At 47.2% G+C, this 144,179-nt stretch overlaps 1 protein-coding gene across 1 annotated transcript; it reads left to right on the forward strand.

Moving 5' to 3' along the window:
• Nucleotides 1-4,277: 4,277 nt before the first annotated feature.
• On the forward strand, nucleotides 4,278-78,736 carry LOC144782456 (uncharacterized). The gene is made up of 5 exons (XM_078661832.1): nucleotides 4,278-6,113; nucleotides 36,946-37,331; nucleotides 48,842-49,002; nucleotides 66,167-66,299; nucleotides 77,955-78,736. Exons 1-5 carry the CDS (start codon nucleotides 5,795-5,797, stop codon nucleotides 78,144-78,146), a joined length of 1,191 nt encoding a protein of 396 aa, XP_078517958.1. The 5' UTR covers nucleotides 4,278-5,794; the 3' UTR covers nucleotides 78,147-78,736.
• The last annotated feature ends 65,443 nt before the right edge of the window (nucleotides 78,737-144,179 follow it).

The following is a 144,179-nucleotide window of genomic DNA, read 5'->3' on the forward strand; positions in this document are numbered from 1 at the left end:
GGGATCATTCAGGATCCCAGCAGCTGTCAACATCCACTGGTTTTACAGTGTCACCCCCAACCTCATGGCTTGAAGGATTCCAGCCAGCGCTAGGAAGACGGCAGACTTTCGGACGAAGATGAGAGACTCATCCAGCAGGCATTGGCCCCAGGGAAAGTCAAAAGGTACTGATCAACCTGGAGAAGATGGGTTTGATGGTGTGTGGAGAGACACTTGGATCCCGTGGGTACGCAGATTACCGACTTCTTGAATTTTCTTGAAGAACTATCTGGCTCAGGACTTGCTTATTGTATAGTGAATTTGTTTAGATCTGCAATTTCAGCTAGACATCATCCCATTAAAAACATCCCGGTTGGGGAACACCTGTGGGTGTGTAAGTTGCTTATAGGCATCAGAATGTAATGGCCTCTGGAACCCAGATACTCTGGGCTATGGGGTATTGATCTGGTACTGTCATCTATTAGTCTGGCAGCATAATCATTACCTTTCTAAGAAGGAGATTTCAAGGAAATTGACCATTTTGCTATGTCTTATCTTTAGTAAAAGAGTTTCTGATGGCAGAGCACTAGACATCACAGCGAGAGTTTTTACTCCAGAAAGGGGTTACCTTCACTTATCTCGAAGGACCAAAACTAATACCAGGTCAGTAATTTATCCAGCTGTTGAGGGTTCTCCCAAACTTTGTGTAGTGGCATGCCTTAAGGCATACGAGACTATGATGGCAGAAGTAAGGCCCTCCAGGTGAGAGACAACTGTTAATTGCCATCAAGAAACCGTTCAAGGCAATTTCATCTACTTACATTGCCAGGTGGGTAAAATTGTTTATGGTGGAGGCCGGGACTGATACTCACCTTTTGGGGCCTACTTGGCCAGTGGGGCTCTGGCATCCAAGGCCATTCAGGTAGGCGGCAGATTGGAGGACATTATGCATGTGGCGGATTGGTCCTCAAAATCCACCTCCAAAAGGTTTTATTTCAAATCAATCTATGATGCCTCATCTCTGGTTGTAAGTAAGCTTTGAACTTGCATAATCCTTGCCTCCGGTCGTGACATAGAGTTAAAATTGTCCTAGTTCATGTAAAGGAAAGTTTCAATTCTATTAAGGACGCGGAGGCGAGGATTATCCCACCCTTGGCATATTTATAATATGACTTTCCTCCCATCTATCTGGGTTACAGGAAGTAGATCATATCTTGTTTATGATTTCAAGCAACAAGGTTTCTGTGTATAACAGGAAGTACTGAATATTTCATATTATGATTATTGTTGTGCCGATTTGGTGAACCATGACTTGATTATGTTTTATTGCAGAATCGTAACAGTGAATTTTTTTCATGATGTGCCTTTCACTTGTTTTTCAAGAGATTAGTCCTTTAATTGAGGTATTAGCTGGTTTTTCCTAGGTCACGGAATGAGGATTGTAAAATGATTACAAGGTTTACAAATGTAATCAGTTTATGAATTGTTCATGTTAATAGGTCATTTTCTAGTCGGGTTTCAGAATATATGCTTAATGGAGTATGTTTATAAGGAGGTTCTGATTCCAAGGCTGATTGAACATTAACTTCCTACAGTGAAGTAGAGGACGGACTACAAGAGGCAGGGGTATATATGGACATGCGGACTGTGTTGGGATTGGTTACTAGTTGTCATGGACACATTCTCCATTTGGTTCATAGGGTATGTAGTGTTTGCCGTTTTTGCTTAATCTTTAAACCTGCTGTTAAGTAAAAAGTGAAGAAAGAAATGCATAATCCTCACCTCCGTGTCCTTAATAGAATTGAACATTTTCTTAAATGAGCTAGGAAATTTTAATTCCCTCCCTTCAACTTCATCTGGAGCATCTCAACTCTCAAAACTTAAGATGGGAGTTGTAACAAAAATGAAACAAAAAGTACGGGAACAGTGTTTTTGTAAAATTAAATGTATGGGCAGGCTGTGTCTCAAAGATCCGCTTACTTCGACCTTTGCAGGCCTGCCAAGTATCATGCAATAGGCGTGACACTAACGCATTTCAGTGTGGTGTTCCCGCATCACCGCACTGAAATGCATTGTCACACATTTTTGCCACTGACCAGTACTCTACTGACAGCTCTGAAACTGGCTGCCCAATACATCAGAAGACTTCACTTGCGTGCAGCTGCAGCTCAACAGTTAAAGATCTGCTCTGACTCTAGCCCTACAATGTTACAATATCTGCCCAGCTTCCTGCGTAATTCCAGCCGGCTGCGCGGCTAGTGTCAGTCACATTGAGCCACTCTGACTGCAGCCCAAATAAATACAGAGACCCCGCAGTAAACATATTTTTTTTAAATGTGATTGACGACATCAACGATCGGCAGCAAACCCGACCTAACCCCAAGCACAGGAACGGCGCTGTGACTTCTAGTTACCAGAACACACTCGCAGTAAAATTTTCATGCCGCTGGAAACTCACCTCTCAAAGTAAGTAGAGTGAGATATCCTCACTCTTCTAAATTCAATCATATTATCATGTGGGTTATCTTCGCCTGCGTGCCCTGCGTTTACAACTGAAGTCTTAGTGTGAGTACTTAATTTTCAGCTGCGACATCATCTGTACCATGCTGGTGGCTGCGGGGCTGGGCTGGTAGCTGCGTGCTGACCGGGAGGATCGCAGGGCGCTCGGGTGAATGATTACGGGTCGAGTCATTATTTAAATAAAGATTGACATGGCGTGCACCTTGGTTGTGACCTATGTATGTTTTGCGCCTCAGCCTGAGGCTTCGATGCTGGCTGTTGAATCCGATAGTCAGCAGACTGTTGACTCTTTCATTTTAATTACTTCACCAGCTAACGAAGAATATCCATGTTGTTGGGGCCTCACAACCTGTTTTGGCCTGGTCCCACGTGGAACAGAGTGGCCTGCAGTGCACATTTGCTCTGAATCTGATTGATTGCCAGGGATAACCAGAGGGGCCCAGTGGGCAAAAGGCTGGCTAAAGCAGGGTCTGTTACTTAATTGTCTGCCGGCCCGGTGCTGGGGCACACCTGTTCGGTCACGCTGTGACCAGGTGTCCGAGTTGTCTTTAAAAGACAGCATTGTGCTACTGCACTCTGCTCTGCACCAGAGACCATGTCGATTTAAGGCTCAAGCATGAGCGAGTTATTAAAAAAATGTCTTTGTAAAGTGTATATAGGGACTTTACTTTCTGTCTTTACTTTATTTATGAGCCAGTTATTAACTTCGCAGCTCCAGAAAACTCCAAAGTTTTTTCATTTTTACTGTTGTGCGCTGATGAGGGGAAAAATATCGACTTTCAGAGCTTCTCAGAATTTTTGTAACAGCCAGGACAATAAAATACTGGTCATGCCAGTAAAAAAGAGCCTCTGCTAACCCTAAAAGTAAGTGACTGGTACAGTAGGAACTACATGTGATCTGCTGCAGAATATTGAGCAATAGTGAAGGCAGTAATCCTTGTTATTGGCAGGAGAGTGAATGTGCACACTGAGCCACATTTGCTGCTGCTTTTGGGTCAGTCCAGGCCTGGTTGTATCTATTTGTTATTATGGTGGGGAGAAGGGTTTACATTACTTATCAGGTGACATTTGTGTCAAGGGGTGGCTGGCTCTCTGTGTCACATGACACCAAGTACTATAATGTGACCTATCCGTAGCTGCTTCCTGCTGTGTGCTTCATGCGAATTGTAACACTGTGAATCCTGACTTGTTAATCCTAAATACTTTGGAATCTGAGATTAATACTTTTCTCCTTTCCTATAATAATGCATGGACATACAAACACCAGAATACAAAGAACACCTAGGTATAAAAAGCAGACATTTTGTGATCAATGGGAAACTTTAATTTCAGGTGCTCTGCAGCAGTTTCAAGATCTTTTAGAGTTTCTCACAGCTCAAAAGAATATAATTTGTAATATATATTTGTTCCCATGGACTTCATTGCTTGGTTTAGCTTGCGAGAAATTGTCACTCACAATCATTGAAATGTCACTCATAATTGCACAGAAATTAAAAAAATGTCTGAAACCTTGGCAGCTATGAGCAGCTGCCTTTGATAGTGATATTATGCTGAAACCAATGGCAAAAGCCATTACATCATTCAGGAGAGACCTATTGGCTTTGCCAATGCTTGTTCTGTCTGAGGTCCTTTCGACCCTGCCCTTGCTGCCGGTTGTGACGCAATCTGATGTCATCCTCGAGGCGCCTCTGCGGCGTTTACTTTCATTGGGCGCTCAGCTGCACATTTACTTCCGGGTCCCGCTGCTCTAGTCTCTTTTCAGTGTCGCTGCTTCCGGTATGTTTGCTTCCGGGTCTCTTTGCCGGCCGGCTTCTTTCCTTGCTTTGGGAGGTTGTTGCTCGCTTCTTCCTGGAGGGCGCAGCTTTTAATATCAGTGTTTATATTCATTTATTTATTTTGGGTCGCAGTGGGGGACCGCAGGGAGCCCCTGGGGCATTTTTAAAATACCTTACGATTTTTCCTGTCCTTTTTTGACAACTTCCTGAACGTTTGTCTCACTTTAGAGGCTTTGGAGTAATTCATTGATTTTAAAAGGCATTTAATTTTGAGATTCCAAGCACTTACTGTTTTAATACCTTATTAACGTGCACATCGCCCGGTGATGTTAACTGTTTAAAAGCCTGACGCTTTAGCCATCCGTTGGTAAATTTTTGATTTGTTTTAATAAGATTTACTTGTAATCATTGACCTATGTGTGCTGCCTTATTTCACATATGCCAACGTGATCAGGCCAGTTTGTATACTTAATTTAATTTCGTAATTGTTTTAAATTGTAATAGGATTATTGTAAATTAATCACTAGACTGCAATTCTTTAAAGATTTAAGATTGCTTGTTTGGAGGTGGGTGGTGGAGAGACCTTCCCTGGACTTATCAATCTTCATCTTCATCATATGCATCAATATTGACTCAGTCCCTATCACAGTTCTCTATCAGTAGTTACTTTACTTTTGTGCTGTACAAACGCCCTTACAAACCTTAAACTTGTAATGTATATAATGAGAGTGGCGCCTTAAAGGCACTGCTAGTCTAGGCGCATGGTGCTAACATTGAAGGTATAAAATATTGTAGCATCTTCCTGTTAATAGTTTATTTGGATTCATCGAATCTCTGCAGCTTTGGGAGCAAATTATAAAAACTACCAAGGAGCACTTGTGGATGTGGGGGTGTTAAGGCATTTCTCCCGTTTTCACCGTGCCAGTCCTTGTGTTTGACAGGCTTACCTGGTTTATAATTAACCACGAGACCAAAATCTGCGAGGGCTGCCTCAGGGCTCTAAAACGTAATTATTTGAATTTGATCACGTACCTCTATTTCGTTATCAGTAAAAGTATGCAATAATTGACAGGCAAAATGTTCACTCACCTCTGGAATACAGTGTCACTTTTCTTTGTTTCTAATTCATAAGGTAGTAGTCAAGGTACCACTTTTTTGGGCGAATAATTGTTTCCAGAATATTTTATAAATATGGGATTTCGTTTGTGAGCAATTCTTTTGCTTTATGGACTAAATAATATTCCCAAATCGAAGTCCTGGGGCTAACCGCAAAAGTGAGTGCTGCGCCTCCATCAGTTCTAAACTGTGTTGCACGTCAGTCTTAAAATATCTCCTATACATTAATAGAGCCTTTAAAGAGCCATATTTACTAAAACATTCCAAAGTAAAGCAAATTATATTCATGGAGAATTATCTCAGAACGTTTAGACATATCGGGGATTATTGAAAATTATTTGGTAGAGTATCACTTTCTGTAAAGGAGGCAGATTATTATAATTAAAACGGAAGGTAGACAGAGTATGGAAAATTCAACTAACCAGGAAATTCCAAATGACCACGGCAGTTCTAATAACCTGGGCAATTCTAGCAGCCAGTCACCAAAGAGAAGAAAAAAGAAAATTGTGGATATGAATAAAGATGATGAGATTTCTGATCCTGAAAGTTGTGTCAGCCAGTGCGCGTCTGAAACATCCCAGAGAGAAAGACAAAGGAAACTTGTTTTACATATTGATTTAAATAACACCATCTTGGTAGCGGATGCAATCACAGGGGAAGGTCCCAATGCCTCCCTGAATACTTTTCTGAGCACGGTTACATGGGGAAAAGTGAATCCGGCAGGTAAGAATGTAAGCTATTAATTCTTAATATTTTGGTATCCATTGTACAAACGTAACATTCTAAGAAGGATAAGGATGACAGGAGGTTTCTGGTTTATGATGATCTTGTACTTCAGCTTGGCTGACACTTTTGGAAGAAGAGAATTCTGATTGTGTCCTTTCTGAGAGAGTTGGCTTGCAGGTGAAACATCTGTACAGGAAGAAGTAGCTTTATCAGTCCCAATAATCCAGCGAACTGACCCCCCCCCCCTCCTCCGACTTTCTATGCATGGTGCGATGGTCAGGATCTTACTATACTTTCATATGACTGATGAGTTAATTTATTGTGGGCACTAGGCAGGTTTTGCTATAGGCTTCTTAGCTTTATTCAGTATGTGTTCACTTCCTTTAGTGCTTTTGCTGAGCACAATGTTTCCGGTCGTAGAGCTTTTGTCTAGGGTCTCGGTCCTTTACATCCTGAGACAGCTTTCTTGTTCTTTGAGCTTCGTAGACCTCTACCATTGAAACACTGCACATTAAATGCTTTGTAATGTTAATAGCTTTGTGTATTTTTCTGGATGCCACCTCTACTGGGCCCTGTTATTCAGGATGCCATAGCTTCAGATTCTTCCTGATGATTTGGTACTTTGTCCCTCCCAACCCCCTTTGTCCTGAAGGTTCTTTCTGGAATAAATTTACTTGGGAATGTGGCGCTACCTTACCTTTCTACTGCTCTTGACCAATTTGAGCCTCTCCATTCCCTGCATGTTGGTGAGGGGATGAGGATAGGTCAAGATGTACCTCTCACAGACTCCATCCTTTGTGGGCTTTACATCCTCGTCTCATGACACTGATGATGCAGGAATGGGCAGGAAATCCAGCTCTGTTGCCTAAAAAATGGTGGGTGTAACTTTGGTTCAGACGGCAGGGTTAGGTTGCTGTTCTGATAGGTTTGGGGCATTCAGGACTCTCTTTGGTAGCTAGCAGGGATTCCACTAACGTATTCATTTCACATATTGCTTTGCCTTGTATATGAAGCTAAAAATTGAACGTGCTTGATCACACTATATGCTATATTTTCAGTAAGGACTGCACAATGTCACGGGACAAATTGACTGTACTCTGACTGTATACAAGTAATCAGACCCCGCAGGATATTGCGGCATGGTATAGGAAATTTAGCGGCACAAAAATGGAAATTTAACAGCACAAATATGGAAATTTAGCGGCATTTTTGCGGCACTTTATTTTACTTATATTCATTCATGTTCAGCCTGAAATCAGTGGGAACTGTTTTAGCAGAGTAGTCCACTTTGAAATAGGCATGTTTAAAGTGTCTGCAGCTCTACGGAAGCACAGCTCCAGTCCTAACCTCGTAGGAGGGAGCTGTATTTCTAAATGACCTTTTTTTAAGTAGACCACTCTGAGTGGGGTCTAGTTTCCATGAGTTCATCCAAAGCAATTTAGGACCCTCGCCTAGCCTCAGAGGTTTCTCCAAACCCAAACAGGAATCTTCTGATCCATGGCTCACGTTCCTTCCTATGACTCCGTCTCAGTGTTCATCTGATTGTATTTCTTGCTTCTATGTAAAGCGCCCTAAAGCTTCATTGTTAACAAGCCCTGTATATAAAACTAAACAATAAACAGAAGAAACATTCCCATGGGTAAATACAAGCATGAACCACAATGTAGTATTGTCATATGGTGGTGTGCATGTTTGAGTTACACAGTATTGTTTTATGTCGGTGTGCGTGTCTGTGCAAAACCTCAAATCTGAGCATGTATGGCACTGTTTTGAACCCGAGCTGCAGTTTCTTTAATGTGGGCAGTCAATAAACCTTTCTGAAAGATTTTTTACCAGTGAGGATCAGTTGGGTACTAATTGAGTGCCATACTGCACATCCATATGCGATTGACCGTGTTTTGAACTAAATCAACTTAAATTACATTTTCAGGTTGAATTTTTACTCGGAACGTTCTGGGTAATTTTTTGAGTGTGTGATGCAGTTACACAATCTTGGCCATTTTGCAAGATTAATGCGCGAGTTACGTCCACCCCTAAGGTGCCTGCACATAATACAGGAAGCAGAAGTGCTATCTTTACTTCATTATTTTATATGTCTAGAGCCCTCCCACTCCATCATTCTGTTGATAGGCACAGTCAGGGTGTCCTACTGAGAGCTCAGAAGGGTTAATCTCGGCCTGAAAGCTACGTCAGTGGTTTCACGTGAAATCACAAACTGAATAGACTGACCTGCAAAACAGAGCCTTAAAAACCTCTCCTATTCCATTTTTTGTTTTACAATTTTATATAGCGTGAGCACGACCCAAAGGCTTTTGAGTGCTCTACATGGGCATCAGTTACATTACGGAAAGTGATATATATATATATACATTATTTTCTCAGAATCACATGACATTGTGCCAACGCCGGGACTTGAACTTGGTTCCCATTTTCCAAAATCGGCAGCTTTCGCCCTAATGCCAAGTCCTCTCCCCCACTATGAAAAGGGAACACCTTTCTCATTGACCTAAGCAAATCACTGACGAGTAGTGGGTTTACCAAAATGGATATTTCAGGAAGAGTATATACATTTGAGAGGAAAACCAGTATTCTTTGAAAATATATATGAGCAATTGCATGTGTAAATATGTCCTACACGTACATGTGTGGTTCTAAGATAAATGACCTATCTTTTCACGTGCTACGTTAGGCTGCAAACGTCAACTTCTAGGGGAAGTAAAATGTACATGGTCAGCGACTAGCTGCCGCCTCCCCCCCAATCCGGCACCCAACACCCAGGAACGTGGACACGAGACGTGTTTTACTTTTTGGAAGGCGGGCGCTAGTCGCCCGGCCGTATTTATTAAAGTATGAAATTAAAAAAGGTTTTAATTGCATAATCAACAATGAATACAAAAATCAGCAGGACATTTAATTTATACAATTCTTATCAACAAGTTTGAGAGCCTGACCTTAACAAAACTCTAATACATGTTGTTCCTAGCTTAAACTAAACATCCTAAACTTGATTTTGTACATTTCTGGCCATATGGCAGGGTCACTACCGGTGTCAGGTCCTACAAGCTGCGCCTCCCCCCTAGAAGTGCGCATGCGCAGTGTTACCCCGGGAGTTGCCCGGTCTACGCCCTAAACTCCATTTACCCACTAAAGGAGGGCCCTTACTCTGCGCCGGTGGCGTCATGAGTCCACGCGCGCGGGGTGGCTACCAGCCTAAGGAAAGCGTGAACTACTCCTACCCGCGCTCCTTTGCCTATTACCTTGCCCCTGGAGTTCTGGGAGTGGCCCGCAGGCCCCTCCCCCTGGGCGGGAACCTCCATAGGATGATGCCCGCCCCCTCAGACCTCAAATATGTGCTCACCGATAATGACCTTACCGCATGCCCCATACCTAATAAATACGACGACCTATGGGAAAAATTCTAAAGGACAGCTACACTGGCTAATAAATAACAGTATCAACGTATAGCTAAAAGGGAAAAAAGGCCTAACGACACATGGCATTAAAATACAATTCACTTCACACATGTTTCGCCAAATAACAATATCAACGTATAGCTACAAAGGGAAAAAGGGCCTAAAGACATATAGCTTCAAATACAATTCACTTCACACATATTTTGCTAAAAGGGGAAAAAATTCCTAAACAAACGCATCACAAAATACACCAACAGCCCCCTCTCTTCTGTGGTCCGTACCTTCGAAACTTACCATTAAACCAGACATAACACTGCTCAAAGCTTTGTTCCAAGGGATGGTGGGTGGGAAAACAAAGAAGCCCCGAACGCGGGGCACAACGTTCAGCGAGGGAGCGTCCAGGGACAAGGGGGTCTCCTGGGCGCTCCCTACCTCTTATTCCCGAGGGGCCGGTCGGCCCCTCCTATCGCCCGCCCCCCCTGACCCGGACCCACTAAATTGAATCCGGGTCAGGAGGGCCGCCGGCCAATCGGCGGTGGGCTGCACCCCCTCAGGGCACGCCCCCACCGCCGAATGACCTCAAGGAGGAAGGGGGGGGCGACGGTCGCCGCGCCGCCATGCGTGCGGGGGGGCCGAGGGCCCCCCCTTTTCACATGGTCAGCGACTAGCTGCCGCCTCCCCCCCAATCCGGCACCCAACACCCAGGAACGTGGACACGAGACGTGTTTTACTTTTTGGAAGGCGGGCGCTAGTCGCCCGGCCGTATTTATTAAAGTATGAAATTAAAAAAGGTTTTAATTGCATAATCAACAATGAATACAAAAATCAGCAGGACATTTAATTTATACAATTCTTATCAACAAGTTTGAGAGCCTGACCTTAACAAAACTCTAATACATGTTGTTCCTAGCTTAAACTAAACATCCTAAACTTGATTTTGTACATTTCTGGCCATATGGCAGGGTCACTACCGGTGTCAGGTCCTACAAGCTGCGCCTCCCCCCTAGAAGTGCGCATGCGCAGTGTTACCCCGGGAGTTGCCCGGTCTACGCCCTAAACTCCATTTACCCACTAAAGGAGGGCCCTTACTCTGCGCCGGTGGCGTCATGAGTCCACGCGCGCGGGGTGGCTACTAGCCTAAGGAAAGCGTGAACTACTCCTACCCGCGCTCCTTTGCCTATTACCTTGCCCCTGGAGTTCTGGGAGTGGCCTGCAGGCCCCTCCCCCTGGGCGGGAACCTCCATAGGATGATGCCCGCCCCCTCAGACCTCAAATATGTGCTCACCGATAATGACCTTACCGCCACAGGCCAGCATTGTTAACCGACGATCTGGCCTCCCCCTCTAGCCCCTGCCTAAGGACACCCTCCTCCTTTCAAAACCCTCTAGCCAGGCCCAGATATTGTCAGACCAAAGGACATTACCCTCCTCTGTCAAATGCACCCCGTCCCTCAAGTAATACTTGTGACCCCAGATGCACCCATGAGGTATTGACTGTAACAAGGGGGTCCGAAACAACCTATCCAACCGTGTGTTGATCCTCTTTACCGAGTGATTCAACGCCCTGACCGAATGTCCCCCCCGCCACTGTAGTCGAGGTATGAGTTGTGACCATACTAGTGTGCACCCGGGGCAGGTCCTAGCCATCCAACCCGCCGTCGAGATAATCTCCTCAATGAGAGTGCGCCTGCCCAGTGTTGCCAAATCATTCTCCCCAAGGTGAAGTATCACCACTGACGGTGGAGACTGCTGGCGTGCTAACAGCCCTTGGAAGAATCCCCTAAACTCGTGAAGACATAACCCCCCTCTGCCAAAGAACGTGATGTCCAACCCTAGTTGTGCCGCCCTTTTCTTCTTGTCACCTGACAGGAAGACACATTCTGCTCGCTTCACATATGAATGACCAACAATCCAGACATTGTTCTTCATTATTTCCTGGTCGCCGCTCCGTGCTGATGAATGTTGCCGGTGCCCGACGACAAATTCCTCCCCTGCGTAACAGGTCTGAGAAACTGTAAGAGAGCGGAAAGAGACCAGGCGTGAGTGACAAGTAATCATAGCATGTCAATCCGAACATAACGTTTATAGCATTCTGAAGACCATCTCCCAATTGTCTTCACTCTTTCCACCGGGAGGCCCCCCGCCACCGCCTCAGTTGCTGCCCCAATCCTGAAGGAATGAGAGCCAAAGTCTTTAGGGTCAAGACCTGCTTTCCTAACCCCCATCTCCAACACTTTCCTGAATTGATACCTGGTCAAGGGGCTCCCGTCGGCGTGACAGAGCAATGCCCTGCTCCCTGAACCTACCGATAGTCCGTGGAATAATTCTACGTGCCTCACCGGGCAGCACGGGTTGGCGGGGGCCCGTTGCAGAACTATGGTGTGACCCCTAGCTTCTTGGTCCGTTTTTGATTTTTGGATATTCACCCACATGGTGTCCCCCATTATCGTCACACCAGCCTTTTGCAAGCCGCCCAGTAGGTCTGACTTGGAACCCGACACAAGTTCGCTAATTCTCAGCGCCCCATAGAATGCCAGGGCGAATGCCGCCTTAAAAAGAAGCACCTCCCACTCCGAGCTACAAACAGTCTCCAGCGTGCCCAGTAAGGCTGTTAGCCGGGCCAATCCAATGGGCTTTCTCTTATCCTTCTGGTGTCCCTGAATACGGCGCCATCCCCTTAAAGCCTTACGTATCATAAAGGTATTAGTGGGATCCCGGAAGCCCCTAGCTTGAGCGAAGAATGACACCGCTGCCCTATGTCTGGTCGCAGCTGCCACCGAGCGCCCCTCCTTATGCATCCATTCTAAATAGGCTGCAAAGCCATCCTCCTCCGCCCAAAGCGCTTCCCACTGTGGCCCCAAGAAAGAACAATAAGACAGAAACGCCCCTTCGTAAGCCGCCTTGGTCCTGGGGGCTAGGCTAGCGACCACGAGGTCCTGTAATCTGGGGCACCAATCTGCCAAAGTACTGCTGGGAAGTGTGCTGGCGAGGGGTCTGCTGTGGGAAGATGCTCCCTGAAAACCTGCATTTTGAAGCGAGAAAGGGAGTCAGCCGCATTGTTTAGAATACCAGGGACATGTTTGGCTCTAAAATTAGCATTCAGTTTAAGGCACCGCAGAACAATTTCTTTGATCAGACGAAGTATGAAAGGACACCGCGCCCCCTGCCGGTTGATACATTCCACCACCGTCATGTTATCTGACCAAAACACCACTGATTGGTTACATAGGTGCTCGGGCCAGACCATCAGTGCCACCCATATTGGGAAGAGTTCAAGGAAGCCAATGTTGCTGATCAGACCCCATGTTTTCCATTCTTCTGGCCACTGTTGAGCGACCCACCTGTTCCCTAGGATGGCGCCAAAGCCCACACTACCGGCCGCATCAGTCCATAGGCCCAACTCCGCTGATGTTGTGAGCGGGCCGGGCCAGACCACCCTACCGTTAAAATCCTCCAGGAACGCCATCCAAATAAGCATATCCTGGCGAATTTCAGACGATAGGCGCGTGCGGTGGTGCTTTTCCCTCAGCCCCCTCATCGCGTGGGCGATGGAGCGAGAGAAAGGGCGAGCCATGGGGATGATTCTCAGTGCGAAATTCAATTGCCCTACCACCTCCTGTAATTGCTGTAAAGTGACCTTCTCCTTCCGGAGGCATACCTGTAGCGATGTCTTGAATTTGCACACCTTGTCCTTAGGTAATCTAAAACATCCCTCCATTGAGTCAATCTCGATGCCAAGGAATTCTAAGCAGGTGGTCGGGCCAACAGTCTTCCCGGGCGCAAGAGGGACCCCAAAAGCCCGCATGAGCACGCAAAATTCCTGCAATGCCAGTGCACACTCCTGAGATCCCGCTGTACCCAGGAAGAGGAAATCATCTAAATAATGCATGACCCGCTGATGGCCCGTCACTTGTCTCATGGCCCATTCCAGAAAGGAGCTAAACATCTCAAAGTAAGCGCAAGATATAGAACAACCCATAGGCATGCATTTGTCCATGTAGAACCTATCCCCAAAGGTGAAACCTAAAAGATGTTGGTCCGCCGGGTGGACTGGGAGGAGGCGAAAGGCTGATTCTATGTCTGATTTCGCCATCAGCGCCCCGGGTCCCGTGGCCTGTAATAAGTTAACAGCCTGATCAAAAGAGGCGTACTTAACACTACAGATCCCTTCGTCAATGGCATCATTCAGTGACGTCCCCCTAGGTGCTGACAGGTTATGAATCAATCTGAATTGCCCCTTCTCTTTTTTGGGGACAACTCCCAGTGGGGAACACACAAAATTGGGAACTGGCACTTCAGAAAAAGGGCCAGCTATCCTGCCTAGTGAAAGCTCCTTGTCAATTTTAGCGGCCACAACAGCCGGATTGTGCTTGACTGACAATTGATTCCTACAGTGCGCACTGCCTGTGTATCCCCCGGCTGGGATCATAAAACCCTTAGAAAAACCTTCTTGGAGCAGGGTGGCCGATTTGTGGTCTGGGTATCTGTTCAACCATGGAATCATTGCCACCACATCCACTGGAGTGGGGGGGCCTAACCTGTCTGACTTATAGTGGCTTTCCCCTACCCCTCTGGCCTGTGTTACCTTGCTTGGACCTACAGGTAGTTTCTGGATGAGAGGGGTGCCCACAGGAGGAACATGCATGTCTAAACTTACACGCGGCCCTTGTGCAGGTGCGCCTATTAAAATCCCAGCACACCCCTTTTTTCTCTGGCCCACCTGCCCTAAACTTCCCAGGTACCTCACTCGTTTGGGGGGGCCGAAAGGGCTGATGCCGTCTAGTGAACACCTTGACCGCACCGAACTGAGGGGGAGGTGCAGTATCAGAGAACTGTTTGTGCCAAGCCATGGAATCTACCGAGTCCCATGGCAATGATCTATTGAATTCCAATGCCTTCCTGAAATTGACATCATAACCCTTCCATGCTTCACCAGAATACTGTTGACTCCACCCCACAATCCTGCTCGAGTAGCATGCCAATGCTGCCTGTAGATCTGGAGGACGCTCAGCTTTAATTGCAGTGAATACAGCCCATGCTTGCATCCAATTGTTGAGATTTTCCTCAACCCTAAATCTAGTACACTGCGCCCTCCATTCACTTGGGAGCATCCACTCCTTTAGTGCTTTTGCCTGCTCCATTTCCCTATTATCTAACAACAAAGAATAAATGTACACATATTTATCCGCCCAAATCATCTCTTTCACAGCTAATGACACATGCTGAGCCAGATTTTCGCTCCTGGAAGGTATAACACCGTCCCCCAAGAGCGGCAATGCCACTTCCTTACCAAGTGCGGGCACCGGGGGCGGCTGCCCCTTAACTCCGTCCAGCTGGGGAACACTTGGACCTGCAAGGGGAGAAGAAATTGGCAATGCAACACTGTCGGCGACCGGTGCCGATCTGATTTTTTCTACAAACCTTGCCGCCTCTGCCGCATGGTCTGCAGAATTCGGGAAGGCTCCCCCTTTTTGGAGCCATGGCATCATGGCCGTTAACTGAGATAACAATTCGGGTGGCATTGAATCTACATTACCCCCCGGGACAACAGGTACCACTGGGGTTATGCCCAGTGGTCCTGGCACAGCTGGCAGGGCGGGCGCCGGGTGTGGCCAGCCTGTACCCGGGATTGTGGGCACCGGTGCGGGAGCAGACCCAGCGTCTACTGGTTGACCTGCCGGCACCGGCACCACGGGGGCAATGGGTGTAGGCACATGCGGGGGTGGGACCACCGCCGGCGGCGCGGCAGGTAACGGATCTACTGGGCCAGGGGTGGGGGCCGCATCCCTGGGTCTTTTGGACCTAGATTTCCCTTGCGGGGTGACAAATTCCCCCCTTGGCACTGGTGCCACCCTCTTGCGGATCGGCCTCCCGGATGGGCCCGGGGCATCACCATCTCTCTCATTAAACCGTGCTTCCAGCTCCTTAACTTTCCCTAGCTGTTGCTTAATGTCACTCATCTCCCGCATCATAGCCCGCATCATAGCCTCCATGTTGGACCCCCTTTTTCCACCCCTTGGACCTGGCATGATGCTACCCCAAGCAACCGCAGCCTACTCTCTTAAATTACAACAGGTCAACTATTTGTACCTTTCAGTTGGAGGGTCACCAGGGGGCTTTCAGCACCATGCAACAGGCAACCGCAACACTAGCGGCTTGTCCGCTTATGTAAGGGGGTGAGTAAACCTAATGTAGACCCACCCGGCGGCCACCTGGAGCTATGAGTGCTAGCCCCCCGTACCCCTCTTACCGACCAGTCCCGTGCACTCGCCGGCGGTGATGATCCGCGGTCACAGCCCTCACCACGTCGTATGCCCTGTCTGCGAGTGAAAACGTGCCAATAATGTAGTTAAGGTTGCCTGGAATTGAAAACAGGTATTAATACCATGTATAAAGCAGAAAAAGGTTTTATAACAACACTTGTGCAGTAGGTGGTTTACTTATGCACGGAGGGTTGCACCTATTCTCTTGTGTTGCGCAGCCACCTACGCTTTTGTGACCCTGTTTGATAAGTCGCTTAACAATTCATGGAACACAGCAGTAAATTACTTCAAGAAACGCCACCTCGTTTTTTAACATAAAAAACATTCACTTTTAGTATTAATCACATGCAGCAGTGAAACCATTAAAGAAATGCAACCTCGTTTTTCCTCCACTTCATGCACTACCAATTTACCTCATGCCATGTGATGAGAAACCAATGCGATTAAATTCATCAGCAGTCTCCCCTCCAGGTGCTGCCCTGGTCACCCCTGCTTCTCCTTCCTGAAACAATTTAAAGAAATGCAAACCTACCCCTTTGTTCCCCGCGTCCTTGTGACCCTCGTTTTATATCGGCCTAGTCCCCCCCCCCCCGTTCTTATCTCCGCTCTAATAGAACGTGACTTGGCACCCAGAACGCCCCTCGCGTGCTGCACAGCCTCTTCTTGTTTCGATGCACGTGTGGGTTTGAATACCGGTCGAACGGCTTAGGCGGGCTCTTTCCCCGCCGCGTTACCCCTGAGCAGGCCGTTCAAAAAACAATTTTTAAATCGATCGCGGCGCTTCAAACAAGGTTTTTGTTGACCCGCGCCTTTAATTCTCACCCTTCTTTCAAACACACGTTTTCGCGCTCTTTTCGGCTCCTACGGCGTCTTGCCGCCAGCCCGCTGCCTGTCCCCGTTCCCCGTGCCACAATACCTTCTGCGGGCACCGAGCGCTCAGCTTTCGAATGAATCCCCTGGTTGCTGCCCCAATCCTCCTAGGAGTCCTCTCGTAAACGGTCCGGCTACCGCCGCCTCTCCTTCCTGACTCGCGACCCTCACGCGCTGCTCTCCTCGCCGGCTGGAGCCCACGCGGCGCGGCTGGAACTTGCTCCTAGATTACGAAGCAGCACGCCGTCGCCTCTGCTTCCGCCGCCTCTGTTTCTTCCGCCTCGCGTCCTGGAACACAAGGAAACCTGAAACACAAAGAAAAAAGATTACCAAAACAAAGAAGCCCCGAACGCGGGGCACAACGTTCAGCGAGGGAGCGTCCAGGGACAAGGGGGTCTCCTGGGCGCTCCCTACCTCTTATTCCCGAGGGGCCGGTCGGCCCCTCCTATCGCCCGCCCCCCCTGACCCGGACCCACTAAATTGAATCCGGGTCAGGAGGGCCGCCGGCCAATCGGCGGTGGGCTGCACCCCCTCAGGGCACGCCCCCACCGCCGAATGACCTCAAGGAGGAAGGGGGGGGCGACGGTCGCCGCGCCGCCATGCGTGCGGGGGGGCCGAGGGCCCCCCTTTTCATTCTGCTAAGTAAGCTCCCATTACAGTCCAAGTGGAACAATTCTCTCTTCAAGGCGCTAGAATTGTTGGATTTCCAGTAAGCATGCCACCGCACCACTAGTCTGTTCACTGACTTTGTCTTGTCAGGATGTTAATCTGGTCGGATGCAGGTACAATGATTCACTGAAGTCTGTTCTCAATCAGTCTTGTGTATTGCTGCCGTGTAATTGTGCTCTGACGCTGCGTCCAGACTGAGGTCACCTGGAAGAGTTGCTCTCCGTTTACATCAGCTCACAGTCACAGGCAATTTGTGACCTGCACAACTCAGGGTAGGAACTTTCATTAGAGAGCTGAATGCAAGAGAACGGCACATTCTGCGTGCCCTCCTCCTCTAGGTACTTGTCTTTCTTTAACATACTGAAAATGAAACAAATCAGTCGTGTCTTTTCTATTACAAATCAGCGCTGAGCACCCACCGGGCAGGAAGTTGAATTCACTTATTCAACGTTTTAGGCTCAACAGAATCCAAATAATGGGCATGTGCACGCTTTCACTACTGGCACAGTACTAAGCACACCTCCCAGGATGCATTTTCGAAATTTCGCAGACAGTTTTGTAAAAAACGCGGCATTTTTACAAAACTGCCGATTTCGCGTTTTTTTTGTAAATCGCGAAATCCTGGAGGGTCTGAGTAATATTTATTACACAGACTCATACGGTGCTTAATTTGGGCCAGAGGTTGCAGTTTGGGTCCATCTGTACTCATTCTTCTGGACAAGGACTTATTTTGTCATCAGACCCAGAACAAGGGAGAGAAAGGTTTAGGAGGAAAGACAAGGGGCGATAACAATGGGAAAATAGTGAAACAAGGGAGAAAGCAGATGAAAAATAACCTGCAAGAGTCAGATAAGTGGCACGGGGAGTAGGGTGATGCATGAAAGAGGCAGGAAGTAGAAATCCATGGTTTTCGGCGCCTGGTACTTATTATTTTACTAATTAAGCACTTGACTCCTACTATTACTCATCAAATTCCGTTCACTGGTTGTTCCTACTAGCTTGACCAAGTGGCACTGTTGTTGAATTTTAGAGATGAATCTGTGTAGACTGGATTGAGATATACTTTTGTAGTGGTGAGTACAGTGCTGATGTTTCCGTCGCCCAGTAATACTTGTCGAACCTTTACGTGTCTTTGCTAGAACATTTTAAGTGTACTGTTGGTCAGTTGCTGCAGAACCTTGGACAGATCGACACTGCTGCGCAGTATCTGTTCTTGTTACAATAAACATATTCATTTATCAAAGTGTATTTGTAGTGTTTCACTACAACTTTCCCTTGAGAGAGTGGAGACATTCAGTTAAAGAAAAGTTCTAAAATGTCAGCAAAGTTTGATTCACCCTTGCAATTATATATAGTCAGTGTCAAGTAAGTGTAGGAACCTGTGTAATGACTACTAGCAGTAGGTTTTCAGATAATGAAACCGGCCTTGGTGAAGTCAGTAGTTTTTCCTTTTTATAGTTGTTTAGTTCAACACTTTTGCCTCTATTTGGCCCCCTGTACGCTGTACCTCCAGCTAAAGTGTGGTTTAGGCCATTGGCTTTCAACTGTTTCAAGAGTTGAAGGTTTCCTCATACTTACATGCTAGCCCGATTTAAATTCTTTTGACTGGCTGTATTAATAGTTATTAAGGAATGGTTTACCAACACTTTGCATACTTGACTAGGCTACCACTGGAGAGACAAGGCTTCCTCATGAAGGTCTCATGGGTATTTATTTTGAGCCACAAGTAGACGTTATCTGTAATCCGTAAAATAGGCCTGTTAAATAATGGAGATCAGTGTAAGCTAGTAGGCCCTCAAACCTAATTTAGTAAGACGACTCAACGATTTATAGGGATGACTATTGCCATTAATGGCACCCAATTTATCATCCCTGCAAGAATGGAAAGCAATACTTACCTCGTCACTCACGCTCTTTGTTTCCAATAAGATCGGGTGTGATTGACAAGGTAAGTGTAGCTTTCAATGCATTTGATAAATTGGGTGCCATTAAATGGAAATGGTAATACTTCTCACTGATATTTTTGACAATGGCAGAATCTGTGGTATCAAACACTAGTAAAATCAATGATCATAATACATTTAGAATAGAAGTCAAGATATCTGCCTAGTCGTGACTAAGCATCGAAAATGAAGTGATTGTTAATTTAGCTGTTCTTGTGTTGGGGTCATTGAAAATCACTAAGGCAGGAATCACAAAGACTCTCCATTGGGAAGCAGACTACACTTCTGAGTGTAGCATGAGCGCATGGCTCAAGGCACAGAGAAGGAACTAATGAAAGTGAACATGCCTGATCTTTCCTCTAGTTCCCCTGAATAGCAGCCCATTGCAAGATAGATCAGTAGATTCAACCAAGACGGATTCGCTTTCCCTAGTTATAAATCCAAATGCGTACTATTTAATAAAGGTGCAGTGTTGGTACATGTGGTTGTCAACAGGGGCTGTTGGAAACAATAAAGAAAGGGTGACCCTGACTTCCAGACTCCTGTTATTTCGGGTTTGGGCATGCAGCAGATGTTTGTGCAGTCAATACAGTTCACAAGGTAAATCTTTTCTCTCTCAAATTAGTTCTAGGTCGTGGTGCTGAGGGATACCGGGAGCTAGAGTAGCATACTGTGGAATGTACCAAAGGGTGTTAGAATCATCAGAGACCCGTATCAGGAAATTTACAATTTACTGTCAACATTTTCCTTCGTCTCTGGCACTCGCTTAGGATAGAATAAACACTCGCTTATTGTCAGCATGACACCAAATCTATGTTCATTGATTACCTAGAAATCTGTGTGCCACTTGGAGAAGATTGACACTGCTGGACTTCAGTCGATACCTTGCAGGAGAATTCATATACAGGCCCAGTTCACTTTAGTGGATACTTCGTGGAGTTTAGAGGGAATATCATGTCTCTCAAACCACACACAATGTGTGCAGTATTATCTGTTACTTGTAAGTCGGATGGTGAGCTAAGGATTTGTCCAATGAAAAACAGTTAAACACACTTGCAAGGGAGAGTAAGTGGTCAAGTTCACCTGTCAGCCTTTGGTCCTGATCGGCTGGTCTTCCTGAGTTATTTTCAACCTCTTGGTGAGCTACAATGCCATCTGGATCTTAGATCTTGTCCTGTGGTTATGGGCAGCTGTGATGCCTGCAGACTAGATCCTCTTCCTGGAAATCACAGCCACTCCAGGCAGTTCTTGAGGTCCTTCAAGCTCAGTTCTTGTTTGGGGGTAGTTGTGAAAGTGTCCTTCTTCCAGCAGCTCTTCTCTAAGCTGGCATAGCAGAGTGTTCTTATGACCTTGGGACCCCTACGAAGTACTGCATGATGGAAAGCTGGAGTCGAATCACAAGCTACCTTTACACTGAAACCCCCAACAACTATGTAAAATATTTGTAGGCCACCCCTCTACTTTCTACACTGGAGATGGGCTGAAATGGAGGGAGACCAACAGACAGCCTTGCGATGTATGCTGTGATCTCAACCAGCTAAATAGCTATATGAGGAGCAGGTTTTTCTTGTGAAGCTCCTGCGGCTGTTGCTGAGCAGAGGGTTGTTTGGTTGGTTGGTTGTAGAAATTAACACAATCTCATTGACTTTACAATAAAACTCCTGTCCCAAAGATGCGCTGCAGCGTTTGGCCGTCCTTTGGAGATCACTATTTGTTAAGGACACAGTTCATAGGATACATAGACATATCCACATTTATTACACAACACGTGGTGATGGGCAAGTGAGTTGATCTAGTTTTATGGAGGTCTGGATTGGCTTTTACCGAAAGGGCTCATTTGTCCCGCTCTGCTGAGGGGTAGGTAAAAGGGCCTGTACCCCCTACCTCATCTCCTGCCATAAATCTCTTTTAGTCTGGGGAAGAAGAGGCCCCATTATCCCTAATAAGCCCCATTTTGAGTGCACACCCATTGAGTCAACTGCTCTGCTGAGAGAAAAAGTAAAACCAGCTAGTCCTAAGGTAGTCTCTAGGATTTACACTATTCAAGGTCAACAATATAGGAGAATGTAATCTGGGTCTTTCTAAGTTACAACATTAGTCCTTCCAAAGAATGTCAGTAATGTCTAGCCTATTTCTTAAGTGAGTCTCACCTACACAGACTCACAAACTAAAGGAGCAAATAGATGAGCCAAGGCCCTGTGATGCCCACATACCTTATGTCTTATCCTGGTTGCTGTTGTAAGATAAAACTGGCTTCAGAAGTAGCCTTGCTTCATTGATGGGAGCCAAAGAGAGGAGATCAGGATTGGGAGCTGGAAGAGGAAAAGTGCATGAAATGATTATCAGATGCAGAAAAAAAGAGGTTGGAAAGTAAAGAGGAGAAAAACAATCTTGGAAATAGAGCAGAAGCAAAAAGGACGGGATGAGGTAGAGGAAAGAGAACAAGTACTAGACTATACTAGGTAGCTTTATAAGGCACATGGCGACCCTTAGGCATCCTAGCCCTGGATGAGGCAACGCTGTATGAGGAGCCCACTGTGTAGGGACTAGTTTTCGAATAGCCATATTTTGAGTTGTTTCCGAAATACAAGTTAATTGCCTGCGGACCACAAGACCACAGGCAGTGTGTTCATAAAGTGGAGGTAGTGTAACTGAATGACCTCCTTCTGCTTCTAGTTCTTAAAATGAAAGGGACAATGGCCCTGTGAGCATTAGAGGATGGATGGCCCTCTTCTGGGTGTAGCGGGCTATACAATGATGGGAGATGGGGGGGGGGTGGGGTGCCTCCCTGTCCTCAAAGAGCTCTGTAAGCAATACACAGCGCCTTGCATTCGATAATGACTGGCCATAGACTAGCCATAGAGTCTAAACTATAGTCTGATCAGGTGTCATGCACACTGGTGCGGACACTGGCGACCAGTTTGAGGAGCTGATACCAGTTTGTATTGTGAGGAGTAGGCTTTGGTTTATTGTGTGAGGAACTAACTGGTTAGCTGTTTAGGAGAGGGTTTTAGTTCCCTGTGGAAGGAGTTCACACAAGTCAGCTGGGTGAGAATCGATCACTGGTAGGCAGTGTGAGTAGTTAGCGCTTGTATGACTTCAGGCCCTTCACTCTCACACCAGCAACAAATTCACTCCTAAAGTTGACACTGATGAAGTGCTGTAGAACATGTGGAGAGTGAGTGAGGTACTTCATACAGCTTGCATTGGGTACCATTTTTCAACAATTATGGGGCAGCGGGACCACAGTTTCCTTAGAGTTGCTGTAAGCTTGCTTTAGAGCCAGGAGGTTCCTCTGAGATGGCTCGATGGCTTGACAGAGGCTTTTGAATTGTCCTTCTGGAGATGGTGGCAGCATTTGATATTCTTGACCATTATATAGCCTTTGACCCCCACCTCTACTAATTGCACAGTTTTCCTCTGGTTTGGTTAGTTCCATTCCACTCATTCTCTGTCTCCTCCTTCCACCTCTTCTACACTTAGGGCCTCATTAGGATGTCTGGTGGGTCTGCCCAACAACCAGAGTATCAGTCCGACCATTAGATCACATTGGTCTATGCTGTCTTTGTTTCCTCTGCGCGCCAGGACAGTCTCGACTAACAGTGCGCGATACAAATCAGCCTATAACATAACATTACCGGAGGTTGGAGCTATTTGGGATTGGGGGAAAGACTGCCGCCTCCGACAGGCTCAAGGAGCCCATCAGGGCGCCAGTTGTAGCCTGATCTCTAGAACGGAGGTGGTGCCTGTGGAGGCATCGCCATAGGCATTAGGGGGTGCCGCTCGTAGACGCGTGCAAGGAGGTGAAAGGACTGCGAACTCTTCTGTGCCCTGGGAAGCGGAGACAGCAGCGGGGATACCTTCAACAGCACCGGCAGCCAGCGGGACTGCGAGTCCCTGGTTCCCAAGCGGCAGAGTAAACGCCGCACCTGGAGACTCTTCCTGGCTGGGCACGCCCCCCCCGCACCGAGCAGCTAAGAACGCGACTCGCGGGAGCCGCTCGTAGACGCGTGCAAGGAGGTGAAAGGACTTCGAACTCTTCTGTGCCCTGGGAAGCGGAGACAGCAGCGGGGATACCTTCAACAGCACCGGCAGCCAGCGGGACTGCGAGTCCCAGGTTCCCAAGCGGCAGAGTAAACGCCGCACCTGGAGACTCTTCCCGGCTGGGCACGCCCCCCCCCCGCACCGAGCAGCTAAGAACGCGACTCGCGGCCCCCGCTTCGCGGGAGCCGCGCGTAGACACGTGCAAGGAGGTGAAAGGACTTCGAACTCTTCTGTGCCCTGGGAAGCGGAGACAGCAGCGGGGATACCTTCAACAGCACCGGCAGCCAGCGGGACTGCGAGTCCCAGGTTCCCAAGCGGCAGAGTAAACGCCGCACCTGGAGACTCTTCCCGGCTGGGCACACCCCCCCGCACCGAGCAGTTAAGAACGCAACTCGCGGGAGCCGCTCGTAGACGCGTGCAAGGAGGTGAAAGGACTTCGAACTCTTCTGTGCCCTGGGAAGCTGAGACAGCAGCGGGGATACCTTCAACAGCACCGGCAGCCAGCGGGACTGCGAGTCCCAGGTTCCCAAGCGGCAGAGTAAACGCCGCACCTGGAGACTCTTCCCGGCTGGGCACGCCCCCCCGCACCGAGCAGCTAAGAACGCGACTCGCGGCCCCCGCTTCGCGGGTGCCGCTCGTAGACGCGTGCAAGGAGGTGAAAGGACTTCGAACTCTTCTGTGCCCTGGGAAGCGGAGACAGGAGCGGGGATACCTTCAACAGCACCGGCAGCCAGCGGGACTGCGAGTCCCAGGTTCCCAAGCGGTAGAGTAAACGCCGCACCTGGAGACTCTTCCCGGCTGGGCACGCCCCCCGCACCGAGCAGCGAAGAACGCGACTTGCGGCCCCCGCTTCGCGGGAGCCGCTCGTAGACGCGTGCAAGGAGGTGAAAGGACTTCGAACTCTTCTGTGCCCTGGGAAGCGGAGACAGCAGCGGGGATACCTTCAACAGCACCGGCAGCCAGCGGGACTGCGAGTCCCAGGTTCCCAAGCGGCAGAGTAAACGCCGCACCTGGAGACTCTTCCCGGCTGGGCACGCCCACCCGCCCCGAACTGCTACAAAATCAACCACATAGACGCGCACCGCGGGACGCGCGCGGGCGGACGCCGGGCTAAGCCCGGGCAAAGGGCGGGCCGTTCGAGGCCGGCAGAGACCGGACCGGGCCATCCCTCTGACGCCCTGCCCTTTCACCACTCTTCTCTTTTTGTCTCCGGTTTGAGTGCCACTGTCGCCCTACATACATGGTTACCAGAGAAACTAGAAGTAAGGCCGCTCTACAGATCTCTGGCACTATGGAAAAATTTCTCACAAAGGCCAATGCTGTGGTCCATAAAGGACTCACCGTGCTAGAAAGTCAACCAGAGGAGGGTACAGATAACTTGTTATTAGTTTCTCCAGGTTCCTCAATCGATGCTAGTACACCTCTACTGCTTGAAGCCACTCACCTGTCGCTTATGGACAGTATAGATCAGACTATTGAATCAGTCCTACAACAACTGAGGACACCTTCAACTTCTCAGAGGGTTAGAGACCCATTACGCCTCTCTGGAGTTGTAGAACACTCTCCCGAAGCTGACTGTGTAGAGATAGAGATGCAGGAGGGGGGACCAGCTGTAGCTTCATCTGAACATATTAGCTGCAGGGGGGACCATCCGTCCAAAAGGAAGAGGTCAAGGAAGTCAAAAGTCGCCAAAAGGGCTAAAGTTGATTCAATAATGCCCGCTCAAGACGACAACACAGATATTGCGGCCTCTCCCGGGTTTGCACCAATGAGGAATAGGACAGAACTTTCAAGTCCCCCACTAGTTCCATCCCTACCTGTATGCACCGGGCCATTTATATTTGGTGGGGTCCCTCCTAATACCACAGATTCGCTCACTAGCTCATTTATGGATATCTTAAAAAATCTCCTGAATCCCCTGTCTGTGAAATTAGACTCCATAGAGGCCAGATTGACGGCCATAGAAAAACTCTGCACGGCCAATAGCGTTGATTCGGGGTTGGGCACAAATTCTCAAAGGGCCCCCAGGGATAGTGCTAGGACTAGTCATCTGACCCTAGTAACAACCACCCAGCCCCCAAATCCCCCACCAGTTCAGTCGGGGGAAGCCTCTAGAAATAGTACTGCTTCCGTCCTCCAACCGGGTCCTCTAGCGCCCCAAACAGGGAGGCCTACGGTACCTGCACCTAGAAGGTCAAAACAACTAGCTCCGTCACAACAACTCAGACAGGAGAGACCACTCAATGGGCAAACAGACTGTCCTACTAGCCCCAAAACCAGGCGTAGAACGGTCGATTTGCCCCCCGAGGCAGTAGTTTATACTGCGATTCTGATGGGAGTACCGGAGCTTACCGGCGGCGTAACGGAATCGCAGGATTCCCTACGCAACAAGGTAATCAATTGGCTAAATATCCATAGGCCACTCCCACCCAATCTTAAAGGAGATGTCCTTATGGTCAGAAGGGTCCCATGGATTGGGTCTACTTCTAAAAAATGTGAGGGGGATTGTATAATTGTTAGTTTTAAAAGTCCACAGGTTGCCCCATATATTTGTAACTGGCTTGGCAGTGCTGGTAATACCTCTATTGAAGTGATGGCCCTTTCATATTTTTACCCAAATGCATACAATTCTACCACGAGGAGGGATGAGGGCTGGACTAGAGTTGGCTTTGCAGTGGACGGCTCACGATATAGGCCTAGGCACAATGCATTTCCTACTTATGGTAATTTCACCCACCCATACAGATATTCTTGCCTTGACCAAGTTGATTGACCACAAAAGGGCCTTATCCAACAGGTCCCCCGAAAAACTCTCACCGGGGAGGTAGGCAGGGGGGGGATGAGATCAGTTTGCAACACTAACACCTGGGTGCAGGACTCCCCCAATAAGAGAATGATAACACTTGGAAGCCCTAAGGGACAAGCAGTGAATTCTTCAAAGAGATTGACGGGTACGATTTTGACCCCGGCAGCCGTGTGTGTCCGGCCCTTGACTCTAGTACCTCTAACTGTTCCGGACATCCCTGACCCTTTCATAGCCACTGAACCTACTATATCTAATGGGGCAGGAACATCTCGTACCCCACCTTTGAGGGTCCTCTCTTGGAATGTGGCGGGGATTGTAAATAAGGTGAACACAACAGACTGGGATCTCCTGTTAAATGGCAGTGATGTCTGCCTCTTTCAGGAGACATGGGCGAGGGAACCCCTGAGTAGAACGGGGTATGAAATTTTCGAAATTCCAGCTAAGTGGAGTGGTATAGGAAGGCCCTCGGGTGGCTTGGCGGTCTGGGTTGCATCTCACATTGGGTGTCAGGCGGTAAGTATGGCTACGCTTTCGCAGGACATCCAGTGTGTGCTGCTCAGATGGCCTGGTCCACTAACCTGGGCAATTATCAATGTATACTCGCGGCCCGTCGCTGTGGCAAAGGAGTCATCTACCTTAGATGATCTATCATCCTTTTTGGGCCAACTCCCAGGTGACTACAAGATAGTGATAGGTGGGGACTTTAACTGCCACTTCAAACCCCTAGCAGGTTTAAAGGAGGGTGCCCTCACTACTGAGGATGATTTCTGGGGAGTTCCACCATCCTCATCTCCACACCCCAAAACCTGGTCCCCTCTGGCAGTACAGATCATGTCCCTCACTTTGAATTTTGCAATAAGGGCTTGTAATGGGCGTACCTTGTCCGATACCCCCTCAGTGTGCACCTTCAATAGGAAAGAGCACGAGTCCAGGTTAGACTATATTTTCATAGACATTAGCATGTGGCCCAAAGTCCAGGATTTTAAGGTGCTACCCAGAATAGATAGTGACCACAATGCGCTCCTGCTGGAGGTCCAACACCCTGCACCCGTAGATGGGCCCTCATCTTCCACTTCTAGCGATGACCCTGGGAACTTGGTTCTCACTACAAATAGGCGTCGCGTTAAATGGGGGAAGTTGCTAAATGCGGAAGGCGGCCTGATTAAGCTATATGAAATAGCACTCCCCAGGCTGAAAGAAGTGGATGATCTTATAGATCAACCGAGACCCATAGATTATAACAAGAAACTAGCGCAAATTCACGTGGAACTAGTGAGTGGTCTTGCTGAGGTTTTCTATCCTGAGGTACCATCACGTAGGAAAAAGACTCAAATTCCGACCTGGTATAACTCTTCCTGTAGGAAGATTAAGTCTGAGCTAATTGCCACTATAAAAGATGGCTCCAATAAGGGCAAAGTTGCAGAACTCAGAAGGGATTATAAAGTGGCAATGAAAACAGCTAGGGCAGAGTGGCATTGGAATCGCTGGCATGATCTGTCTGATGCCCTAGACGCCAAAGACTCTAGGAAATTTTGTGCTCTGGTGAACAATGGGACAGGGGAACTTAAATCGGCAGTGGAGCCCAATATTGCCTCCTCTGCTTGGGAGGCCCATTTCGGGACACTCTATCAAGACACTATTCTACTGTCTGATGGTGTGGTGTCCGAGGACCTGGCTCCCTCAGAAGCGGGCCTGGAACTTACTCTGGGTGAGGTGATTACTGCAATGGAGAGACTAGCGTTGGGGGAAGGCCCCTGGTTTAGATAGACTACCGGGGGATCTCTTCAGACACCATCCTGAGATCTGGGGCCCGTACCTCCTTATCCTTTTTAATGCCATCTTAGGAGGTATGGCGATCCCCTGTACTTGGCTGGGGGCAGAGATTGTTCCCATATATAAAAAGGGCTCTCCTCTGCTCCCAGCCAACTACAGGCCGATCAGCCTTATAGATGTCCCCCAAAAGCTATTCGCTCGTCTCATCCTGAACCACCTGTTGGACTGGGTGGAGGCCAATGATATTCTGAGTTCCCTCCAGGCTGGCTTCAGGAAAAATACGTCCACCATGGATCAGATTTTCCGCCTCGTCCTGCTTTACTGGAAGACGGTAAGGATAGAGGGGGGAAGGCTGTACATGGTGTTCGTGGACCTGAAGTCAGCCTTTGACCTAGTCCCACGTAAGAAACTCTGGGAGGTCTTGGAAAAGTTAGGGGTTCCCGCTCAGATATTAAATATTATAACTAGGCTCCACGATAATAACTATGCACAGGTTAGATGCGGGAGGGACGGTAGTTTGTCATCTAGGTTCCCTGTTCACAGAGGGGTGAGGCAGGGTTGTGTCCTGGCACCGACCCTGTTTTGCCTCTATATTAACAATGTTATATCTCATTTAGAAAGGGTTAAGGACAATGATGCCCCATGCCTGGCAGGAAGGAGGGTTCCGGCAATTATGTTTGCTGACGACACCCTCCTCCTCTCCAAATCCCCAATGGGGATTCAGAGGATTCTGGATGGATTTGGTCTTTTCTGTAGCCAACATGGCCTAGAGATCAATACAGAAAAGACCAAATTCATGATATTTAATCCTCCAAAAAAAGCCTGACCCAATCCCACCTTGGGCACTACCAGCCTTGAGAGGGTAACTACCTTTTTGTATCTGGGAGTAACGTTGCAGGAAAACTTATCCTGGGACCCCCAGATAATGAGATCACGCCTCAAACTGTCCCAACTGTCGGGTGCAATATTGAAGGTAACAAACACTTCAACCTACAAGCCCATCAGCCCGGCACTTGAATTGTACCAAACCCAAGCTAAGGCAGCTGCAATATATGGAAGTGAATTATGGGGGCACAAAGCTGGCCAAGAATTGGCAAGAGTGGAAAACAACTTTGTCAGACGCCTCTTGGCTCTCCCGCGAGGCACACCGCTCTTGCCGCTGAGATTAGATTTGGGCCTCCCCTCTATTACTGAGGAGTTAGAGTCAAAGCCGGTGAGGTTCTGGCACAGGTTATGGTCCACTAATGAACTCCAGCATTACAGGCAGGACCTTATTCATGTCATGAACCTGAACCGAAGTGACAAAATCCCTTGGCTCACTTTTGTAAAAAGAGAACTGCACCTCATGAATTTATCCGAACTTTGGGAGGATCCCGAACAGGGCTGTCGAAGGGTTTCACGCACAAATCTGGTCCAAATGTACAAAGAAAAAAGACTCTCACTCCTGCTGAATGCACAAAATAGCGGCACCCTCACAGATCGGTTTCTGGAATCCAAAAATTCTTATGTTTTTGAAAGTTTCATGGACCTTATTTTTCCCATCCTTGCGAGGAAATTATATGTACAATGGAGGCTAGGTACACTGCCCACTAGAACATTTACTCACAAGTGGCATAATGGTGGTGATATGATGTGTCCAAGCTGTAATACTCATAAGGAAGATGAGCTCCACATTATGTTTGTCTGCCCCGCCTACAGCAAACCCAGAAAGTATTGGTTAGCGCCCCTCTACAGAAACTTGGGGTTCAGTGATTATTCCCATGCATTCAGAATATTGAAAACCAGCACTCACGCCCATATTGTGTTTGCAGTAGCCAAATATCTAATGGCAGTTTGGCTGATTAGGGAAAAAAAAACTCCTTAATGTGTGGACATGACATGGCTTGTTTTCACCTCCTTTTTCCTTGTATAGGGGGGGAAATTAATTGTAAGATTGTATGAAATGTGCTTTTATTTGTTTTAAGTGTGTTTTTATTGATTCCTGTATTGTATCTTTTATGGTCTATATGACCGAAATAAAGAATTTTTGGATTTGGATTTGGATTTGGATGTCCCTTTCCCTCAGCCTTTACATGGCAGTCCCACTACCACGTAAAGGGAAAAGGAAAGGTATGTTGGGGGTCCACAATGGGACCAGGGGGGTGCCCCTCGAAACACCAGCAGCAATTGAAAAAGGGATGTTTCCAACCACCTACATGATGGTCTATCAAAATCTGGCGTGTGGGACCGCCAACTACTTGTCGGGCGGTCTCAATCCTGATACAATGCGACCGCCATCGTAATGACCCCCTTAGTCTTGTCTGTTCACCTTTGGTGTTACTCAGGATTCAAGCCTTCAAATTACTCTGTTATGTATCTATTTTCAGCCTTTTGCCCTTTTTCCTTTGCACTTAATTTTCGTTGAAAACGAATGATGCACAAATCCTGCTCCACCTCATCCAGAGCTCTACCATAACCATTTCGCGTTTCATAGAATAGCTGTTAGTGGAACATAACTGGATGCATGCTATTTTTTCTTAAGCTGTATGACAGGCTGCTTCAACTCTCTCTGCCTTACTACAGAATCTCGGCAAGCCATCAACAGTTGAATTAGTATGGAACTAGGAGTAAACTTCAAGCAGAATCATATGTTATCACATCAAGTAACATCTGTTTTTTTTATTTAATTTGTCACTTCTGTCTTCGACTCTTGAAAAAGATCTTTGCTGTTACTTCTGCTGATCATCACAGGATCTTGGCTAGTGCCTTCAGTACTTCAAACTGGTTTATCCCTTGAAACCTACCATCACTTTCCAGTTTTGATTTTGTGACTACATTTCATAGATTTCTTCATTACTTCCTGGTCATGCAATAGATTGTCTTTGATATTCTTTATCTGGCTCATCGTTGTGTGCTATGCCCAGGCAAGCATCAGGACAGCAATGAGACAACTGTATGGCTCTTCACTACATAATACCCATGCAAAAACCTCACCTTTGTGAGATAAGTTATCCATGCATTCCTGAACCCTTCAATGCATTAAATCCTAGCGGTAGTAAAATCACATGTTCAAAATAAAAAATCGCCTTCTTCAGGCAGGAGCCTCCAAACCTCTACCCTGCCCCCATTCTCTATAGTTTAAGAATATGGTTGGGAAAACACATGTGACTTGCCTGAAATGAGCACTCAGAGTGTGGTGAGAAGCAAAGTAATGTCTGCAGGCAATATTTCCTTTTGGATGATCTAATGTTCCTTCTCTGATTTCCAGAAAGTGTGTATTCTGCTGTCCACTAAAAAGTTAGGGGCATATGTACGAACATATTTTCAAACTGACACAGAATGGATAAAGTCCTTTCATACATATGACCCTAAGTCCTGCCACTAGGATGCTGCTGTTGTCACTGCCACACTCTGCAAAGGATTCCCAAGATCCACAAGGGTAATCCCTGCATCTGGTCTTCTTTTCAGCACCCTTTTTATGACGTTGCGCTACTCCGTGATGGGCCAGGCGTACCCTGGGGTCACCAGGTAGGACATCTTCCATCGGGACATGAAGCAATAGGGACTGCGCATCCTAATCCGCTGACAGTGATGACTCTTCTAGAATCCTGATTTTTGCACTCCTGGCCATATTGTCCAATCGCTTTTTTGGGAAATTTGCCCTTTTTGCAGGATCCCCCATATTTTGCCTTTAGCTGCTGAACCCATTTTTTGTTGGTCATATGACTGCAGCACTGTTTAGCAAGGGTAAAGTGCACAAAGTGTGTGTTCCCTTTAAACTTGGTAAAGTTGACATATACACAATTGACACATTTAAGTTAATTATAAGTCCCTAGTATAATATATTGGCTGTAACAAGGGCATGTAAATTAAATGCTGTTGCTGGGCTGCAGCACTCGTTCTGCCACCCACTAAAAAATAACTCCCTAAAACATGTCTTGGGCCTGACATTGCAGGTTTTAACAGCCATTTTGATCTGGCAAACTAAACCTTCTGCAGGCCTAAATCTTCTTTTTATATATTTACTAGCAGCCCGTCCCGACGTTGTCTGGGTATGAATTGCTGCCGGCCAGTAGTATATGTTTTGTAGGATTTCGTTTTGATAGCATTTCTTATCTGTGACAAGCCTGTGAAACGCTCCGATTCACAGTGCACTGCTGATGCACTTAAGAGTGCGCGTTCAGTAGTGTGTGCACTCGAGTTTCCCTACTTTATTTTTCCTTGCAATATTATATAGCGCGAACTCGACAACATGGCATGAGCACAATTTACATTACAGAAGAACACATTCATTTGTGGTAGGCACGGGGAGACAACGCGATTTGTCTGGAATCACAGGATGTTGAGCTGATGCCGAGATTCGAACGTAGCTCCCCAGCTCTAAAGTTCGCAATCCTAGAACTTGTGGTGGGAGGTGTGTCTAAAAGTGTATGTCAGTGCTGGCCATCAATGAGAGAGACCTGTGCATTTTTCAAATCGGTGGTGAAAAAATATGAGTATGTTGCTGGAGATGTGGGCCGCCGTGCCACCAATTACTTACCGGGGGAGGGTAAAGACCCAATATTCCTCAACTTTCTTTCCGCATACCATCACTCCGCATACTTTCATTACGAAAGTACCATGACTCCGCAATGCCATTATATCGCATTGCATTACATTTTATATGCTTTTACCACGGATACATTTAAACGAAATTCGATGTAAATGCACGAATGGTAAAAGCATGTTTTTTTTAATGTTTGGATAAGGTAAGTATGGGTATAGGGGTATATGTTTTGGGGTACTGAGGTATATGTTTTGGGGTGTTTGGGTATTTTAAGGGTTCAGATATAGTTTTGGGTTATGGGGTACAGGGGTAGTTTTAGGGTTTAGGGATAGGTATGGGTTTTGGGGTACAGGGGTATTTTTAGGGTTCAGGACTAGGTTAGGGTTTTGGGGTATAGCGGTATTTTTAGGGTTCAGGGGTAGGTTTTGGGGTACAGGGGTATTTTAAAGGTTCAGGGCTAGGTTTGGGGTACAGGGGTATTTTTAGGGTTCAGGGCTAGGTTTGGGTTTTGGGGTACAGGGGAATTTTAGGGTTCAGGGGTTGGTTTGGGTTTTGGGGTACAGGGTTATTTTTAGGGTTCAGGGGTAGGTTTGGGGTACAGGGGTATTTTAAGGGTTCAGGGCTAGGTTTGGGTTTTGGGGTACAGGGGTATTTTAGGGTCCATGGGTAGGTTTGGGGGTACAGGGGTATATTTAGGGTTCATGGGTAGGTTTGGGGTAGAGGGGTATATTTAGGGTTCAGGGGTAGGTTTGGGTTTTGAGGTACGGGGTATTTATAGGGTTTAGGGATAGGTTTGGGTTTTGGGGTACAGGGTATATTTATAGGGTTAAGATGGGTTAGTGTTTAAGGGTGTTGTGGTATTTTAAAGAGTAAGGGTGTGTTATGATTATGGGGTGCAGGGGTATTTAAAGGGAGCAGGATGGACAACCGGAGCTGGAATGTACGGAACCTGGGAAGAAAAAACAATGAAATATTGGGCACAACGCTCGCTTTTTATCCGTAATCCCCGCCCCGCACACACCCACGCCCCCACCACATGATATGAGACATGGCATGAAGGGCGGAACGTACCACACGCCCCCAGCGTTTGTCACGCCCCCAGCACACCGCAGACAAGCCCACAAGGGACTACTTTGCTGGCACGGTTCTTTTACCTTTTAAATGTATATGGTGGGCGTCTGCATAGCCTATGTCCTTCTGCTGCAACTGCCCTTTTCAATGCTGTATTGGGTGTTGTGATTGGTGCTATGGTTCCTGAGATTACCCGCCTCAAAGGTTTGGGCTCTCTCTTTATTATATTAGTATAGATATGCCACCCCCGGGGTTAGGCTCTTAAGTGCTCATAGGACAGTGGTGTTTAAAAAGTGTCCTGGCATTGAAAACGTGTTTATCTTATTACATTTAATAAGTGGTAAATTCAGTTTGAGAGCAGTCTTAGCGGCCTTTTCTTACAGGTTCCCAGATGATTAGTACAGAGTAAATGACCTGTACTCGCTCCCAGTCAGCGTCACATTTCAAATAGGTATTTTTCTACCATGACCATTATTGGCACTTGTGCCTCCTGGTGCTATTTTTTGTACTTAAACCTAAATTAATTCATAACTCTGGTTCCTCTTATTGGATTGTGTTGTTTTGGTATAATTCTATTTATTGAATTCTACTCTATTTTTCTGATTTGTTTTGGATTTGTACTGTTTTGCATTTCAGCTTTATTTTTGTTTTAATACTGCACACATACTTTACATGTTGCCTCCAAGTTAAGCCTGTCTTATTATTGCATGCGACCAGAGGGTTAAGCACTGGTTTATTTAGTGTTTTTTGTGATTCATCCTTATGATGTTGTGATTAATTTAGGTGGGATCTTACTCCCTCGACCAATTCCCCAAATTCTTGCACTCTTCACTTTCTGTTACAATAATGCCACCAGATCAATTGAAGGTATGTTAGAACATTGGAATGTTGGGAGCTCCATTGAAGACAATGGAGTGCCCCATGCTTTTGCGGGCCGGTTAAGGCCTGCAAAGCAACATTCCAATGTTGTTTTCAAAGGCCTCTCGGAGCCCGAGGGAATTTAAACCCCTCGAACTCCAAGAGGCCTTTGTTTTATTTGTTGGAACATTCTGCCCTCTAGTGGCAGAATGTTCTAATAGCCTTATAGCCCTTCGTAGCTGGGCTACACTGGCTATTAAAGTCCCGCTCCCATGTTAAAGTCCCTCGCCTTCGGCTCGGGCCTATAACCCGGGAGCGGGCCTTTAATAGCCAGTATAGCCCGCTACGGCAGGCTACAAGGCTATAGTATATATGTATGGGAATCCCAGAAGGGTGACAGACTGCAGGTGGCCCACAGTAACAGTCACTCAGTTGGCCAGAGTCAAACAATGGGATATGATGAAGTTTTCCTCCCCCCCCCCCCCCCCAGTGCTCCATCTCTGATCCTATCAGGCCTGGCTCCTCTGCTCTGCCTGGTGCCACAGCAGTGTGCTTCACAGGCAAATCTCACCCAGGACTGGTATACTGCTGGCCTCTCCTTTGATCGCCATAAACGGTGCCTCGACCCCATTCAGTCAAATGTACATTTATGTGCATTAGGCTGGAGTACACAACATTTGTTGTTAAGAAACCTCACAAACCAATTATTGCTCTCCTCTCATGGAGCAAATTGTCTCCGTGCAGCAGTGACTGAAACAAACTATTGTCGCGGGAGAGAACAAGTTTTTTAAGTGTGTGATGTAAATGTGAAATAATTTAATATATTTATTATTAATCTGGAAATAACGTATCATTTTGCAGCACACTCATACAGTCATACAGTTCAATGTGTATTAAAGAATTCAATTTATAAACATACTTTTTTCAACAATGTAAAAAATGACTGTGCGTTTTTATTTAAACTTTATGAATCTTGGTTACAAGTCATATTAATTTAAAAACCTTTTAGTTTTTTGTTACTCAAACTATATATATATATATATATATATATCAACACACTCCACCAGCGTCGTCTTTCTCGTACTTTCAGAAAGAAAAAACACAGGAGCCGTGGCCTCAATAAACGGTGCAGATTTAATGCAGATACGACGTTGTATCTGCATTAAATCTGCACCGTTTATTGAGGCCACGGCTCCTGTGTTTTTTCTTTCTGAAAGTACGAGAAAGACGACGCTGGTGGAGTGTGTTGATTTCTGGGGGTGGCTACCCCTGCCGTGAGCCCGCCGACACAGAGGCAGAGGTTCAGCCAAGAGCCTGTGTTATATATATATATATATATATATATATATATATATATATATATATATATATATATATATGTGTTGAACTAATTTCATTCATTTCACATTAGTCCCTATGGGGTGTAACCTGGTGCCAGCCAGTGGCGTCGTATGTGTGGTGCTCACGATATTCAAAAGATGGACTGCAGTACATTTGAGACAGTATTGACCCATTTTGGGTTGTAGTAACTTTAGATATGTATTTGTGAATTGCAGCTGTCTTACTATTTTATGAGTGTGTTTAACAGCATCTCTCCCCCCAAAAACCTTTCTTTTATAGCCTTACACTCTTCCCATTTACCCACTCCTGTCCCTGGTCCCTTCCATATTCACTACTAATTCGTAAACCTACATGTGCAGAGATCTCCGTCACTGTGGCAGAGGTCTACACACCGAACAGACAGGAAAGGCTGAGGTAGAGGTCTTCGGTCGTGGGTTTGTGGATTGCATTTTGTAATACTTGAGTAGTATGAATGTAGTCTACTTTACGTACTACAAAATTGAATTTGTGAATCTGGTTCTGTGTGTTTAGGAACCATGAAAGAGTAGGAAGTTCTCAGGAGCATGGAACTCTTTGGTCAGCTCTGCTGAGGCTGCTTGCGTTGTTGCCTTGTTAAGGCCCGTGCAGTGCACAGTATTGGTCAATGCTCTGGACAGTGAAACAAAATAGAAATCTATTTCTAGGCATGACACATTGCTCACTACTGCTGCGGTACCTGGAATAGATCGCTTTCTCAGGCTATGAAAAACCCAGAAGTCTGACAGCTGACAAACTAAGAGGTCAGCAGTTCATTGTTGAATCTGAGGTGAGCTGTAAGCTGATGCAACCTTGGTGGTTCAGCTATGAAGGATTGTACTCCATTTGTGTGCCCGTAGAGCTCTACCTGAAATATAGATATGTGTGGATGGGAGGTGGAAGCTAACTATTTCTTCACTGAAAAGTGGAGGGGCAATACTGTCCTTAATCCTGGACCTGATGTTTTGAAATATCAGGGCCTGGAATTCATCTTAGTCTACTGTGTAATGCTCTGGACCATAACGCAAAATCTGAATATATTTATGGCAAGACAACTTTGCTCACATGTTGTGGTGAAGCTCCATAAAACAAATCCTAAAATTTGTTTTCTTGAATGTTTTAAAATGTGTGTAAATTACTGTTATTTTAAAGAACTTTTCAAAAGTGATCTAGCAGCCATGTTGTGAAATGGGTCTCAAAAGAACTGATTAATTGAATTGTCTGTTGTGTTTTTTTCAGGTGAATGGGAATGGTTAAGTGATGTGCCGTCTATCCAGCCGCCTCACCAAAATGCCATCACTTTTCACACTCAGTTTGGCCGTTCTAGAGATTTCACCGACACAAACCTAGGGAAAAAATTCAAGAGGATTCACTTGGATCATATGCATCAACTTGAATGGCCTGGCCCACCTGACAAGGTGCTTACAGTGATTGGAGAGGATGGGAAAGCTTATCACAGCATTCTGCCATCCTTCTTTCATCTCCTGGAAAGTCTTCAGCAAGAAGGCAGGGACTTTTCTGTGATTCTAAGGACCTTTGGCTCAGACCTGCCCCGAGCTCTTCACGCTGTGCTTTACACCATGGAAGGTCGACACGCTCAGTTCCCTGATTTCCAGAAGGTGTCGGTGAGTAGATTCAGGTGGGCCTTTGGAGCGTTAGGGCATTTTAGGAGGAGGTGGTGGGTACTAGTCCGTTGTGGTATTTATAAATTACTGCGTTCTTATTAAGTAAGGAGCACAAGGAATTTGTTTCTAAGCAGGGGAGTTTACTCTTCATACTATGTTGCCTTCAATGCCTCCCATTAAGAAAATTCAATGCAGTATTATATTTTATCACTGTAGACCCATATAATATAACAATTATAACAGGTCAGGCTTGCCAGCGCAACATTTACCAACATCACCTAATTTGATCAACAGAAAAAGAGCTTCAGGAAGCACTCCAGAGCGAGGGGCTTTGGATCTGCCCCCATGCTGCTCTTCTTCCCAATTGAATTTGATTGGGCAAAAGTAATGGATTTCCACTGAAAGAGTGGTTGTGTTGCACAGATCATGCTCCATATGATAGGCCTGATTTGGTTATGGTGACAAGCCAGTGATCAAGGCTGTACACCTGGGGGTGGAGCTTGGCCGGGCTGCAAAATGGCTGCTCTCTAGAAATGCTCCGGCGTCCATGCCTGTAATCCCACCACACTCCTGCAATAACCGGGCTGAATTACCCACCTGCTGGCTTAAATGGTGATCCCTAACCATCGTACCTGCTAGGAGGGCGTTCTTTGCTACTGCAGTGCCCGGGGTGCACAGAGATGTGCTGGGGCCCGCGGGTAGCATGGTTGGACCTGGTCTGAAGCTCAACTCAGAAGACCGAGGTTCTCCTCAGACCCTGCTCCACCGCCTGGGACAGCACCTGGTGACCATCGGCCCTCGGGAGCCCACCCACCGCCACCAACCATGCCCGGAACCTCAGTATCATCCACGACTCCTCCCACCCCATGAACCTCCAGATCAACGCCGTCGCCTCCACCAGTTTCAACTGCCTTCGCATCCTCTGTAAGACCTTCCAATGGACCCCATCGACTGCGGAAGGACTGCCGCCCACGCACTCATAACCAGCAGACTTGACTACGGCAACGCCCTCTATGCCAGAATCAACAGATCTCTTCTACACAGACTCCAAACCATCCAGAACGCCGCAGCCAGACTCGTCCTTGGAACTCCGTGGTGCGAGCACATGACACAACACCTACACGGACTCCACTGGCTCCACGCAGAGAAGAGAATCACTTTCAAACTCCTCACCCACTCCTACAAAACCCTCAACACATGGGACCCAAATACCTTAACGAGAGAGTCTCCTTCCATGCACCCAAGAGAAGCCTCTGCTCCGCCGACCTCGCCCTGGCAGAGGTCCCCGCATCCGCAGAAAGAAACCCGGAGGAAGAGCCTTCTCCTACATCATGGCCAAAACCTGGAACAAACTCCCGGTGAACACCCGGCGCTCCCCTACCTTGTGTACGTTTAGGAAGGACCTCAAGACCTGGCTCTTCGACTGACCTGTATCTGTCTCTCTACCCCCCCCCCCCACCCTCCAAGTGCCTTGAGACCCTCTGGTGATTCGGCTGGAGAGGCGTTGGAGCAAGCATCGAGTGAACGTGCCACTGCCCTTGTGCATAAATTGAAGGAAGATTTCGAGACGTGAGTCACTTCTGAGAGTGTTCTTTTTCTACCTGGGTGGACATCACGAAGATTTAAGAGTCCACTGGAATAGAATCTAGACGGTGGCTCCTACCCCACCCACTCCTGTGGTTGTGGTGGGGGGCCGGCGATACCAGCCCGAGGTGTGGCCGGGGCCTTGGAGAATAGAGTACCCATGTCTTGATGAAGCCTATATCATCTGGCTGAAATGCGACCGCGACTGCATCGACACCTTATGTTTTGAACGGAGTCCCTTGTAAAAATTTAAGGAAGATTGGATTTTTTCCAAGGCACACCAACACAAATGTAGGCTGGGTTGATAAGTTACCCCCTGGTGTTTTTTGTGTTTGGGACGACCGCTTTGTTGTATACTCCACCCTAAATTGAGAGGAGGTACATATGTAAATTGGTGTATATATTCTTTTTTCTCAAGGGTGCAGAGAAGTGTGTTTAGTATTGTAGTGTTTTGTGTATTTGTATATATTGTAGATGTGATGTGTTGTATATAGATTGTATCATTTCTTGATATGGTGCCTCACTGGCTGTTTGCTCATATATGTGTATATGTATTTATATATACCTATGCTGCGTAAATTTCGCGTATCACAAGATAATTGATTGTTTCTTGTTTGAGAATTAAAAGTAGATTGATCCCTTCAATACCTTTTTGTTGGTATTTTTTCATCCTTGGATGTCTCCTGCTCAGGTACGGGAGGGTAAGGTGGGCAGAACCCCTAATCATTTTTTCTAACCTCATGGGTGAGTAGCGCGCCTTACAAACCCCTGATTGATTGATTGATTGAGGCTGCTGCAGCAGAGGCTGTTGCAATAGAACCGCGCTGTGAGGCTGTGCCACTGGGAATAGAGGCCTGATCCTTGCGTCACCTGGGGCCCCCACCATGGTGCTCAACTGTGAAGGGCACCGTGTGGCAGTATTTCTCCTCCCCTGCCTGACAAAATAAAGTGAGAGGAGACCCGTGACAGTGATTGAAGCCTCCGTGGCTGTAGGCCCAGAGAGACGGGAGAATTGAAACTACTAGGCCATTGTAGACCTATGCAGGGGGGAGCAGATAGCTGACCATTCTGGGGCAGTGCAATGGACACTTAAAGAACTGTGATACAAGTAACTGTGCCGCAGCTTGGCCCCCTGTTCATAGCCACATTACGAGCACCTGCTCAACCGGTGCGTGCGCCATGGCTGGTACGCTTTGAACACGAGGGCAGCCTGGGGCACCTCGTGCTGTGGGTTACACTAACGTTCTTGCTCACTTTGAGGAACGTGATCCCTAATTGGGGCCTGCGCATACGATCTCAATGGTGACCATGTAGAACAGTGCTACACTGGGAATGCAAGACCCCCTTTTGTTTGGATGTGACATACCTCAGGGTGTTGCTGCTATATATTAGAGGGAACACTACCCCACCGTGTGGTACTTTGGACCACGGCCTGCTCGTGCCACCTGGCTGTGCATGTGGCCCATCGTTACTGTTAGCTAAGCATACAGTTGCAGTACACTGGGAGCGTAAGCCTGGTCCTACTCACAAGATATGGCTGGGGGATGTCACATACTGCCAGGAACAATTAACCAACTACTGAGAGCTAATTCCCATACGCTCTCGCCCCAAAGATATCTGGCAGCCCTTCTTATCCTTCCTTCATCAGCAAGACTCCATGAAACCATTAAGTGACACGATGGAGCCAGAACCCTGTAACACACAGGTCAACACCAGGCCACATCACCTGCCCCCTTTACCCCCACCCTTCACTCTGCCCCTTTCCCCCCACCCTTCACTCTCCCCCTAAATTGGTAACTGGCAAAAGTCCTTTTTCTTTCTTTATCACCAGGAAGGCATTGCTGTGAGAATGTCTTGGATGCCAATGTCTTCAGTTATCGAAACTGGTCTATAAGTCCCTAATGCTTGAAAAATGATTGGGTTCAGGAGGACAGACTTCGCTGGAGACTGAAATCTTAGTTTCAGCCCTTCATGGTTTGAACCATCCAAGAGTCCTGTCTTGAGTTTGAGCTTTTTTCAGCGCATGTGCAGGTTGCGCAAAGTAAGAAAGCTCTTCTTTGATCCCAGCAGAACTTCATGGTGAAGCTTCCGTTAGCAGTGACCGCACAGAGCCTGGGGCCATGGCTTGACCAGTAGTGTTGCTTTGTCGTTAGCCAATCCTGTTCAAAATCATTGACCTGAATATTCAGCTTTGATGATTGTGATAACTCTCTGCTTTGATATCTGCCCTTGCCAAGAGGCGTAGATAAGCTTTCAAACTTGTGTAACAAATAGATCGCAAATAATAAGACATCCACCGAAGAATCCATTTCTCACAAAACAATAATTCACACAGTTCCTCTTGGTCTATTTCATTGTTGGTATCGTGAGTCTCTTCATAAGTATGGCTTATTCTTCCAGTGTTTGTAGGCAGTGGTGTCCTCTGGTGCCTCAGTATGCTAAATGAGGTGCAAGATCTTCCTATGATGCATGAAACCAGAAGTGCCATATACTTGCTAGACATCCATGATAGTTCTGTGCCCTTTGCCTCTGCAATGTTTAATCAGGGCCTATCAGAAGTGTAAGGATTTCTCATCCATTTAGAGCACTGTGAGACGTCAGTGCACTCGGTCAGTACAAACTTGAGAACTATGAAGTAACCATAGACTCTGGAGCAGGGAAAGGAGGTAGACAACTGAGCCATCCAACTATCAGCAAAACCCCACTCAAGTAAATGTTATATTTAGGAAGCAAAAGCTCTGGCTAACAGACAGCTGGATCTATCTGTAGTCAAGACCTAAACAGAGATAAGAAAGACACAGAGAGTACAGGTCAGAGCCAAACGCATATGCATAGTCGCTGTATTTAGACATTGTGGAAACCATATTTTGAGATCATCGGTTTTCCTGCTGCTGGAGTCACTTGTCAGCAAGTTGGGATGGAGAACTCATCTGGACCCCTTTGTTCAGAGAATTATTGTTTTGATCTCTTGGCTGCCCAGTGGTGAGGCCTCCAATGCTGTTTCTCCAGTATGAACTCCAATGTGTTTATAATGTAACAGAGAAAACTGGGGTGAAGCCTGGAAACTGTGGCAGGCTGCTGCTAAAGACATATAGGGCTGGGACACAATAGTGTGACAAACCACTGACTATGACTGACTGTATTACCAGCCTGTGAAGGGAACTCGCCTGTCATATCATGTCTGTATCCACTTATAGACCACCTGCACCAGCTGATTCAGCTTATATAGGTAAGTCAGAACGCTGACTCTGCTCTGACTCGACTGCACCCTTAACTGCTCTGCCATGCCTCCCTTCACATATGATTGCTAAATACATTCAAACATGGCTGCCATGGATGCATCCATGGTCGCCATCTTTGAATGCATTTGTAATGCTCTGACAAATGGTGTTCAAAGATGGCCACATTGTGCATGAAAGCCATCTTTGAATGCTTATTTAAATAAATTCCACACAATAATTGCCCCGATGGATGTATGCCCATCTGAAGAGGCTATCTTCAAATGGCATTCGTTAAAATAAAACAAACCTTTCAAAGGTGCCCACTGTGCATGCTTTTGGATGTGCACAAACGGGTGTCCATCTTGGAATGGTTACAAATATTTTGAGACGGCTGATCACTGACAGCATAGCGAGCAACAAAAGTTTTTTAAGAAAACGATCTTGCCATTCTTAGGATCACTCATATTTATTTTTCTTTAATGACCCTATGTGCAAAATAAACACCAGGTAGGTCGCCCCCTCAGCCGCCACACAGTCCCCCTGGCCCGCCGCTGTCCCGCTGCCCGCTGTGTCGCCTGTAATCGTTGCAGTCCTTCTTGCCTCGGACTGTTTGTTTCCTTCTGTACCATTGTACTGCCTTTCCTGGCTTCACTTTACTGCTCTCCTCATTGTTGCTTCGTCGCCCATTGTGCCCGTGACCCCCCTGCCCCTCACCCACTCACCTCCCTCGCGATTCCCGCCGCAGCCTCCCTGTGGCCCCGACCCCCTGGTGCCCCATTTGCTGCTCCGCTCCCGCCTCCCAGCTGCTCCTCCCTCCCATAGCCCTTATGGAGGCTGAGCGTTGGTGAAGGGAGCGACCTTTGAACCTTTCACCAGGTAGGTCGCCCCCTCAGCCGCCACACGGTCCCCCTGTGTCACCTGTAATTGTTGCAGTCCTTCTTGTCTCGGACTGTTTGTTTCCTTTTTTCCTTCTGTACCATTGTACTGCCTTTCCTGATTTCACTTTACGGCTCGCCTCATTGTTGCTTCGTCGCCCATTGTGCCTGTGACCTCCGCCCCTTCCCCCCCACCCGCTCCCCTCCCTCGCGATTCCCGCCGCTGCCTCCCTGCGGCCCCACCCCCCTGGTGCCCCATTGGCCGCCCCGCTCCCTCCTCCCAGCTGCTCCTCCCTCCCATAGCCCTTCTTATGGAGGCCGCACGCAGCGTGCCTGGACCGCACCCAGCGCCAGACTCCCTGGCAACTGCCGAAACCAGGAAACCCAACTGAGAAACGACACCACCACCCTCCACGCACTCAACACCGGCTGACCAGCCGCCTGCCACCAAGCCACTCCGAAGGGCACCCACGGACCCTTCTCCTGCCAAACCTGCAAATTCTCCTGCGTCCGAACCTACATCTCACCACCCAGACCAGGCAACAACAGCAGCTTGTGCAAGGTGGCGGAGAGGGCGTGGCGCTCTCAGTATGGCGCGGAGGCCAGACTCACCTATAGGTTGGCGGTTAAAGCGTACCATCGTAACATTCTGTGCGCAAAAAAAGAGTATCTCGCCAGGAGGATCGAGGCGGCCGCCAACTCCTGCAAGGAGATTTTTACAGTGGTCAGGGAGTTCACAGCCCCCAGGTCTAATCTTCAGCAAGCAGTTTCACCTGAGACCTGGGTCAGTGACCTGGCTAGGTTTTTCACCGATAAAATCAGAACGATCCAGGCCTCCTTCTCTGCAGAGTCTGTGGATGGGGCTGTTGGCATCGGGGGGGACGTGCTCCATCGGCTTCGCCAGATGTCCTTCTGGCTGAGTTTCCGCCGGTCTCCCCAGATGCTTCCCTTGCACTTCTGGCCACGCTCAAGTCTGGGTCGCCACTCGATCCCTGTCCGGCCAAATTTTTGGCCAGGATGGCGCCGTTGATGAACCCCTTGGTGAATCCTCTCCTGAATTCATCTTTGAAAGAGGGCCGGCTCCCGCTGTCCTGGAAAAGGGCGATGGTGATCCCCCTCCTCAAAAAGCCGGGTATGGATCCCGGGTCCCGGCGAATTACCGGCCAATCTCTCTTCTGCAGGCTCTTGCGAAGCTCACGGAGAAGCACGTGCATGGCGTGCTCTCGGGTTTCCTCGAGTCAAATGATCTCCTGCATCCCTCGCAATCCGGCTTTCGGCCTAACCTGAGTACGGAGACGGCACTCCTTGAGGTGTCAGAGATCATCCGCGAGACTCTGGACGCAGGGGGGAAGGCTGTGTTGGTCATGTTGGACTTGTCGGCGGCCTTCGACACCGTCCCCCATGAGGCGTTACTCACCAGACTTTATGACATCGGTCTGAGGGGGACGGTGCTCAAATGGTTTACATCGTTTTTGGAGGACCGTCGACAAACGGTCTGGGCTTCCTCGAGCTCCGCTGAGATGCCGCCACTGGGAGTCGGGGTCCCACAGGGCTCTGTGTTGAGCCCGACCCTTTTTAACATCTTTATGACCCCTCTGGCGGCACTCGTGGAGACTTCGGGGGCCCAGATCGTGTCCTATGCGGACGACACGCAGCTTCTCTTCACCTGCAGGAAAGATCAGTCATTTGACGGGGAGAGCATCCAGGGATGTCTGAAGAGGGTCTTTGACTGGTTTCAGCAGAATGGTCTTAAGGCCAACTCTTGTAAATCTGAGGTTCTGCTATTTGGGTGTGCTTCGGAACCGGAATGGCGTGATTGGTGGCCGGTTGATATGTGCCCCCCCGCCCAGCCATCTGTGGTCGCCAAAAATCTGGGTGTCAAGGTCGATAATGACCTCTCGTTCAGATCGCACATTCTTGGTCTGACGGGCACCTGTTTTGGCATTCTCAAGATGCTCCGGAAGTTCCTACCCCTGCTTACAGAGGAGCACAGGAAGATCATTGTCCAAGCGCTCATAGGATCTAGACTGGACTACGCGAATGCTCTTTATTTAGGGCTTCCGGAGTATCTGATCCAAAGGCTGCAAGTGGCGCAGAACTCTGCGGCTCGCGCCATATACGGCCTTCATAGGCGGGCAAGAACATCTGGGGTGCTACAGTCACTTCACTGGCTCCCTATCCGAAAGCGGATAATGTTTAAAACGCTCACGCTGGTGCATAAGGCACTTTCTGGCTCCGGTGCTAAGTATCTGCAGCGCAGACTGGCCTTTTACCGTCCGGCCCGCTCCCTGCGGTCGGAATCTTTGTTCATGGCCGTGGTGCCCCGTGTGAGGAAGGCTCGCATCGGGGGTCGTTCCTTCAGCTTTAAGGCCCCCCAGCTGTGGAACTCTTTGCCCCTCGCTTTGCGCAGCATTCCTAGTTTGCTCCTGTTTAGGAAAGGCCTGAAGACCTGGCTTTTTAATCTTTAGGCTGTTCTTTTACTTTCACTCTTTTTTCTCTGTTTGCTGACTGTTATGTTTTTTAACTGCTGAGTCGCACTCTGAAAGCGCCGGGACACTCTTGTTGAGTAGCCGTGCGCTATATAAATAAAACCTTAACATAACATAACATAACAACAACCAACTCAAGTGCATCCTCCTCAACACCCGCTCCGTCCACAAGCACGTCGTCGAACTCTGGGACCTCCTCGATACAACAGCACCAGACGTCACCTTCCTCACAGCAAACCTGGATGAACGCCTCCTCAGCCCCCGACATCGCCATAGCCATCCCTGACGGCTACAAGATCACCCGAAAGGACCGCGTCAACCAAACCGGAGGAGGAATCGCCATCATCTACAGGAACACCATCGACGTCACGACCAACTCCGAAGATGCCCTCACCACCGCCGAACACTTACACTTCCAGATCCACACCTACCCCAAGACCACCCTCAGAGGAACCCTCGTCTACAGAACGCCAGGCCCACGGACACAATTCAGTGAAGCCATCGCCAACTTCATCAGCCCACATACCCTCGCCTCACCAGACTACATCCTCCTAGGGGACCTAAACTTCTGATGAACACCCCCACCCACTACGCCGGCCTCACGCTCGACCCCATCTTCTCTGCCAGCACCCACGTTGCCTTCAGCCCCTCCACCGGACTACACTGGACCGACCACAGCTGCATCCACTTCACCTTTAACATCCCACCACCACCCGCAACAGATCCCCCGTAGATGCTGGAGCAAAGTCACAGCAGACCAGCTAACCACATCACTGAGCCAGAACACACCTATCACCACCACTGACACCAACGACGCAGCCCGCAACCTCACACAGTGGATCATCAACTGCGCCGACACCCTTGCACCACTGAAGAACCCTCCAGGCAAGACCGGCAACAGGAAAACAACGTGGTTCACCGACTACCTCAAAGAATCGGAGAAATCCTGCCGAACCCTCGAGAAAACCTGGCGCCGTTAACAGACGACAGAAAACATGACAGCCCTCAAGAACGCCACCCGCAAACACCACCAACTGATCCGCACCGCCAAAAAGACATTGTTCAAAGAACAGCTGGACAACAACACACACAACAGCAAGGTACTCTTCAGCATCGTAAAAGAGCTTTCCAACCCCAACAGCAACGACATCACACCATCACAAGACCTCTGCAACTCCCTCGCCACATTCTTTCACCGCAAGATCGCCGATATCCACAACAGCTTCGACGCCCAGACTCCGCCCCCAGCCACCGAACCAACGCCCCCTACAACCACCCTCAGCGCTTGGACTCCCATCAGCACCGAAGACACCGCCCACGCTATGAACACCATCCACTCCGGCTCTCCTTCCGACCCATGCCCTCACCACATCTTCAACAAAGCCGACACCATCATTGCTCCCCACCTACTGAACGTCATAAATAACTTCCTCGCATCCGCCACCTTCCCAGAGAGCTGGAAGCACGCAGAGATCAACGCCCTACTGAAGAAACCCACAGCGGACCCTAAAGACCTCAAAAAACTTCCGCCCCATCTCTCTTCTTCCCTTCCCGGCGGAAGTGATCGAGAAGATCGTCAATAAACAGCTGACCGCATTCCTCGAGGCCAATGGATCCCTCGACCCATCCCAGTCCAAATTTCGAGCCAACCACAGCACCGAGACCGCCTTCATGGCAGCCACCGACGACATCAGGACCCTACTCGACAACGGGGAAACCACCGCCCTCATCCTCCTAGACCTCTCAGCCGCCTTTGATACAGTCTGCCATCGCACCCTAATAACCCGCCTCCACAACGCCGGGATCCAAGGTAAAGCCTTGGACTGGATCACCTCATTCCTCTCTGACAGAACCCAGAGAGTCTGCCTCCCTCCCTTCCATGGCCACCGAGATCATCTGCGGCGTACCCCAAGGCTCATAGCTCAGCCCAACCCTCTTCAATATCTACATGAGCCCCCACGTCACCATTGCACGCAAACACAACCTCAACATCATCTCATACGCCGACGACACCCAGCTGATACTCTCCCTCACCAAAGACCCAGCCACCGCCAAACTCAACCTCCAGGAAGGAATGAAAAACTTCTCTGAATGGATGAAACTCAGCCGTCTGAAACTGAACTCGGACAAGACGGAGGTCCTTATCCTCGGACCATCCCCATCCGCCTGGGACAACTCCTGGTGGCCCACAGAACTGGGCACTGCACCGACACCCACTGACCACGCACGCAACCTGGGATTCATCCTGGACTCCTCTCTCACGATGACCAAGCAAGTCAACGCCATCTCATCTTCATGCTTCAACACCCTGCGCATGCTCCATAAGATCTTCCGATGGACCCCTCCGGAACTAGAAAGACTGTCACCCAGGCCCTCGTCACCAGCCAACTAGATTACGGGAACACCCTATACGCAGGAACCACAGTTAAACTTCAGAAAAGACTCCAACGCATACAGAACGCATCCACACGACTCATCCTCGACATCCCCCGCCACAGCCACATATCAGCCCACCTGAGAGACCTGCACTGGCTCCCCGTCAACAAAAGGATCACGTTCAGGCTCCTCACCCACGTACACAAAGCGCTCCATGACATAGACTCTGAATACCTCAACAACCGCCTCCCATTCTACACTCCAACATGCAAACTCCGCTCCGCCAGCTTCGCCCTCGCCACCGTCCCACGGATCCGCAGAACCACCGCTGGAGAAAGATCATTCTCCTACCTGGCGGCCAAAACGTGGAACTCCCTCCCCGCCCACCTACGACTGACCCAGGACCACCTCACATTCAGGAAACACCTCAAGACTTGGCTCTTCGAGCAGTAGCAGCCCTCCCCCTATCCCTCCTCCCCCCAGCGCCTTGAGACCCCCACGGGTGAGTAGCGAGCTCTACAAGTGCATTGATTGATTGAACAATAGGGAGATGTTATGAACAGTAGATGATAGTCAAAATCTACCATCCCAAATTTATGAAGCCCTCTTTCAGGTGTTTTATTTTGTAATAGAAAAATTATTTGAATGTGGTCAAAGGAATAGCTAAATTAAAACTGGGAAGCATCCAGTGCATACTCTATATACCTGCAACCAATGTCATAGTAAATATGTAAGAAAGCCTACACAATTCATTCTATTTTCAGTCTAAGTATTCTGGTTAACCCACAACGTACGCTTTGGAAATTAAACAAAAAAGTTCTGAAATCTATTCTGCAGTATGAATTCAAAAAAGTGTTTGTTCATTATCAGGAACCTTGGTTTGGCAGTTTAATATTTTTTATGTGGCACTATACAGTCTTACTGACTTTAAATCTTCCTTTGCTCTGTTTTTTTGTGATTTGCAGCTTCATGTTGATCAAACCCCTGGGCAAATCCGATGTAGCAAGAAGGAGGTGGTGCTAAGCCGAGGAGAGGAACAAGTGTCTACAAAGCTGGATGCAAAGAACATTTACCGCTACTTCAGCAACGTGACGGGCATCGTGGGCTTCCGAGACCACTTTGATTGGTGAGAAGCAAACTGAAGATTAAACTTGCTCTCCAGTAATGCAGTTTGAGTTTAATTCCTAAGTTCTCTGACCTTTTTTTATATTCTTAAAAAGTAGATTATCTCCCTTGCTGTTTAGGGTGGCAGAACACATTTTGAGTATTGGAATTTTTATTTTCGAAACTATTGCCTGGTAGAAACAACCTTTTTCGTATGCAGTCCATTTATTAGATCTCGCGCATGCGATTGCAGGGCGAAGCCCTGCTGTCGCAAAGTGAGTCTATTGCGATCGTTTCAGCTTTCAAGGACTAACAAGACTTGGAGACAAGAGACTGGCACGCAGCCTGCCGGAATCGGATCAGGTCGCGCGCGTGAACACGCGCTCCGATTCCGGCAGGCTGTTCACACACCCACAATGTATATGGACGCGCACACACAAACAGACAGGTACACACACATACAGAGACCCCCCCCGCCGCACACACACACACACACACACAGAGACACACACACACACACCAGCGCACCTACATGCACGCACACACACATACAGAGACCCCCGCCGCCGCACACAAACACACATACACACACTCACACACACACAAGCACACCTCCCCTCCCCCTACAACTAAGCCACACTTACCGCCATTCTGGACTTCTGCAGCCTCCGCGGGGCTCTCCCTCGGGCATGGGAGCCCCGCTCTCAGGTAGTCCGTGGGCGCGTGAGCGGGCTTCCGAAGACTGAAGTCCCGCCCCATGGAAGGTTTCGGTTTCGCTCACGTCTTTCTCCAGGTCGTTGAGGATTATCGCTATAGTTGCTGGAATCGCTGGGGGCGTGTGGTGAGTAGCCTTCATTTCAGACACCTAAAATTACAACCACTGTTGCATATTTTCTTTTCGTCCCGTCTGAGCGTCGAGCCTGCGTGGTGCAAGTGAAGTCGGGGACGTATTGTTGAAGATACCCTATTGCAATACATATTGTTTGTTATGCTACCACAAATGTTGGTATTACTATGAAAAGGAAAATTGTGAACTTCTGTGAGCAGTTCCAGAACGTTGTGGTTGTTTTAAGGAGTTTCTGGATGACAGTGTCCAAAAATGAAACCATGGACGCTTAACACCCAATCTCACAGCTTAACACATTCTGAGGATTATCTGGGAGGGGGCGGTACTGCTAATGTGTAAAGTTGGAGACATTCAAGCAATATTAGCGCATCATAGTCCCGAAGAGCTGATAGGCTGTAGTGTCAGCACGTGCCATTGTCCTATTCAGCCAGCCTAAGTTTATGAAAGGGTTTCGCTCACGTTGGAGAGCTGGAGCTCTGTTAGTCGAGGACAGAACCGGTGACTTTCTGTCAAGGGTTGGACAGGCAAGAGTGTACTGCCGCCTGCTATTTTGAATAGGAAGGAGGGACAGGGCAGATTTGGCACCCAGTGTTAATAGAGAGCGACAGATTTGTCTTTAAATTCTTCATGTGAGCATGTGGACCCAGCTCTCTGCCTCATCTCTCTCTTTTTATTTTTTGGGGCAGTTTTTATATAGAGCGAAATTGACTCGAAGGTATTGGAGCTGTTTGCATGAGCACCAGTTACGTTATGTACGGATACATTCGTTATTTGGTAGGCAAAGGGAGATTTAGTGATTTGCCCAGAATTACAGTATGTTGAGCCGAGGCTCGAACCTAGTTCTCCTGTTCCAAAGTCGGCAACTCTGACCAGTCGGCCACATCCTTCAGGTGTTCATCGCTGACAACTAGAAAGACATTTTAACCTTCCCCAAGAACATAAACATAGGAGCGTTCCATAATAGCCTACACGTAATTATGGATTTGATTTATTGTTTTCCAGCTGTACACCCGTTTTTAAGTGGTGGCACTTTAAGAAACCTAAATTAAACCAAAAGACTAAAAAGAATGTTACATTGATTAAATTACTAACGTTCTATGGATCATTCTCCTTGTTTCACATGGCATTCAGACGCATGTAGATGGATATATGAGTAGAGTGTCCTCTGCAGTGATGTATGTGTAACTTCCTAGACACTGGTTTTAAAACCTGCAAGAAAATCTCGGTATTTCATCCTTCTGAGATAAATAGAAAACGTATAGTCTGAGTTGATTAATAGGACCATTGATTTACAGGAAAACATTATATTAAAAAATACTTTTTTTGTAAATGAAAATAACCATTGTAATAATAGAGTATATAGTAATATGCTTTTAACCTATAAAAAAAACTCACAGAGGTAGTAAAACACGTTGGTTTAAGTGCTTTACAACGACACCATAGCACTCTTCAAAGGCCTTAATTACTCCTGAGTAATGCAGTGTCATGTCGCAGATTATTGGTTATCATTCAGTTCGGGGGTAAGGATTTTCTGTTGCACTATATGTTCCTTTCAAAAGCAAATTAAGTGACAGGCTTCTCTGTGTGTGTGAGAGACAGCTGTAAGTGTTACAGTCGCCACTTAATGCTGGTGGAAAACCTTGGGTCTGATTCACAAAAAATATAGAAATTTGCACTACACATATATTTACATCTACATGCGGATGCAATTTTACTACTTTCTGCAATTAACTATTTCTAGAAGTACAATTGGAAAGTTGCACAAAGCACATTTCCAGTTATACTTCTGGGCATGTTGACTGACTATTCCGCGCCTCGTGGAATGCAGGGGGAGTCTGCAGAGGGGCGCGTGGCGCTGATAAAGAGGCAGGCTTTTTTTTTCTTTTCGTCCCGTCTGAGTGTCGAGTCTGTGTGGTGCAGGTGAAGTCGGGGACGTATGAGCTGTGTGAATAATAACTGTGTCAACCCGTGCCTGAGGTGCATCATCAGAGCTGTGTGAATAATAACAGCTGTGAGCCCCTTGCTGAGGTGCATCATCAGAGCTGTGTGAATAATAACTGCGTCAGCCCCGTGCCTAAGGTGCATCATCAGAGCTGTGTGAATAATAACAGCTGTGAGCCCCGTGCTGGGGTGCATCATCAGAGCTGTGTGAATAATAACTGCCTCAGCCCCGTGCATGAGGTGCCTCATCAGAGCTGTGTGAATAATAACAGCTGTGAGCCCGTGCCTGAGGTGCATCATCAGAGCTGTGTGAATAATAACAGCTGTGAGCCCGGGCCTGAGGTGCATCATCAGAGCTGTGTGAATAATAACAGCTGTGAGCCCGTGCCTGAGGTGCATCATCAGAGCTGTGTGAATAATAACAGCTGTGAGCCCGTGCCTGAGGTGCATCATCAGAGCTGTGTGAATAATAACAGCTGTGAGCCCCGTGCTGGGGTGCATCATCAGAGCTGTGTGAATAATAACAGCTGTGAGCCCGTACGTGAGCATCATCAGAGCTGTGTGAATAACAGCTGTGAGCCCGTGCATGAGCATCATCAGAGCTGTGTGAATAATAACAGCTGTGAGCCCGTGCCTGAGGTGCATCATCAGAGCTGTGTGAATATTAACAGCTGTGAGCCCTACGTGAGCATCGTCAGAGCTGTGTGAATAATAACAGCTGTGAGCCCGTGCCTGAGGTGCATCAGAGCTGTGTGAATAACAGCTGTGAGCCCGTGCATGAGCATCATCAGAGCTGTGTGAATAATAACAGCTGTGAGCCCGTGCCTGAGGTGCATCATCAGAGCTGTGTGAATAATAACTGCCGGCAGCCCCGTGCTTAGGTGCATCATCAGAGCTGTGTGAATAATAACAGCTGTGAACTCGTGCCTGAGGTGCATCATCAGAGCTGTGTGAATATTAACAGCTGTGAGCCCGTGCCTGAGGTGCATCATCAGAGCTGTGTGAATAATAACTGCCGGCAGCCCCGTGCTTAGGTGCATCATCAGAGCTGTGTGAATAATAACTGCGTCAGCCCCGTGCTGAGGTGCATCATCAGAGCTGTGTGAATAATAACAGCTGTGAGCCCGTGGCTGAGGTGCATCATCAGAGCTGTGTGAATAATAACTGCGTCAGCCCCGTGCGTGAGGTGCATTATCAGAGCTGTGTGAATAATAACAGCTGTGAGTCCGTGGCTGAGGTGCATCATCAGAGCTGTGTGAATAAAAACTGCGTCAGCCCCGTGCGTGAGGTGCATCAGAGCTGTGTGAATAATAACAGCTGTGAGCCTGTGCCTGAGGTGCATCATCAGAGCTGTGTGAATAATAACTGCGTCAGCCCCGTGCTGAGGTGCATCATCAGAGCTGTGTGAATAATAACTGCGTCAGCCCCATGCTGAGGTGCATCATCAGAGCTGTGTGAATAATAACAGCTGTGAGCCCGTGCCTGAGGTGCATCATCAGAGCTGTGTGAATAATAACTGCGTCAGCCCCGTGCTGAGGTGCATCATCAGAGCTGTGTGAATAATAACTGCGTCAGCCCCATGCTGAGGTGCATCATCAGAGCTGTGTGAATAATAACAGCTGTGAGCCCGTGGCTGAGGTGCATCATCAGAGCTGTGTGAATAATAACTGCGTCAGCCCCGTGCGTGAGGTGCATTATCAGAGCTGTGTGAATAATAACAGCTGTGAGCCCGTGGCTGAGGTGCATCATCAGAGCTGTGTGAATAATAACTGCGTCAGCCCCGTGCGTGAGGTGCATTATCAGAGCTGTGTGAATAATAACAGCTGTGAGCCCGTGGCTGAGGTGCATCATCAGAGCTGTGTGAATAATAACTGCGTCAGCCCCGTGCGTGAGGTGCATCAGAGCTGTGTGAATAATAACAGCTGTGAGCCCGTGCCTGAGGTGCATCATCAGAGCTGTGTGAATAATAACTGCGTCAGCCCCGTGCGTGAGGTGCATCATCAGAGCTGTTTGAATAATAACAGCTGTGAGCAACAGCATACTCTTGCACACACTCTCACTGCTCACCAATTCAAAGTTTGCAAAAAAATGTATGCAACGCATTGTCATACACAATGCCAATAACTCAAACTTTAATGCTGCGAGACTTTTTGCATTGTAAATGCTTGTTGTACTTACAATCATAGCATACAGTTGACTGAAAGGAAGAGACCTCTTCAAAACCACTGAACAGAAAGAAGGCAAAGCAGGGAACGTTTTACTACAAGTAGGCCTTCAGACGTCTGAATTCTGACGCTGCTGTTTTAGGGACACCAGACCTGGACTGTTCCTGAAGGAGCTGCAAGGGTCATTTTAAAGAAGTCCTTTTTGCTCAATGCACCTGCATACCTGATGAATAGTTTGACTTTCTAAGTCTAATTTTATTCTGGAAGAAATGTCCCAAGAGCATTTATTTAAGTTCTACTCAACACATAAGGACACTAAACCCATTTTTCCCTGGAATTATGTTTTTCTGCGAAAGTTGCACCTTGACACCTTTATTCATTCACTATGTCATCATTTTTTGGGGATAAAATGACTTTCATGTATTGTGATGAAGTTTTCACTATTGAACACGTTATTTGTGTGGTTTGTCACCTAGAATGTCACATCATGAAACGGTCTGACATTTTTTCTTTCAAGAGATGCTATACTGGTACGTGTAGTACAGGTGAGAGTTACTTTCCTAATGGCTGTGACGTCTAGGGAAACACATGGTCCTAGGCAAACAAAGGGTAGGGGAGAGAGGGGAGGATTGCTCCACCTCGGCAGTAGGTAGGACTATTTGGATGAAAGCGTTCTCTGTGACTTAGAAGTGATGCATTGTCCTGCCTTATTAGTTTTTCTGGCTTATCCTATATGTTATTTTCAATGTACTTGACCGTCTGAGTTCACGAGAGGCACTCAATATCATTTCTTTTTGCTGCTCTTCATCGGTATTAGGCTCTGAAATCCTAGAAGGCACCTTTATATATAATTATATATTAAGTGACATGGCAGCTGCATCCTCGTCCCCTGCCGTGAGCTGACTGGTTGCAGTAGCTGCAAAAGTCCACTCCAGGGGCTCTCTCCTGTAAAGGTCCATAAGTCCCTTTAACTGGGGTCCTTTGCTGAGACTTGTGTGTGGGACATGTCTGTAGTGTGTGGGTGTGGCCAATGGCCTAAGATAGTAGACCTGCAGAAAAAGAGCTCCACAGGGCGACCTGCAGTTTCCTCCGTGAATCCTGCCTCTCTGTCCGGGTGACAAGCAAAGCCTGTTGGGTCCTGTGGTGAATTCTGGCCCTCTCTTGACCACCACGCTATGACGGTGCTGGTGGGTGGCCTATCTACGAGTGGGTATCTGGTACAGATTGAGTTCTCAGCCAACTGTCGAAGGCGGCAACGTGGTGTGAGGTGTTGGCACTGACTCGGGCTGGAGAAGATCTTCTCGAGCAACCTTGGCATCTCCCTGAATTACCTTGGCATCTCCCTGAATTACCTTGGCATCTCCCTGAATTTCCTTCCCCTTCTTGGTGCAGATTTTGCAGATCCCCCTTCAGAGGGGAAGGGTTATGGCTGCGTTGGGGAGGGGGTTACAGCTGTGTTGGGGAGGGGTTATGGCTGCATGGGGGAGGGGTTATGGCTGCGTTGGGGAGAGGATATGGATGGCTGCGTTGCTAACAGTAAGCAGTGAATTTTCTCTGTTTTATGTAAAGTATTGTAACTGCACAGGGCTTTGATCTTGCATCATGGTAAGCCGTCACTGACTGTATCCAATCCGCTGCATTAGACGAGATTTGGGCATGTGCACCAACCTTGACATTAGGCCGAGACATTCTACCACACCACAGCCCTCAATGCCCTCCCTTCAACCACCCTCCACCCCCAGGCCTGCTACACAGCCTTTGGCCCTGCAAGCTGTGGCCACAGACCCTTGCCACTGGCCATGCTCTGCACACACTCCTCAGCCACAGAAGCCCTTCAAAGGACTGCCATAGCCTGCACCCAGGCCACGCGTCCAAAGGTGGGTGGGAGCAGCAGGGTGTAGCCAATCCGTGTCCGCCAGCACAGACCCTGCGGATCCAGAGCTGCTCTTGGGAGTCAGAACCACAGCATGATGTGGAAACGGTTGTTTCAACCATTCAGGTGCGTTGTGAACTGAAAACCTGTTTTTGAACGGTCATCCTCAGCCATTCTTAAACCTGACTTTAAAGGTTTTTTTTTTTTACTAACCTTCAAAGCCCACTCAGCGCCTTCTGTAATGCAAATATCCCCCCAAAACACCCGAACAGATTTCAACATAACCTCCAGAAAGGTCTCTTTTGGATGAAGTAAAGTTCCTGCCAAGTTTTGTGTAATTCTCATCCTATTGCTGTCCCGGAGAGCACGAACTAGTTTGGGGTTCCAAATTGAAAGTTTTTCTCTTTTTTGAACCCACCTTTAAATTTGCCAAATACCCCCAAACTGCCGGGTTTACACCAAACTTTACATAGTGAAATGAAGCTGCACATTTTACACAAACCCGTGCCAACGTTAACAAATCAAAAGTTGAGTTTTTAAACGAAAGCGCAACTTAGCCATAACTACAGAGCCCTTATCTCTGACTTTGTTCTATATAAAACAAAAAACGCTGCTCCGACAGGCTTGCTTTCTTTCCAGCATCATTCTAGAAAACGAAAAAGCCATCTTCTGAAAACGTGTACTATGATCCCGCACACAGAAGAAACTCTGTCCTGGGAAAGTAACTTTTCCTTGGTAGCAGTGTGCTTCAGAAAAAAATTGTCAAGAACTTTAATAAAGAAGTAATCAGGAGAAACCACCCTTTAAATGTCACAGAAGAAGTTGAGTCTATATTTCATTTATTCCGTTTTAATTGGGGCCGGTGACCAGAAAGGTCACCGCCTCTGGGTTTTAATTTGGAAGCAGATGCCGACAAGCCGCGTTTATAGGACTCGTTAGCAGAGGCGACCAGGACATTCGCAGAAAGGAAAATTAATATTGCAGCATATTTTTTTTACTGGAGCCACATCCAGTTTGCCAGCCCATTTTTCACAATTTTAAATGTGTGGGATGCATTAAAACTCGAAGTAAATAACCATAATAGCTGGAGATGTTGCAACAGTTATTTCATCATTTCCTGCAAATAGTGTATTATTCAAAAGCCCAGAACTTCCAAGTCACATAATCACATTATTCTCCCTGTCATTTGGAATGAGCAAATGGTGTCATTAAAACATCCCACGGCGCCTTCACAGAACCACATGAGAATTCTGGAAATGGTACTTGCCTGCACGGGTATTAATTTTAATTAGAAATTAAATGCATCTCTTCTAACATGCTGGCCTTGGAGTGAGGCATCCAATCCACCTTTTGCATCGCTCGCCGGTTTAATAAGATAAACCTTTCAAACTGCGCACAATCATACTAATATACTACCCAAATAACTGAATAACATATCCACTACTCAAATTATTTCATATTTTTTACTATGCTAATTTTCAACACTAATCCTTTATGGGTTCCGGAGTAGCGTGCTACTCGCCAGAAAAGCGCTTCAACACCCATCGAGGTAACAAGTGCTATATGAATGCAAATCTTTCTTCCCCTTTTATCCCTCCGCTATCCTTCTCACTCCAAGTAACTGACTAATATCCACCACTGAAATTACTTCATATTTCACCATATTAATTCACCACTAATCCTTTATGGGCTTCCCGAATACGTGCGTAAACAAGCGCTATATAAATACAAACCTTTGTCCCTCTCTATCCTTCTGCTATCATTCCAAATCCAAATAACTGACCAACCTATCCACCACTTAAAATGTACTTGCATGTTTCACTATACTAATTCAACACTAATCCTCTATGGGACCCGGAGTAGCGTGCTACTCGCCAAAAAAGCGCTTCGACGCCTCGTCAGGGGTAGTAAGCGCTATATAAATGCAATTACAATACAATACATGTTATATTAGAAGGCTATTGAGTTAGCATTAGATCTGGCTTGATGGCGCCGTGGCTGCGTAACCTTATGTGATCAACAGCGAAACTGTTTTAAGAAGCGCTACCAAGAGAGGGGCTTGGGTCCTGCCCATGATGCTTGTCACCCTGAGGGGAGCATTTGATTGGGCAGAATTTCTGGGGTTGCTCTGGTGCTTGTTGGGCGCTGATTTTTTTCTTGAGAGGTTATTGTCTCTTTAGGGGTGTTGCCTCAACTAAGATGGTGCAGTATTCAAATATGGCCGCCATCACTTTGGAACAAATGAATGGAAGGTTTGGTGGGTGGCACTGTATTAGCCTTTGTGCTTGCTCTGCATGCCTGTATCTGCATGCCTGTATCTGCATGCCATGGCAATTTAAAGCCAGGCCTTGTGGCTTTGTCAATGCTTGTTTCCTGTTTGCTGCTAGCTCTTCGAGAAATGTTCTGCCTGGATTTGAGGGAAACCCCTCCACTAGCACTGCGAGTTAAAACACCCCTGCTCAGGTCTGTGTGCAGTCTTGGGGTAACTGCTTCAAATCCTATCAGCCTCTCATCCTTACAGCGTCGGTAAAAGTAAGTTACTTAGATGTCGGTTGATAGCAAGGCCTCTTCTACTCACGCTTTAAATGCACAAGACCGTGGAAATAAAAGAATAGGAAAAAAAATCTATGCTCCATCTTTAAATTCAAAATATTTGTAAAATGGTTAAAGAAATTTAGTTCAACGCAACCTAAAATTGGTACTTCAGTGACACAGCCTGTTCTTCTCATCAAATCCCTTCATTACTTCTTGGTAATGTACGTTACCGAGTACTCTTTTATTTATTATTTTCCATGGTGCGGGAAATGTTAAAGTGCTAGCACCATAATCCCCTTCAACGCGCCAGGACCCGCATTGACTGCATGGACCGACCCCCCGGCACTCAACATTCATCTTTATGCACTCCTTAGACTTCTTTTGGCACATTTCCTAAAAGTGGCCTTTCTAGGTGTATCTCCCTTTATCCCAGGTTTCTCCAGCGAGTAGCTCATGAGCTGCTGGTAGCTCTCCTGTGTGCAGCCCAGCCTACTAAATTAGAATGTTTTTTCTTAGTTTAATAAAAAAAACACACTCACTCACACTCACTCACTCTGGTTGGATTTCTAAAATATATTTGATATTATTAATTTGGTGCCAAGGGTATTGCAGCTATGGCTGTCATGTATTACCCATGTAGAGGTGTTCTAAATCTTGCACCCACATGCATCAAGGTAAATTGCATTCGCAAACGGTGCGAATCGCATTTTTCGGCCGTTTGCGAATGCAATTTCCTGATTTGGAATGCAACAACCCTTTTCAGAAATTCGCAATTTAAGAAAATGCACAATTGCGATTTCTTAAATTGCGAATGCATTTAAGGAATCTCAATTTGAGATCCCTTGCAATTCATCATACTTTTAAAAATTGCGAATTTTGAAATTAGAAATGCAAATTACCATGAAGTAGACCTTCATTGTAATTTGCGAAAATGTAGAAAAATGCTTTTAATGCATTTTTCTTTGTTACATGTTACACACACACGTGCCCTTGGGGCATGTGTGTGTGTGTAAGATGTATTCAAAAGCAAATTTCAGGTGTCTTTTGGACACCCCTGCACCCTTGAAATTGCATTCTCAATTTGCGAATTCACAATGATGAATTGCAAATTGAGAATGCCCTCCCATTCATTCCTATGGGCCTTTATGAATGTGTAGAAATTCCTTAATTGCGATTCTCAATTAGAGAATTGTAATTAAGGAAAATTACCGAATCGGTTAAAAAAAAAAAGCGAATTATTCATGCATTGCTGTTTGCAAATCCTTATTTGCGATTCCTTAATTTTCGCAATTAAGGATTCGCAAACGGCAACATTGATGCATGTGGCCGTTGGTGTCTTTTTTACACTACTCTTGGCAACCCTGTCTAGTTCACTTAAGTGATCACTGCTAGAGATCATGCATATCAGGGCCACTAATGTAATCCTGTATGATGCGGTCACTATTACAACACTACTAATATTAGTAGCTCGGGATGATTTTCATTGAACATAAGTAGCTCTTATTACATAAAGGGTTGGAGACCCCTGCTTTAGCCTCTCCGCTGTACAGAGCAAGCGCCGGGCCCCTCCACCGGCGTCTCGTCGTCTCTTCTCTTGCAACAGGAGGCTACACAGGGAACCCAACAAGAGTCTTTCATAGTAGAGGCCTCCTCTCCTCCCTGAGGGGCACCGACATCTCGCATCAGCGTGATCACTGGTTCAGCTTCTTTGGAAGGTATGGCATCACAGAGGTTTAATAACTCTTCGGATTATCCGCCAACCTTCTCAGGCTGTGACTAAATTACATTCCAAATCCTCCATCGTTCTGGGATCGCAGCCCGCCGTCCTGCTTCTCTGTGGATTGTATCTTGGTAATTAACTGTAATATTCAGGTGCACTGCAGGACAGGTTCTAAGACCTCAAGAAAGATAATAATGGTGCTTGAATAAGCAAAGGCTACAAGGATTACTGCAGCTTGGTTTGTGGCTAGTATTTTTTAAGTGCCTGAGACAGAAATGTCAGTTTGTGCAGGGCTTTCCTTCCATATAGATTTTTCTAGTTGTTTACATTTCATACACATTTTGTTAACAGTTTACTGACTTTGCTTTAGGTCTTGCCTTTGAGTGTCACCAGACTATTATTTAAAAAAAGAAAAATCATGCAGACTAGTCAATCAATCAATCAGGGAACTTTGAAGCGAGCTACTCACCCGTAAGGGTCTCATGGCGCTGGGGTGGAGGGGTGCAGCTCCGGTCAATCGAATAGCCATATCTTTAGGGTCTTTCTGAAGATGGGCAGAGTAGGGGCACGTCTGATGTTGATTGGGAGCTCGTTCCCGGAATGTAGGCGAAGGCTCTTCCAATCAATTAATCAGAGTACTTGTAGAGCGCGCTACTTACCCGTGAGGGTCTCAAGGCGCTGAGTGGAGGGGGTGCTGCTACTGCTAGAAGAGCCAGGTCTTGAGGAGTCTTCTGAAGGCGAGTAGGTCTTGGGTCTGCCATATGTGGGGAGGGAAGGTGTTCCAGGTCTTGGCGGCGAGGTAGGAGAAGGATCTGCCGCCGGAGGTCGTTCGTTGGATGCGGGGGACAGCGGTGAGGGCCAGGCTGGCGGAGCGGAGCTGGCGGGTGGGGGTTTGGAAGCTGAGACTGCTGTTCAGGTAGGCTGGTCCAGCGTTGTGGAGTGCTTTGGGTGCGTGGGTGAGGAGCTTGAAGGTGATCCTCTTATAGACGGGGAGCCAGTGTAGGTCTCTCAGGTAGGGGGTGATGTGGCTGCAGCGGGCGACGTTGACGATCAGTCGGGCGGAGGCGTTTTGGATGCGTTGTAGTCGTCGTAGGTGTTTTGCTGGGATTCCTGCATAGAGTGCGTTGCCGTAGTCCAGTCTGCTGCTGACGAGGGCCTGTGTCACCGTTCTTCTTGTTTCGGTCGGAATCCACTTGTAGATCCTGCGGAGCATGCAGAGGGTGTTGTAGCAGGAGGAGGAGACTGCGCTGACCTGCTTAGCCATGGAGAGGGAGGAGTTGAGGATAAATCCTAGGTTGCGTGCATGGTCGGTGGGTGTTGGTGCTGTTCCCAGTGTGATCGGCCACCAGGAGTCGTCCCAGGCTGAGGGGGTGGGTCCGAGGATGAGTACCTCCGTCTTGTCCGAGTTCAGTTTCAGACGGCTGCACCTCATCCAGTCGGCGACTGCCTTCATTCCCTCGTGGAGGTTGGTTTTGGCGGAGTGAGGGTCCTCGGTGAGGGAGAGGATGAGCTGGGTGTTGTCGGCATAGGAGATGATGTTGAGGTCGTGCTGGCGGGCCACTTGGGCGAGGGGGGCCATGTAAATGTTGAACAGCGTCGGGCTGAGGGATGAGCCCTGGGGGACGCTGCAGATGATATCGGTGGCTTCGGATCGGAAGGGTGGGAGGCGGACGCTCTGGGTTCTGCCAGAGATGAAGGACAGTTGAAGGGGAGCTGGGAGGGAGGAGCTGGGAGGGAGAAGCTGGGAGGCGGGAGGCAGGGGACGGCGAATGGGCGCGGGGGGGCCGCAGGGGCAGCAGCGGCGGGAAATTGAGCAGTGGGCACGGGGGGCAAGGGAAAACAGCACCCAGGAATGGGCAAAAACAGAAGGATGCGGGCACAAGCGCTGGTGGTGCTGCAGCGGGGGTGGGGGAGCGACCTACCTGGCAAGGTCAAGGGTCGCTTGATATATAGTCATATGGTGAGGAGATTTTGGGCTGCAGACTTCATGCGTTGGTCTGATAAGTTTTCATTCACGTTTGGGTCCGCCCAATACAACATGGAACCCTGGGCCACTCCACTGCACCCATTGGTCCCTTCACTTTGAGTGATTGTAGCGGCCATATATTGTGCCTGCACTTTGGGTGCCCAGTTAGATGCTGATTTGTTTTCTGATTTGTTTACTGTTATAAGGTGGTGGCATTGACACATTGGTCCTGCCTGTGATTTGAGTGCTTTGTTACGTGGTGATTTATTCTTGCCTCCCTCACAAATAACAACAAATAGTCTAGTACATCTGAAAGTATCTGTGGTTATATATATATATATATATATATATATATATATGTATGTATATGTATATGTATGTGTGTATATATATATATATATATATATATATATATATATATATATATATATATATATATATATACACAATATTTGGTAAAACTGCTACATCAGTGAATGCTTTATTACAGTGAAATGTTTTAATGCAAGCATATGACAGCCATGTTTAGGTAGCCATGTTTCTTTTTCTGTTTTGTGCACATTCTTTCAATAAAAACATTAATCGACCATTGCACCAGTCTGCCAAGGTCAGATATATTTACTTTTCCAATGCTTGTTCTAGTTTATGCTGCTTTGCCATCTGCTTTGATGAGTGAAGCAGCTCTAGAAGCGTTTGAGAAGCTTCAGCATGCTGTCGTGGACACAGGTTTGCAAAGGGGAACATGTGGCAGATTTATATAAGTGAATCATGCAGGTGTCCAACAACTGAGATCAGAAGGAAGGAAGGAAGAGTTGACCTACAAAAAACCGTTTTTCAGCATGAATCCTTCTGGACTCAAACGCTGTGCATTATTCCGCGCTCTAGTGGTTGGGGCTGGAATTGTTTCTATTCCCTTCCTTACAAAAAAAATGTTGTCTTTTTATTTTTAGTGGGCATCGTCTGACATTTGGTGGTAATCTGTCCCTCCTCTTATGATGTCAGACATAAGCCCCTGAAGCTGCCTTGCTTTTGTGCCATCTTTAGATTCCTTTCACCACCGTGGAGTTTGGGTACAGAAGAAATAGTTCTGGGAGGATTGAAGGGAAAAAGCTATTTTTTGTCAGCAAGAGAAAAACACAAGCAAAATACTTCCTGTGATGAAGAACACTGATGAACACCAACAGAGATCGACGGGTTGAAGTGAAAGCCTTTGGCCTGGCTAACCCCACAGGACCATGAGGCATTCGACCCGAGGTGCAGAGAATGCTGCGGGGTACCAAGCATACACCTTTGAGGTTCTGCCCTAAATACCACCAACAACTAGTGCAGAAGGATAGACCCAAAGTCTTCACTTTGTGCCTGCTCAAGGACCACACATCGGTTGGTTGCCGGGCCTATGTGGACTTACAACTGAAGACCCTTAAAGTAAGGCAAAGGCAGAGGTGGACACTCTACGCCATGACGGGCATTCAAACACACTCCAAGGTTGGAGGACACTCATAGGGACAGTGATGCGGTGATTGCGCAGCGACAGGATTCTGACGCCAAAATCATCAATGGTGAGAGCGGGAAAGTGTTGCGGAAACAGTCATCGAAGGACAATGAAAATATATGGTACCAATGAGATGTGGGATGGAGTCAAAGAGATCGGGCTCCAAATTAAAGAAGTCTACCTCGACTTTAAAGGTCCCAGGGCCATAGCAATGGACCAAAAAGCCACACAGATCAAAGTAAAACGAAACCGCTGGAGGTAAGCCCTCGAAACCGGACTCCATTCCAAAAGGCGATCAAGAGTTCAGGATGGAGAAGCCATCCCCAGAGGGGGCTGCCTTAGCATGGAGGAAGAGGTCTTTGGTGTTCAACTCGACACCAAAAAGCGAGCTCCAAATCGAGAAGAAAAAACTATGTCTCAAAGCCGAAATTGTAGCCCTCATCAAAAAGAAGAAAGCGTTTGACGACTCCAGTACATGAACAGTACCAAGAGGTAGTCTTTGAGGACAAAGTCTCAGACGACTGGCAGAACATCCATGCGGAATCATTGGAAGAGGGTGTCGACTACTAGTTGTCAAGGCCCACACCGCCGGATGATATCTCAGAGTACGACACAGTGGTAAAGCATGCAGCGAGCACCTACAGCGTCAAGCTGGAAGAGAAACAAAAGAAAACACACGTTGTATTGGAAATCCTGCTACCTTCTCAACGAAAGCACCAGTTCCTTCAGATGCTGCCTATTGTTCAGGAGCAATGAAGGGAGGCCTTCAAAGAACCAGCATCTGCAAAGGACGGTTACTACACGCGTGGAGAACAAATACTGGCACTTCACAATGGACCAAGTCAGAGGGGTCAATGGCCGCGGACTCCATTGTTGTAGCTACAGGTCACTAGTGAGTCAACTCATCCGCATCGGTGAATATTTACTTGCCTGTAGGAGTAGATTTGCAGCTTGAAGTCTTTCAGTATTCACATGCGACCCTTCCACCTCCACCAGAAAACATGTGAATGTTTACAGTTGGGAGGACAATTTATGAACACAAAGGCAGCTATACAGGCAAGGACGATGGAGAAAAAATATCTAAAAATGGCAAACGTGATGGAGCTTCCGGGACATACCATTGATGCCATAAGAGAAGGGACAGATGACCAAATGGTCGACAATGACCTGATACCTGTTGAAAAAAAAGAAAGTGAATTTAAGACTATCCCTGACCTTAACCACTAGATGGCAGAATAATGCACAGCATGTGAACGCAGAAAGCCTTCAAGTTTCAAAAGCACTGCTACAGGTATTAACAATTTTGATTTTGGCTCTCTAAGCTAACAAACACTTTCTCATGTCAGCGAGTCAAGGCACCCAATGTCGAAGACGCTCTAACCATGCTGTTCACAAAATCATCGTTTGCAATAACAAAATGTCTTTATTCTATGTACTAAAGAAGTTTAATGAGTCTGGGAAGCAGGGGCGGCTCTAGACTCATGGCGGCCCTGGGCAGGGAGCGTAGGTAGGGGGCCCCGGAAGAGGGGGTCCGGGCGGGGTGGAGCCCCCCGGAGCTCAGGAAGGGGGTCAGGGTGTTTGGAAGTGGAACAAAGCCGGAGGCCGCCAAATCCCTGCCACTGGGGCTGCCACGCAAATATGTGTCCATCCTCAGAGGATTATTATATTAAGGATATATATTGGCTTGGCGGCCCTGTGCAGGTGCACAGCTTGCACATGCCTAAGGCCGGCCCTGTGGGAAGCCTTTCCTCATTGCAAAACGAGTTCCCCGACCCATTCTGAATTTGGTGGGGGCCTGAATCGAACATCCCTTCCAAATTATGAGTTACATTGATGTGTGTCAATAGTTCGCAAACCATCAATCAGTAACCGGGACTTGGAAGGCGGTAGTAGCATATTCGGAAAGAGGAAGGTGTCCCTTTTGGATTTTGCCAGTCTCCTCGGTGGGAGTAGGCAGTGATGAAGGGAAAAAAAAGAGAATACAAAAAAGAGAACAAAAGTCTCCTGGTTTGAAATGCAAATGCGGGGGTGAAGATTTTGCCTTTCTTGCAAAACACCATCTTTGTGTGTAACCAGTCACAGGGGGTTGCACATTGCCAGCTGCCTCGTATTCCGTAGGCCCTGATTTGAGCAGGTTTGACTTGTTACCCCCTTCTTTTGGTGGCTAAGAGGCAGCTTTGACCCCCTTCACTCACAGACCACAGATACCTGCTCAAAGCTGCACTATGTGAAGGTCAGATGGAGTGAATCGGAGGACATTGTGTCACTTGAGCAGCTGTCTGTGGTACTGTTACCTCAGGGAATTGTATGGCTTGTACTGCTCCTACCTCCTCGTTGCCTGTATAGTTAATGTGTGTGGTCTTCACACACTGTTTGTTTTCTGTCTGACTATCGACGTCCCCTGCATAACTGCTGTGCAGTTGCTCTTTGTTCTGTTTGCAACCAAAGGAGAAATCAGAATAGGCAGGCTACAGATGGTCTTTTCTCCTGCGATGAAGCACAGACTAGCTAGTGAAGGCTTTAGAGTAGGAGTAATACACAATTTGTGATAGTTATGTTGCACACAAAGTTTCTGAAATGTTCTGCTTCATGTCAAACTATGATGTCTTGTTAAAAGAACTCAATAAGGTCTGTTCTCCTTTTTCAGGTGGGCAAGGCATCAGTTCAGGAGCACGGGTGGGAAGCCATTTTGGATTGATCCGCAAGACACCAGCATTCACCATATTTTCTTCGATGACAACATTCGCCTCAATGAAGACGATAGTATTGTTCAAGCCAAGGTAAGCTCAATATATTTTACGGCTAGCATCCTACCTGCTGCAATATTTGGACACTACTGTTGTCCGTGTATTCGTATATGCACTATCGCTGCTTAGTTTAGCAATACCTCTGTCAAGACCAGCTGGGTATGGCTGCACTCCTTCTTTGCCCATACTCTACCTTGTGGTATAAGCCTTTAGTGCATGGACTCCCAGTATACGTCCGGTTCCATGTCAGACTTTAAGATATCTTAATGAGATATATTCAAATACAACAAACTTCAATGGAAATGGGTTACATAATAGGTGGTGATTATAAAAATCTGGTATGGATCCGGCCTGCATTGGAAATCCCTGCTTTAGTGTCCACATGTGCTGTAAATCCTACATGCTCCGATATAAGCTTGTCTTAATCGCAAGCACTTTGAGAAGAACGTAGTCTCTAACCCTGTATCTGTTTGATTTGGTGTTTTCAGGACCACCACCCATCACTCAATGCATGAAGTACAAAGCTCCCCACTGAGTAGAAGTGATCATTATCAGCCAGATTTGTAGCACATGTATAACTTCATGCACTCCCACTTTGAGGTGGAGACTCCCAGACAGCAGAAGCAAAAGGCCTATTGTGGATTTCAAAAAACGTATAGTGGCTTACATCCCACGCATTGCGTAACATTGGTATTTTTTTACATTCTCACTTCTTGCTTCTTATTTAGTGGCTTCCTTGTCTATTTTGTGTTTGTTCCTCCCCTGGCATATGACCTCTTCACTGGCTGTCTTGTGCCCTTCCATTACTCACTTTTTGTGAACTACTTTTTTCTTTTTGATTAAACACTCCATCAGAGTGCGTATGTGTTTCCAGCTCTTTTCCTCTTGTGTTTCTGTCCTCTCCTCACCCATGCTCAGCTTGCTCTCTCCTGTAGCTGCTGGCTGTCTCTCCCATGTACCTCTGCTGCATACCTCCTTGTTGCTGTCCCTCTCGTAAGCTTCTCCCATGCACTTTTGTTGCTCTCTCCCTTATCTCCTCCATCCAATTTCCATTGCATCTCTGTTGCCCCAGCTCTGTCTGTCTGTCTGTCTGTCTGTCAGTCTGTCTGTCTGTCAGTCTGTCTGTCTGTCAGTCTGTCTGACTGTCAGTCAGACAGACTGTCAGTCAGACAGACTGTCAGTCAGACAGACTGTCAGTCAGACAGACTGTCAGTCAGACAGACTGTCAGTCAGACAGACTGTCAGTCAGACAGACTGTCAGTCAGTCAGTCTGACAGTCAGTCAGTCTGACAGTCAGTCAGTCTGACAGTCAGTCAGTCTGACAGTCAGTCAGTCTGACAGTCAGTCTGACAGTCAGTCAGTCTGACAGTCAGTCAGTCTGACAGTCAGTCAGTCTGACAGTCAGTCAGTCAGTCTGACAGTCAGTCAGTCAGTCTGACAGTCAGTCAGTCAGTCTGACAGTCAGTCAGTCAGTCTGACAGTCAGTCAGTCTGACAGTCAGTCAATCTGACAGTCTGACAGTCAGTCTGACAGTCAGTCAGTCTGACAGTCAGTCAGTCTGACAGTCAGTCAGTCAGTCTGACAGTCAGTCAGTCAGTCTGACAGTCAGTCAGTCAGTCTGACAGTCAGTCAGTCAGTCTGACAGTCAGTCAGTCAGTCTGACAGTCAGTCAGTCAGTCTGACAGTCAGTCAGTCAGTCTGACAGTCAGTCAGTCTGACAGTCAGTCAATCTGACAGTCTGACAGTCAGTCTGACAGTCAGTCAGTCTGACAGTCAGTCTGACAGTCAGTCTGACAGTCTGACAGTCTGACAGTCTGACAGTGATATCATCAGTGATGTCACTGACCATGTCATGAATGATGTAATATGTGACATCATCATCAGTGGATTGCGGGTGTGCGAGTTATACTTAGTACAACTAACTATAAAGGAGGAATTTCAATGGTTTTGTACGAGTGAAATGTCCAGCTAACTATAACACCCCTAAAACCTATGTTTTTTTCAGTGAATTTCTAAGGTTTTTTAAATGCTAATGCCTAACTATAACATGTCTGAAATCTATTGTTTTTTCATTGAATTTCAAAAGTTTTGTAAATGACAATTTTTAAATGTATTATTATATTTATTTTTTTGACACTGATTTACTACATTTTTGTAAACTATTTATTTTTAGATATTTTATTTTTTTAATTACATTATACTTTACATTACAAAATATACTTTCTCAGAATGAATTACTTTAGTTTAAATACTTGGAAATAGGCAATAGACTTTTAAGTACAGTGGCTACAGTTGTTGCAATGGGCAACACAATTTCAAACACAATGCAGCATTGAGCTCAATGGGAATTTCTAGTAAAATGCAATTAGTTACTTTATGGATTACTTTCCTAACCACAGTCTTGGATCCTAGATTCAGTCCTGGGACATCTCCTGTAAACACTTGAGTAAAAGCGTTTTGGTTACAGTAGTGATTTTTAAGGAATATTATTGTATTTTAAAAGTTGACACTTAGAAACTTTTCCACATAGAATCACCAATGTTATCCTATGGGAGGAAATTCACTTAGCAGGTAAGTAGTGTTATCTCCTGTAAACAGTTGAAAGAATGCGTTTCAGTTATACAGGCGATTTTTAAGGAATGTTTGTAGTTTGTGAAAATCAACTAGAAACTTTTCTGGTGAAAACAAGACTATGGATTCCTATGGCTGGAAATACAACTTACTGGTAAGTACGGTTAGAATTACCTTTCAGAGTCGGTGCTGGACTAAAGGATGCAGCACTGGGTTCTCTCCTGATAACAGGTGAATAAGTCTGAATTCGTAGGTCGGATGATTTTAGGTGAATATTTTAAAGTTCCAAAACTCCACACTTAGAAGAATTTCCAAGTGAAACCAGTCAATGTTAGCCTATTGAAGGAAATTCAAGTTACTGGTAAGTACGGTTAGAATTACTTTTCAGGATCAGTACTGGGCTCAAAGATGCAGCACTGAGGTCTCTCCTGATAACATGTGAGTAAATCGGAATTCGTAGTTCAGCTGATTTTAGAGGAATATTTTAAAGCTCCAAAACTCCACACTTAAAAGAATTTGCATGTGAAACCAGTCAATGTTAGCCTATGGAAGGAAATTCAAGTTACTGGTAAGTACAGTTAGAATTACTTTTCAGGATCCGTACTGGCTCAAAGATGCAGAATTGACGTCTCTCCTGATAACAGGTGAGTAAATTGAAATTTGTAGTTCGGCTGATTTTACTTCGGTCCAGTATATATATAGAGCCACTTTCCTACACCACCCCCTCCCTTCACCACTGTGCAAACACGCCCTGTGGCGCATTTTAAGTTGGGGAAATAATTCCCCTTCAATCCTGAGGGTCTTTAGAGTCCAACTAGCCCACTAGGTACATCCAGTAAGTGCCACATAGTTGCGTAGCAGAGGGATGTAAAAAGGGGCACGGCCTGCACCACCTCTCTGCAACGCAGCGCAGTGGCGCTTCCTGGAAGCACCTGGTGGGCTACTTGGCCCGCAGGGTCCCTCAGGATTGAAGGGGATTTTTTTTCCCAACTTAAAACGCGCCACAGGGTGTGTTTGCACACATCACCTCAGGCCCCATCCCCTCCCTTCACCACTGTGTAAACGCGCCCTGTGGCCTTTCTAAGTTGAGAGATTAAGTCCCCTTCAATCCTAAGGGTCCCTAGGATCAAATTAGCCCACTAGGTACCTCCAATAAGCGCCACAGAACTGCGTTGCAGAGAGGTGTAAAAAGGGGCGTGGCCTCTGAACACCTGTCTGCAACACAGCTCCCTGGCGCATACTGGAGATACCTGTTGGGCTATTTGGCCTTCAGGGACCCTCAGTATTGAAAGAGAATTAATTCCCCAACTTAAAACGCACCACCTGGGGGCCAACTAGCCTACCAGGTACCTCCAGTATGCCCCAGGGGTCTGTGTTGCAGAGAAGTGTTGAGAGGCCACGCCCCTTTTTACAACACTCTGCAACGCAGCTCCGTGGCGCGTACTGGAGGTACTTGGTGGGCTAGTTGGCCCCCAGGGACCTCCAGGATTGACAAGGAATTAATTCCCCAACTTAAACCGTGCCACAGGCTGTTTTTGCACACATGTGAACTCAGGCCTGCCCCCTCCCTTCACCACTGTGCAAACGCGCCCCATGGCGCATTTTAAGTTGGGGGATTAACTCCCCTTGAATACTGACGGTCCCTGGGGTGCAACTAGCCCACCAGCTACCTCCAGTAAGCACCACAGAGCTACGTTGCAGAGAGGTGTTAAAATGGGCGTGGCCTCAGAACCCCTCTCTGCAACGCAGCCCCCTGGCGCATCCTGGAGGTTCCTGGTGGGCTAGTTGGCCCCCAAGGACCCCCAGTATTCTAGGGGAATTCGTTCCCCCTCTTTTTTTAAGAAGGGGGCCTGTGTAGCCCCTCTTCTTTTTATATTTTTTGGGCCCTGGGGACCCCATCCCCCAGAGCCTGCCCCCTAATTTTTTTTTTTTAATATTAAAAAAAGAGGAAGGGGGCCGCGTGGCCCCCCCTCCCAAGGCCTCAATCGCCCCTGGGACACCATCCTCCGGGGCATGGCCTTTTTATTTTATTTTTTTAAAACTATTGGGGCGGGGACCTCGTGGCCCCCCTCCCGGGCCACTTATGGCCCAGGGGACCCCATCCCCCGGAGCCGGACTTTCTAATTTTTTTACTTTTGGGGGGGGGGGGCGTGGCCCCCCTCCCGGGCCACTTGTAGCCCCGGGGACCCCATCCCCCGGAGCTCGCCCTCTTCGTTTGGGACGGTGGGGGGGTTCCCAATCCCCCGCGGTCCCGCCGGCTCCCCGCCTCCTGCGGGAGCTGGCATTGCTTTTCGACACAGGGAGCAGCTAACCTACTGCTCCCCATGTGGAAAAGCAATCTACTTTACTATTTGGAAGAGAGAGCAGGTTTCCTGCTCTCTCGTCCAAATAGCAAAGCAGTTTTCTATGGCAGGATGGGAGCTGCGAGGCTCCCATCCTGCCATAGCAAACTACAGTGTCCCGGGGGTGGGCACCCAGGGACACTGCAGGAGCCTGCCCTGGGGGGTGGCGGTCCCCAGGGCCCTCGTGTGCTCAAGGAGGGGGCTGCGTGGCCCACCTTTTTTTAAAGCCCCGGGGGGGGTGGTGGTCCCCGGGGTTGGGGGGGTCCTTCACAGACCCCCCAATTTACATATTTAGAGCCCCGGGGAGGTGGCGGTCCCTGGGGTGTGTGTGTCAAGCCCCTCCCACACAGGTTTTTTTTCTTCATTTAAATGAAAAATAATCACCATGTAGTCGAGCCCCGGGGGGTGGCGGTCCCCGGGGCTCAGGGGGCCTTAGAGGTCCCCCCAAAATTATAATTTTAAGTCCCCGGGGTGGTGGTCCTCGGAGCTGCGGGAAGGCCGTGTGCACCCTGCAATTACACATGATTTTGCCCCGGGGGGTGGCGGTCCCCGGGGCAGTGTTGGGGGATTGGGCCCCCCCCACTTTATTTTTATAAACATGCCCCCGGGGGCTAATTATAATAGAAGCGGGGGAGCACGCGCTTCGTTTTTTTTTTTATCTGCAGCATCCGCGCAGCCGATTTAAATAAAAAAAATAAAAACATTGGGGCCTTGGGGGTCCTTCTTGGACCCCCTGAACAGGCCTAGGGGGCAGGGTGTTTCTACCCTGCCCCCTTTTCGCGTTTTGCGCGTTTGTTTTATAGGTTTCTTGTGCCTTGGTTCTAAAAAAGCACAAGATGGCTGCCAACACTTCCTGATTTGGAGTGTTGACAGCCAATTAGAATACAGCTCGTGCACGGCAGAGTGCGCGGATCCTCTGAGGCCATAGATATATGTACTGTTAATTGTAATTTTCTCAGGAACTACTGAACGGATTTACACAATTTAAGCAAAAGGCATGAGTCTGAACTGAGGACTACCTCTTTGCCAAATTTGGTGTAATTCCGTTCAGCCGAATGGGCTGTAGCCGCTATGAACGGTTCCTATTGAAAAGTGCATGAGGAAAACACGTTTTGGAACCCCCCCTTTTTTCTCGGCCCCCGCTTCACGAATCACCGGAGACTTTCAGGATAGGAGCGAACCAGAGCGCCCCCCCAGTTTTAAAAATTTTGCGAAGATTCATCAACCGGCGCCAAAGTTATTCCAAATAGAATGTTGCGGATTTCTTATGGAAAATAGGCCCTAACTTTAACAGTAGGTAATATATATATATATATATATATATATATATATATATATATATATATATATATAACCCGACGCTGGCAACAGTGTCCCATTGAGTCCGTCAAGCGGCGGATTGACCTTTGGAACGGGTGCCTTTATCAAAGGTTATGCAAGCGGTGGCTCCACTGAACAACATATGCCACGATCCACTTGGATTTGAAATTCGATAATTTTGAGAGTTAACAGCAGGCGAAACACTTGATAATACTGGCTGGGACTACAGTTACCAGGAGGCCATGCAGTGAGCCACGCCCACTGAAGCCGGTTTGAATTGAAAAGGTGCCGCCAAACCATGCCGAGCTGTTTACTCCCACCCAACTCCCCTGATGAAGTCAACAGATGAAACGCGTCGGGAAGGGACTGAAATGCAGTGGACATTTTGTTTGGTGTTGCTGCTGCTTCTTTGAATAAATATTTTGGGCTGATATTTACCCGTGGTGAAGTCTTCTTCCACAGCAGGCAACTGTTCGGTTGGAGAGAGATATATATAATAATTTTGAGAGTTAACAGCAGGCGAAACACTTGATAATACTGGCTGGGACTACAGTTACCAGGAGGCCATGCAGTGAGCCACGCCCACTGAAGCCGGTTTGAATTGAAAAGGTGCCGCCAAACCATGCCGAGCTGTTTACTCCCACCCAACTCCCCTGATGAAGTCAACAGATGAAACGCGTCGGGAAGGGACTGAAATGCAGTGGACATTTTGTTTGGTGTTGCTGCTGCTTCTTTGAATAAATATTTTGGGCTGATATTTACCCGTGGTGAAGTCTTCTTCCACAGCAGGCAACTGTTCGGTTGGATTTATAGCGGCCTGCCTGGGCCGCGGAAGATGACCCGACGCTGGCAACAGTGTCCCATTGAGTCCGTCAAGCGGCGGATTGACCTTTGGAACGGGTGCCTTTATCAAAGGTTATGCAAGCGGTGGCTCCACTGAACAACATATGCCACGATCCACTTGGATTTGAAATTCGATAATTTTGAGAGTTAACAGCAGGCGAAACACTTGATAATACTGGCTGGGACTACAGTTACCAGGAGGCCATGCAGTGAGCCACGCCCACTGAAGCCGGTTTGAATTGAAAAGGTGCCGCCAAACCATGCCGAGCTGTTTACTCCCACCCAACTCCCCTGATGAAGTCAACAGATGAAACGCGTCGGGAAGGGACTGAAATGCAGTGGACATTTTGTTTGGTGTTGCTGCTGCTTCTTTGAATAAATATTTTGGGCTGATATTTACCCGTGGTGAAGTCTTCTTCCACAGCAGGCAACTGTTCGGTTGGATTTATAGCGGCCTGCCTGGGCCGCGGAAGATGACCCGACGCTGGCAACAGTGTCCCATTGAGTCCGTCAAGCGGCGGATTGACCTTTGGAACGGGTGCCTTTATCAAAGGTTATGCAAGCGGTGGCTCCACTGAACAACATATGCCACGATCCACTTGAATTTGAAATTCGATAATTTTGAGAGTTAACAGCAGGCGAAACACTTGATAATACTGGCTGGGACTACAGTTACCAGGAGGCCATGCAGTGAGCCACGCCCACTGAAGCCGGTTTGAATTGAAAAGGTGCCGCCAAACCATGCCGAGCTGTTTACTCCCACCCAACTCCCCTGATGAAGTCAACAGATGAAACGCGTCGGGAAGGGACTGAAATGCAGTGGACATTTTGTTTGGTGTTGCTGCTGCTTCTTTGAATAAATATTTTGGGCTGATATTTACCCGTGGTGAAGTCTTCTTCCACAGCAGGCAACTGTTCGGTTGGATTTATAGCGGCCTGCCTGGGCCGCGGAAGATGACCCGACGCTGGCAACAGTGTCCCATTGAGTCCGTCAAGCGGCGGATTGACCTTTGGAACGGGTGCCTTTATCAAAGGTTATGCAAGCGGTGGCTCCACTGAACAACATATGCCACGATCCACTTGGATTTGAAATTCGATAATTTTGAGAGTTAACAGCAGGCGAAACACTTGATAATACTGGCTGGGACTACAGTTACCAGGAGGCCATGCAGTGAGCCACGCCCACTGAAGCCGGTTTGAATTGAAAAGGTGCCGCCAAACCATGCCGAGCTGTTTACTCCCACCCAACTCCCCTGATGAAGTCAACAGATGAAACGCGTCGGGAAGGGACTGAAATGCAGTGGACATTTTGTTTGGTGTTGCTGCTGCTTCTTTGAATAAATATTTTGGGCTGATATTTACCCGTGGTGAAGTCTTCTTCCACAGCAGGCAACTGTTCTGTTGGATTTATAGCGGCCTGCCTGGGCCGCGGAAGATGACCCGACGCTGGCAACAGTGTCCCATTGAGTCCGTCAAGCGGCGGATTGACCTTTGGAACGGGTGCCTTTATCAAAGGTTATGCAAGCGGTGGCTCCACTGAACAACATATGCCACGATCCACTTGGATTTGAAATTCGATAATTTTGAGAGTTAACAGCAGGCGAAACACTTGATAATACTGGCTGGGACTACAGTTACCAGGAGGCCATGCAGTGAGCCACGCCCACTGAAGCCGGTTTGAATTGAAAAGGTGCCGCCAAACCATGCCGAGCTGTTTACTCCCACCCAACTCCCCTGATGAAGTCAACAGATGAAACGCGTCGGGAAGGGACTGAAATGCAGTGGACATTTTGTTTGGTGTTGCTGCTGCTTCTTTGAATAAATATTTTGGGCTGATATTTACCCGTGGTGAAGTCTTCTTCCACAGCAGGCAACTGTTCGGTTGGATTTATAGCGGCCTGCCTGGGCCGCGGAAGATGACCCGACGCTGGCAACAGTGTCCCATTGAGTCCGTCAAGCGGCGGATTGACCTTTGGAACGGGTGCCTTTATCAAAGGTTATGCAAGCGGTGGCTCCACTGAACAACATATGCCACGATCCACTTGGATTTGAAATTCGATAATTTTGAGAGTTAACAGCAGGCGAAACACTTGATAATACTGGCTGGGACTACAGTTACCAGGAGGCCATGCAGTGAGCCACGCCCACTGAAGCCGGTTTGAATTGAAAAGGTGCCGCCAAACCATGCCGAGCTGTTTACTCCCACCCAACTCCCCTGATGAAGTCAACAGATGAAACGCGTCGGGAAGGGACTGAAATGCAGTGGACATTTTGTTTGGTGTTGCTGCTGCTTCTTTGAATAAATATTTTGGGCTGATATTTACCCGTGGTGAAGTCTTCTTCCACAGCAGGCAACTGTTCGGTTGGATATATATATATATATATATATATATATATATATATATATATATATATACAAATAATATGGTATGTACTGTGGTTTTTTAACTGGTAGTTGTGTTTGTAGTGTGGTGGAGAAAGGGGCAGGGGTCTCCAACCAGCTCTCAGCAATCCTGCTATGTTGGACTTACTGGAGGAAGGTACAAGAAGGGGGTCTTGGCCACCGAGGAGGACCCTCAGCATCCAATGGGCACAATCTCCCAAATAGTAGTGCACCAGGAGGCATGTTTGCAGAGTGGTGGAAAAAGGGGGCGGCCTCTGATGATCTCTCCGCAATCCTGCTGTGTGGGACTTACTGGAGATAACAGGAGGAGTTCCTGGCCCTCAAGGACACTCCGCATCCAAGGGTACTTCATCCCCAAGGAGGTGCATTTGCAGAGTGGTGAACAAAGGGGGCAGGGCCTCCACCAACCTCTCAGCAATCCCGCTGTGTGGGACTTACTGGAGTTAACAGGAGGGGTTCCGGGCCCTCAATGATGCTAAGATCCGATGGGACTTTATCCCCCTATCAGTAGTGTGCCAGGAGGCAGGTTTGCTGAGCAGTGGAGAAAGGGAGCGTAGCCTCTAATGACCTCAGCAATTCCGCTGTGTGGTACTTACTGGAGGTAACGGAAGGGGTTCCTTGCCCTCAAGGATGCTAGGAACCAAGGGGAATTCAGTTGACCTCTCAAAAGTAGACTATCCGCTCTCCTTCAAAACCACAGCGTTGAAATCCTGGGAATCCACAACTTCTGCGTCAACTTCCAGCAGTGCTTTAGCGCGATCAGACAGGCGGTACCAAAACTAAGGGAAGGGGGTCGGCGGAATTAAGATGAGGATCCAGGACTAGTGGACGAGTGGGTTCTTCAATCGTCGCCCACTTGTAGTGAAGAAATGCGGCAGCAAGCGAAGGACCAAGTAAGTGCTTTAATTGTAGGAAGGAGAGCGGGTAGCACATCCACCACTAACCACGGCTTCTCCCAACTGTCGCATTACAACCATTCCTCCGACATTCTATTCACCCCAACATTCCACCCATCGACCCGTGATGTCACCCTCATGGTTTCTAGAACCATTTGTGCAATGCAAGTAAACACCACACAAAGGAACATTCAAGAACGCCTACTGTTGGAAATTCAGAACTGGGGAAGAGACCTGTTTTTTTACTCTACACAAGTTGGCCCCTATAAGACTAGGCTTAGGTGTTACATATCATGGAGTGTTGCGTGCAACAAGTTACTGTAACTCTACCTTGCATGCCCGAGAGAGCTCTCAGACGTTGCCTTGTCGCTATGTAACGAAGTGAAACATAGTCCAAAAGATACAGCTTATTCTATCACTAGCCGCGCAGAACATGTTTCAGTCAGAGCGACTGGCCAGCAGGCCTTACACAGCACCAGACAAAGCCATTCAGTTCCTGTGTATGGCTTCTCTTCAAGCTCCATGGCCTTCAATGCTTCCAGAGGTGGTCCATTACTCCCAGGCATACCAGTAACTGAGACCATGGGTGTGTTGCTTCAGTCCTCTACCTTACTTAATTCAAAAAGCAGTTCGCTTACAGAAACCCTAAAACTGAACCCCTCTTGCAGACCTCATGTGAATCAGTGTGTGCTATGTTTGTGAACTTAGCATGAGCTTGGTAAGTAGTTTTTATAGAGTGCGAAGTGGTAAAATACAAAATTAAATTGTTGATGAAAATAGCATGTTTTGTGGTAAAATAGAACCCTGGATCACCTTGGGTATTTACAGAATTTCGCTCTCAAAAATATTTCTGCAGAGCAAATGTCCCGCGCAAACGTTTGTGACGGGAATTATCGTCTGTAGGTAAAATTGGGCTGTGGTGACCAACCTTTCCACTTAAAGTTGCACCTTTTTGAAACTTGGCATACAACTATAGAATTTTGAATGCTTCCGCTGAATGGTTATGTACATGAAACATTTTACCTTGATACCACTTTAAATAACGGCGCAAGCATCTTTTAATTTTGGAACAGATACCGCATACATCTAATCCAACTGGATCATTGAGCAACTGTAGTGTTGATGCTATACGCAAACATATGGTATAACAAATACAATGACACTTAATAATGTAAGATGGTTTGTAATCGTAATGGAAAGACCACACACAGTTTTATAATGTATTCTTGTGTTGCAGTGGTAAAATCATGCCACTGAATAAAGAAGAGAAATAGTGCCTTGTTTGACGTCTGTTTTTCTCTCTTTGCGGCAGGTATTTGAGGGGAAGGATGGCAGTCGTACACGTACTGCCCCCACCTCAGAACTGTATGACATCTGTCTGGTGCAGACAGACCTCCTCAGAGCCATCACCGACGAGAACTACTTCCTGGACTGTGTGAGGACTTGTGAAGACCAGTACACGGCCTACCTTGCCGATATCTCCCAGTCCGCGCACGCGTCCTAGTGTCCGTCGCGATATCGACCATGGACCTATTGAGACCTTCGAAGAGTGGGAACCCCGCCTGTTACATGTGCAAACCCCATGCACTGCCTTTGTGACTGCCTGTATGAGGGTGCTGGATGGATTGCAAGAAAAAGCCACTATTGTGTTTTTAAAATGCTATTTAGAAAACAATGATAGATGCTGCTTCAGATAGTTTTATTGAAAAAATATAATATATAATGAAAGACAAACGAGTCTCCTTAACCACTTGCATGCTAATGACAAGGTGAACTCGTCATGAGGCTACACTGGAGCTGTGCTCATGACAAGGTCAACTCGTCATGTATAATGGGGTTCATAAATAAGCAGCACAGGAGGGGAAAACCCCTTAGCAGCCAAGTGGTTACTTTTTAAAAAATTTATTTTCGTATGCCTAGAATGAAGACTCCATCTGGTATCCTCCAATTACCAGTCTCTTTAATTTATAAATGCAATTAAAAAGAACTTTAAAATGCACTTAACAGTTGGAATATTTTTTCTGTATTTTCTTGTTTGAGGATTGGTCTGGATTATGTTGAGATCATGAAAATAAATAACATCTGTGAATGCTCGTTTGTAGACCTCTTCACACCATGATGGATGCCTCTAGCACTGCCTTTGGCAAGTAGACATATCGTCAATTATAAATCGAGTTGGAAAAACAGAGAGGGAGGAACCCGATGCACTGTACTCTTTCCTTGAGCCTCGAACACCTCCCTGTTCCAGTTACTGCATTTCGGTTGTCTCTCTTCTGCAACACCATTGTCACGGGTCCAGCCCCCAGGAGCCTGTTACGGAAGACTGGTGGTCCGCCACCCCCCCTCACACCCTGCACCTTTTCCCCACAGCCACAATTCGGTACTTGGTATGGGAACCCCGATGACATCACGAAGGAATGGTCCGAGGAGAATGAGTGCGGCTCCTTTAAGGCTTGGGACCTTGAGCACGGGACTCCACCCCTGATGACGTCAAAAGCAGGAAGTACCGACACGAGGACGGACGGCGATTCCCAGGCAGCGGAGGAGGACGCAGGATGAGAACGAGGACGAGAAGAAGACGGAGACGACAAGCCAGGAGGCCCACGGTTGGACGCTTCGCCCTGCCACGCGCCCACGGGAGGAGCGTGGCTGCGAGAGGTACGGGGCCGGGTCGCTGGGTTGGGAGGCGGAGGCAGCCACCCCCGTAGACATCTCCCGCAAAGAACCCTTCCCCGAGCACGAGCACTCCTAGCCACAACCAGTATCTCGAGCACTGTGCACTGGGTGCGTTCCCTCACTCCCGGTCCTTGTAGACATTCCCGAGTTTAGTGTATAACTTGTTGCTTTCTTTTCTTTCTGGGTACACCGCGAGACGCCTGGGGCAACACCTTCATGAAAGTGAAACTACCAAGACCACAAGGCATCGCGACGGGACCTGTTATCCCAAAGACTTTACTGTGATATCCATGAAAAGAACCTTTATTCCAATAAAACCTTCCTTAAAACCTCTCTTGAAGGCACCGGTATTTCTATTTGACCCTCCAGAACCCCCTCAGGTGGTCGATATCCCTGTAAACCCGGCACCCCCGGGACAACCATACACTAAAATGCAACTCCCTGTTGTTGCCCTGAAGCTGCCCGACACCTACAATTGATAACACAGCAAAGGTCTGATAATGACCGATTTGAACCTGTTGGAAGACAGGCTTTGCATTCCCCTGTATCAAACCAAGGTGATCATATGCTTCCAGAACCACCCCAGTCAGAGAACTAAAGAGAACTAAAAACAAAATAGTTTAACTGTGTTCAAAGAAACCTATAAAGCAGCCGGTCGGACATCCCTAACACAGAAGACTTGCTTGAAACACTTAAATCAGAATATATCGAACTCACTAAACATGTTGCCACTGTTATTTTCATCATGTTCTTTCTCTTCTAGGTACTTCCCTTTTAAAATTGCAATTGTTAATCATTTATGTGTAAATGACAAATATAGAATTCATGCTTGTTTAATGTTACTTTTACTTTCCATGTGATAATCAAGTGTGTGTGTGAATATATTCACAGTATTTAATCTGAACTACATTACCCTTTTCCAAAATAATTTATTGCTGAATTGTGAACAAAGTTCCATGACAATTGAAAATTTAATTTCTAGTGTTTTACTGTGCAAAGAGCACCTTTTCGCAGAATGAAAATAAGCTTAAGAGCATCAGGACACTTTCTTCCCATTGTAAAAGATTAAACAGTGGCCAGAAAGTGTTATATAAGTTAGGAACAGTGTATGAAAGTGCTAGAGGGGAGCTTCGAACCACGAGGCTGAGACCAGGCAGGTCATGCAGAATAGCTTTATCTAGTTTTCTGAATGCAACAGGAGGCACATTCAGTCTTCACATGCTGGGGTCTTGTCAGCCTTCCATTCAGTGGAGAGAGAATAGCAGGCTAAGCCAAAACATTGAACAATACCTTCATTTTTAGGTCTTGCGCCTAGCGGTGCAGTGCACAGCACGGCTCGCGAAGCGCAAGACCTTTAGTAGGGTTTAGGAGAGTGACCTAGGAATCGCACACGCTTGTGCTTGTGCTTTTTCTTATGTGCCAACCGATTGGGCTTTGCGTGTATGTGGTTCACTTAAGATGGCACGCAATAGGCCAAAGGCGGGCGCATTGCTCCGCCCATGGCCTATTGGTGTCTTTTACGCGCACCAGGCCGTCATGTGGTTTCAATTATCGTGCCCAGACACGGGCGCGATAATTGAAAGCACATATCTCGCTGTGGGGGGGCGCGCGCACCACTCGCGGGCTTCTTCTGTTTTTGGATCCATCTCACGGGGAAGCAACAAAATGAAAGAACCGCTGATGTCTTGTTCATAGTATGTCAAGAACCATAGCTCTTAACTCTCTTCATGCCCATGATCATTCCGATTAAGTCTTTTTTTTGTAGGAATTCCATGCTCTGAAAACTTGTTGAAAATAGGTGTGAGAGATTGGACCATGTCTGAAACTCGAATTAGGCTTTTATTTTGTAACTGAGTTTAGCTTAGTAACCCACAGATATGAGGATGGGGTGATGTAAAGCTAAACAGCCAGATTCTGTGAATATTTTCTTCTGGTCCCATTACTCGTAAAGGTTGCAGCAACTACTGAGTTTGTCTTTCTTATAGTTACAATTCATATAGTGTGCACTAGGATAGGGTGCTAATTTAAAAATAAATCTTTAAAATGTGTCCATTATTTCCAAGTGCCTTGTGATCGTTTGGATTACGTTGATCATCTCGGTGATATTTCACAGAATTGATTGTTACCTGGAATGCATCTCAGTCAAGTGCTGCTCAGTGGGTTGCGGGTGGTTGTAGTCCAACTGACTTTCTGTCTCAGGTTGGCACATCGACGAAGTCTTTTGTGCTGGTTGGTCTAGAAAACTTAATTTTCAGACTGTGTTCTATACAACATGTTTAGACTCTCCAACACCCAACATCAGTATTGAAAGCACAAATACAGGAAACAAAGTGCCTAAAAAGTGGAGCTTGCTGAATTAAAAGGTAATCCTCCACAAGAAACAACAGTGGCATAAATCACATGATGAAGCAAGACCCCACTGCAGGAGATATAGGACAGACAACCACAAGTGAGTTAAACACCTTACTTCCAATGCATGTCTGTTAAAAACAAATAAAATAAGTACACCCTTTGGCTTATTGGTAAATACCTTAATTCAGTGATTTCTGAATATGCTTAAAAAATAATCTCCTCCACCAGAGGCAGTCTGGTTTCAGATCCAATTATGGTACGCAGGCGGCTCATCTCGAAATCTCAGAGTCCATCAAGGAAAAGCTTGATAAGGGGGGTAAAGCTGTGCTAATTCTGCTGGACCTCTCCGCAGCTTTCGATACCGGTCCACATGACCGACTCCTGCACATGTTGCAGGATTGCGGTCTTGGCGGCACGGATCTGAAGTGGTTCTCCTCATTTTTGGACGATAGACATGAAGAAGTTTGGTCTCTCCCTTTTGCCGATCCCATCCCTGCCTTGAAGGTGGGAGTCCCTCAGGACTCAATTCGGAGCCCCACACTTTTCAACCTTTATATGTCTCCCCTTTGATCTTTAGCAGAAGCTTACGGCGTTAAAGTGATCTCCTATGCTAACGACACGCAGCTTCTATTCACTTGTGACAAGGGTGCAGACCTTGTAGGTGAAAAGATCAACCAATGTCTGACTAGGGTTTTTGCATGTGTATATATAGGGGGGTTTACCCAAACATAGTGACTGGGACCTGGGTTGTCTAAGTACTAAGAGGGAGGGGTCCCAGCGTGAGTGTAACAATAAGCATACAATTTATACAAAAAATTCACAGAAGCAACGAATGAGTCCCCATTGTTTTAATTCACAATGAGGATGGGTATATCAAATATATTATCGATTGATTACAGAGTATAATCGGTTGTACAGTGCCCCAAGGGGAGGAGGAGGTGATTAAGTGAGGATAGTGTGGTAAAGGGAATTGTGACAGTAAAATCAACCAAGTATCAGAAATGCATTTGTATGATAATTCAAATACAAACAACACAAGACCATCGGTTCAATGCATCAATAAACGTATGCCATACTCCACAAATACAATTAATGTCAAAATATAGGCGTGAAGTTGACAAACATAAGACAGTTGTCGACGTTTCGACACTCAATATGTCGCAGGGATTAGTAGAGCCCTTGCAGCGGGGTCTTCATCAGGACAGGGTACGGGGCGGGCAACCTATTAAATATATATGAAAGGAAAATATTCTATTGGTTGCTCAAATGGTCGTATGACACAACACGATTGAATTTAAGATCAAGCACACACCAACAAATAGCATACCATGATAGTTAATGCTCATCTAGTAAAGGGCTTGCGTCTCCGTTGGATTGTTCATTACTAAAGAATGGAAAATAAAAAATAAAAGGAGATTACACTTAAAAGGTGGGGACCATGAGGTCTGAGAGCAGCGGAATAGACGTACTGTTATTCCGTTGGGAGGCGTGGTAGTGCCTAACTTCAATGATATGCATACTTAATATAGACTCACATTGTGAAAGTAATCAGAGCGGTGGAGGTCGAATCAGGCCCACGGACGGCGAATATGGCAGTGTCTGGAACAAGACATTCATAGTGAGTTAGAATTAAAATTAAACGCCCTGCGGGAGTGGATAACTCCGCATCGCTGGCGGGTTTGACAAGGCTTACCCAAGACGTGAGTTAAGCCGGCACTCGGTCCGAGGGTATATAACTGGAAAAGGGGATCACTCCGTAGTATCTGTGAGGGAACACGGAGAATGGGTCATGAATTCACGTTCAGAATTGGAATACAGGTTGCTCAATAACAGAGCCCGCGGTCACATGGAGGGAGAACTTACCATACGCCGACTGGATCTGGCATGTACTGCCGCTCGTGTCTGCAATGGCGAACCGAGCTTCCTGGTTTGGTTAGTAACTATGGGGACTGCATCACGTGACTCTCAGTCAAAGTATGGACATAGAAAAAAGAGAGACCGGGGCGTATGGTGCGACTGGGATGAACATGTAATCGCTATTATTACTAAGAGACCATTGTTATAGTTAGGGTTGTCTGGATAATCATAAAGCACTCATTAACATATCAGCTAATTAGATTGTAGCGCATTGCTGAGAAAATAGTGACATGATGAGCGACAGGCAGTGGGTTCAGTGCACATAGGATAATCACAATTAGAATTAGTACGGCATACCTATCATAAGATGGTAAAGCCGTTACATGTACCATCAGTGAAAAATGATTAACAATTAGACCTAGAGAAACAATCATAGATGTAGATGTGCATAAACGCTTCATTGCTGTGATGGCGTACCTCTCCCAAGAGGGTATAGGCCAAATCCGGTCAAGAATATCTCCATTGAATATTAAACATAATGCGGACTTAGGGTAGTGTTGCTAGTTGGGAAAAAGAACTGTCCTGTTCATTGAGACCATTCAGGATAGAGTCAAAAAAGAGCATCCACTTCAATTCTCGTGTGTTTAGAATACTTTAAATGTTCCCACCTCGGGGTCCCAATACTGCCTTTTCTAACACCACCCACCGAAGACTTTCTGGGGGGTGTGCAGCGAGTTTGAAATGATCTACAAGTGGAGCGCCCTGGACCTCACACCTGATCCTGCTCATGTGTTGGAGAATTCTTACTTTAGCCTTTTGTTGGGTTTGACCGATGTAGATCAATTTACATGGGCATATTATCGCGTAGATAATGTTAGATGTGTTACAATTGCTGTGGGATTTGAGCTGGATTCTATGTTGAAGATGTACAAATTCCTTTGTTGGTATTGTGGTATCGCAGGCCTTGCACTGGCCACATTTAAAATGGCCTACAACCGGTGGCAAGTTCCATAGTGAGAAAATGGTGGGATCGTCTGGACTTGGTAAAAAAGACCGCACAACATAGTCTTTAACACTTTTAGCTCTCTTGAAAGCGTGTAGCGGTGTGCCCATTTGGTTGACATCATCAGATATTAATTGCCAATGTTGGTTCACTATGCGTTTAATCTGATTACTTTTGGTAGTAAATGTTGTTACGCATACAATCCTGTCTTCTTGTTGGTTCGCCTTGTCTTTAGGAGAAAGTAGTTCCTCTCTTGGATAGAACCAAGCACGTTTCCTTGATTTTTTGACCAGACTTCTCGGATATCCCCGTTGTTGAAGACGATTTGCAAGATCCTCAGATTCTTTGAAATGGTGGTCTTTGTTGGAACAGTTCCTCCGAATTCGGAGGAACTACCCAAATGGCAAATTGTCACGGAGTGCGCGCGGATGATGGCTATTGTATTGTAACAATGAGTTCCTTTCAGCCGGTTTGCGATAGTTTAGTAAGTAGAATCCCAGATTCCTCGTAGATGGTAATTTCCAGAAAATTGATAGTTTTATTGTCTGATTGGCTCGTAAATTTGAGATGAGGGGATTGCTGATTCAGCCATATGAAGAAAGAAGATAATCCATCCGTATCCCCACTCCAGATTAACAGGATGTCATCTATGTATCGCATCCAGAGACTGAGTTGGTCTCTGAATGGATTAAAGTCATTGAGGACAGTGTCATCCTCGAAAGCCGCCATGTAAAGAATGGCCACGTCTGGAGCAAAGGGTGCCCCCATCGCTACACCTGATGTCTGAAGATAGAATTGATTTTTGAATATAAAAAAGTTTTTAGTCATGGCTATCTTCAGAAGAGCCACAATAAATTCAGTAGGAACTTGTACCGGAGCAGGTCGTTGTTGTAGACATCTGGTTATCACAGCTAGAGCTTCTTGTTGAGGAATACAGGTGTATAGCGATACCACATCGCATGTAGCTAGCACTTGGTGTTGAGGGTCGAAGGATCGATTCTCGACAATATTTATTGTGTGCATGGTGTCACGCAAGTATGATTGAGTGGACTCCGCAAGGGGTTTAAGGAAAAAATCAATGTATCTTCCAAGAGGCTCCAGTATGGAGCCACACCCCGAGACAATTGGGCGTCCCGGGGGGTTCACCATGCTTTTGTGAATCTTGGGTATGGTGTAGATGGTGGCCAGTCGTGGGTGTTTTTGATTGAGATAAAAGAACTCGTTTTCAGACAAGAAACCTTGATCACGGCCAGCTTGCGTCAACTGCTGAATTTCCATGGCAATGGCTTTGTGAGGATCAGATCTCAGTAGTTGGTAACTCACCCCATCATTCAATTGACGAAGAATTTCAGATTCATAGTCTGACACGTCCTGGACCACAATAGCACCGCCTTTATCCGCTGGCTTAATCACAACTTCATTGTTGCGGGCGAGTGATTGCAGTGCCATCTTTTCAATTTTGCTTATGTTGTACTTGGTGTATGATTTCTCACGTAGAAGTTGTTGTACGTCTCTCCAAACAACGGCTTCATTGGCCAGTATTTTATGTGACATTGCACTGGCATGCGGAACAAAGGTTGAAGGTATTCTTAACCCTGTAAATGAGGGGTTGGACTGCGCTCCGGCATTCCGAAAGAAGTATTTGGGCCGTATTTTTCGAAAGAACTTGAAGAGTTCAGTTCGTATGGTGAAATTGTCAGGCTTGTTGGTCGGGACATATGATAGCCCTTTACTTAGAACTTTCAGTTCATCCTCATTCAAGTTGTGTTGAGATATGTTGATTACAGGACTGGGGGTTTCAGGATGATCTACCAATGGTAGGTTTTGTTGCGGGTTACCCTCTCGCCATGTTGTTCCGGTTGGAAGTGCACTTGCTTCTGGGCTTGGCCACGACCTCCGTCCCAATTGCTCGTGTTCTGTTGTGGGCCGCGTTGTTGGCCGCGTGGCCAGTTGGTGCCCCTGCCACGCGGTGGCCGCCATGGTCCTTGACGTTGTCCTAAGAAAGGGTTATATTGATGTTGTTGATAGCCGTAGTCTTGAAAGTTATAAAAGTGACTAGGGCCTCCATGATCCTGCTCACCCTCTGAGCTGTATGATGAATCAGAGAAGGTCTGATAATTACGTCTTCCTCTGTAGGACCCACGTCCTCGGTTCGTGAAGCACCCTTGATTATCCTGGCGAAAGTAATCTTCGTTTAAATAGGGGTATGTTTTTTTCTTGTCGTAAAGACGTATGTCTCGTGCTAGTTTCTCCAATTTGCGATTCTGTGTGGTCAGATCGAAGTCTTTAAGGGAGGCTTCAAGATTGGTTAGGGTCTCCTTGGCACTAGCAAAATTGGCATCGGCCGCTATTTCAGCCTTGAGTGTTTCAATTTCAGCGGCGATCAGCTGGATCTGTTCAGCAGCAGTTTCCACGCCAAGAACCATCCAGTGGCGAGAGCAATTGTTCGCAACGTGACTGAATCCCTCTTTAAACTTGGGTACTTCTATGAAAATAGCTGGTTCTATTTTGATTTGTAAACCCACTGGGATGATGTTTTCTTTTAAGTATCTTGTCGGAAGGTGACCATGCCACCTGGTGCGGACCAGCTTCTTCTCCAAATGCTCTAACCGTGATATTTTGTCTTTCAAAGTAAAGTCTATAGTCGGGATATTAGTAGAACGTTAATTCATGACCCATTCTCCGTGTTCCCTCACGGATACTACGGAGTGATCCCCTTTTCCAGTTATATACCCTCGGACCGAGTGCCGACTTAACTCACGTCTTGGGTAAGCCTTGTCAAACCCGCCAGCGATGCGGAGTTATCCACTCCCGCAGGGCGTTTAATTTTAATTCTAACTCACTATTAATGTCTTGTTCCAGACACTGCCATATTTGCCGTCCGTGGGCCTGATTCGACCTCCACCGCTCTGATTACTTTCACAATGTGAGTCTATATTAAGTATGCATATCATTGAAGTTGGGCACTACCACGCCTCCCAACGGAATAACAGTACGTCTATTCCGCTGCTCTCAGATCTCATGGTCCCCACCTTTTAAGTGTAATCTCCTTTTATTTTTTATTTTCCATTCTTTAGTAATGAACAATCCAACGGAGACGCGAGCCCTTTACTAGATGAGCATTAACTATCACGGTATGCTCTTTGTTGGTGTGTGCTTGATCTTAAATTCAATCGTGTTGTGTCATACGACCATTTGAGCAACCAATAGAATATTTCCCTTTCATATATATTTAATAGGTTGCCCGCCCCGTACCCTGTCCTGGTGAAGACCCCGCTGCAAGGGCTCTACTAATCCCTGCGACATATTGAGTGTCGAAACGTCGACAACTGTCTTATGTTTGTCAACTTCACGCCTATATTTTGACATTAATTGTATTTGTGGAGTATGGCATACGTTTATTGATGCATTGAACCGATGTTCTTGTGTTGTTTGTATTTGAATTAGCATACAAATGCATTTCTGATACTTGGTTGATTTTACTGTCACAATTCCCTTTACCACACTATCCTCACTTAATCACCTCCTCCTCCCCTTGGGGTACTGTACAACCGATTATACTCTGTAATCAATCGATAATATATTTGATATACCCATCCTCATTGTGAATTAAAACAATGGGGACTCATTCGTTGCTTCTGTGAATTTTTTGTATAAATTGTATGCTTATTGTTACACTCACGCTGGGACCCCTCCCTCTTAGTACTAGGGTTTTTGCATGGCTGAGGGAGAACCAGCTCAAATGCAAGTCTGAGGAATCGGAGGTTATCTTCTTCGGCTCCCCTCCCATGGATGAGTGTAAACAATGGTGGCCATCTGATATGTCACCGCCCCTCTCTTCCGTCAAGATGGTGGTTGACACCTTGTCAATGAAAGCGCAAGTCCAGTCGGTCGCAGGATCCTGTTTTGTCCTCCTGCGAATGCTCAGAAAATTCCTTCCCCTCCTGCCTCTTGACCACAGGAAGACCATTGTCTAAGCCATTATTGTTTCCAGACTGGATTAAATCAATGTCCTATATTTGGGCCTTCCAGAATACCTGTTAAATAGATTGCAGGTGGTCCAGAATGCTGCCGTCGGGGTGGTCCTCCTGCTTAAACCCAGAACCCATATCTCACCTCACCTGAAAGCCTTGCACTGGCTACCCTTAAGAAAGAGAATCTGTTTCAAGGCCTTGGTTCTTGCCTTTAGGGCACTGCAGGGCACCGGCGCACATTACCTCAGAAAGAGAGTCACACATTACGCACCCCGCAGAACCTTGAGGTCATCTTCACTGCATCTGGCTTCCATCCCCAAGATATACCCCGCCCGCCAGGAGGTCACTCCTTCCAAGTGCATGTTGAACGTGCATGGAACCTCCTTCCTATGACACTCAGACGTTTGACGGACTCGCCCACTTTTCGGAAGATGCCCAAAACCTGGCTCTTCCGAAACTCATCCTAAGTTCCCCCGCCCAGTAGAGACAGTAGCAGGTTTTGAGGCTTTACAGCGCCGGGACACTCTTCCTGAGTAGCTGTGCGCTTTATAAATACTCTTTAATTTATTTTACATTCATATTCCAGGAAATGGCCAAGCAACCTACTGAGTACGCCCCTGACCGTCCAGTTAGCAGCAGCACCTTCTTCAATTATATTAGTCCGGCGGCACCACCTAGGACACCTCCACCTATTTCCCTTACAGTTTAAGAGCTCAAGTACTTTTCGAACCTGAACACACATTTGTCCCCAAGTTAAATTCTGTGGCCTAGTGTATGGGGCTACTCTCTTCATACTCCGAAAGACACTACCTCTTCTCCACCCTGAACATCGGGGATGGCGGATGGGTCCTGGTGGTGGCACTCTTAAATGATTGCGACACCTAGTATAATGGGCTTGCAAACCAGCTCGTCAAAAGGAATCCGCCATTCAGAATGGCCTTGGACTTGCAGATTCTTCACCATTTAAATCCAGGATTGGGAGGACTCCATTGTCAGGTGGAGGATGGACACAGCACCAAGTTTAAGGATCTCTGCAATGTATACAAAGTCCAATGGCGAAAAAAGTTCAACTATTGTGTGAGTTGGACCAGCATTTCCTTCACACATTTATTTATTTATTTTACCATTTGTTAAGCGCACTGTTACCGGGCGGTGTCCTGGCGCTGAAACGATATATTTTCTCCGAGAGGCAAAAGAATCCCTAGAGGTTAAAAAGCCATGTTTTGATATTTTTCCTGAAGGTCATAAGGTCATTGCTTTGTTTTAGGGAGAGGGACATTTCATTCCAGATGGTGGATGCTCCATGGAAGAAACTGCGTCCTCCCCATCGGGCTTTCCTAATACGGTCAGTCATAACCAGGCTTTTATTAGCAGATCTTAATTGTCGTCCTGGTTTCTACAGTTGAAAATGTTCTTGAAGGAAGGACGGACCTATTCCATTCACTGCCTTGAATACCATACAGAGAGCTTTGAACATGATACGTTTCCGTATTGGAAGCCAGTGTAGATTTCTTAGTTCCTGAGTGACTGATGTAAACTTAGGTAGCCCAGTAATCAGTCGGGCGGCAGCATTTTGTAGCGTTTGCATTTTGTTCAAAACTCTTTGCTGGGCTTGCAGATATATACTATTGCAGTAGTCAAGGCGGGACAGCACAAGTGCTGTCACCACCATTTTCCTGCTGTTACTGGAAAGAAAAGGAAGAATTTTCCTAATGGTTTTTATTATCCAGTGAATGGAGGATGATAGGGCATTAGCTTGTGATTTAAAAGAGAGTTGATTGTCGATAATCACCCCCAAGTTTTTTACTGTAGTGGCTGGACTGGGTGGGGCTCCCATTTCATGAGGCCACCAATTGGGGGTCCAGAGATTGGTCACATTACCAAAAAGAAGAACCTCGGTTTTCGAGGAGTTCAATTTGAGGCAGTTCCTAGCCATCCATGAGCTTACTGCAGTCATGCAGTCCTGGAATCTTGCCGCAATTCCTTCCTCTCGCCCGGGGAGCAGAGATACCACAATTTGAGTATCATCTGCATAAGATGTTAATTCGAAGCCAAAAGAGCGAATCACCGGGGCGAGGGAGGTAACATAAACATTGAATAGGGTAGGGCTCAGGGAGGAGCCCTGAGGAACCCCTCCTGGAAGTATAAAAGGGCTAGATTCAAAGTCTCCGATGGCCACCACCTGGATCCTGTCTGATAGAAAGGATTTCAACATGCTCAGTGCAACTCCTTGGATTCCGCAGCCCTCAAGACGGTCCAACAGAATGTTATGGTGGACCGTATCGAAGGCCGCAGACAAGTCCAGGAGCACCAGGACCGCCCGTCCTCCAGCATCCATTGCTTTCCTGATTTCCTCAGTGGACTTAATGAGGGCGGTCTCGGTGCTATGACCTTCCCTAAACCCGTGTTGAGCAGAGTCCAGACAACCAGAGGATCGGAGGAAGTCACAGAGCTGAGCATTCATGACCCTCTCAATAAGTTTAGCCGGTAGTGGATGTCTAGCTATAGGTCGATAGCTACTAGGGTCTGAGATGTCTAAATTTAGTTTTTTGAGCAGAGGAGCTATTGAGACTTGTTTCCAGCATAGTGGGTATTCTCCCTCTTTAAACATTTTATTGAATAAATCTGCTAGCATGGCGGATATAGGGGCGACTGCCAATTGAGCCACTGAGACTGGGCAGGGATCCCGAGGGGAGCCAGATTTGGTTCTCAGTAGTAGCTTTTTTATTTCTTCTACTGTTACTGGCCGGAACTCCCCAAGTTCCATATTTTGTGGGTTCATTTGTGTGGTCTTAAGTGATCCCTCGATGAGAGTGAGCCCCACTTGAGGTTCTAGGGCTGTAAAGATTTGCTCCACTTTGCTTAGGAAGAACTTGGCGAGAATCTCGCAAAGCTCCAGACTGGGAGGGATAGTGACTGAATTTGGAGTGGACAAAATGGTCACAGTCTGAAAGAGTTCTTTGGAGGAGTTTTTTGCTCCCTCAATTCTGGCAGAGAAATATACACTTTTTGCTTTTTTGATCATTTCTTTATATATCTTTTGGCTGGCTTTAATTTGACAAATTCTGAGCTAATGTTGTAATTGACGCTGGTGCTTGATCATAAGAGCCAAAATTTCCCAAACCAAAGTCATTACTGATGCAACAGCAAATATATTTTGCTGAACAAAACCCGAAACTATTAGTTTGCTAGTGCCTGTAAAGATCATTTGTTTGGAACAGTGCCTATTCCTTCAATAAGAATGTAAGCCATCCTGTTTAGTTCCTTTCAAACCTACAGACCTCCAGTGTAAGCTGTGCAGGGCCGGTCTTGTCTGAAGCGGCCCGGTGGCCAAACTCTGAAATTCCCTCCCCTCCTAGATCCGCTGTCTGGACAACTATCTGATGTTTTGGAAGGATATCAAAACCTATCTCTTCCCCCCGGCTCAGGCCTTAGCTTCTATGTCTTGCTGCTGTCGGAGCCGGGACGCCTCTTTGCTGAGGCAGCTGTTGCGCTATCAGGGCACGAGTCCGGGGTACACGGTGGTGGATGGCGTCCCCCCACTTTTTTCACAGGGTGGACGCCATCCACCCTGCCAAGAAGTTGGGCCCCACAGAAAAAGATGTTGAATTCGTCCCTGTGTAATTTCCAAACACCAGGACACTTTCAGCAGTGCCTTCACGTTGTTGTCTGCTTTCGATCACAACAACGTGCAGGCAGGACAGAGCTTTCTCATTTAAGACTCCTGCTGGGCCCATAACAAATGCCGAATCTCAGGGGTCATCAGGCCTCCTTTTGTTTGAGTCCCCTGTCTGGAAGCAGGAGCCTCACACCTGATGCAAATGCAGCGGAGGGGAAACAAAGGCTCACACCTTGTTAGCACTTCACACACACTTAAGAGAGGCAACTTTTCACTTTGTTCAGTCCCTGTTTAGGAGATATGCATGCACTGTAAGAACGTCAGATGTGTTGATCTTTCCCCGTATTTGCACAAAATAAATAACATTTATATAGCACTTACTACTCTTGAGGATGCGTTGTAATAATTTAAATATCACAATTTCTTTTAAAGCGCTCTGGTTAGGGGAAGCTTAGCGCTGACAAAATGTAACATTGTTTTATATGTAGCGTACAAAAGTTTGAATCTTCTGCCTAAATAAGGAGGGTTTGCAAATATACTCGAAATGTGCTCAAATGTATTCATGATACACCTGCTAAACATGTATGTGAGGGCTTAAGATCTGATATCACTTCTTGTGATGCCACTTCCTGTCATGTCACTCGCTGTGATGTCACACGCCACAATATCACGCGCCGCAATATCACGCTCTGCGATGCCACTTACATACTGATTACCTAGGTTAGTCCCCCCCACTTCTTTTCTTAGGACTTGTGCCCTGTGCACTATACAAGTCGGGTTAATATAACATAACAGACCGTCTTTACAGACCGTTTTAAATCACAGGTTCTAATAGCGCAGTTACACTGAATTGAGACCGCAGAGCCACCCATTCCCGGGCCCTTTTAGCTTTGCCTTTCCTTATTTTCACTTTGTGTTATTTTTTCGTACAAAAACCGAACTGGTTATTACCAATTTGATGAAAATATGAAGAAAGCCATTCCTGGCGAAAGCCATGTTGGTGAAGAGGCCTCTTGGTACTGGATATAAAAGTTTATTTTTTTTTCTTTTTAAAGAGGATTAACAACTGGGGAATCTTAAGGTGGACTCTAAATAGTGACTAAAGAACAGCTGAAAAGACACCAGTGTGTCCGTCTTTTTTACTATTTCTACAAAGAACGGAGGCCTGCACCTCTCGGATACCAATTTTTGCCCCAAATTATGACAACGGGGCTAATTTTCAGGCCTGGGCGGTAAATTCCGTTCCTCTTGTGGAATTTGAATAATTTCGAGTTCCGCGGAGAACGCGAAATTGCCCAAAATTCCGCTCCTTCGCAGAATTTTTTGCTTGTTCAGGCTTTCAAAATGCGTGTTTGTGGGATATTTCTCCCCGAGCACGCAAACAGCGTTCGCGAACAGGAAACGAGCATTGCGAACACGGGGAACAAGTAATTCCGCATGTTCGCCGAACTTTTGCGCGCTCGCGGAGATTTTTTACCGTTTTGCGGAGCTTTGCGTATCACGACTACGCAAATTCCGCCCACCCCTACTAATTTTCGGTAATTTCGTGTCAGCAGCGTAACACGAAATTACACCGATTATTCCGGTGTAATTACAATTTCGCCCAGACCTAATGTACATGCAGGAAGCCTTGAGAAGCAATCCTAGTATGTCAAAGTTTGCCTCTTGTTTTTTTTTATGTTCCTCCAGAAAATAATTTGTTACTGAGAAAGCAAAAAGGCCCTTCTGCAGCAAAGAACAAGGGGCATCTTTTTTGTTCCTTTCACAGTCGTAAGCAGGGGGCAGCCTCCAGCATCAGCCGCTTCCAAGGGCGCAAAGGACTGCGCACAAAACCCTGGCTGATGGATCGACCGAGCAATCAATTGGGTGCCCAATGAGGGGCGCGTGGGAGAGAATCGAACCGTGATGTCGACTCTGACGCCAATTGAAGTCTAACATTAGTGGCGGTGGAATTAATTGCTGTAACAGCCAAGTCTGCCAAGAAGTTATTTATAGAGAACTGCACATGTCTATTGACAAAGTACCATCGACAGTCCTTCAAATGGACGCGTTGGCTTCATATAGTAACACGTCGATCAATGGCTCTAACCAATCCATATGAACCCCTACGAGCGACAGTGCCAGGGAGTCAGTCAATATTATATCCGAGACATCAGTCTGTAATATAACAAGAAAAAAAGAGAAATCCTGCTGGAAGACTAATGAAATCACTGCTACTGATTAAGAGAACCCCCTACAATGGAACTATTATATATGCCTTTTAATTTGAAAAATGTTGGTTTTGTGACATCATGGGGAGATGACTGCTTTACAGGTCTAGCTAGGTTGCTCCCCAGTCTTACTATCATGCTGCGGGGCGGCTCTAACAAGGTCATTTCTGCTTCTTATTTGCGAGCATTGTGTTTTTTGGACCAACTTACAGCTGTTTGTTTGATTGTTTTTATTTGCGCTTTGATGGATGTATTGTCTCAGGCAAAGACTTGTCCTATAATACATTCCATACAACACCTTGAGCCGATGATAGTTAAACTTACTGAATGAATGAACAAATATTTTATTTGTGTGGTTACTTAAAACCATTACAATAAGAAAAAAAAAACGCAGCATTTTAAAATGCCAGAATTAGAATCTAACATCCAGAAATCAAAAAAAAAAGCAAGTGTATAAGCACGACAATTGTTAGCATTTTTCTTTTGCAGTCTTGGATAAAAACAATCGGGTGATAAAAAGGTGGCCGTGCGGCAGCTGCACAAGTGCCTGCCTGACGGCCTAGGGGCCATCCGTTTTGTACGGGTATAATGAACAAATTTGCCAAAGATGGCCATATGCTTCACTGTGTCCAACGTGTATAGTCTATGGACTGCCTCCTTTGTAGTGCGAGTGCCCAGTTGGAGTAGAATGGGCCTGAGGTAGATTCTGCGGGCTAGACGCAGAACCGGGCAGCAGAGTAAAATATGGGCCAAAGACTCACGTTTGTATTTACAGAGACGGCACTCCGCTATAACTGTCCATACTGTCCCAGTTGAATATAGTTCTTTAAGGGGGAGAGGATGTAATCTGGCTGCTAGGATCCTATGTAGGGCTTGACTCCCCACTGCCTGCGTAAGGTGGAGTTTGAGGTTGTGCAGTGTGTGGGGGAATCTTTGAGCCTCGTGGAAACCTCTTGCTACCAAGGATTCCATATCCAAAGTGCTCTTACTGGGACTTGTCGAGTTGTACCTTTGCACTATTTTGTTTTAGAACTGCTGGCTTAAATATGGCCACTCTGGCATTATGCAGCGCTTCCCCTGGTAATACCACCTACCACCCACCCCTTCCTCTGAGTATTGTCTCCGCCTATGCGTTCACTCGCTCACGCTTACACTTTGTCCTACGTACCGAACATCGATTCAAACTACGTACCTTATCATCAACACTGTCTTGATACAACTTTGTAGACGTTGGGTGCATTATTTCAAATGTTTTAATTTTTTAAATAATTGTTTCATCTAAATTATCAAATGCTGAGTACAATTTTATGGTTATTTAACAGAATAATATTTATCAAATGAAATAAATTTTTAATATTTCCCATGGAGTCACACCACTGTGTATATGAGGCAGGGTCGTCTTGACTTTGATGGTATCTAACTTTGTACCTGTGAGACCCCTGTTTTACGCTGTTGCCTCACAAACAGGCCTTCTCCGGTGTCCCATCGCCTTTCTGAAGCGTTTGACATTCCCAGGTGTGTATGCCTCACCCCCCAAACTCTGGAATGTGCTCACATCTACCCAAGCATTGGGAGGAAGTGACGTCGCCTCTGTTTCCCTTCATGTGATTCGGTTTACAGAGCTGCAGGTAATATTGGTTCACTGCAATAGCAGGGTATTTCATTTTATGTAAATGTAAATGTACAGGAATTTATATAGTGCAAATCACCGAGCGGTTTCTAAGCGCTTGCTTAGGGAACCCGTCCTGGTATTCCCCTGTGAGATAACCCCGGCAGGGTATCCGCAAGGTGAAAGCCAGGCATCCCGCCGCGAGGGGCCATTGTGGAGATTAAGCAAGCTATTGCCCAGAGTCGCAGAGTGTGAACCCGTGAATCGAGTAGGCACCGGAGCGAGAATTGTCGAGTCCATGGACATTTTAGGACTCAAGACCCCGCCGAGCTGGGAATTGAACCCTGGTCCCGGGCTGACCTCTGCTTCCAGGTCTGCCTCCTCTAACCAGTGAGCCACACTTCTCCACTGCTGTTAACGTATTTCACAGATAAACTTGGATTTTATTTCCTCATGAAGTAGGATCTCGAAGCACTTTAACTAAAGAGTTAATTCTGAAACAAAATGTTCAAATATACTTTTATAGCGATTATTTTAACGTTTAATGTTTGTTTTTGTCGACTCCCACCTTTTAAACATTTGTACAAAAAGTTTGTATGCCAATTTATACAAAATATTGATCTTTCATCGTGAACATTGCTCGAGGAAATTGGCTGAAATGCTTTAGGAATATTGATTTATTTTTTTAAACCGTTCTTGTACCACGAAAAATAGCTGTTTAAGAAAGAAAGAGCATTAATGCTGATTTGTCTAATTTGAATTTGCTTTTTGTTGGTAAGTGGCATGAGAATGTTGTGTAATTATGAATACTGACTCTTGACCAGGTGAATGGAGTCAGTCATAACAAGTTTAATGATGCTGTTATTACATACAGGATATAGTACCCTCACAGGTAGTGGTGTAGGAAGGGGGGCGGTGCGCCCGGGCGGCACAAGTTTTGGGGGTGGCGGTCTCCCTCCCCCCGCTCTTACCTGGGGCATTACCAGCACCCCTTTCCCCCCAGCCTCTTACACAAGGCCGCGGTGCGGCCACCGTAGGTGTAACAAGCCAAGTGGCATTCTGTAGGACCTCATAGTATTTACATCACAATTTTACAGAAGGTATCGCCAGCACACTCCCAGGGCTGGACTGGGACCCAAAAACGGCCCTGGCAAAGTGCTTGGGGGGTTTGGGGGTGCGGCCGAGCTGTTTATCAGGGCCGGTTTCTGACGATTTAGTTACAGCGGCTGATATCGCAGCTATGCTGCAAAAACGACCCTGTAACAAAATCGGCCCCCAGGGGCCCAAAACTAGCACCCAACCTTGGCGGCCCACCGGGGAAATGACCGGTGCCCACTATGACCAGTCTGGCCCTGCACACTCCCCCGCTTTTACGTATGGCCGTGGGGTGTCGGCCGCAGGCAGCAACTGGTCTAGCGACTCCACTACTCACAGGTGCATTATAAGGACATTGCAAGTCACTGAGGAGTTCCAGGACCACATAGAAAGACAAGGTCAAAGGTTGAGCTCCTTTATAAGGTCATGGAACTCCCAGGGCTGACCCAGCCCTAGGTGACAGTGAGGAAAGACTACAACCACACTGCAGATATTTCATCTAGTTTCTCCACTGCTGGAAGTCCTGTCCCAGCAGCAGTGAAACCAGAGGAAGGCGCCACACAGGAAAACAACAGTAAGCAGCGGCTGAGTGGCGTGCATGCAGCCCTGTGCGGTAGCGACAACATACCCGCTGCAGTTTATGCCGCCTTTTCTGCAGCATTTTTAAAAAACCTCCCCAGCACTGTGGTTCACTAATGTGTTTGCATAAAAAATTGTGAAGGCTACAACTTTGTAATGAGAAGGGATATTATTGCGGATTCATATAGAGAACTCTAGGACCGACTTCCTTTTGGTAAATTCTGGACTTTCCATTAATTGAATTCTGGCTGATGAATGAGTGATGGGTTGAATATATAATGCAAAGGACTCTTTTCTGCAGAATGTACGAGAGGACTACCATATAAGTGAGCAGCCATGAGCAAACACGTCATCAAATCACCAATTTAAAAAAAGGAGGCCTGGTTCAGAAGTTCTTTTTCAGGAAAATTGGAAATGTGCTTCCCTAAACGTATGCCTAACTTTAGATTGTGATATTTTGTGCAACCCCCAAAATAGTCCTGGAAAACCTCTAGGAATCTACAACAGTAGTAAAATCCCATGAGTATTTTATGTGCAACTTTTTCTGCATACGAAAATGTAACAAGTGTATATTTTTGCATGTAAAAATGTAACTCAAACGTGCATTTCACTTTAAATTATTATTATGTCCCCCCTCCCCCCACAGGAAAAAGTCTGTTGCAGTTTAGAAGCATCTTCTACACTTTTCGGAGCGGTTTCTTTCCCAGTCCCTCCTTAACCCCTTCACTGCGGCGGCTATTCCGCCGCAGTGCTAAGGGGGCGGGGCGGGGTGGGGTGGCCGCGCGGCGGCCGCATGCTGGTGACGGAACCGCTCCGTCACCAGCGTCGGTTGAGCTATGCTGGTGACGGAGCGGTTCCGTCATGGCCCGCCCCGCTCAATAGAACCCTCAGCGCAGGCGCGGAATTCGCGCCGCGCATGAGCGTTCTATCGAGCGGGGCGGGCCATGACGGAACCGCTCCGTCATCAGCACAGCGCACCCGCAGCTGATGACGGAGCGGTTCCGTCATCAGCGTGCAAGGGGTTAAAATGCATTAATTCCTACCAGTCGTTAAAACAACCTCCAAACGTTCGGTGATCACCCATAAGTCAGCAGAAATTCCCTGTAAAATGAAAATTACCTATTTGTGCGGGTTTCTGAATCTGATTGTGCTTTTATGAAATGATATTTTGATAAAGTTAGGTGTTCAAAGAGCTTTGTGAATCGGCTCCATTGCGTGAAAAATGGTTCTGACATCTTTAATTCTCTGAAGGCGATAGACTAGAATTGGGTTAATGAATTATAAGACCGCGTTCAGAGCATCTTTGGCAGAAGCTACAGGGTCAGGATGCTATATTTGTCCTTCGTGGGTGCTGAAGAGGATGATGTGCAGTCTTCCTGGCTCAAATAATTGTTTTGCTTTTTCCTAATAGCTACTTGGGACGACAACAAAAGGAATTGTTAGCGCGTAATCAGACAGCCGTGAAAAACACCAGCTGTCCCACTGGGAAGTGGTCCATTCTTGCCATTGCACGGGCTGTTTCACTGCTGGGGGAGCTGTGCCCCCCTCTCCGCACGTCAGTTGGAATAAAAAAAGTAATAGATGAAATTTGGAGCATGTGTGCTGAAAAACAACATACGTATCATATAGCCTTATAGCCCGCCGTAGAGGGCTATACCGGCTATTAAAGGCCCTCTCCAGCGTTAAAGGCCCGAGCCGAAGGCAGGGGCCTTTAACAAGGGAGAGGGACTTTAATAGCCGGTATAGCCCATCTATGAAGGGCTATTAGAACATTCTGCCACTAGAGGGCAGAATGTTCTAACGAAAAAGAACAAAGCTTTATGGGAGCGCGAGGGGATTGGAATCCCCTCAGGCTCCTTGAAGCCTTTGTTCACAGCCAGAGCTGTGAACAAAGAGACATTGGAACGTTGGAGCTCCAGGCTCATTATAAGCCCGGAGCACGCCATTGTTTTCAATGCAGCTCCCAACATTCCAATGTTCTAATAATGCTTGATGCTATTTGTAAATAGAAGTTAGTTCAAAGTTCTCCTGAAACAGATGTTGTGTACTGAAAATGTGCAAGTTGCCCCAGAGAGGAGTCTTTCCAACGCATGGATTTCTATGCATGGACCTCAGTTCACCAAAGCGCCATGTGTAACAGAAGAGTATGTAGTAGAAGTAAAGAAAGAGAAGAGGGGTTTATGACAGCTCTTTACTTCCAGCTCCTGATGCTGCCTTCAAGACCTTTGGTACTAGGAGCACTAAAGGGCAATCAATGGCTAGCAGTGGCCAACCCTTGTTACCCCTTATTGACATCCATGAACTTTCAATCTCTGTATCAAAACCTGTCTTTAAATTTCCTATTACAAGTAGCTACTTCATAGCTTCTCATTTGTAATAAGACAATTACATTGCTACTGTACAGTTTACTATTTCATTTTATTTGGGGTGTTTCTAACCAACCTAAGGTGGCCTTGGAGCCATTTAGGTATTTTTTATCGGGAGTGTTGACTTGCAAAATAATACGTTTGCATCGAACCGGTGGTCAAAAACCAGACGATCACCCATTATGGATGGTGAGAACTGGTTGATTCCACCATCGAATATGTCGTCAACATTAGGACTGAGTCTTGAAGAAGCGCAGAGTCCTGGCCCTACACGAAGAGGTAAAACCAGTCTTGGATATCTTACCATTGAACTGTATGCTACAAAAATGGTTCTGTCAGATTCATTTTACAAATATCTTGAAGGAAACATATCCCCTTTCTTCTCAAAGCCCACAAGAGTAAAGGTCAACAAAAGCACCTTATAATAGATATATGTTAAAGTCCTGATACAATTCACAGTATTCTCGAAGAAGGGGCTCTGTGTTTAGTGCAAAGGTGAGATGTGTATGTGAGAAAGCATAAACAATCAATGGAAGGAAACAGACTTTGAATAGTTTTAAAAGAAAGCCTGGTCACAACAAAGTTCATTATAGTCTCTTATATTGGGGACTAACCACTGGTCCACAGAGCTCTATGGCTGAAGTGATGATTAGATAGAGGCGTGTTTTAAGACTTTGACACACTCTTAAAACATATATGTGCCTAATCGTCATTGCCAACCAGTGGTAAAATGCTTGTGCTGTCCTCACTAAGCATGGCAAAATAGATAGACGTACATCTAATTGGCACATTTAATTTACTTCTAGGCCCCTAGTCTATGCTACAATAGGTACCTAGGGCCTATAAATGATGGACCCTATTTACAAGAAACTAACGCAGCGCGGTGCCGCAAGTCATTTTGCTGCACCGTGCTGCGTTCGTTTAGAAGCACAGAGATGAGACATATTTACAACAATATGTCACTGCTCTGTGCTTCACTGTGCACTGGTGCATAAACTGCTGCCATGCGCCAACGCAGGCACCCTTGCACCAGGGTGCAAGGATTCTTGTGTCGTGGGGAGATTTTTTTTGCGCAGGAAGACACCTTCAATTGAGGTGATTTCCTCTTCCAGTGCATGCTGTTGAATGCAGCACGCATTGAAAGAGGAAAAAAACTAGGAGAAATTAAAGCATTTCTCCTCGTTGCACCTCGCTACGCCGCCCCTAGGGTGGGGTAGCATTCTGACGCATTTCGAGGTTGACGATTATTCGTAAATCTGGAAATGCATCAGCGGATATGGGTGTTGTGTGGGAATACCATAGCAACACCCATGCCACGCTCCAACACGCAAAGTGTTGTGTGAAAAGGGGTGATATCTACAAGCACATGTAAAGCCACTCTGGGTGGCTTTACGTGTGCTTGTAAATATTATGCTACGTGACGCACCGGTGGCACAAGGGGCTGGTAAAAAAGCCTATAGATGCTCATTGTGTCACCCAATACAAGAGCCCTGTAAACATGTCTCCAGGGCTGCCCTTGCAGCTGTGTGTGCAGTTTTAAACTGTCATTCCAAAAGTGACATTTTCCCAGACCTAAACCTTCCTTTTAATGCTTATATGTCATCCTTGGGGTAAGCCCTAAATATCCTTAGGAAAGGATGCATGGTGTTAAAAAATGTGGACATATTTCTTGAATCTTTTACAGGCCGGGACAGTGAAAAATCTCCAAAGGCGTTTTTCACTGCAGCAAGACCGGCTCTTCCATTAAGAAATACTGAGTTGCATACATACATACATACATACATACAGTGTCTCCTGACTCTGAATTGCCCCCCTGGGATGAGATGTGTATTGCTCATTCCCAACGACCATGGACAAAGGGCCTTGGATGTGGGGAGGGCTGTTTCTCTCCATGATGCCTGGGGGGGTGGGAGGGGAGGGGGCTGCCCTGCCTGACCTTCAAAGGATTTATTTTATTTATTTATTTTAGCGATTTGTATAGCGCCTGGTGACCCAAGGGCATCCCCGCTCTGTAAGGAGATTGTTTATCCTGTAAGGAGAGGGAGGGAGGAGGAACAGTTATTTCGGGAATAGGTGCGTTTTCAGTTTTTTGCGAAAGGTCAGGTATATGGCTTCCAGTCTGAGGGTGCGTGGGAGGGAATTCCATCTCACGGCCGCTTGCACTGAGAATCGTCGGCCTCCGGTGCGGGTCCTTTTGAATTTGGGGACGTTGGCTAGGTGCTCACTGTCTGAACGGAGGGATATGGATGCTTTGTAGGGGGTGACCAGGCTGCTGAGGATAGTAGGGCCAGATCCGTTGATAAGTTTGTGTGTTGTACACATGGCTTTGAATTCCACCCTTTGGCGAACAGGGAGCCAGTGCAAGGCCTTGAGGGCTGGTTTTGCTGACACTCTCGAAGGAAGGTTCGTGAGCAGACGGGCCGCAGCGTTCTGTGTCCGCTGTAGTCTAGTCAGGGTGGCCTCTGGGGCGCCCAGGTAGACCATATTGCTGTAGTCAAGACGGGACAAAACTAGCCCCTGGATGAGAAGTTTCCTAGAGGGAGGAGGAAGTAATGGGAGGATCTTACGGGTGGTGCGCATGAGCCCAAAACAGGTGCCAGCAGTTTTGGCCGCTTGCGTCTTCATGGTGAGTTCCGGTTCGAGCCATACTCCAAGGGTTTTGATTTCACGCTTCGGGGAGGGGATTTCTCCGAATACGTCGGGCCAGACTGTTGGGGGGATGGTTGCCCATTGTTTTCCCAGGAGCATCACTTCGGTCTTAGACCCGTTTAATTTTAGTGATGAATCACTCATCCAGCTGTGTATTTGGGTAAGGCAGTTCGCCAGTTTCTCTGGGTGGTCGGCTAGTTGGGATAGAGAGACGACCAGTTGAGTGTCGTCAGCGTAGCTTACCATTTTTATGTTAAATGGTGTCACCACGTCTTCCAGGGGAGCCATATATGCGTTAAACAGCGTCGGGCTCAGGGAAGATCCCTGCGGGACCCCGCTTGTGAGGGGGAGGGTGGCTGAGTGGTAGATGCCGTCCCATACCTGGAACGTGCGTCCGGTGAGGAAGGATTCTGTCCAACTAAGTGCCGTCCCGGTGATCCCTGCTGCCTCGAGCCGATGGAGGAGGACACGGTGGTTGACTGTGTCGAAGGCTGCGCTGAGATCCAGGAGGATCACTGCCACTGACCCTCCTGAATCCAGTATGCGCCTTGCCTCCTCGATGACGGCGAGGAGGGCAGTATCTGTGCCATGGCCCGGGCGAAAACCAGTTTGGGATTCCCGTAAGATGTTGTTTGTTTCAAAGAACTGGGACAATTGTCTGTTGACCAGTTTCTCAGCTAGCTTGCTGATTGCCGGTAGGAGAGAAATTGGTCGATAGTTTCCCATGTCTGCTGGATCGAGCTGAGGTTTTTTAAGGAGTGCTTTAACCACCGCGCTCTTCCAGCTGGCAGGAACAGATCCCTGGGTAAGTGAGCTATTAATGAGCTCCGTGACCGTGGGAACGATGACAGGGGCAACGGTTTTGAGGAATCTGATGGGAGCCGCATCAAGTGGTGAACCACTTCTCATTTTGGTCATGGTTCGCTCGACTTCCAGACATGTTACTGGCCTGAATGTCTCAAGTTGAGGACGAGGATGACTTTCGGTTTGACTGGGGGGTGTCGAATTGTCCAAGTGGCTGGTGGGCCCGGGAGGGGGGAGGGAAACTAGTATACGGGCGATTTTATCGTTGAAGTACGTGGCTAGGTCATTACTTCGGTCCACCGATGGAACACTGGAGGACGGTGAATGGGGTACTTTGAGCAGCTCCTTTACGATTATGAAGGATTCCCTGGCTGAATTAGAAGATTCTGTAATCCGCGTGTCATAGTGGGAGGCTTTGGCGTGCCTGATGGCATCTTTGTAGAGTCTGACTGTATTGTGGTATGCATCCTTGCTGGAGTGCTGCCAGTCTTTCCTCCAAAGCCGTTCGGCTCTTTTGCAGTTTTTACGGAGGAGTCGGAGGTCAGTGGTATACCACGGGGCGGACCCAGGTTTTCCGTTTTTATCCTCCCTAGTTCTTAGTGGGAGTACGGAGTCCAGGGAGGTGGTGATCCACTCTCTGAAATTGCTGTCAGCGACAGCCGGATCGTCTGCGCGTGCCGGGCTGGTGTTTTTAAGAATGCTGGCCCACTCTTCGGTAGGAAGTCTGGACCAGGTCCTGTCCCTGATGTAGGTGGGCGGTTTTTGAGGTTTCCTGAAGAAACCTGGCAGTAGGAAGGAAATTAGGAAATGGTCTGTCCAGGGTAAGGGGGAGGAATCCTTCACTTGCATCGATGGAGTGTTAGTGAACACTGGGTCCAGCAGGTGACCCTTGGTATGAGTGGGTCCGGAATTAAGGAGGTGGATGTCAAGAGCTGCCAGATCAGCGATCAGGTCAGCTGCTGTCTGGTCGGTAGGGTCTTCGAGATGGATGTTAAGATCTCCTATTATCAGGAAATTCGATATGGAGTGGGCCAGGGTTGTAACAGTGTCCAGGAGAGCGCTCGCGAAAGGGCCTGGGTGCCCGGGAGGGCGGTAGACAAGGACTCCTGTCAGAGTGTTGGTCGAGTCTAGTTTGATTGTAAATTGCAGGCTTTCAGAGTCAGGGATCTGTGCATCCTCAGATTTGCAAAGAAGGTGGTCCCGGTGGATGATGGCGACACCGCCACCTCGGCCTAGGGGGCGGGGTAGGGACTGAATGAGAAAGCCTGGAGGGGTTGCTAGCACCATGTCTGCCTCAGAATGTGGGGCGAGCCATGTTTCCGTGAGGAAGAGGATATCAATCTTTTGGTCTTCAATGAGGTGGTTGATCTGCGTCGCATGTTTGGGGAGCGAACGGCAGTTAAGTGAGGCCAGTATCAGGGCAGCAGGCTTGTGACAGACATATGACAAGACATGACAAGACAAGACAAGACAAGACATGACAAGACAAGACATATGACAGACATGTGACAAGCATAGCTTGGGTCTGTACCCAGTGTGGAATTAGATATATCTTGTGAACAACTGTTCATTTTATATGTTGTACGTCATTTTGCAGTTCACGGTATTACATTGCTCTTCGTCGGTGGGGAGACTGTGCACATGCTGTTGATGGTGTCCAAATACCAGGTGCAGGATTCCTTTAGCTTGTGAGCTTTCTCGGAATGTACTTGCCGGCAGTTTTAGTGCACTCTGGGTGCACCTGCTGAATTAGCCTCCTGATTATCGCCTGACCACAATAATTTATTGTTTGCCAACTGTTTTCAGTGTAATGTTCTCCTTTATGGGTCGTATAAAAGGCTACTGATTGTAACCCCCAGCAGAACAGTTCAGTCAGTCGCTGGTTGTTCTCGCTCGAGCTCACCACCAAGCAGCAGGTGTGTGCATTTTTGGGCATTGCCAGGTTTTGTCGACACTGGATACCAAATTTCTCTCTTATCGCAAAACCTTTAAGATTGATGAGAATAGACATTCAGGAGCCCTCCCTTTGAATGAGGAGCAAGTTGCTAGTTTCTGGACTCTGAAGGACATATTGTATAGTGCACTGACTTTGGGTTTGCTGGACTAGGTAAAAGACTTTCACCTGTCTGTACACAAAAAGAATGGTTGTGTGTTGTCCATCACCCAGCAGCAGGGTGATCACAAGCGCCCATGTGCCTATTTTTCTGCAACACTAGACATGGTAGCTCAGGCCTTTCCCCCATGTCCAAGGGCGGACGCAGCAGCTGCAGTCTCCCTTCAACAAGCCGAGACTGTGTTATTGGGACAGCCTGCACATGTCTATGGACCTCACTTGGTGTATTTATTTTTGAAAAGGACAAAGATGCATCATCTTACCAATGCTCGACTGACTCATTTTGAATAGTGTCTTTTTAGCCCACATGTAACTTTACTCCGATGTAAGACTCTTAACCCTGCTACCTTGTTGCTTATGTGCAGTGTGCAATGTTGAGTGTGCCGGAGTGGACGAAGTGCATGACTGTGTGTTACAGACAGACAGAAAAGCAAACAAAAGGTTGGGTCGACTTGTCAGATAAGGATAGAGATCTCTGGGTGGATAGGGCATGTTTTAAACTGCTGAATGGCAGCATTTGCTATCACCATGCTAAATACAGTAGTAAAGATACCTGAAAACTCCGCCCAGGGCGCAGAGCTGATCGCACTAGCCAGATCTTGTGAACTGGCCTTGGGGAAAAGGGTGAACATTTACACAGATAGTCAATACGCCTTTGGTGTCACCCACAATTTTGGTAGATTGAGAAAGCATTTATTACTTCACAAGGAGCTAAAATGCAACTTGGGGTGTTGATAGAGGGATTACTGAATGAACTGTCCTTACCTGCCAAAGTGTTGGCGATAAAATGGAGCACTCATAAGAAAATAAATGACGATGTGGGGGAGGGTAAATGATTGTGCAGATAAAACAGCCAAGAGGATAGCATCCTTCCCCATTGCCCTCACATATATAGCCCACTCTGACCCTGACATGGAAAAAGGGCTGCAAGGCTATTGCTGTGAAGGAATAGCTGAAATGCAGAAACAGGTTACTTAGGACGAATATGAGAATTGGGCCAAAACGGGCAGGTTCAGGGTTGTTGGATAACTATGGACAGAGAAAGATATCTCCTGCACGATGCCCTGTTATATCCAATGACTTTGATGATACTCAGCCTCACTCATTTATGTTGGGATGGGTTGACCAATGGTATATTGCATTTTAGGCAAATGCCAGATATGGAGAATCGCTGAGCAGATATGCTAATGCTGTATGACCTGCGCTCAGTACCATGTAGGCAAGGAAACAAAGGTACTATCAGGATATTTTGCCTCTCCACAGATGCCCTTCAAGGAGCTCCAAATGGTTTACATTGAAATGAACCCTATTAATACATTTCGGTATATTCTTGTGTTTGTTTGTGCTTTTTTAAAATTGGCGGAGGGATATCCAGTAAAGAATTATGATGCATTATCGACAGCCAAATGTCTGGCAAAAGATTTGATACCCGGAGTTGGCTTGCCCCAGAGGATATGAAGTAACAATGGAAGTCACTTTGTGAATGTCGTTACGTACAATATGTGTAAAGCCCTGGGTATACAGCAAAAATTCTTTTCTGTTTATCATTCTGAAGCAGCTGTATTGGTGGAGAGGAGAAATGGGGTGCTAAAAATCTAAATATTAAAAATAGTGGCATCATCCTCCTTGACGTTCTTCTGCTGGCACTAATGAGCATGCACAATACCCTAGAGGTAAGACAAAGTTGAGCCCCCATGAAATACTCCCTTTTCGATCAGCAACGTGTTGGGCGGTTCATCAAATAGCTTTGACTTCTGTTGTGTCGGATGCGCTGTTGCGCCCATACTGTAAAGAACAAACACTACGTGTTGCATCCATCAATAAACATGTGGAGGACGCCTTGCCAGAACCATGGCAGGAGCCAGGTCACCCATATCAACCCATTGACTGGGTCCTGGTGAGAAGATTTCAGCTTTCCACCTGTTTGCAGACTCACTGGAAGGTGCTGGTTCAAGTTCTCCTGGCCATGCAGACGGCTGTCAAGTGCACTGTCTACAAGAACTCGATCCATTCCTCCCATGAGAAAAGAGCACCACCTCAGGAACTAACGTCTACATCCATTACCGACACACTGGAGGGAGTATACCCCCTCCCAAACCCTTGATACCACAGAGACCATCTCTGCCCCATAAAGACTGTTGGCTGACCAATTCATTCAGCATTTTCTTCCCTTCCATCAGTGTCACTAAATAAAATTCCAAGTCCATCTTTTGAACTCAACCAACTGTTGACTTTCTATCAAGTTCATGGCTGAGAAGTACTGGTGACCTCTCACAGCCTAGTGATGGTGAGCAATAATGAACAGAGAGGGAGAAGCTCTAAAGGTGAACGACCTGGATGAACAAAGACAATGTTAAGGAGAAAGTTCTGCATTCCATTTGTTCTCATTTCAGTAGCTGTACCAGCCATTATTGTCATCTATATCTATGCATGATAGTAATATGAAAGCTACTGATTTGTATGCTCTTCCCTCTAAAGAATATCATGAGAACATTGCCATAAAAAGTATGAAATCCTATCACAAGGAATTAAATGTCTCTGATTGTTGGATTCAGCTGAAACTTCCTTCTGTAAAACAAATATGGAATGCCATTGTTGCCTGTGAGTTTGGTGCTTAATGATTCTTGTTATATTCTAGTTAAAGCAGTGATCACCTGGGTTTCTGGCATGAAGGGTACTGATGCCAGATGCAAATACAGAGATGGAATATTGAAACCATTGGGTTGTTCCATTACAGGTGAAGGTTCACCCTACAAGGAAACACTTAATGATAGTGTAATGAGTAAAAGATATATTATTCATCTTAGGGAAGAATATCTTGGTTCCCAACATCTCCCCCTTAATTAACACACCCCAGCCTTATGGGTAACAAGAGGACACAGGCAGTCTTTTCTCCCATCAAATGGGCCGTGAGATTGGATAGAGTAACTGCACCCATGAATTCTGACCAATGCTTCTTGACCCTCGTTATCTGTAGCAGCAGGGGAAGGCATTTATTTCATCTGCAGGCAAAAGGCATACTCTTGGCTGCCCAAAGGTTGGGAAGGGTCTTGTTATTTTTGCCTAGTGCTTCCCGTATTTTACAACAATTCTAAGGAACATCAGCAAATATCTACTAACAAACAATGTAGCCAGAGGGAGAAGGGGAATAGATCAGTCTGTTACTTCTGCTCAGGTGTTTGGTGATTTAGCATCAGGAATACTACCTATCTTAAGGGTGGCAATGAATTATAGAAGAATAAGGCAATTGGGCCATCTGTTGGAAGCAGTAATAAATGAAACAACCAATGCCCTAGGAAACACCACAGTAGGGATGGTAGCTATAAGACAAGCAACACTTCAAAATTGTATGGTGCTTGATATGCGTCTTTCTGAAAAGGGGGGTCATCTGCAAAATGATACATACTGAATGCTGTACATTTATCCCTGATAATACCCTGAATGTTTATGAGGCCATAGAAAATGTACTTGATGTAGGCATACAAGTGAATAATTTTGCTGAACATACATTATGGGATGACATTTCTCCACTGTAAAGATCATATTGATTATCATCATTACAATAATGGTTGTCTGCCTGTGCATGAATATGCTCCCTGTGTGTTGTCAACCCTGTATTTGGCTGCATACCTCACCCCGAACTACATTCATGTTTTGAATACCATGATTCAGTGAGACCAAAAAGTAATTGAAATAAGGCATATAGATATTGATTGATTCTGATATTAATGTTGAACAGTTGTCCAAATGGCAGATTATGGAAGTATATATATTTCATGAGCAACTGTTCATCCATTTTATAAGTTGTACGTCAGTTTTCAGTTCATGCTATTTCATTGCTCTTTTGCTCCTTGTCTGTGGACCGACTGAGACTGTGTATGTGCTATTGATGGCGTGCAAACACCAGGTGCAGGATGTTTTTAGATTGTGGGTTTTCTTGGAATGTGCTTGCAGGCAGTTTCGGTGCACCCTGGGACCGCCTCCTGAATTAGCCTCCTGATTCTAGCCTTACCACAATGATTTATTGTTTGCCAACTGTCTTCAGTGTAATATTGTCCTGCGTGGCTCCAAATATATAAAAGGCTGTTGTTTGCAACCACCAGCAGAACATTGCAGTTGGTCGCTGGCTGTTTTCGCTTGAGGTACAACAAATACACTTTTCTTCCTTACTGCTTACAACTGTGTTTGTCTGTGCTTTATTTAGAGTGAGAAGTTTGCTTTAACATCACCCCCTTTCTGACTTCAAATGGTGCCTACCCTGTCACTGTTAGATGTAGCTTACACATAGGCCTGCTTCTCCTTTGTCTCTGTATACAGGATGGCCCCAAACCCTGAGGGAGGGGAAGAACTGCCCAGAACTGGTTTATAAGTTGGACAAAAAATTTCCCTCCAGCACATACTGACACTGGGAATAAAAGTGGCAACCCCAGAACCTCTCATAGGAACACTCCTGTACCTATGAAGCTCAGAAGAAGGACTATCCTGTGCGCTGAAATCTGAAGTAAGACTGGACCTGCTTGCTTTGAACCCAGGACGGCAGAAGTTACTCCAAGGCTCAGTTGGCTGACCTCCTGTTTGAGCTAAAGGAACATAGAAAGCTTCCTGATGCATTTTCCTACAACTGCCCAGCGGACCTTTACCAGCTGAAGCTGCTCTAAGCCCTGCTGTTGGCCTCTGCTAGAGCGAGTCCTAACCCTTAAATGGTGTCCCCCAGGTCCTGAACCCTTGACTGGTGTTGAATTGTACTCATCCTGGAGAACTGCTGGAAATCAAGACCGTCGTCAAGGCCACAGCCATGGACGTTAAATCGCCAGTTAGCCTTAGCTTGCTGGCTTGCTCCACTGAAGAAGATCTGACTTCCAGAAAAGTGTCTAACTGTAGAGGTCTTCATCGGACCAACACTGAGAATCATCTCACCCACATCGCGGCCTTCCCTGGTACTAACTTCAGTCTTCACCTGCTTGGAGCTTTCCCACCTTTGCCAATGACCACACTGAGATACCGCTCTTCAGCAACCATCCGTCATCGAGCTCTGCTTCGGACAAAGGTTGTAGCTGGCCCTGTCGACAACCACTTTTCCTCCAGAAAAGTTTATAAGTCATAAAGCAAACTCTCCACTGGGATGAAACTGGTCCCTGTATCTTACCCTTGCTCCAGTGTGGTCGACCTTAACCTTTGACTTTGACCTAGTCCAGCTCGATCAGATAACCACGGTTCGGGTTTTGTGTTTTTTGGCACTATTTTTAATTCAAACTTTAAACATTCCTCGCTGGTTCTACTTTTTGGATTTCTGTTGTTGTCACACAGTGACCATTGAACCTACAAAAGAGGACAGTAGAACTTGCTGACTTCATGGTTGTGGATGTAGAGCTAGTGATGTTTCTACTCACTTCATCTTTCCTATGGCACTAAGGATGCAGTTGGGACTAGGGTGTGTCCCCTCACTGTGGATCCTTCTTCAGTTATTTCTGCTTCTTTTAGAAACAAGGGATAATGAATCCAGATGCAGCCAGCATCAAGTGCCTCAATGACACCTATATCCAGAGACATTACCGAAATGACATCTGGGAAGGGATTCGTTGGAGTGAGGTCAGTGGGATTTATCTCAGTTTAGGTTGATGTGAAATCAGGAGAAGAAGTGCAAAGAGAGGCAACAAGTGAGTTCCTTTAATAATTTGGTGTTTCTTTGAGGCATCTCTTGCTTATCTTTTTCTGTATGTTGTTTTTTATTTTGTGCTGTTTCTTAGAGTCCCTTGTTTGTGTTTAACAAGGGAGGTTCTCTTCTGTGCATGCTGGATTGTGTTTTTCACTTTGTTTGAGTGTGTTGGTGTCCCATGTATCTTCTATTGGTTGTGTTCAAAGGATAAGGGCGTTTCATCTTGAGTGCACTGCTAATATGGCTGGGAGATTTCTAGTTTTTAGTGGCAAATGGAGGTTGTGGCCTGGGTCATGGGTCAATAAAAGTGCCCCCCCCCCCCTTGAGCTCTGCATATTCATTTGCAAGCTCCCATTTCCGTCTCCCATCTTGTGATTTGCCTTTAGTTTGATGTACTTGCCCACACTTAGGGGCCGATTAGGATGGCGGACGGACTTGCGTCCGTCCGCCATCCCAGAGGTGGAGGGACCGTCCGCATGGACTGCGGAGGTCCCTCCGTGCAACTCAGGATGTGACCGCCACCCTGGCGGTCACATCCTGGATATTTAACATTGCAGCGGGTGCTGCTTCAAGCAGCACCCGCCGCAATGTTAAAAGTGCATGTGTAACATTTACATGCACAAAGCGTCAGGCACCGCGAGGTGCCTGCCGCTTTGTGCATGTAAATGCTGGGGGGTACCATAGGTACCCCCCATGTGCACCACCCACCCGCCTACGCCCTGGGGGCTCGCAACGGGCCCCCAAAAGCAAAAGTACACATGCTTTTCCACGGCGGAAAAACCACCGCGGAAAAGCATGTTTACTAATGCTTCCTAATTTGGCTGGCGGTGTCTGATAGACACTGCCAGCCAAAGGAGAGCTTTTCCGCCCCGGTTGTAATCCGACCGCGGCGGAAAAGCAGCGGACAGAATCCAAGACCCACCAGCCATCGTAATGCGGCGGTGGGTCTTTGGTGACTCCGCAGAGGATTTTCCACCTCCTCCGGGCCGGCGGTGGCTTCCGCCGGCCCGGAGGAGGCGGAAAATCCTCTATCATAATCGGCCCCTTATTCTCTTGTTCTTGAAACTTTTAGGTGTTGTTTATACAGACAAGAATGGCAAATATGTGTGAAATGATTGTGAATATCCGCACAGCTGTTGTATTTTGTTCATGTCTCGTCTGAAACTACCGGTCTAAGCTGAGTATGTTTGTGGGTCTTATTCATACCATAACATGTGTATTTTGTAAAGCGCACGTATCACCAAGGGTCTCAAGACACTAAATAACAGATGTATATTGTTACCCAACTCAATGGTACTCATTTTATCGACCTCAGATGGATGAAAGGCTGAGTGGACCCGCCGGGATTAGAACCTGTGACCATGAGGTCGAACACAGGCCCCTACAGTGGATGCATTAGTCCACTGAGCCACCAGACCCGGTGGGTACATGAGTACCTATAGACATTCATTGCAAGCATCAACGCGTGTGCTCCTTCCAGGTTCTTCAGGGCATGAGTCTGACTTACATCTGGCAGACCTTTATCCCTTCTGTTGAAGTTCTGACCTCCAGTTGCTGTGGTCAGCCACAGACCCCAGGAAGCTTCTCACACTCACAGCTGCTCACTCTGTCTACCAGTCTGATCCTGGGCATTTAATATTAATGCAGAACTGGTGCAGCTGCAGGGCACCCAGAGAAGGAGGCGTGAGCATGAGGGATGCTCTCTCCACAGCCCTGATTCATACCCTGGGCTGGGCTTCAAGCAGTGCCTATTTCAGTCTGTCCTTTGTCTCTGCATGGGGTAATTGCAGTTCTAGGCTCCAGGGGGTGACAGGACAGTAGTATTTTTAGAAGACTTAAGACTGGGAGGAGATAAAAGCATGCAATTATGGCACCAGTGGCGCTGTGAGCTGAATCAGCTTTCTAAACACAGAAATGTGCTGCTGTCCAAAGAGTGTAAAGTGCAATCAACCAATCCAGAAACCAGATGCAGGTCACTTTAGGTCCCACTGCTTTTTTCTTTTTTAATAACAGAGTTTATTAGCATACATTCGATGACTGCGAACCTAACCTCTTCGCTGCAGCCGGAATACCCCTGCGGTGCTGGAGAATTCCACGCGTGCGCGGTTCGGACGGCCCCTGGCTGTCCTCCGCACACGCCCACCATGGCGTCAAATGGCCGGGGGACGATCAACGCACAGAAAGGTTAATCATGTTTCCATTGTAATTTTGAGAACGTATATATAAGTTATTGAAATGAATGTCAATTACAAACAAAACCTTTAAATAAAACAAATCCAATGCCATCACGTGAATATTTTGTAGATGTAGGAGATATATATATGTCTTAATTATTTTCATCCTTCTCTCAAGGCATGTGTCTTTCCTGTGCGCCATACAATCTGATTTCAGATTCAATTGCGTCTGTGGCTGTCTCTTGCCTCGGTAGGACAAGTCCCCTATAATCCGCCCATCTCTGCCATATTTTCGGATGTTTCTGCGGACATCCACGAGCCCGGTTTTATAATTTTATCTCATAAACAACAACCATTGAAACACCAGGATTTGAACACATAACCTTTGGAGTAAGAGTCAGGGACTGGGTGTGACTGCTTTTAGCCTTGGGAGGTGGAATCTGAAACAAACTGAGGGTCGACGCACTGCTTCTTGCAGGATTCAGTTTTATCATAAAGACGCAGATTTCAGATTCTCCCACCCGGGGTCGCCCAGTCCAGCTCCTTTCTTTGCCAGCTGGTCCTCGGATGAGGTTAACTGCTGACTCAGTAGCATCAGGAGAAGAGTTCCCCACACTTTACCTTTCACCACCCAGTGGCGAAATGAAACTTGAGGGGGCCCCCCTGCAAAGTACATGGAGGGGGCCCCCATTCTCTGCGTCAGTCAAGAGTTCTCTGGCCAGCGACCTGCCATACTGCAGGGGCTCACCCCAGCCATAAAAAAGGATTCTGGTTCCTCCATTGGTCACATCCGCCCTTTCATCGGGTGATTCACATACATCAGTACATCAGTAAATACGGCTGCTGCGCCCTCCAGCAAAGTTACATAACACTGCCTCCTGCCGGCCCACCAAACACATCCTCCTACTTGATGACCCACCTTCAAGCGAAGGCCAGTCAGTTGACCACTTCCAAACATAGACCGCTGCCTTCGTGCATTTCCCACTGATTAACCTAACTTGCATTTAGTTTTCATTAAAGCTGTGTGTTATTTTATAGGTACATACCTGAAGGTGAAAGACCGAAAAAAGTAACAGATATTTTGAGTTTTTTACCCATGCCATTAAACCCACCCCCACGCTTTGTTCGCCCGCCCCCATTGTGCACAGCATCACAATTCCCTTGATTTTTTAAATGCACTTTTGAAAAGGGACATCCTGCCATTTAAAGATACATATAGAATGAATTCATTGTCAAAGCAGTTTGAAATCCTTTCCTCATTCCAGCTGACTGCCAGGTGCCCCTCCAAAGCTCTCTTCTGGTATTTGAGGTTTAGGGGGCGAGTCCTGGCAATCCCGATTCTCAGAAGTCATGAATTTTACATGATCTCTACTTAGAACATTCTACACAAACACCTACACATAGGCAAATAATTAGGACAGGGATGTACTAGACAATACCCTTGGTGGGCATTGCAGGTTTGTTGTCCTGAAATTCTTCTCCTAAGAAATAATAAGTGGCAGAAATAAACCTAAGGAAATGCACACTAAAGCTCAGTGGATCGGCGGACTTCCTGAAAGGTTCAGATCCACTCCTGTTAGCAGAGAGCATCACTCAGAGAGGAGGGGGTCGTCCAGATGCATCAGAACATTGCTTTATTATCCTATTCATATCGTTATGTTTTCCAAATTTATGTTGTACTATTTTGTGTTAGAACTTTGGAATGTTGAGAGCTCCATTGCAGACAATGGAGTGCTCCATGCTTTTACGGGCCGGTAAAGGCCCGCAAAGCAACATTCCAATGTTGTTTTCAAAGGCCTCTCCTAGCCCGAGGGAATTTAAACCCCTCGAACTCCTAGAGACCTTAGTTTTATTTGTTGGAACATCCTGCCCTCTAGTGGCAGAATGTTCTAATAGCCTAAGAGCCCTTCGTAGCTGGGCTGTACCGGCTATCAAAGTCCCGCTCCCATGTTAAAGTCCCTCGCCTTCGGCTCGGGGCTTTAACGCTGAAGCGGACCTTTAATAGCCGGTATAGCCTGCTACGATGGGCTATAAGGCTATATTATGTTACATTACTTTGCCTGGTTCAGTTAAACACTTTTGGTCTGATCTAAAGGGAAAATGAAAAGACAAAGGGCACACTCCCCATTGGCACATCTGCCCGTGCAGGTTACTAGTATCCCTAGTATGCAGTTACTGTGTCACTCCTAGGTGGAATGTGACACTCGATTGATGGTTTAGCAATGCCACCAGTGGGTTGGTACTCTGTCACACCTGAGTGAATGTAGCATTTTCTTTGTAGTTTGACAGTGCCTTAGATGAATTCAATATAGCGCTCACTTGGTGGGTTAACAGTGATGCAGCGCTTTGCTTCGTGCAACTTTCAGTGCAAATTCAAACTCAGAAGTGCCCTTGATGAGTCTTTAGCTCCGAATGAGGCTAAGCATTAGACTCAAAATGGGAAGCACAGTAGGCTCCACAAAGAAGACAGAAAGTGTTAGATTTCAAAACACAAAAGTTTATTAAAGGATTTGCAAAGTTACAAATCCAATTAATCAAAGTTAATTGTAACTCAGCAGCCAATACATGAATGCATTAGTTAATATAGTTTCAAAGCAATTCAAAATCATACAAACAAAGACAAACTATTATAAAGATGTCTCAAACTCAAATGAAATCGAGCAAATCAGTTCTCCTATAAAGAGAGTATCCTACCCTGCTGAGCTAAGGAAAGGTGGGGAAGATCTGGGGAGAAGTCAGGATGAAAGAGCAGGGGCGGCTCCTCCGCTATGGCAGAGGAGTGTCGCCCCACTGCTTTTAAGTAGTGCAAAGTAAAGGAAATATAAAATGATAACTTTGAGTTATTATCATTTTATGATTCCTTTGCGGGTGGGCAGGCAGGTCTGCTCTGCCCTCGGAGCAGGGCAGGGGAGGAGTGGTTAGCCCACTTCTAAGTGTGCAATGACTGTTTTTTCCACCCTCTCGGGCCGTCCAAACCAGTCATGCGCACTTTCCCCGTTCTCCGTGCAGGCTGCATTACAGCCTGCGTGGAGAATATACCCAGGCCCCCATTCCCTGGTTGAGCGTCGGACCAGGAGGCTCAAAAACAATCACGATGCTGCATTGCAGAGTTGTGATTTGTCATGGAGCCTGGGTGCTGACCAATCACAACGCTGCATTGTGACATTGTGATTGGTCAGGAGAGCCTAGCAGTGCTTCATGTGCCTCAGTCCGATGATGAGAACAGGAGCAGAGACGCGAGACCCAGCGCTGCAAGGTAAGTGTTTATTTTATTATTATTATTTTTTTTTTTCCTTGCGCACTGTTTCCCCCCTTGTCATCCCTCCCGCGTGCCCTCGCCCGGCCCATCACCAGTGAACCATGCTGGCCGCCACTATAAAAGAGGTTTTGAAGGAAAGCCTATGACACACAGTAGAAAGGCATCTGAATGGACTTCTGGTCTACATTATATGAGTTAGAATCACATTTCAAACATTTAGGTACACCTAGACATACTCCCCAGGGGGAGAACCAATCAGTTTAAGGTACAAACAGATAACAAAATGAAGCTTAGTTAAACATCCTTCAAACTTGTAGTTATCTGCAACATAATGAGATACATTCGGTTCAAGACGTGCCCTTCAGGTGTTCATTAGTGCACACTGTAAGGATTGTGTAAAATAAACAATTTCACATGAGAAACAGAACTTAGAAGATTCATCAGTGAAAGTTGCTGGTTCAGCGTTCTCCTGAAATAAAAAGAAGATACACAACAATAAGTAAAGGGCGACCCGGTGTAAGCCATCTTAAAATGCAGCCTATGTAGCTCGAGTCCATTAAACATACAAGATAAACTGTGAATACATTTGTGTGTTGTATGTTAATATCATTATTTGTGCAAAAGCATTTAATTGTGGAAATGTCCAACACAGTGCCTGCAAGGATTGAGTCTTGGATGCTGCTGACTGAACTTCATTAACCCTAGTTGACCCAACTGGTTCACATCAACAGCGGGCTCAACATTTAAAGTTGGTGGGTACCTGCACGCATGAGGGCATCTGTTGGGGCGGTAAGGTCCCCCGAATGGTGTACAGTAGCGTACCGCTGCCTTAAGTGCCTGACTGCGAGGATCTGGTACCCTGATTGTTGATTTTGGCCCTAGCCTCACCCCAATCTAGGGTGCTGTCAGTAGGGGAGGGCGGAATTTGCATAGTCGCGCTATGCAAAGCTCTGCAAAATGATAAAAAAATCTCCGCCAGTACGCAGAGTTCTGCGAACACGCGGAATTGCTTGCCCCGCGTGTTTGAAATGCTTTTTTCCTGTTCGCGAACGCTGTTTGCTTGCTCGGGGGTAATATCTCGCAAACATGCATTTTGAAAGCGCGAACAAGCAAAGAAATCCACGAAGCCGCGGATCGTTATATTTTTGGCAATTCCGCATAGTCCGCAGATCGCGAAATTACCCAAATTCCACGAGCAGAACGGAATTTACCGCCCAGGCCTGGCTATCAGAGGCCTGTCCCTTGACATGGATGAGGTCATGGACTTTTCCTGTGACTAAGAGGCTCCACTAAGTGTGCCATAACTGTACAGTGGCCTACTGTCCCTGTCATGGACTTAGCATGTAGAGTGGTGGTGGCAGCGTACCATGCTTTGTGAATCCATAGTTGTGACCAAACCTTTTCACCTCTGTCACTGGAGTGGAGGCCCACTAGCCTACTCGTGTAAAGTTCCTCTTCGGTGTGCTAACCCAGATCCTTGCACTAGCATCTATGTGCGTGTGTTTGTGTCTGTGGCCTCTGTTGTGCATGCATTGTGAGTATGAGTGAGCCAGAGTAATGGAAGCCTGTGGGATCCATTTTGGAAGCACCCAGCCAGGTTCTGGGCACAAGACAGAGGTGAGGTTGCTTTCCCAAGCAGTATATTGCTGACATTCCTGAAGCTGGAAGGAGGAGACCCGGACACGGAACTGGGGACAGAGGAGACCAGGCTTCTTTACAAATACAATTAGTCCTTTTTCTGAGAGGAGCAGCGGATTAGTCTTCCTGTAGCACTACCTTTTGAAAGATGGGGGCGGGAGGTTGAAGAGCGAGACTGCATACTCTCTTGTTTGATGCGAAAAGAACTCTTCAGTTGAGATCAGTTTTTTGTCTTTCCAATGATCACCGATCATTGTCGCTGTCGATAGCCAGGTGCAGAAAACACACACCTCCTCGTTCACACTACTTCACAGTAGTGGCCAAGAACTGTGCTTGAGGAAGACTTTTTTTATTTTTTTTTACTGAGTTTTATATAGCGCAAACTTGACCCGAAGGTATCGGGTATTAGAGCGCTTTACATAGCACCAGTTGCGTTACATGAGGACACATTAATTTTTGATAGGCACGGTGAGATTAACCCCTCCCATGCTCATGACAAGCTCAGCTCGTCATGAGCCATGGTTCTCGTGTGCTCATGACGAGCTGAGCTCATCATGACCTTTACAACGTTCGCACGCTGGGCAAATTCCCCTGCTGTGCGAACGTTCTAAAGAAACGGGTGTGGTCATGACGAGCTCAGCTCGTCATGAGCACACGAGCACTGTGCTGCATGACGAGCTGAGCTCGTCATGAGCACCGGGGCGCTGTGTGCGCCCCCCCCTCCCCCGAGCACAGCGGGGGGATGTGCCCAGCAGGGAAGGGGTTAAGTGATTTGCCCAGAATCGCAGGATGTTCAGCGTCATTGCTGAGACTCAAACCCAGTTCCCCATATTCGAGGTCGACCGCCCTAGCCGTTAGGCCAACTCCTCTCCCACCACAACCACGAACTGTGGCCATGGCAGCCTTCTCCACCATGACCAAGAGCTATGCCATTGGCAGTTACCAGTGCTACATACCAAAGGACGTTATTATGCTGCTGTGGCTCCCAACCACATGACGGCCCACCTGCTATGCATCTCTATGCGACCCAGAAGCAGTGCCAATCTAGGCCCCACCAACACAGAGACGCTGTGTTCGCTGAAGTACTTCAAGCGTAGACTACATTGTCCATTCCTGCCACAGCCTACCTGGATCGAGGGCTGCTCTTGCAACCAACATATCTCATCCCAGAAGTGAGAGTTAGCGGAGACGTATTTTGCCGGGTCCCCTGGTGGCCGTGGAGAGAACATGGGGACCCGCTTTGTGTTGAGACTGTAACGATGGTGCTGCAGTCAACTGAGTGTAATAATTACTGACCTGGGGTAATCTGCACCTGAGCCTTGATGTTTACCGCACAAACATCCTAACCTTCCTATATTCACCAAAGAGGGCCACCTTGGTAAAGGGATTGGGTGGTTAGTATCCCATGGCGCAGTATGCCCGGTGCCCGTATATTTTATTGTACCAGCGAATATTACCTGTGTGGTGTTTCATTTTAAGTATGTGTATTAATGTTGTTTTCTAAATAGGGCACTGGGTTAGACAATCAGTTATTGCACTCCTGGGTGGTTGTTGAGTTCTGAGTTTGTGCACCCCGGCTTACATCCCCAACAAGCCTCTGGCGGCTTCCCATCCCTGTCACTGAGAATTAGGGGGTTGTACTTGGCCCAGTTTCAGAGCAGTGGGACCATGGGACCCCAAAGGCAAATAATCCTAGCCCCCACAACTGAAGCCCAGCAAGTCAGGAGTAAATCACGGGAAACTTCCGGAACAATGAGTTCCGGAGTCATGCAAGCCAAACAACGACTTGCCCGAACAACGATTTAGACGTAACCACCCACATGCATGGTTAAGGCTAAGTCGTCTAGCGTTAGGGACGGGCAGGGAGAGAGGAGCGCGGACAGAAACAGCACTGGTAGGAGGGGTTCTGGGTTGTTTTTAGAGAGTTGGAGGGGTTCAGGGTTGTTTTTAGGGAGTGAGGGGTTCAGGGTTGTTTTTAGGGAGTGAGGGGTTTGGGTAGTTTTTAGGGGGTTGGAGGGGTATGGGATAGTTTTTTAGGGGGTGGGGGTTTGGGGTCGTTTTATTGGGTTCGGGTGAGTTTTTAGGTGATGGGGAAGTTCTGGGTAGGATTTAGAGGGTGGGAGGGCATGGGATAGCTTTTAGGGAGTGGGCGGTTTACGGTCGTTTTTCGGAGGTGGGAGGGGTTTGGGTTAGCTTTTAGGGGTGGGGGTACGGTGTCGTTTTGGGAGTGGGAGGGGTTTGGGTTCCTTTTAAGGGGGGTGGGAGGGATTCAGGTTAGTTTTTTTTAGGTAGTGAGGAGGTTCTGGGTAGTTTTTAGGCAGTGGGAGGGGTATAGGATAGTTTTTAGGGGGTGGGGGTTTGGGATCGTTTTTAGGGGTGGGAGGGGTTGGGGTTACTTGTAGGGGGTGGGTGTTTGGGTTAGTTTTTAGGGGGTGGGGGCTTGGTGTAGTTTTTAGGGGTGGGGGTTTGGGGCAGTTTTAGGGAGTGGGGGGTATGGGAATTTTTTTTAGGGGGTTGGGGACAGGGGGTCGTTTTTAAGAGGTTGGGGTGTTTTGGGGCTTAGGGGTAGAGGGAGGGTGGTCGTAACATTAGCCATGGATGACTGTTTACCATGAAAATTTATGGTAAAGGTATGCGTGGTAAAAAAAATCATGGTTAAGACGCGGCCGTTGTAGAGACCGCGTTGTTAAGGTAGTCGTAGTTGAAGAACTCGTTGTTCCAACATAGAACTGTACATCACAGGGTCTCAGGTGCAGTTTCAATGATACTCAGGGGTGTGAGGCACCGAGTGTACCTCATTTGTGCCTTTGCCTGCCCCAATTAAGGTCAGGAGGCATTTTCGTTGCTTGTAGGAACACTCATTGCAAATTGTTAGGCTACTGTCTGAGGCACCCTCTATTGGAGGGGTAAGTTTGTGAATCCAACCCTTATGGACATGTTGCTGCATTTGTGAGATTCTAAATCACAGATTGCCTGAAAACACCACAGTTAGAGGCGAGACTTCACGAGTTCATTCGAGGACAAAAAACCCACCTCTACCGCTCCTCATGCTCTTGTAGGCGCATCACAGGCCACTCATGGGTTCCATTCACAAGCAACGGATGGGGTGGGCCCACGCGCCACTCACAGGCTTCCATTCACAAGCCCCGGATGGGGTGGGCCCACATGCCACTCACAGGCTTCTATTCACAAGCAACGGATGGGGTGGGCCCACGCGCCCCTCACAGGCTTCCATTCACAAGCAACGGATGGGGCAGGCCCACACGCCCCTCACAGGCTTCCATTTACAAGAACTGGATGGGGTGGGCCCACACGCCACTCACAGGCTTCCATTTACAAGAACTGGATGGGGTGGGCCCACACGCCCCTCACAGGCTTCCATTTACAAGAACTGGATTGGGTGGGCCCACACGCCACTCACAGGCTTCCATTTACAAGAACTGGATGGGGCGGTCCACACGCCCCTCACAGGCTTCCATTGACAAGCACCGGATGGGGCGGTCCACACGCCCCTCACGGGCTTCCATTCACAAGCAACGGATGGGGCAGGCCCACCCGCCACTCACGGGCTTCCGTTCACAAGTGGGGCGGGGGCACAAGCTACTCACTGACTTCCATTCACAAGCACCGGATGGGGCGGGCCCACACGCCCCTCACAGGCTTCCATTTACAAGAACTGGATTGGGTGGGCCCACACGCCACTCACAGGCTTCCATTTACAAGAACTGGATGGGGCGGTCCACACGCCCCTCACAGGCTTCCATTGACAAGCACTGGATGGGGTGGGCCACACGCCACTCACAGGCTTCTATTTACAAGAACTCGATTGGGTGGGCCCACTTGACACTCACAGGCTTCCATTCACAAGCACTGGATGGGGCGGTCCACACGCCCCTCACAGGCTTCCATTCACAAGCACTGGATGGGGTGAGCCACACACCACTCACAGGCTTCCATTCACAAGCACTGGATGGGGCGGTCCACACGCCCCTCACAGGCTTCCATTCACAAGCACTGGATGGGGTGGGCCCACACACCACTCACAGGCTTCCATTCACAAGCACCGGCTGGGGCAGGCCCACGCGCCCCTCACAGGCTTCCATTCACAAGCACCGGATGGGGTGGGCCCACACGCCCCTCACAGGCTTCCATTCACAATCACCGGATGGGGTGGGCCCACGCGCCTCTCACAGGCTTCCATTCACACGCACCGGATGGGGCAGGCCCACACGCCACTCACAGGCTTCCATTGACAAGCACCCGATGGGGTGGGCCCACACGCCCCTCACAGGCTTCCATTGACAAGCACCCGATGGGGTGGGCCCACACGCCACTCACAGGCTTCCATTCACAAGCACCGGATGGGGTGGGCCCACACACCCCACACAGGCTTCAATTCACAAGCACTGGATGGGGTGGGCCCACACGCCACTCACAGGCTTCAATTCACAAGCACTGGATGGGGTGGGCCCACACGCCCCTCACAGGCTTCCATTCACAAGCACCGGCTGGGGCAGGCCCACACGCCACTCACAGGCTTCCATTCCCAAGCACCGGATGGGGAGGGCCACACGCCACTCACAGGCTTCCGTTCACAAGCACTGGATGGGGTGGGCCACACGCCACTCACAGGCTTCCATTTACAAGAACTGGATTGGGTGGGCCCACACGCCACTCACAGGCTACAATTCACAAGCACCAGATGGAGCGTGCCCACGCGCTACTCATAGGCTTCCATTCACAAGCACCGGATGGGGTGGACCCACACACCACTCACGGGCTTCCATTCACAAGCAACGGATGGGGCAGGCCCACCCGCCACTCACGGGCTTCCGTTCACAAGTGGGGCGGGGGCACAAGCTACTCACTGACTTCCATTCACAAGCACCGGATGGGGCGGGCCCACACGCCACTCACATGCTTCCATTCACAAGCACTGGATGGGGTGGGCCACGCGCCCCTCACAGGCTTCCATTCACAAGCACCGGCTGGGGCAGGCCCACACGCCACTCACAGGCTTCCATTCCCAAGCACCGGATGGGGAGGGCCACACGCCACTCACAGGCTTCCATTTACAAGAACTGGATTGGGTGGGCCCACACGCCACTCACAGGCTTCCATTATCAAGCACTGGATTGGGTGGGCCCACACGCCACTCACAGGCTTCCATTCACAAGCACTGGATAGGGTGGGCCACACGCCACTCACAGGCTTCTATTTACAAGAACTCGATTGGGTGGGCCCACTTGACACTCACAGGCTTCCATTCACAAGCACCGGATGGGGTGGGCCCACGTGCCCATCACAGGCTTCCATTCACAAGCATCGGATGGGGTGGGCCCACATGCCACTCACAGGCTTCTATTCACAAGCACCGGATGGGGTGGGCCCACGCGCCCCTCACAGGCTTCCATTCACAAGCAACGGATGGGGTGGGCCCACACGCCACTCGCAGGCTTCCATTATCAAGCACTGGATAGGGTGGGCCACACGCCACTCACAGGCTTCCATTTACAGGAACTGGATTGGGTGGGCCACGCGCCACTCGCAGGCTTCCATTATCAAGCACCGGATGGGGTGGGCCCACACGCCCCTCACAGGCTTCCATTCACAAGCACTGGATGGGGTGGGCCACACGCCACTCACAGGCTTCCATTCACAAGCACTGGGTGGGTCAGGCCGACACACCCCACACAGGGACTTGATACAAATACCTTTGCAAGCTAGCCTTATCCTCCCAACCAGGGGCTTAGCTTGGTTAGTAAAATTCAGGGGGGATGTGAGTGTCTGAGTTTCCATCATTAACGTTGGCATATCAATTTAAAAAAGCAGGGTGCAAGCGGGGGAATTAAAGGCAGATGAACACTGATTGGTAGGGATACTAAGTGAGAGAAAACACATCCATTTGTAAAATAACTAACATCTTTGAAGACTTTCAAACCAAAGAGAGGGAAAGTCTGTGTACGTTTTTGTCTGTGTGTGTAAAAATTCCTGGGAATTCTGACAGACGCCTCACCATACCCGACTGAAAGCAGCTGTACCCAACTATCTGCCACAAAATACATTTATTGGGGGGTGTAACACCCCCAAAACCCCCCTGAAGCTACCCCCCTGCTCCCAACCAACCATCCCCACTACCCTAGAGCGACTGTAGCATCCCGCCCACTCTCCAAGTGAAAGAACTTAGAAGAATGATATTAGAACAAGAAGTTGATAAAATCAAGATATAATAATACCAATACTACAACTGCTAAAAATATAGTTACCATCATCCTCTTCATCACTGGATTGATGCTTCTTCAAATATCATCCAGTAACCTCTGTGCTGTCACCTCAGCTCCATGAAGATGACAGGCTGCTCTTCTTTTATGGAGTGAGATCTCAGTTATTACCCTAATTAATTAGCGTCTTTGATGCAGTTGTTCCCTTGATGAGCATCACCTTTGATTGCACTCAAAGTCTTTTTCTCACTACAAAGCATTTCATTAGTTTGGAAAACGACTTTGAATGATTGCGACTTGAAAAAGGTGACATTTGCACACCATGAAATGCTGTCAATGTGTAAAAGATTCATAAACTGCGGTGTCTGGGGACAAGGATTTTGAAAGGTGGACAGAAGATTAGTATAGTAAATCTGACTTTTGTTTTTGGTTTGCACTTCTTTGTCTTCAGTCTGATAGTGGCCTCTCTGTGGGTGGTCCAGGAATTACTGGAGGGGTGAGCTTGCCTGGTAGATAATTGAGGATGCTTGCCATGATGGCTTTGCAGATGACGCAGCTGATTTTGAATATGGTGTGGGCCGGCAAGTGGAGCCCCACGCTTTTTAATATCTATGTCAGCCCACTGGCGGCTTTGATAAGATCCTTCGGTCTGCAACTTACATCTTACGCAGATGACACACAAATTGTGTTGTCCATACAGCGAGGGACCCAAGATGATATGGCCTCGTGATGTTGTGACTGTCTGAAAGATATCTCTGGCTGGATGACCTCCAATTGCCTAAAGCCTTGCTGAAGACAGGTGAAATGCCAGAAACCGGTCCTCGGAAGCTTGTTTCCGGTCCAGGGAAGGCATGGCTTGGAAGTTCGGGCTGGACTGTTCCCATGAGGCACAGGGTCAGACTAATTTGCATATGGCCATGTCTGAACTGGGGTGGCAGAGTGGGCTAAAGAACGGTGATGGATTAAACCCAGATCTGTTGACTGGGTGTGAGTGTTTGATTGGTTCAGATGCTCCGTCCATCACCACCCCCTTTTGTACCACTAAAATTCAATGCAGGCAAGACCGCGGTCATGATATTTGGGAACAACCCCAACATCTGGACACCTGACATGTGGCCTGAAGTTATGGGAAAGTTACCAGCGCCCTCAGGTAAAGCTAAAAATCTGGGTGTGATCATGGATCAGAAACTTGACTTCGGGGACCAGGTTAGCGGAGTTGTATCTACCTGCTTCTATATCCTTAGGATATTGAGAAAAATCTAATATTTTCTTCCAGCCGATGGCTTCAGGACAGCAGTCTCAGCCCTTGTTTTGTCACGCTTGGACTACTGCAACACTTTGTACTTGAATTTGAAAAAAAAACATATGTACAGAATACACCTTGTACAAAATGCAGCGGCGAGACTGCTAATAGGCACACCAAGGTTTGCCTCTGCACGAGAGGGACTCCGGCAACTGCATTGACTGTCAGCAGGGCCGGACTGGCCTTAGCGGGCACCGGGCAATCCCCCGGTGTGCCGCACGGATTGGGGGCCGGTTTTGGGCCCCTGGGGGCCGTTCTTGTTACAGGGCCGTTTTTGCAGCATAGCTGCAAAATCGGCCCTGTAACGAAATCGGTCGAAAACCGGCCCTGGCAAAGAGCTCGGCGGCACACACAACCCCCCAGAGGGAAGGGGGGCTGGCCGAACACTATGCCAGGGCCGGTTTTGCATCCCTAGCTACCAGTAATAAGATGAGTACAATTTAAAGCTCTATGCCCGTCTTCAAAGCACTAAGGGGCAGTGGCCCAGAGTTTCTCAGCAGGTGCTTTGAATGGTATGTTCCGGGTAGAGCGTTGCGCTCCTCCCAAGGCAGATTAGTAGCTGTACCCCGAATAAAAAAGGCTGGTTGGGGAGGCAACAGTTTTTCCTACTGTGCGGCGCAAGCCTGGAATAGCCTGCTGACGTATCTCATGCCTCGGAGCTCCTTTCCTTTAGAAAGGAGCTGAAGACATGGTTATTCAGGGAATAGGCCCCATGTTTGTCTCCTGTGAGTCAGAGTGTAGCGCCAGGACACCCTTGGGTATAAGTGCGCTTAATAAGCTCCTAAAAAACAACAACAAGAAAAGAAAAAAATTATGTTTCCTCAGGATCGGTGTGTGGACAAGTGGGATGTGATCATATTTCTTCAGAGCCTGGATGAGACATACTGTGGTCAATAGAATGCCCGTATGGGGACCTTTGTGGAGTCTGGTAGGTGGTGGGGCAGGGTTTTACCACCATCCAGAGGTCTGAAGCAGTTCTGAAGTCAGTTTCTGGGAGGGATGTTTGCATTTCCTTTAGTGGAGAGAACTGGCACAATGATACCCTGAATTTCTGGGCAATCTGTTACTAGGGAGTTTCATGTGTTTCCTGGGAGCTGATGGGAGATGGGGCACTGGTGGGATGAGATGTCTCCCTCTTCGGTTGTTTAACAGAGGCACGTATAGCTAAACCCCATATGCCTCTACTACGTGGCCCCAACAACGAATGCGCCTAAAAAATGCATTCCTTACCATGGAATTTCGTGTTAAAGGCATGACTGGTCAAGGGATGTGTGGAAAAGATAACACTCCAACTCCCAGCCCTGAGCCTTAAAAATTACCCCGTGCCCTAAACACTACCTTGACTCCCTGAGCCCTAAACACTACCCGACCCCCGAGCTTTAACCACTGCCAAGACCCCTGATCCCTAAACACTACCCCAAGCCCTGAAAACTACCCTGCCTTAAACACTACGCCCACCCGAGCCCTAAACACTACCCTGACCTCCCCCTTAGGCTTAAACACTACCGTGGCCCCCCAGCCCTAAAACCGACCCCAACCCCAACCCCCTTTGTGCCCAAAAACGATGCGACCCCCCCAGAGCCCTAAAAACATACTCCCCAACCCCCAGAACATGGCCCCAGCCCCACTTACCTCACCTTGTCCTCTCCCGATCCTTTCTGTTCCTGAGACCGCCCATCCCAACATCTAGACCGCGCTCTGCCTTAACCAAACTTTTGTGTGCTTAAGGCATATGCGTGGTTAAGGCATGCATGGTTGAACTTGCGGGGAAACGGCACGAGCGACTCTGCCTGCATTGTAAAGGTCGTTCCCCCCTCTTCTTCATTCTCCCTCTTGGCGGGTGCAAGGTGCCACAACACCAGTGGGGTGAGCGGCTTGTCCTTGACAGCATCTCTTAGGTGGAACAAGCTGATAGGGCACCCCTCGGGTTTGATGTGGTCTCCTTCCTGCATGTGTCTCCTGAGTGATGCCAGGTGATGCAGCACTGATGGGATGTGATGCGTTCTCATTCGTGACTGCAGCTCTGGAGACCGGGGAACATCCTTTTCGACGCAGATTTTACACCGCAGTACTTTTAGAACGCATCCATTACAACGCAAGTCGTAACCACAACTTGCGCTGGAGGGCGCTAGAGGATAAAGAATAGTAAATTTACTATTCCAACACCTTCCCTAGTATCCACGGGGACTGGTGTTGGAATAGTAAATTATATTAATTTCTATCCGCGCCCCCAACGCAAGTCATGGTTACGACTTGCGTTGTAAAAAACGCGTTGTAAAAGCACGCGTTGTGACGGTACGCGTCGTACCGTCATGCATCCCCTGAGACCACAAGGTGACAGGGCAAGGGTGTGGAGGGAGGTCTTCTCTTTCCTGACACCATCTCTTCTTGAGTGCCAGCACCAGTGGGGTGTGATGGCTTTTCCTTCTTCACTGTGCCTCTAAAGGGGGCCAGACGACAGAGCACCAGTGGACTCTTGACAGCAGCTCTGGAGTGGTGCAAGGCAACCCGACACCGGTGGTATTCAATACCTTCTCCTATGTGACACAATAAGTATACAGAACAGTGAGGGTGGAATGGATGAATACATCTCAGCACTGGTAATCACTCGGACCTCTTCCCAATCCATCAATATTTTGCACACACTCCACCTCAGTTTGGAACCAGCCATATGCAAATCAGTCTTGACCCTACTCCAATAGGAACAGTCCAGCCCTCATTGCCAAGCCAGGTCTTTCCTGAACCAGAATACAAGCAACCCAGGACTGGTTTCGCCTGTGGGTTGCAGGCTCACAGTGCCATTGCAACCAATTTCTTTACATTAGTAGTGAATAGTGGAATATTTTCCACTATTAGTATAACGAAAAACCAGCAGTAACTAAGGAATGCAGAGCTGCCCCTGTTTTCGGCAGTGATTTTGACACTTCGGAGGCCAAGGGTCGCAAAGGCATTGCCACTAGTCGCAAGGAACAGGCCAGGGGTTGCAGCTGCGACCTCTGGCTACCACTAAATGGTGTCCATGTTTAGTATCATAGGACACTGGCATGGGAGTTCGGGCTGGACTGTTCCCATGGGTCAAGACTGATTTGCATATGGCCAGGTCTAAACTGGGGGGCATGGTGAGCAAAAGAACGATGGATTAAACCCAGATCTGTAACTGGGGGTGAATGTTTTGATTTGTTCTGCATTCCGTCCATCATCTGTTCTTTTTGCATTTGTCGCCCTAAGTGGAAAGGGTATGCCCAGACCTGGGTCCCGTGCTCGCTATGCCACCAGATTCAAGCTATCCTGTCTGAAGAGGGGTGAAACCCCGAATCCGGTCCTAGGATGCTTGTTTCTGGTCCAGGGAGGACCTGGCCTGTCCATTCGAGCTGGATTGTTCTTCTGTGGCACAGGGTCAAGACTGATTTGCATATGGCTGGGTCTAAACTGGAATGGTGTGCAAACAAATGATGGATTTAACCAGATCTGGACTGGGGGTGAATGTTTGATTGATTCTGCTTTTCTTGTCCACCATCTGTTCTTTTTGCACGTTTAGTATCACAATAACTATCACAACTAGTCACATGGACTCCTGGGCCCGACACGTGTGTGGGAATGTTTGTGTCACGTGGCGGAGGATGCTGTACAGAAAAAATTATACAGAGGAAAGTGTTTTTTTGGGGGACAAGTGAGGGATGGGCGCAATGAATGAGGAAGGGGGGGTACTTACCCTCTTTGTCTTAGGGGGAGAGTCAGGTTAGCCCTGTTACCTACAAATACCACCCATGACCTACTTCTCTAGCAACCCCAGCACTCCACCTGTTCCATTGAGTTGGACATACTACTCACTTCTTGGGAAACTCACACTCACACCCCCCAAGCTTTATTGATTAACAATCTTTCTCTGTAAGATTATATATTTAGTTCACAAATAAGAATATAAATATGAAAATATGTTTTTAATTATACTCCAGATTGGTTAAAATATGTACTCGATGGTTAAAAGCAGGAATCGTGCACGTACAATTAACTATTGTGAAGTGTCGTGGCACCGCTGAGCTGTTTAAAATTACAACTTTAACCTCCTGTGTTGCACGTATACAATCTATCTCACCGTCCCACCTGGATGAAATTGCAAGAACCTGGTGTGATGCTAAAAGCAAACACTAGAGGGAGCTGTTGCGCAGCTGAGCCTCATCCAGCGGTGACGAGCAAGTCTCACATCTGGCAGACTGCTGCCTTTCCCCCTCTCTGACCCGGGCCTGGCTCACAGGCGCGCTATTCCCGTGAGTCCCATCTGTTTACAGCGCCTCTTTTTGTGCTCAAAGAATTCTTTTTTCACCCAGCCCCTTGTGTGTTTGCTCACCACCGAATTCACAAGGGAGCCGCTTCTTGCATTCGATGAGCAGTTAGCTCAGGGGAGACCCCATCACCGGTGCAGCGGGTGCAGTAGCACCAGAGATGCGAAGCCCCCCTGCATCCCCCAATTATTGCTTTTTTATTCCCTAGTCTGTACACTTTTCTTGCTTCCTTAAGACCCAGGCAGTGGCAGGGCACTGATTCTGCGCTTTGCAGCAGGTCACCCCTTAGCCGGAAGCTGTATGCTGCGGTGGGGGCAGGAAGTGCACCCCTGCACACACCTCACCTCCCCTGCATATCTGTTCTTTCAGTTCAAAAGATGTTATTGGTGTTTCAACAGTGGCGAAGCAAAGAAGCCAAGAACCCAGTAAGAAGCAGACGGAGAAGAAGCTGTCTCTTGTGTTAACGAATCTGTCTCTGCTGCACAAGATCACACGGTGGCAGGGTCTGCTTGAAAGAAGCACGAAAGGCCTTTTCCTGCGTCTTGTACCTCACATCACATGTCGTCAAACCTTCCCACCTCTACCGCAGTTTGGAAACCTCTCTTTAGGAGATAAGGGGCCCGATGTAGGTAAATCCCATTTACCGATTTTGAAATACCGAATCTTACCGAATCGGTATTTTAAAATCGGTAAATGGGATGTAGGTCACAACATCTGGATTCGTTACCGAATCCTTAACAATTCTTAAATTACCGATTTGGTAAATACCGAATCGGTAATGCCCATTCTTTCCTATGGGCTTTGAAGCCCATAGGAATGATTAGGCATTACCGATTCGGTATTTACCGAATCGGTAATTAAAGAATTCACAAGGGTGCAGGGGGTGTCACTTTGACACCCTCTAGCACCCCCAAAACGGCCATGTGTGCAATGTGGCACACGTCTGTCTGTCACATGGCACATGTGTACATGCACAGATGTGCATGTACACAGGAATCGGTTTTTTACCATGGATTTGTATTCCATGGTAAATTACCGATTCTGTAAGCCATGTGCAGCCGGAACATAGGCTACCTACATCACATTTTCGGTAATTTTACCGAATCGTTATCATTACCGAATCGGTAAATATTACCGACTCGGTAAATTTACCTATTCGGTAATGATAACGAATCGGTAAAATTACCAAAAATGTGCCCCTACATCTCCATGGCCCTTTACCGATCGGAAACGGCCGAAAATCGGTATTTTCGGCCGATTCCGATCGGTAAAGGGCTACCTACATCGGGCCCAAGAAGTGTAATTATCATTATTTAACACGGTGATACTTATTTTTATGGTCCTTAGAAAGATGGAAGGCTGTATTGGCCCTACTAGTTTCTCAAAAGTGGTGTTTCAGATTTAGGGGTTAATTTACCCCTGGGCGGTCTTTACTCCTTCCATCAGGGTGGTGGAGTACATAACGTCCGCCACTGCGACAGACGGAAGGCTTCCATATGTTGAGTCTACCTACGGCCTGGTGATAATCTCTGTGCGTTCACATGGGCCTCATTTATGAAAAGTGAAGCATCGCTGCGTGAAAGCAGCGATGCGTCACTTTTCATTACGCCCTCCTTGCGACATGATTGATGCGTCATATTTACTGTATGACGCATCATGTCGCAAGGAGTTACAGATACGTCAGTATTTCTGACGTATCTGTATGGTGCAAAAGTGACGCATTGCTGGAGTGTGTCACAAAAGTGACGCAACTCCAGCAAAGTTCCTTTAATATGGGGCAAGCCCCATGTGAAAGGGCTTGCGTCACCCATACGCCTACCTTGAGGCAGGCGTAAGGCTTTGACGCATTGGTGTCCTAGAAGTGGCGCAGCAAAATCTCATAGATTTCGCTGCGCCACTCCTACGACCCTTTCTTGCGGGGGAGCGCCCACCCTGCATACAGTATACCTGGCGCAGGTATAATGTAGGACAGGTGTTTACAAAGTGACGCATCTACCTAGATGCGTCACTTTGTAAATATGACTCAACAAGGTGCATTTTTTACACCACTGGTGCGTCACAAAAAGTGACGCACCCATGGCGCAAAAGTGACGCAGGGGCTCATAAATGAGCCCCCCATGTCTTTAAGCAGCTGCATTCCTAACATATTTGTTTTTCTGGAGAAAAAATGTGGGAGTGTATTTTTGAAAAAACAAAAAACGACCCCCCACCCCAACAGTACCAGGGAGCCTTTATCATGGGTCTGGGGGTCATTATTATTTCGTCTATGTTGTAAACAACCAGGTTTTACGTGGCAGTGACAGACATAAAAAGCACATCACGTCTGCTTTGAATTGTGGCATGGTCTGATTCCCTCACTCCAATGGCCCCAACCCTGTTGACATACATCGCCATTGGATCTGTGATGATTTGTGATCCACATTGTGCTCTGATATTCACACATGCTTGTGTGTACAACTTGACCTAGACGAGGGTCGTACTTCGGCACTAATCCTATTAGACCTTAGTGCCGCGTTCGACACTGTGTCCCACCAGATCCTGCTGAAAAGGTTGGAGGAGGTGGGCATCGTGGATTCGGCCCTGGATTGGTTTGCCTCCTTTCTCACGGAGAGGACCTTCCAGGTAGCCTCCCCCCCTTTTGCCTCCTGGGTCCATACTACCAAACAGGTGGTGCCTCAAGTCTCAGCCTTGATCCCAACTCTCTTCAACCTATATGTCCAACCGCTAGCTACGCTGGCTAAGAGCAGAGGGCTCACGGCAGTATCATATGCGGATGATACACAGTTGGTAGTCACACTCTCGGACAACTCCACTCGGGACTCATGTAAGTGCCGGAGTGACCCTGAGGCTATCGCGGAGTGGATGACTGCCAACTGTCTCCAGCTCAACGCCAGCAAGTCCGAGGTATTGCTGGTAGGAAAAAACTCTGAGCAGTGGAGCAAGCACTGGTGGCCTGCCACTTTGGGGCATGCACCTGCCCCCAAACAGGTGGTAAGAAACCTGGGTGTTTGGGTAGACTCCTCCCAAAGATTCGAGACACATACCAAGAAGGTGGCGGGGACATATTTTGGTATATTTCGGGGGTTCAAACCATTGTTGGGGTTTTTTGGCCCCTTCATCAGGCAGGTTATTGTTCAGGCTTCCATTCTGTCGAGACTCGGTCATGCCAGCTCACTCTATCGGGGGTCTAACAAGACTGAAATCTTGAGACTGCAAAGGGTTCAGAATGCTGCTGCCAGAACTCTCCTTGACCTGCCTGGAACTTGCTCTGCGTCTAGTGCTATTCGTCGGCTTCATTGGCTGCCTGTGGCCAAACGTATAGAGTTTAAGTCCCTCTGTATTACTTTTAAAATCGTGAATTCGTCTTCCCCAGGTATTCTGGCCAACCTGCTTGCATCATACACCCCTTCCCAACTTCGGTCGATGGGGCAGCATTTAGCGGTTATCCCTCGGGTGAGGAGGGTACGCGCCGGGGGGCGTTCCTTCTGTACATTGGCAGCCAAACTTTGGAACGCGATTCCTATTTCCATCCGCAGCTTGAAGAATTATTTGACATTTCGTAAAGCAATTAAAACCTACCTCTTCCCTCCATTTTAGGCCTCTTCCCTTTTTGTGGCTGTGCAGTTTTCTGCTATCAGCGCCGGGACGCCCCTTTGCTGGGGCAGCTGTGCGCGCTACAAAACCGCATAACATAACATAAGATAACATAACCAAGGACAATTTATTGCGTCTTTTTTATATGTTTTTATGTTTATGCGCACACTTAAGCTCAGCATCCTCTGCACTTTGTATGTCACACTGTTATTTGCATTGTATTAGAGGAGAATAAACAAAAGCAACAGAAACCTTTCCAGTCTCAGTGTCTCTTTTATGCAATTCAAATGAGAACATTCTAATGAGCTGCTGAAATAATACATTCAGGTGGGTTTCCCTGATTTATACAAAGAGGATTCCAGTTTGTTACAAAGAACCCCTGGGTGGACTCTGTTCATACTACGTACCTTACTCCATCAGGCCAGCAGCGTAAGTTTGTGTGATGGCTAAATTTGCCGTAGATTTGCGCTCCGTCATTTTCTTGTAAATATGCCCCTAAGTTTGTGTGCTGGCCAAGCCACCGGGGGAAATGGCGGAAAAAGCTCTCAGAAAATGCTACTGCTACACTCTTCTTGCATAGTTTGCGAAGTGTGCGCTACTTCGCACTACGCAAATTGCACTGAGCACAGTGCAAACACGCATAGCGTAGCGGTCATTTTTTGCTTGCTCACGATCCTCAACGTCAAGTTGGCGACCGCGAGCGAGCAAAATGACATCCCGGTGAGACTTTTTCCTCGTTCGCAACAGCAACATCAAATTGCTGATCGCAAGCATGGAAAATAAACCTCCCGGCGAGATTCTCAACACGGGGAGGTCAGGCTTCTCATTGCGAGTGGTCGCGTATGCTCACGACTGCTTGTGATGAGAAACTATCAGTCCGCATTGAGAAAGCACCGCTCAAGTAGAAATCTACTTGAGTGGCAGAAAACGTCCGCTTGCACTGTGCAAGATGCGGTTTGCACTGATTGCACAGTGCGGACAAGCATCCGACACTGTGTATCAGTGCAAGCAACATTTTGCACTGTGCACTACACATTTCGCGTAGCTACGCATAGTGCGAAGTGCACTTCGCGTAGCTACGCGTAGCACTACTATGCGAACTACGCCAAGGGTTAAAAATCACCTGTGGGGATCGAGGGTTTTGCATGCTGTGCACTCGGAGAGCTCTGTAAATCAGGCCCTTAGTATCTTTAAGGGACAATGTGTGGGAATGAAAAACTCCTGTATGCTTTTTAGGGCCATGTCATTTCCTGGGGCGTTTGAAAGAGAACTGTTACCTTATTCAAGAATCAAAAGCGCCCCCACCTGAGCCAGTATTAGCCCCCCCCCTTGTGTACAGTGTGCTGTCCTTTTCATGTCTGCAGTGCTTTGCACTCCTGTGTTCTCTGCAGATTTTTGAAAAGTTCTGCTGACTGAACAACACATTTTAAGAGTACATCAAACACCACAGCCTGTTATGGACTTCTATTTCTTCCTCCACTTCAGTTGATTTATACCTTTTTTATCACTTTGTTCCCTAATGAGCTGAGATGTCTTTTCAAGGCTTTGCCTGCAGCTCAGCCTCATTTTAAGCAGAAGACATGTTCACCTTTATATAGTCATTTGGGGGAGATTCTGACACTCCATTGAGTGATAGAGCGCGTTCCTAACACCAGAAGTTGGCATCACATAAATTAGCAACGCACCTGTGAGCTCAGCGAAGCTCTGCAGGGTATATAAAAAGATGACACTTGTTAGATTTGGTGGAACCTCACCAAGGGTGTGTATTGAGAAATAAACCTCGCCCCCTAACCTGCGAAAGGTAAGTTGAGGAGAACCTGAGCTATGGAGGACTTTTTTGACATGACAAGGGCAGGGAGAGGAGGACAATATAAAGCACTTGTACCAGGAACATGAATCAGAGTTCTGCACCTCAATCTTGTTAGAGTAACTATGGGTAAAAGATGAATTTTGACACGCTTAGGCATGTCGAATTGACCAACTCTTAATAACATTTAACTACCGTTCAAAAAGGGGTTTGAGGTGGTCACGCCCGGTTCAGTTTTGGAAACACTATCGACAAATGGTCGATAGAATCTATGAATCTATAGATGGGGTGTCTGAAAATTGTCAATCTTACATGTTTTGCCAGCAAACTATTGCTGATTTGCTAAATTTGAAATTGAAAGGTCAAAAGTACCATGTTCAAATTTTAATTAGCCCCCCCCCTTCCTTTTTCGAACTGTATTGACTGCATATTATCCTGATTGTATCTGTATATTTTTCTTCTGTATTTTTTGGATTGCTCTATTGTATCGTGGCCGGCCGGTCTGGTTGTAGGCCCAGATTTGTATTTCCTTTTTGTACAAATAAAGGTTTACAAAAAAATTAGCATTAAAAAATTGACTGCTCAATGTTACCACGCATGCCTTTTCCTCGCACGTAATACCATGTGTTGACCTTTACAAAGCATGACATTACATTGTGAGCATTTACTATGCATCTTTGTGTTTTTTTCTCCCCCTCTCTCACGCTCTCTCTCTCTCTCTCCATATATATATTGTGGGCATAAGTTATAATCTGCTCAGGTATAACTGCTGAATTTCACTGGTTTCGTACAAGTGAATTTTGAGCCTAACTATAACGTCCATGTAATCTTTGTTTTGTTCAGTGAATTCCCATGGCTTTTTAATTCTATTTATTAACTATAATGTCCCTGTAACCTTTGATTTTTTCAGTGAATTTCTATGATTTTTTTAATGTTACTAAATATAACGTCCATGTAAAAGTTGTTGTATTTTAATGAATTTTGAAGGTTTTTTAAATTTGATTTCCAAATTGTAACATTTAACCTTTGCGAGTGGGTATGTGAATTGCTGAATGGGTCTGTAAGTAGGCGAGTGGTTTGTATTCATCTGTGAATGGGTATGAGTGGCTGCATGGATCTGTAAGTGAACATATGAGTGGCTGTGTGGGTGTGTCAGTGGATGTCAGAGTGGTTTTCTGGGTGTTTGAGGGGATGTGTGAGTGACGGTATGTGTCCATGAGTGTGTGTGAGTGGTTATATGGGTGTTTCAGTAGGTGTGTAAGTGGCTCTATGGGTGTGTGAGTGGGTGTTTCACTGGCTGTGTGGGTCCGCAAGAGGGTGTGTTAGTGGCTGTATAGGTGTGTGAGTAGCTGTGTGGGTATGTCATTGGGTATGTGTGGCAGTGTGTGTGTGTGTGTGTGTGTGTCAGTAGCTCTTTGAGTGACTGGGCCAGAACAGAACTTCACCTTCCCTTTTATTGAACAAGAGGTCACAGTTTTCCAGAAAAAGTCTACCCAACAGGAGTACTTTCTACTGGTTAATTAGTAACTGCTACCTAGTTGGAGAAATGTCTAGGGTGCATTCTACACTACAACTGGGTAATGGACCAGGAGGAAATATCTCCAGCAGCCTTGTTGCGTTTCACCAGTGTGATTGTTCCTCGTGTGTCTTCAGCCAAAAATCTGTGATTGCATGAATCCTCCTACAGAGAAAAGAACGAGACTACAAAGAGGTGAATCTCCACCAGCAAGGTTACTGCCTCTTAACTATGTGAACCAAGTGCTTCTTTCTTTGGTGGGGGAGTCCTAATTTTCTACGGTATCAAGAACACATCTCCATTCTCTGTGAGAAACACACTGAGGGCCTTTTAGTAAGCTGGCCATCATCCTGAAAAAAGGTGGGTATACCATTGCATACTACTGAGGTGAAGGAGGCAGGGTCAAACAGACAGAGATTCCTGGTAAAAATCAATTGGGGGAGCCAATTTTGGCCCCAGGGATCCCATCTCCTGGGGCCCAGCCACAAATTAATAGGGGATGGGGGCTACATGGCCCCATCCCCAGGCCAGTTTGCGCCCCAGGGATTACATTCCCTGGGGCTTGACCAATTATTGGAAGGGGCGGGGCTCCCTGCCCAGGCCAAATTCAGCCCCGGGGACCCATCCCTGGTGCCTGTCTTCCGGTTCCTGGGTGCCCTGGAGCCCACTCAGGGCATCCAAAGTGCAGAGTTAGAGACTGCGGTGAGAGCTTCAATGCCCCCAGAGTCCCTAGCATTGTTCCTGCACGCAGGGAGCTTCTAAACATGCAGTTCCCTGTGTGCGAGAGCAATTCTCTGATCTTCTTTTCTGCCCGCTGGATAGGGGGGCAGGGAAACAGATGAAAACTTAGCTCCCAGCTAGCAGGAGCAGTTTGAAGTGAAAACGTAATTTAAAATTGTATATATACTACAGCAAGTTTTCTTCATTTAAGAAGACGCCGCACACCACTTCAATTGTGCTTTGTTGTTTTTATTCTCCTGTAGGTTTTTCCCACCTACGCGTTTCAGACTATACAAGTCCCTGGTCACGGTTATTAAACAGAAAAATGAGTCTTTGAATGTAGTCTGTAGCTGGTACCGGTCAAACATTATAGATTAAAGTATATAATAAATACTTTGGCTTTTCCTATGCGCTTCCTACAGCCTGACCAGTGACAATGTTTTTTAGGCCTAGTCACTGAGGAATCATGCCATTTCTAATGTTACACCCACTCCTACTAGTTAAAAAGATGATTTTGACAGGTGTGTGCAACTGGGTTCAAGCTACAATGGTATGCCTGCATCCAAGTTTTAACTGACACTGTAGTGGTTAGCACAATAGGTACTGCAGTTCAGAAGTAGCATATCCATTTCCATGCCTTAGGCATTTTTATGCACCATATATTTGGTTTTTGACAAAAGTTAAATTTGTCATTCAGGTTTTCAGGGTCATGTTTTAAGGGTCAGAGAGCATACACTGCACACTTAGGGGTCGATTAGGATCGTGGATTTTACGCATCCTCCGGGCCGGCGGAAGCCACCGCCGGCCCGGAGGATGCGTAAAATCCGCTGCTGACCCACCAAAGACCCACTGCCACATTAGGATGGCTGGTGGGTCTTGGTTTCAGTCCGCCGCTTTTCCGCCGCGGTCGGCTTACAACCGTGGCGGAAAAGCTCTAATATGGTGGCGGTGTCTCTCAGACACCGCCAGACATATTAGGATGGCTTCCCAGACATGCTTTTCCGCGGCGGGTTCTCTGCCGTTGAAAAGCATACGGATCTTCACTTCAGGGGCCCGTTGCGGGGCCCCTGGGTGAAGGGGATGGGGGTGCACATGGGGGGTACCTATGGTACCCCCCTGCATTTACGTGCAGAAAGGGGCAGGCACCGCGCGGTGCCTGCCGCTTTGTGCATGTAAATGCAATGCATGCGTTTTTAATATTGCGGCGGGTGCAGCTTGAAGCCGCACCCGCCGCAATGTTAAAAATAGAGGATGTGACCTCCAGGGTGGCGGTCACATCCTGATTGCACAGGAGGGAATGCCGCAGCACATGCGGACGTTCCCTCCTACTCAGGGCTCGCGGACGGACGCAAGTCCGTCCGCGATCGTAATGTGCCCCTTAATGGCAGTGTCCAGCAGGTGAGTCCCCCCAAAAATTAAAAACTGTGAGTGACCGCCCAAAAGGGGGCCACTTTGCTACAGTGCACAATTGAATTTGTGAAACAGGCACACAGTGCTTAATACAGCTTTTTTCACAAGTATCCACCATTTTAACCAAATTAATCTGCAAATATACAAGCACAGAGGTGCAGCTCATAGAGAAGCATCAGTCATATTCCAGAACATTCTCCTGTTTCCACTGGAATGAAAAGGGATCTACATATAGAAACAGGAAGTGACACTGTGTTCTTCTGCCTAACCATCCTCCCCCTCACCTGTGACTGCAGCCTGCATTCACAGCTCCTCTCTTTCCTGGCAGAAAATCTCTCTCCATCTAATCTCCCTGACAGCCTCTGTCACAGGTGCTTAGTGTCTTCCTGCTTCTGCAGTGACCTTCTGTGTCAGTTCTGTGCCTTCCAAGTCTGATGCCATTTACCATGTGTGTCCATTGTGTGTTGCCACCCATGTGGTGCTCCTGTAAATCTATGATAGCACAGTGCAAATGCACAATTGCAGAAATATTATAAAACAAAGACTCCATGTATGGACAGACAAATTTATATCCTCTTCAAATCTCTCTATGTACAGTGCTCTGATACCTTATGGGTCATGTACGCGCTTTATAAAACACAAAAAATAAATAAATTTAAATAATCTGCAAACTTGGTATGTTCTTGATTGTGTAGCAGAAGCAGAAACTGTGCACTGCACTGTCTGTATGACATAGCCAGTAAACCTCGCTGCACTGTAAGTAACATATGTACTTCACGCTAGAAGTGGAAATTGTTTACTCTGGGATCCCATGAATAGGGTGCAACAGAGAATGCACAGACTTGAGGAGGGATGTATGTCAGTACAACGCGATCTTTTTGATCGCGGTACTTTACAACGCGGTTTTCACAACGCAAGTCGTTACAACGACTTGCGTTGGAGGGCGCTGGATTGAGGATTAATTTAATTTTCTATTCCAACTCCATCCCACGTAACCGTAGGGAAGGTGTTGGAATAGAAAATCAAACTATTCCTTAACCAAGAGCGCCCTCCAGCGCAAGTCGTAGTAATGACTTGCGTTGTAATGGCTGTGTCATAAAGGTTGTGCGGTGTAAACACCACGCTGTAAAGAATGTTTCCCTTGAGGAGTGGTGTCATGATAGGCAGAGAAAAGCATAGTCGAATTATGTGTTATATTTTTACATTTGAAAAAGTCTGCTCCCAAAGAAATTGGCAGCTGTGAAAAAAAGTAAAGCTGCTCTGATTTACTGACTTTGTTGCAAATGTACTGCATTTAAAGATAGCTGAGGGGATTAAGCAGTGCTTTAAGTGGTCTGAATAAAGGAGGGGCTCTCTAATGGAGTTGCAGCTTAATAAGAGTAACTAACAATTCTTTATAGGAGGTGTATCCTCTCTTACTAAGAGCATGCCCTTATGTATAGGGACTAGAATCACACTGACCTCCTCCCTACAGCCCCCCTCCCCCTCCTCTTCCTTCTGGACCTTATCTTAATCCTCCTCCACCCAGTTCTGCTCCCCCATACTTCTTCTCCTCCTAATCATCATCCTCTTGGTCTCTTCCAGGTTCTTCTTCTCCTTTTAGCCCTGTTCTCCTTCTCTTCCTTCTACTCATTGCCCTCCTGCTCCTTTTGATGTTCTTCCTGGTATGTCTACTGGTCCTGGACTTGTCACAGTCCATTTTGTCCTGTTCCCTGTGGTCTTAGACCTTCTGGCCCTGGTCCACTGTTACTTCTCCTCCTGGTTTTGGTCCTCCTGGAACTGATAATGTTGATCATCTTGATTTCTCTAGTCCTGGTCCTGCTTGCTGCCTTGGTGCTCGACCATCTTGTCCTTCTCCTCAGCCTCCTGGTCCTGAACAAGCGCTGGATCCCCTCCTTCTGTTCCTCATCAGTAACGCTGTGGCACTAACCTGTTCTTAAGTTTCCCTTTTCAGGATGTGCATTACGTAGGAGCGATTCCAGAAGTCGGGGGCCTATTAGGATGGCGGGCGGACCTGAGTTCACCCGCCTTCCTCGCGGTGTTGGGATCGTCTGCCGGACATACCGCGGTCCCGCACCGCGAATCTGGATGCGACCGCCACCCTGGTGGTCGCATTCCACATTTTGACATTGCGGCAGGTGCTGCTTACAGCAGCACCCTTCCGCGATGTCAAGACGCATGCCTGGCATGTCACTGCACCACATGGCAGGCACCACACTGTGCCTGCCACTTGGTGCAGTGACATGTACGCCTCCTTTTCCTTACCAGTTTCAACCACCGATGGGCCCTTATCCTGGATATCAGAATTTGAATAACCAGTCTTTTTTAGGGTTTGGCCCCAGGAGGGCCAGAGGCCGCAGAAGGGGAAACATACCTCCACCACCTCAACAGGTACACTGGGAAGACACAACTGGACCACACACGGGCACTCGCAGTCAGACGGCAAGGAATGTGCCGCAGACTTGAATGTTCCTGTGGAGAACTTGGTTGTGAATCTGAGCAGTCATGCCCTAAGTGACAGTGAAGAACATGTCCTTAACAAGGGCCTAGGTTTTGTCTTTTCTGACAGAGGGGATCCGTTCAGAACACAAACTGAATTAGCACAGTTCTTTCGGACGTTGAGGCTACACTACTTCTTCAGGGACAAAACTTCTGAGAGTGTTGACAAAAATACAGGGTTGAGGCCAAAATCTACCTTTTTACCCCCCATCCACACTGTTCCGCCGCACGTGGCTACTTTTGAAAAAGCTGTAAAAGAAGACATTGAAGCCATCTGGACAGGTGGTTCCACTAATGGATATTGCAACATGTCGAGGGCAGACCAGCAGGCTGTACAAACTCTGATGTGTGACCCCTCGATAGTTATAAAATCTGCCGACAAGGGCGGTGCCATAGTGCTACAGGACACCGAGGTATACAGAGCAGAGTGTCAGCGCCAGTTGAGTGCTGAGAGCTCCTACAGATTATTGACCATTGACCCTACGAAAAGACTGATGGGCGAAATCCGTTTACTTACGGAAGAAGCGTTAGCAGAGGGCTGGATTACACCACATGAGTCCCGATTTTTACAGGTTGAACATCCTGTTACCCCCTACTTCTATACCTTACCCAAGGTACACAAGGAACAAAGACCACCGCCTGGTAGACCTATCATCTCAGGGCAGGGCTCTGTCCTGGAGCCGCTATCAGAATTCGTGGACTATTTCTTGAGGCCTATAGTGTTGACCATGCCTTCCTATCTAAAAGAAGCTAAGGATGTCTTGCGCTTACTGCCAGGGATTGATTTCAACCAAGAGACTGACATCCTTGTGTCTATGGATGTTGTATCTCTATACACCTCCATCCCCCAGGATGACACTCTGAACGCCATATGTTCCATCTTGAACTCCGCTACTTTGGATACCATCACACCGGTTCCTTTTATAATGACGCTAGCTAGAATGGCGATGAAAGAGAATTATTTTAGGTACGAAGAAAATCTGTACCTACAAATCTCCGGGACAAGCATGGGCAGCATTTTTGCGCCGAGCTTGGCTAATTTATATGTTCATACTTTTGAACAACAGGAGACACTAGCATCTGTCAACCCTTTCTTATCATCAATTGTTTGTTACAAACGCTATATCGATGATATTTTCATGGTATGGCGGGGGAATGAAGAGTCCCTTATGAGCTTTCATGAATGGCTGAATAGTCAGAACAGATTTTTGCAATTCACGATCGAGATGAATAAGGAGAGGATCACTTTTCTAGACCTCTCTATTTTTGCAACATCTGAAGGCCTGCACAGTGAACTTTTCCGTAAGCCCATGGCAAGGAACTCACTTTTACTGTTCGAGAGTCAACACCCCAGGTCCTTGCGTGAAAACCTCCCATATGGACAGTTTCTCCGGGTTCGCAGAAACTGTTCTACGCACGAGACCTATAACAAACACGCTGACAATCTCTGTCGACAACTGCAGGTTCGACATTATCCCACCACCCTGGTAAAGCGCTCATTAAAACGAGCCAGCAACAACAACCGCGAAGCCCTTCTGGAGATACCGGTGGAGAAGGCACCTCTAACTAGAATGACTTTTGTCAGCACTTTCAATGAGAAATCCAATCAAGTGCAAAAAATTGTCAGACGCCATTGGCGCATTCTCAACAGTACAAAAGACAAGATTGAACCCCCACTGTTCGCTTTCAAGCGCTCGAAAAATCTAAAGGATTGCCTGATACACACCCGGCCACGTGAAGCACGGCGGGAAACTAACGACACTCTGTGGCAACTACCACCGGTACAGGGACACCACCCTTGTGGTGGATGCTCAATGTGTGGTTTGACACAGAAGACAAACCAAATAGATATAGGGACTGGGCGCCCGTGGATTCTGAAACATTTTTCCAACTGCAACAGCATAAATGTTATATACATTCTTACGTGCCCGTGTAACAAAAGATATGTGGGCATGACAACCCGGAAAGTACGCACCCGCATGCTTGAACATAAAAGCTCTTTCAAATGCAAGAAAACGGTGTCCAAACTAACCAAACATTTTTTGGAGCTCAATCACAAAGAGGATGAGTTCAGTTGGGTTGTTCTAGAGAAACCATTCATACCTAATCATGTCACGGACCCTACTCGTTTTCTTTATTTGAAAGAACAAAAATGGATTTATGTATTACATTTAGAGAGTCAGGGACTTAATGATGAAATCCCGTGGACCACTCTGTAAGGACCTGGGGAGTACTGTCCTTTTGAGTACTAGACTGATTATGCACCACTCTATAGGGTTTCTCAAGGTACTGTTTGCCTATAGTTATTTCAGACTGACCCTGCCTGGTAACAACTCGTGAGTAGGCCATCCACATCTAATTGGTTGGGTTTTCTAGCCCCCAATTTGAATTCCTACCATGTAGGTAATATTGGTATTTATAAGAATAGGCGCAGCGTTTGTTTAAACACTACTTTAAATACTACTTGGGAGATTTCCCACACAGCAGGATAGCGGGTACCACGGGGCTTTAATGTTTTGAGACACTAACCTGTTGCCCACATAAATCCCTG

The sequence above is a fragment of the Lissotriton helveticus genome, chromosome 9 (genome assembly GCF_964261635.1).
Source record: "Lissotriton helveticus chromosome 9, aLisHel1.1, whole genome shotgun sequence".
Taxonomy (NCBI): domain Eukaryota; kingdom Metazoa; phylum Chordata; class Amphibia; order Caudata; family Salamandridae; genus Lissotriton; species Lissotriton helveticus.

Excerpts from the sequence above, each read along its gene's own strand:
- LOC144782456 (XM_078661832.1), top strand. The coding sequence starts at position 5,795 with ATGGAAAATTCAACTAACCAGGAAATTCCAAATGACCACGGCAGTTCT. Across the intron at positions 49,003-66,166 it reads TTCCGAGACCACTTTGATTG|GTGGGCAAGGCATCAGTTCA; the intron begins GTGAGAAGCAAA and ends CTCCTTTTTCAG. Across the intron at positions 66,300-77,954 it reads ATAGTATTGTTCAAGCCAAG|GTATTTGAGGGGAAGGATGG; the intron begins GTAAGCTCAATA and ends TCTTTGCGGCAG.